Consider the following 144,179-nt stretch of genomic DNA (forward strand, 5'->3'; position numbering starts at 1 on the left):
GATTATGAATTCATTTCAGGATAAAATTACAGGTTCGATACGGACAACACTTGTTTCAGTCATTTGATATATGTCAGACACAGATACACACACGCTCACACACACGCTCAAATCCCTTCTAGACAAGCATCAGCAGCCGTTGCGATTGAGTCCCATTGTCTGAGCGGACCAGTGATTAAGTGAGTATTACAGCAGTGAAAGGGTGGGGACCCTGGTGGCAATAATCACCGCCGGCGTATGATAATAATGAAGGATAATGGACGGTTCAGCTCATCCAGCCGGCCGGACAAAAACTAAAAACCTCGACATGACCGCTAATGTCTGTCACTGTCGTAGACGCCGGGCTAAACAGGCTGCCCTGAGCCAAGAGCGCTCGGTCCGGTGTCTGTCGTGTGCTCTGTCCAAATGTCTGTCATTTCGCTCATGTGACACCACATCCCTGCTTTCCACGGGAGGGCGACATGCTCAGCTGCATGGAGGAGGCAGAGCTGGGATACGGCAGGAGATCAACAGCAGCGGTGGCGGTCCAACGCACCGGGCCTCATGCAGGAGCATCTTCGCACCTCTCTTGCTGTTTTTCTCTGTGAGGCTTGCTGGTACGAGTGCTCCAAGTCGGACTCGCCAAACTCTCTTAACGCCACAAACATGTCAGATGCTGCTTGTTTCGACTTGGTTAACGCCACCTGTGCACGAGCAGATGTGAGGTTTAGCGTAGCCAACACGGAATGGTTTGATGTGGATTCACACGCCGAAAAACGTAAATCATTCTTTTTAAAATAACAGTGTGAGGACGATGTGAGCGGGGTTTGCTCGCAGTGAGGAATAACCACCTGAGTCGGCAGCTCCCCTCGGCTTTATGGAGCATTTTAGTGAGTTTCAGATCATCGTCTGAGCCTTTCCTCCCCGAAAAAATGAGCCCAGGGGTCGTCTGTGCGAGCAGCTTATCACGACCCACAGCCAAGCTTATTGTTAGTCGACCTCTAGGGACCACTGTTTGTTTCCATTTTCAAACTTTCAGTCCGTGTTGTTTCTTTTATCTGTGACCGTTCCACAACCTTAACCATGACGACGAAGGCCACTTAGCTTAACTAAGTGCTTATTTGAACCCAAACAACCGCATTCCCCTCAACATAACCGAATAGTCTTTGTGCCTAAACCCAACCCGACCCTGATGGTCCAACGTACCTAACCTCATGTTTATTGTTATGGGTCGTATCCGAGGGTGGGGACATGTTGCATTGTTTAGTTGTCTGGTCCATAACTTAACTGCTTTTGGCTCCCTGTCACTGATCTCGTAGTCATTATCCGGCCACATCAGCTAGTTTCTCTACAGAAAAAAGCTCTAAAAACCCACTGAACACCACCTGCTCAGCAGCAAACAGCGGACAGACACAGTCAGTGACTATCTGGTGAACAAAGTGGGGCATTTGGGAGCTAAAGAGCCAGACGTTTCCCTCAACAGTCCATGGAGACCCAAAACAGCTTAGAGAGCCAAAAGAGAGTGAGTATTAGACTTGAATTTGCCAGGTGGCCAGAAACATGAGTACAAATTCACGATACTGTTGCTCTGTAACTGCCGGATGTCTGAGTAGGAAACACAAGTTCACCAGATCAACTTAAAAGTTGAGGATAGGGCCATGTCGAGTTCACAACTTGTTTCCACTGCCCCCAAGAGGCCAAAAAACTCAGTGATCGCAGGATTAAGCAAAGCGGTCCGTGACTTACAGTAAACGGGCAGCAGTCAAGGACACGTCACAGTCAGGGATGAATGAGAGAGTGTTTTCCGTTTGGTGGTGTTACACTGTTGAGGTCAACGGCGGACGTTTACCTGCACACAGACCTGCATGGAGAGACGAGGAAGCTGTTGGTGTGAGAATTGTCAACCGAACTGTGTGTTACCTCGCCAAAGCGCTCATGATACGGTGACACTGTTTTTCAATCTCCATATCAAACACACATAAAATCAGAATAAAAGGGTTTCTATACGTGTATGAGAGGTACATGTGTAGTATGTATGTAAGAGAGATGATAGCAATATATTGCTGCTCTCGTGGTGAAAAAAACCCAAGACTGAGGCACAGATAACCACGAATGACTGAGAGGTTTCACCATTAAACGCTGCACTTCAAGACTGGATAATTCGGCACAGCAGAGGATTGCATCTTTGGAAATGTTACTATTTCGTGCCTAAAGCATCCCACTTTGAAAATCACTTCAATACCCCTGCCACAGAGAGTTCCATTTTCATGACAACAATCATTTTGTTGGAGCAGGCGTCCCATTTTCAAATGGTGAATATCTCAATGTGAAACGAGGCTTTTCAGAGGAAGAATTCGCTATTTGCGGTGATTTACGCTTCAATGTCAAACAGTTGCGGCAGCTATATGATTACTGCTTCCCAATTCACAGGCTGGAGACGAGCTTCCCCTCGGATTTTTACACCTGGGTACCAAAATAAAAGCAAAGAAAATAAAAAGACATGCACATGAAAAATGTCTTATTCGTGAACTCGTTTTATTTATATCGAACGACCTCCTGATAGTTCATGTGTCCAATACATGTTTTCACGCAAAAGAGGGTCATAAGTGAAGAGGTAAAGCAGTAAACACAGAATGACACGGTTGGAGATTAAACTGGAAAACTTTTACCAGGAGTCATTTTCACTTCAACAGATTAGGTTATTTTGTCTTTTCTACTTTTTACACTTTTTTTTTTCCTTCTTCTCTTAAAAGGTTTAGTATGTTTGTGCTTTATATGTATGAAAGGGTAAAATCCTTGTATAAATACAGAACAGTTGGACAGAAATTCATGTGTGCAGACATTTCTCTTCTCTTCTGATTTCACTCATATGCTGTATACGTCTACTGTTCTACACACACATAGTTTGCACCACTGCAACACTCATATTTGTTTAATTTCCCGCACTTTTCCAGTCCCCGAATTCACGGGTGGCCCGAAGCCTCACTTCCCTGTAGAGACTTATGTATCTTCAGAGAGTGGGTTAGGAAAGAGTAAAACGATGAGCAACGGTAAAGTCAGTAGATGTTCAGTAGATGTTAACCATCCATGCAACCCCACTGAAGTTGCCTCCTCCACCCCCGAGGAGGCCCTTTAAAATTCTGACGCCACTCGCTTTGCGATAGTTGATAACACAGGACACCGGAGAGAGAGGCTGACAGGGGCGCTAAAAACTTTACGGATTTGTGACGGTACGCTGATAAGGGGGCATTTCTCCCTGTGCTCCCGATGGCCCGTCCAACTAGGACAGACGGGTCCGTAGTCAACGTGAGAGAGAGAGAGAGAGCAGGGCCAGGAGGGCGGGGCGTTGCGAATCGATGCGCACAGCCGTGCAATGAAGCGACGGTGCAGAACACCACACTGGAGAGCTCTTCTGTTGTTACGAGAAGTTGTTCAGTAGGAAACTGTGGCGGGACAAGTTAGACTGGCGGGCCGCCACAGTCTAATAGGTTGGAAACACTGGAGTAAACAACGTCATGTCGGTTTGCCTGGCGTGGCTATCGTTAGCGGTGCAAGCGCCAGCAGCCTTCTTCCCATGCAGGTCAACGTCCACGTGCCTGTGCTGAACGTGGTTACGCTCCACTCGAGTGGTTATACGCCAGTTTATTCACGCAGCCTACGAACAGCCTTATTTTCATTTTCTAGATCAAAATACTACCAAACTGCGCTGGTTTTTCCGAGCCGTCATCGGTCCCACCTTCCACCTTGCTGGTTGACAACATCCTGGCACTGCAGCCCCAGCTAGTGGCGGGCAGCTGCATGACATCTTAGTCGCAACAGTTAAGCGGCTTTGCACATTAATAAACTATTAATAATTAGTTTAACCACCCGCTATTTCTGGTGGCGACTAGCGAGCGCAGCAACGTTTAATCGTTTAGCCGACTAATGGCGGACATCCCTGGCCCGCGTTCACGGAAAGGTGAGCAGACGATAAGTGATTGAATAGGAGAGACCGTAAGGCAGGACTACCGAGTTTGCACCCTCGGAGAGTTCAAGCGGCGGTGGGGATTTCCTACCGAGCGCGTGGCGTGTGCGCCACGAGTGCGTATGTGCGTGCGTCCCTGTGCGCATGTGTGTCAGTTTGTGCGCTAGCCGTAGTGAGCGACAGGACCGACCAGTCGCACAGCGTCCCGTGTACGCTGGTGAAAAATGCATCCAGAGACACCCCCACGCCGGTTTAGCATTCTGCCGTGGTGGCTGCTGCTTGATGCTGCCGCCATGGCTGAGGGTGGGATTTTATACGCCGTTGCATACATCAGCTCTTATCGTGGTTTATTTGGTTGTATAAGCTTGTTATCTGTGTGGACTGCGGCGTCAGTGTGTGTCCCGCGCACGAGGCTGCACCAACTAATCTTAATCCAAATTTACTTGTAATACTTCCCTTTGATGAATAAAAGACTATTTGACTATTTTTGGCTCGTTGAGGAGACAAGCAGGTGCAGCTCAGAGGGTAAGGAGGTGTTCGAGTCTTATCTTCTCCTCACTCTCCATCTGCTCCGAAGCACATTCACCCTTTCTTTGTATCTGACTAAACTCTTTTCTCCATCTTTTGCCCCCTTTTTCTCATCACCTCTTCCCGCCTGTGTCTCCGCACCAGGCCTAATTAATCGCACACAGACTGCTGTTTACACAGTCTGATGATTTGAACGGAAAGAAGTGACTCTGAGGCAAAACATCGAACTCCCTGCCTCAGCAGAAACAGAAAAGACTGTGATAAGAAGAGATGAGAGCGAAGAGTTTCACTCCTGGTGTGTCCTGGAGGGGGAAAGTTTAGTCGCACATTTTGGAATTGTCACAGACTTTTAGTGTGTTTTATTTTCCATGATGTTCATGAGATGAATAAGTCTGTGTTCATGTGGTGGTTTTTTAGAGTTCATCATAAAATATCCATTTAAGTAAAGGCTTTTATAGTTTTTGATAGAACAGATACTCTCTGGCATTCCTTTACTTTTAAAGGGGTATTACTACATTTTTGCCTTTACTAGATCATTGACAGTAGAGAGCAAGAGGACGAGAGAGCTGAGAAAGACAAAGAGGGCGGGGGGATCACTTGTAATTAGGCTTCCATCTGTGGACACTGGGTGGGGATGGGAGAACAAGGCCGACACTGGCTCTGGAAAAGGAGCTGAAATGAGAGGAGGGCAGAGAGCAGTGAAAGGGAGTGGAAAATAAGAAGCTACCGCAGTTCAGAGCTGAAGGAGCCTTTCAGATGAGACGCGAAGCGTCTTCAGGAACTTCAAGCAAAGTCCAGTTGCCTTTGCATAGCACTTACTGAATACCGTGACCTGGATGACTGAGAAACTTCACCGACCTGTTCGGCATTTGAATATGGAAAAAAACATTTTCCGCCTTACAAATAATTCTTGTCCACAGATGTTCTGACATATGAAATCCACATTTTGAAGATTTGTTAAAGATTCAAGACATTTAAACATCAATTTAAACTCTGCCTTTGATCTGTGTTTGTTGTTCCTCTCTGCAATGCAGTAATTATTAATGTATGATTTCTTTAATGCAGTTTCCCTATTACTCGGTCCCAACCATGGCATTAATATGCTAAGTGTTTATATGTTTGCGCTCCCTCGCTGCATGAGAGGGAATTATTAATCAGACACTAGTTTCTCCGACTGCTTTCCACTGTTATACACTAACTGTTGCATCACAATCTGTTTGTGCAGCTTGTGAGATGGGGATGCCATTTCCTCTGTGTATTGCTCCTACAAAACATCTCGCAGGAGGAGGAGAAAGGAACACCCTTCAAACAGAGAAACACTGTCCACACGCCCCAGAAGACGTGAGCTCTTCTCCTGGCTTTAGTACTTTGTAAACGACAAGAAGTTGGATATATATATAAATATTAACAGGGCTGGGAAGTAATCCCCGTACTTCTGGTCAATTTTTAGGTGGGAGTTTATGTCACTGTAGTGTATAACTACCATGTGACGTGACATCGCCTTGAAGTATCTTAAATACAGCTAGTGTGAATTAAAGGGTGAGAGCTTCTTTTCAAGAATTACCATTTTGCATCTGGTTGCAGCAATGATGGCTGAATGTTACCGTCCAAAAGCAGAATTTTTCTGCAAGGGTGCTTTCACGCATTTCCTGTTTGGTGTGGTTTAAATTAAGTCCGTTGCTCCTGCTGATCGGGGGATTTGACAAGGAATTGGAGGAAGCAGCATATATATTTATGCAAGGTCGTCTGGTAACTGTGGTACCACATATGCAAGTTAGCATGCGCACAGGTTTTCCCCTAACACATCAGAAAGTGGAAATGAGTTAAAATGGAGGTGTGCTGTGCCGAGGCCCCCATGCATTTGTTTTGGCAGTAAAAAGTGAGCTACATGTAGCGATCCCCCAGTAATATTACTATACGAGATGCTCCTTTTTTCTCTGGTTTCTAGCCGCTCATTCCTATTACGATATTTTTGAGGGCCCGTGACAGTCTCACCCATTGATTCTGATACACACTTGTTTCTTTGGGAGGCCTATATGGGTCTTAGCTCCTAGACCACCATGGCACCAGCGGTCTTATAACTTTATGTTTTGTGTGTATCAAGTCAACGAGTGAGCTAGACTGGAACTAAAAAGTAAATTTTTTTTTTTCCGCCGGTCCGTACCAAATGAACAGAGGTGTGAAGCGACCTAAGCCTCGAAGATGGTAAAAATGAAATGAAACAGGTCTCTGTGTCGGTGAATTTAGAAAAACGCTTCCTTTTTACATCTCACTTTGTAATTTCCTTTCCGGTGGTTTCTCACATGTCCTTCAGATTCTTGTCATTAACCAGCTCCAAATACAGGATCACATTCAGATCGGTGCGGCCGAGAGGATGAAGTATGACAATGAAATATTGTATATTTAATACGATCCCGATGGCTCTGACTAGACTGAGATTCAGTTTAAACTGTCCAGTTATTACTGGGATGACGATAACGACTATGAGGAGGATGCTGAGGGCTTTAACATTTCGATTATTGCATACGCAGTCTGCTGTCGGGCTTTTTTCCTGCCTCAGCAGCTTCGTGGCATCTGACAAAGCCCTGGGTTTAAAATCTTGAGTCCAGCATTGTTTCCATCGACATAAAACGCATTGATAACCACGTCAGACGGCCTGGCTCCTCTTGATCTGCGCAAACTATTCTCCGTTGGGTTGCAATCCACTTTGTCATTGCGGTAACATCCTCCCGTGTGGGATTCAGCAGTGAAATCACTTCCTCCTCTCAAAGCTTCAAGGTGCAGCAGTGATATGGATGCAGGAGGATGTAGAAATTAAATGGGAGATTAGTGGTACATTACCACAATAGCAAATATAGCTCTCTCTAATGTACAGTATCTCATATTACGTTATTTTAGCAAACTAAATTATAACTCAGTCTCTCCAGGATCTCATAGAGGGTTTTCTTGCCCAATATGATTTGGTTTTCCAAGAAATTATGCTCAGATTTGTTACCTTTTTTTGTGTTTTGATTGATTTGTTTTTTATTGTTTGATGTTACCTTTAGTGGTTGGACACTAGGTATTGTTAAAAGGGAAGGCCTTACAAGCTGTAGATACAGCCTGCACCTTTTTGGACTGCAGCAATCTTTGTGTATCAGTTTTTATATTTATAGATATGAACCAATCTCTTTTTTTTTCCATTGAAGGCCAAGATAAATTGTAAAAATTCTAAAAAAAAAAAAAAAATGCCAAAAAATATGTAATGCTGCGATAAATTTACAACTTCTAAGTCAGCTAAAAATAGTTTAAAGAACTTAATTAATATCTGAGATAATTCACCTGGTTGCCCTTTTTTGTGCATTACTCCCTCACACAGATATTAATTAACACTCAACACTCAATACTCACTACATGCAGGCGTAAACATGTAGTTTAAATTAATGAAATTCATGGAAGTCAACAGCAGTTCCAATGGTGACCCAGTTTAATCCTGGAAAAACCCTCAAAATGATCTTAGACGCTTCGCAAACATTGCTGCAGTGAAGTCCACCATGTTGTCTTTATGCCCACCATGTTTTAAACATGTTTGACCACCCTTCACACCAAACGTACACTGCCCCTCCATATATAGACACACGTTAGTTCTGAACTCTCGCCTCCTCTGCCCTGTCTTTACAAATAACCAGAGAAATGATGAATGTTGTTGTCACTTCTCCACGGCACTGCAGTTCTGGCAGGTGGGGAATCAATGTGAAACCCCCAGAGACCCGTGCTGCTCTTTATATCACTGCCACAGCACACACACAATGACCGCAGCATGGGAATCCCAACGACACCTCATTCATCATTCAGTCTTTCTGTGTAAAGACTTTGAAAGACGCTGAGAGGAAAGGTTTTGTTTTGGGGGTTTTTTTCACTTTGATCTACATGGAGGAATGAGTCAGGGGCATTGTCGAGTTGTGACCTGTGACCTGGAGTAAACCTCTGTGTAATATACAACACAGGAACGCTTACCGTCTTTTTTTGTGTCCAATCTTGAAACCTTAAAACAATCGTATTTACCATACAGACATTAGAGTGGTACCAATCTTCTCATCTATGCAACTCAAGTAAGAAAGCCTATAAGCAAATTTCCCAAAATGTCCAACTGTTCCTTTAAACGGCCCTACACAAAACACTGATTATTAATTATTACAAGTTTACACAGTGTTTTTATGATCCCATCAAACACAGACATGGCAGGGCAAGAGTCGTGTTCTCCTGGGATCCTGTTTGTGATGCCAATTTGCGATGGAAATCTTGTGAGCTGAACTGAAGAAAGTTCGGGAGACTCAGACGTCCCAGGCAGTAGCATTTACCGAAGCTTGATCAACCGAGGAGAAAAGAGAGGAGCGGTACAAGTTACCGAGTGTATTGCCACCCAATTCTGAAGGATACCTTCCTGGTAAAATATATTTACGGATATCCTACGTCATACTTACTACATGTCCAAATAAGGTTCTTCTTCATGGAACCACATCACATCCATAGATGTGCGAAGACTGTATTGGGTTCCTGATCCTGAACAAAGAATCACATGTATCTGTGTCACGCTGTGTGTAACTATGAAACATTTATGTCCTTCTCAGAAAAGATGCGTGTAAATCATGGCCCTGAAGGGTGTTGAATGGTTATGGGGTGTCATGGCTATTCACCGCAAGCTCTGTCTTGTCCTGCTCCTGAGGGTCTTTGCTCGACCGTGGTTGCTATGGTAACTACCAATGGGCATTGGGCGAGCTGGACACTATCAGCTATGCTAGAAAATTGTTTACAGAGAGGGACCTAAAGATCTAGTAATGAAGGAAAAATACCTGAAGAAGGAAAAACATCCCTTCACCCTTACGCTTGCTTAGGTTTAAGATGGATGGAGCTATGCTGCGGGTTACTTGAGGACACTCCATGAAATAAAAAGAGTGATAAAGGTGTAAATCATGTCCTGTCCTTACCGGTGCAACAAGACAAATAGGAGTGTAAGGGAGATGCCGGTCAATCACAGTCTGTACACACACACATAGTCCCGAGCAGAGGTCTAATCAGGGGATGCAAATGAAAACACCTGTGTGGGTGAACTGAGGGTTTGTACGGCCTTCGGACATCTGCAGACCCCATCAAGTAAGTACACTGTATCTGTAAGTGGCAAACTTTGGAAGAATTTGCCAGTATTACCCTGAAGGTGCCCTGGAAGTCTGGACATAGCTTTTAAATATGTGACTAAATGTATGACTTTGCTTCCTTTTTTATTCAAGAGTCTCCTGTCTTTCATATTGAAAGACTCTTCTGTATGACTTCCTGCTGTTTCATAAAAGAACAGAAACACTGACGGGAGCAGACCGCGGACCCCTTCTGCTGAATAAAGGAAAACAACTGTCCCGGGCGCACAGTACCCTGAGTTTACTGTGGCTGACAGAAATCCGCGCGATATCAGGGAACAAAACTGTTGATTTATCTTTTTTTATCAGTAATGTTCTAGGGTATAAAATGTGAAACCCGCAGTTTTGTTCTCACCTCTGGTCTCATTAAGATGGCTCTCCTTTGATGGTGCTGTTATTATTTTTTCCACACTGGCGAGCGAGTGCGGTCTGGAATTTATTGACATCTGGCTCTGTGGCCTGTTTGTTTTATAGCGAGGGTGAGCAGGCGTCGTAGCCTGTCTCTGACTGTACTTCTATTATCGCTCACTGACCAAAGACTAAGGTAACAAGTCCCAGGAGAAAGAGGAGTTACCTGGCTGCCGGCCTGCAGAGAGAGACACACACACACACACATAGAAACTGGGGAACAAAGCAGAAATACAAAACACATTCCAGCTGGAAACTCCTCCTTGAGGTTGTTCCATATACTGGCAGTTCCGAATGGCACTGAGAAGTTGCTGTTAGAAAATCCCGCACAGTGGTTTCACCAAATGGCGTATGAATAACTCGCCAATTTCACGCCAAAGTGCTATCCCCACAAATGTTTTGCTTTTTGCGCCTCACTTCACGCGTAATCCCTAACCCTTCCCCCCAAACCCAAACCCAAACAAAAATGGCGTCAAGTGACACGTGGGATTACGTGGCCTTAAATGAAGCGCGAAAAACTTCAAATGTGCAGAAATGACATGCGAGATGTCCCCGAAAACAGTGTGTTATTTAAACGCAATCCCATTAGCTGACTTTAAATCATGAACCATGACGCCCAGATAATCATCCAGTGTCTCATCGGTTAGCTGAACTCAGCACACTTATGTTTACCAACCTAGAGCGGCTGCTCCGTGCTGCTTTTTACTGGTCAGACTACAAAAGGAAAAGATGTAAAAATGTTTGAGATGTTCCCATAAAAGATGCAGCTTTCTCATAGCAGGGCGCTCACTGGTTGCTGATTGTGAGGGAGTTTAGAGTTTGCTATCAGTGGGCAGAGAAGCGTTCAGAACAAACACAACAATTACTGCTGATTTCCATTGTACAGTAACTCATATGTTTTGCCGTGGGAGGTCGACTGCGTGGCGCTTAAGTTGTTAGACCCTGTGTAGGGATGTCCCGAGCTAGCCTGCAGTACCTGAATCAGAGCCCCAGTTTGGGCTAGTTACTGATTGATCCATGCATCATCTTTTGTTCATTGCAACTAATTATCTGCACAAGGGATTAGTCGGTTGACAGATGATTCATCAACAAAAATTTGGATTGTTCAATCATCATTTAAGAATTTTATCAGGAAAAAAAAGGAAAAACATCCTCTAGTTCCAATTTCTCAGATGTGAGGCTTTGCCCGCTATTCTCTGTATCTTTGTAAATTCATTGTCTTTAGGTTCTGTGCTTGTAATCAGGCAAAACAAGCAATTTGAAAACATCATCTTGAGTTATGGGAAACTGTGACGGGCATTTTTTTCAATACTTTCTGACATTTTATAGACAAATTGATTTTTTGAAAAAAATAAATAATTAAAAGACTAACCAATAATGAAAGCAGTTGGAGCCTAATCGATTGTGCTCCCAGACAAAAAGGTCTCATTGTGCTCCAGGAAAACACTTGAAACTCTTCTAATGCAAAGTGAAAGCCCAGCTAACATCCTGAATGCACTGCAGACTTCATTACACTCGAAAGTACCTGAGTGCATAGTTTGGAACACACAACCGATAGTTTGACCTATCTCAGGTCCAATGTTAGGGCCAACGGTCTGTTGCTCAGAGGTTTGACAATATGGACTTTTCCCAAGATGCGCCCATAAGACGGCTAACACTGTCTAGACAGCTTCATTTCTGCAGTGTGAACACAACGCTGAGAGTGTAGGAAAGGTCAGGGGGGTCAGGGGGTCACCGAAATTGAGACTGTCCCTCTGCAAAAAACAAGCACATAGGTCATCTGTGCAAGCAGGTTATTGCGCATCATGGTTACGTTTCATCGTTAGGCGACCTCTGGTGGCTGTCATACATTTGATGGGGGAGAAGGAGGAAGTCAGGTGACATAGTATAAATAGCAACGAAGTCCGCGCTAGGAAGGATGGGTCCACAAAACACAGGACTTCATCGCGAGTGACTGCTTTTCATTTCGCGCGTGAAACCGATAAATCAGCGTTGTTTCTTTTTTCCACGACCGTTCCATAACCTTAACCACATTTATAACCTTGACGATGACGGTCATGGTTATTTATTTTACCCAAATCATGTCTTTGTGCCCGAACCTAAACCTATTTTTGTGCCTAAAGCCAACCAGACCAAGACGATTCCACATCCTTAACCGCATGTTTATTATTGTTGTCCTTGCCGATGAAGGTCCAGTCCGCCAGCCGATGGTATGCACTGTACCGTGTGTCGTATCTGAGGGTAGGAACAAGTGACCTGCTGTAAATGATCGTTTTTGGAGGACTTGTTGCCAAAATGATATTGAATAAATATCTTCCATCCTGACCAATAGTTGTCCTTAATATCTGAATGTGGACCAAAATTTTAGATGGACAGAGCAACGTTGTCATCATCAGCGGAAAGCGGAAAGTTCTTGCCAGGCCTGTGACAATATATTTCACTCTCAAATTTGATATTTTAGCAGCAGAGGAGATGAATGGGTCCTTAGTTCTCTTACTGTCAAGTTCGAAACTTAAAACAAAAAACAAAAAAATCAAAATTCCTTTTGCACTTTTTGCAGTTTATATCCTCTAAGGCAAATGTCCTGGCTCCAAAATCATCTTGAATATAATGCAGTTCCTTAATATATCCATGGTCCTTCTCCCTGCTTTCAGATCTGGTGTGACAAGTTGAGCATTATATGACATCCCATGAGACTCAAGGAAGTGGGCCACGCTGCAAAAGCACTCCAGCTATGAACGCATTCAGAATGCCAAGGGAACTGATTATGGGATTAACATTTAGAGAAAGTGTGTTTAAGCGACATCAGTGTGGGAGACGATTAAAGTAGTGTAAAATCTACAACAAGGAGTGACAAGGGAAGGAAATTAGAAAGCTGTGGGCAGCAAACATTCCCAGAGAACTTATTTAAAGACGACGATCATGTCTGGAATGATGAAAGGGATGAAAGGGAGCAGGGGGAGGAAACAAAGGCTTGTGATACAGAAGGAACAAATTAAGAGGACAACAGAAGAGTGTGTGGTAAAGGAAAATAAGATCAAACTTCATTCAGCTTTCTGTAGCAAAATTGTTATTTTGGCGGTTTGCGTGTTTGATCTCATGCGAAATTAATTTACTTTTACTAAAATGCTGCAAATGTCTTTTATTTTTCAAGTGTTTAATAATGATAATAATGAAAAAAGTTCACCAGGGCAAATGTTTGACAAGGGGGAACGTCCGGGATCATAAGGACGTCAATGAGCGCTTTTTCAAGTCAGACACGTAATAAATTCTGTTCACAGTTGTAGTTCCTAAGGTCCAAATACATCGGGAACCTTACGCTGCTATAAGGGTAATGCAACGTTCCACCACGCGTCATCTAACATTGTTATTCGGCCGTTGTATATTTTCTGTTTCCTTTATCAGCCATGAATGAGAAAACGGCTTTAACTAAGATGAAATCGTTTAAAATATTTTCCCGGTGCAAAAAATACATTGGAGAGGGGTTTTTTATTCGCTGCATATCACCCCAGTGATGAAATCAATCCATGTCACACCCATTTTAGGTTTTAAGTCAAGTTCTTCAGTAAAAATACTGATTCTCCAGTTAAGGGAACGGGTTTCACGCAGGTTGGACAGTAAGTTCATTCATCTATACTCACTTACCAGTTTATTAGGTACACCTAGATAAAACTAATGCAGCAATACAACAGGCCACCAATAAACCCTCCCTTCATGAGGATTATAATGTTCAGTCTTTATTGAATCTGGATGTTGATTTATAGTAACGGTCACTTTGGAGGCTGTCATTTGTGCTGCTGTTGAACGACACTGGGTTATACTTTCTCCATCCCATTTATGTGAATTAAAGTTGACAAAATATGAGGGAGACCTCTCAGTATAGCCCAGCACAGCTCAACAGAATCAGTGGTGGTCCTGCCAGATCTTACTGTAAATACAATACACTCGCTGCCCTTTAACCATTATCATGTACACACTGCTATGTTATATAATACCTGTCTCTCTCTCTCTCTCTCACGAGCTTAGAAAGGAGTGAGATAAAAATACACTACCTGCGAATTGTGCAGTCTGATCTTTAGCGAATAGATGGAAAGAAAAGAGCACGGCGATAATTGACTCTCAGGGGTCACGACCCTGGCAGGATTCTATCGATCACCATGACAACTTCACTGAAGAGAAGATAAGGACCTGCCACGCCAGCGTGTCGGCCTCACCTGTTCGCTCTCTGCCGGCAAGCCCCCGTCCTTGATGTGCTCGTGTCATTCGTGCTCAGCAGAGAAGTCAAACGCAAACGTGCACGCGCATTGAGCTCTTTCCAACTCTTTCCAGCGGTAAAAATCAAAGACATACAGCGAGGTCCAAAAGACTGAGTCCACTTTCCCTGTGGTCCCAAGGCTGTGTGGTAACCGCAGCACACAATATATCTAATTCCCTAAAAATAATTCCGGTGAAACATGAAAGTTGTTTTATTTTGGAAAAAGAAAAAAGTTGCAAAAACTTGTTAAAAGTAAAAAAGACAGCCAGAAAACAGCTGGAGTAGGACAGTACAGGCTGAACCTGTTGCTCATGATAGAGGGGGTGGACTTGACGTACAGGAAGTGGCAGAGGCGCCGATAGCTGTTAAAATGAAATAAACAGTGGGAGAAATCATTTATCTAGAATTCTCAGCTTTAGAAATATTTTTTATCAAATTAAATATTAAAGGTTAGGTCTGGTGATTATTAATATATAATAAAGATCAAAACCATCACTGAATGTGTGGAGCAACAAGTATCGTGTGTGTATCCAAAGCCATGGGGACACCGAGATGAACGAGCTGACAGCGACACGTTGTTCCAGCTTTCACCAGGATTGGCTCATCTTTGGGCCGACAGAATGATCTGGAGGACGAATCACAGAGGAGACAACTTGGGTCTGGTTTTAGCAGTTTTTGCTGTCATCTCTATCACTTAGGATAACATCGTACTCACCGAAAGCCGTTGCTGAGATCTGGGAAAAGGGCGGCATCACCGCAGTGAATCTGGATCAGTTAAAAAAAACACGAGCTGTCAAACGATAAGCTAGGGGATGCAAACGCCCCAGGTTAGCCAAAATGAAAGCCAGGGATAAGATTAGAACTCCCCGCTGACATCAGTTTCCTGCGGCCCCGATGCGAGTGAGGCAAAGCTGCAAAGTAGTCTGATGTAACTAGGATCTAAGGTTTCGATGACCACATGTACTACTTCAGGTTACTAAAGTGCATTTCGACTTGGAGTTATTCAACGGGAAGCGATCGTGCTCTCACTGCCAGCTCCACAGGGTTTCAGCACTTATCAGAAACAAAAAAAAACCAAAAAAAACCACAGAGAGCTTCAATATTGTGACTAGAAAACTGCCTGGACGCCGCCGAACCTTTGCGGCTCTAAATGCCACTAGGGAGGAAAAGTGCACCCAGTACACAGGGTGTTGCATCACAAACACCTGACAGGAAGCGGCAGATGACTGCGTTTGCATTTCATTCAAGACCAATTTGTATTTCTTTATTTGTTCAAGTGTTTGCTTATCATATTTACGTACAGTTACTGATGATATAATATCTCTGAGTCTGGCTCAAGGGCAATAATATTTTCTGTTTTGAAGCACTGCCCCTCTGGTTCAGTTCAGGAGACCAAAAACCGATACTGTTGGTAATGTGTGTTGCTAATAATGTAAATATATAGCAACACTTATTTCCTTCCTTCTGAAATCCACTTAGGTTCTGCTTTTATTCAGAGCAAGACAGGACAAAGTTAGAGACTAACTGGTGAAGAAAGGGAAACATTTGGCAGATATGAAGCCAGAAGAGAGAGACTCAAATTCAGAGCCAAAGAGAGTTTCCCCGTGTCTGATGTTTGCGAACACGTCAACCGTACTAACTTTTTAACGCAATAATATGATCGGGGCCGCGTGTCTGCAGCTTGTGGTGAAGTTATTCTGCCACCAAGTGGTCAAAAAAAAAATCAATCAAAGCAACTTTAAGGAGACAGATCTAATGAAAAACATCATCCAGGTTCTCATTGTCTGTCACTCCTTCAGAATGAGTCATACACAGGTATTTAAGTGAGACATTTTAAACATACATTTTTCAAATACGCGTTTCTTTGAAATTCTACTCCTAAAACATGTCAGAAGACAAAAGTGTGTGGAGCATTTTACAGATATTATTATTATATGTATTTATAGCCAATTTATTTTATCCTAGACTATTTACAGATTTATTTCTTGGACATATTTATTTATTTTTTTTAAATAAAACTGCGTTATGATGTTGCAATTTCTGTTGTTGAGGTGTTATCTAAATAAAGTCAGCATTGTTATTTTTATCATCATTATTGTTATTCTGCTTCTCCCTTATCATTATTATTATTACTGGTAGTAGTAGTAGTTCATAGGGAGAACACCAGAGAGTTAAAAATGCCAGGAGAAATTTGACATGGCCCTAGGGTTCATGTAATCCATCCACCCGTTCCTCTTCTGCTGCTTATCCAGGTCTGGGCGGTGGTAGCAGTGCGCTTAGCGGAGTCTCCCAGACCTCCTTCTGAACGGCCACGTCAGCCAGCTCCTCCTGGGGGACGCTGAGCCGCGTCTACTGTTAAGTACGCGGTCGCATAATCGACGTAAAGGTTATAGTTAAGATATTGCTGATGGGTAAATGGCAAAATCTATCTCCAAAGTTCTTCAGCCCAATAAGCCCCGACACAGATTACACTGATTTAAGACATCAACTAACAGGTAGCCCAGATGCCAGCGGTAAATATTAATTACCACCTTGAGTGGTGACGGCTGTGTTCCACTGTTATTGCGAAGGCTGAGGACAGTGTACATGCCAAGCTGGACATATGGAGCAGATGTTCCAATCTAATCAGACACTTCTACTGTGGCCTTTTTATTGCATCAATATCTAGCAGATTATATGGTCTTAATGGACAGGTGGCCACGGGGTAGAGCATGTGGGAGGTTTAAAATGACTGACTGAAGGCCACAGGCATTATTTGCAACTATAGAACAAATTGTAGTACTTACTACATTCACAGCTCTTTAGCTTTAGGCTTCTTTGATATTTTCTTCGGATTTCATTGATGTTTCATGTTTTCTAGCACATTAGATAAAGACTGGTGGTTTTGCATGGTTTAACAGATCCACAAATCACATGCCATTTTCAGAGCCTTTTTTTAAGTTTTCAGACTTTTTTTTCCTGACTGTTCGTTGAATTCAGTTCATTTCTGTACACCGTGAAAAACCAAAGTGCAGGAAAAGAAAACCTGCAATTAAGTATACATGATTTGTAGTTAATTATCTAAAGCCAGCGAAACGTCTGAATGGAACTTCAGACTTCAGCAGTTCACTTTCTCAGATATTGGAACTTTCCGCAAGCATATGAACAAAGCCCAAAAACAGCCCAGTATCCTTAAGAATTACATCCATATTAGACAAACCTGCACTACACTGTTTATGTCCAGTGCCAATGTTGAGAGCAAATTTAAAGAGTAGCACGCCACCTGTTTGCAGCGAGCTGGAAAGCAAGGCATTGAAGGTCTGGATGGTGGCACGTCGTGTTCTAGACTTCATGCAGGAGACCTGCGATTAACATTTGCACTTGCACTGCAACATTACCTATCCTTAACCAACTGTTTTAGCTACCTAACCCTAACCTTACCTCCACCATAGTTTATGTGCTATAACCCCGATCTTTCCCTCACCTTAACCATACTGTGGTTGCCATGTGCAGAAACTGAAGAGAGAAGGAATTTTAAAAACACTGGCAGCTAAAGCTGTCAGCCAAATTTAGTTTAGAGGTCTTACCACGTAATGTGAAATCGCACTAAATGTGCCAGCATTAGAGGAACTGCAACTTAAGACATTTCCATACTAGTTTAAACTTTCAGCTGTAGTGGTTGCTGCTTCAAACCCAGGAACATACTTAACATGCTCTTGCTGCAACACACTTTAGATTTTTACTGCAGTGCAGCTGTCGATCACGTAGCTATCATTGATTGATCTCAGAGCAGGAGAAGGCAGAGTCCTTGCTCTGTACCACGGATCAAAATGAAACATGTTAAACATGTTCAGTCACTCGCACTGAGCAGAGCTTCAATCAGAAAGAGTGACGTTTCACGTGCACCGGTGTTTAAAGGATCATATGGGCTTAAAGGGAAGGTGAACACTGGGTACAGCATCTGGGAGTCTGGGTAATGAGGGCTCATGAACACCCTCACGCACACAGTCTTTACACACACCAAGTACAAGCCTTCAGGGATGGCTCTAGGAGTGTAATGGGATTATGACTAGATGATGAGGACTGTAAAAGTCACATGAAAACTGGAAAGCTGAATTAAGGTCAAGAACTTAATTAAATCACATTTCCAGAAAATGACTTTTTTCATTTCAATTCGTTTTAGAAAGAATAAAATTTTACATGGGAAAAAATGCATTCTTACTATTTGCATAAAAATGTGTAGGGCTCATTATTTTCTGCATTTTCTCCCCATTTTTTTTAATCTCCTTCTGTTTACAGAAGAACAATCTGAGCAGTTAACACACGAGGAATTGGAACTGCAGTGAACATTGTCCACAACGTTTTTATGATGCTTGGCGCATGTATTGTATGAATACTCACAGCTCGTACATCTTTGGAGACTGTTTTTTGGGAAGGAATGAGTGTCCAACTGTTTAATAACCCATTATGCCTAAACACACCTAGAGATCTCACAGTAGTGCATTTTCCTGCCTGACCAAATAATATTAAAACTGTTTTTTTCTTGAACCTTCGAATTCACCAACTCATTAAATTCGAATCGACTCCCTCCCTAATCTTTGTATCATAAACCAGCCAGTTGTAACTCTTCGCCTACTATTGTACTTGTTAATAATACTTGCATTTGACGTGCAGACACGTAACGGCTTGTTGTGGGCAAAGATTAGCCAGATTCACAGAGTGGACTTGACGTCAGGATGTGTTGCGATTGCTCTCGGTACTAATCCTACTCTTTCTATCCCGCTCAGGATGCTCAAGGAGAGAGAACAGCTCATTCCTCCCTCGTTCTCCTCATCTGTACCAGCCTGAGTTGTGACAATTCAATCTGTTCAGCGTCTTCCCGCATGAATTATGGATGAAACCTGCAAGCTCTGAATGTGGTGGGGATTTACTTTGATTGAGCAGACCTTTGCTTTATAACTCCTCCTGCTTGTGTCACAGGCTCAGTGTGGATTTGTAAGAGGTCAGAAAAAAAATCAAGGTAATTTGCAGGGCATCAAAGCAAAGCATACTGTTAGCATGCCTTTATTCCACTGGTGGCAGACCGATGATTGACTGTTGTGTGCTGAAACCCATTAGCTGCATTTATTCTGGCACTGAGACCTTTCTGATTAACAATTAGTAAGCATCAGTTCACTTCAGCAGACAAGGCACTGATGGTGCAGCCCGGGCCAGGTAACTAAAAGCCATTGATTTATGGAAAGATGTTTTTATCTATAATCTAGTTGAGTGCAATTGCAAACGATTCCCGGGTGGAGACGAGGGAAAATCGTAGGCTTGTATCCCTTTAGGTTGTTTCCCATCACCTGACCTGGGGAATTATTTACCTCTTTTTCTTTTTCTGTGCCACGCTGGCATCATGGGTCTAGGAATGGCCCCGTCAATCTGTTGGTTGGTCGGTTGGTCCACCACTCTGGACCGGACTGAAATATGTCAACAACTACTCGATAGATTAAGGTGAAATTTTAAATAGACATTCATATACAGACAATGAAGCCTCCTGACTTTTCCTGTACCACCACCAGCAGGTCAAAGTTTTCACTAATCCTGTAAAATTTCTCTAGATCTACTGGATGGTTTGGCACAAAATTTGGTAGAGAAATTCATTGCCCCCAGATGATGTATTCTAATGACTTTGATGATCCCCTGACTATTCCTCTAGCGCCACCATGAGGGTCGATTTTGTGGATTTGAGTAGAATGTCTCGACAACTATTAGATGGATTGCCATGAAATTTGGCAGTGACATTCATGTCCCCCTCTGGTTGAACTGTGGTGATCCTTTGACTTTTCCTCTAACATGCTAAACTAAGATTTGTTGGCTTTTAGCCTTTAGCTAAAAGCACAACGGCGCCTAAGTAAAACCTCAAAGCTGCCCAACTGCAATCTTCATCAACATAACAAAATGATAGTCATTTCCATGTCCCTGTCAAGTTTGTTGAGGAGTGAAACTACCTCACAGATGACACTCTAGGTGCTCCTTCATCTTTACTGCAGTTTGAACATGACATGTACCTTATGACATATCATTTTATCTGCCACAACCTAACGGTGACTTCAGACATTAACCACACAAACACCTGCAGATGCAACAACATCCACTCCCTTTAAACTCACAGAAACAGCAGCATAAAATGTACACCCATGTGCTGTATAAACTGTAGTAGGCAACACTGCGGGGACAAAGATTGCAAATAGCTCATCTGTGATGATTTCACGTCGGCAGGGAAGTTATTTCCCTATAGTCCAATGATTCAGTCAGTTCTGTTTCAGGGAAAGAATGTTACGAGTTCAGTTTGTGCCTCATCACTGATGATCAGACGCCAGGTTTCTTTTGATTGACGGCTGAGACGAGTGATATCACTGGCCAGTTGGTCATGAAGGGCGACCCGGGCGTGTAGGACACAATTCATCTTGATATGTCACTGGGGCTTAACTTTATGTTCAGTACTTGGATGGAAGGTCCACCATTAGTGAAAACTGGGGGCATGACATGATCCCTTCCTGATGCACCTCCTTTGTCAAAAATGGGGGATAAAATTCGTGGCCCTCATCCTATCGCAAAAAAGCGAAAATCTATTTCAGCTAAAACTTATATGCGGCTTCATCAGTCAAGTGCGTATATTTCCAACTTGACTGATGTGTGGAATTACCGCTTTTGGAAGGGAACATCTATGTCTTTGATAGTGACAGCTGAAATTGAACTTTTTCTGTTCCTCATGGCATCGTTGTGCGCTACGTAAAGTGCTCTGTTTTGTCGCTAAACTTGAACTTTAGGTTTACTTAAAGCAGCCAGCTTGATAGGCTCCCGTTCCCCTGCTCTGTGCAGTGAACTGCTGTACACTGACCGACAGAGGAGGATGATGGATAGACGAGCGCCTGACAGTTGCAGCCATTCAGACCCAGGATTAACAAGCATTTAACAAAACCCAAATTTAATAAAGGCTTTATTACTAGTAGTTGCATAATCTAGAGAACAATAAGAAAATATTTATTGACTAGTATTTATCTTTCCAGCTATGCCCCTGTGTGTTTGAAGCCCAGTGTCGGGATTTCAGGCAAGGCTAGCACCACTTCGGTATCAGCTTCCTGTTCGCCCAATGGCCAAAATCTTTGCTGGTCATGAAGAATTCTGTGCATGTCCTTTCATTTAGCTTTGTCCAAATCCTCCATCATTTCCTAACAGTTCCATATGCGAACCGGGAAAATGGCTTGTCCGGTTCATACTGTTCTTACATGTGTCCACAATATGAGTCTGTGTTTTCGTTTTTTTTTTCCTGCCAGCATGGTCTCTGGCTGCGTGATGTTCTACAAATGCTCTCAGGTTATTTTTCATGTTTTCATTTCTGCTCATGCATTTGATGCCTTTGTTGTGTCAGCCACACTCCAGTGTTTCAACCCGCATTGATTTGTGGCGAGCACTTTTTTAAAATCCATAACTCTGCGGGTTGCATGCAGAAGCAGCAATGGTGTGGTGCTAGCGGACAGCATGTATAATACTGATGCTACAGACAAAGAAGAAAAAGTCAGCAGGCGTTGGCGAGGGCATCACAATATAAAATGAATATACCTTATTTTCCCTTCTTCTCATTTTGTGCTGTTTTTCTTCAGTAAACCAACATTAAAATTCTCATTTACTTCTCGGATGTCAATGAAAAAGTGCAAATATCAAGAGATGATATTTATGGGTAACTTTGTAAATATTTCTTTAGCTTATATACAATGCACCATTAAAACAATAAGTAAAGGAACATTGAAAGGTGTTGAATGGTGTGTGTGTGTGTGTGTGTGTGTGTGGGTTTGTGTGTGCACCCACATTTCCTACCAGTCATTAGCCCTTTGGCCAGCAAATTCAGTCTACTAGGTCTTGGTCGAATCGCCCCTGGTGAGAGGGAGTATAGATTAACCTAAATCGAGGATCAAACTCACAGAATAGGGCAGAAATAGCACAGACCCCGGCTTCCATAGAGCTTATGAACCAGACAACAGCTGAGAGTTTCTTTTTTGTTGTCTGGCCAACTCATAGAATCGATGTTAATTACCTGCAGCTGAGTAAATTTGCTGGCAATGGTTGGCACTATAGCCGACAAAATCAACGGTCACCGAATAAATGCACCTTGCTCAGCTGGTTAATACACCGTTAACTGCATAAATTATAATCACACTGTTTCAAATTGTCGGTTTGACAGAAAAAAATATGAATCCAAACCTCTCTTCCACCAACAAGGCATAATTTGGAAATGCACTAGGACATGCTTACAGCCAGTCTACAAAAGACACAGGCTTTGTTCAGGTCTTACAAGGTAGACGTGGTGGCTGCTTGGGTTCCGAGGATTTCCATCACAGACGCAGCTGGGCCTCATTTACTCCACCGCCGGCTCTTGCTCAGCTGTGGTGGAGGATCTGCAGGAGAAACCTGATGAATCAGATGATTGTTGTTTCGGACGCCGCTGGATCAGTAAATATCTTCTTCAGCGTGCCATTCAACAACGGCTTTATTTTCGATGACATTTCCGTCACGTGTTTATTGCAGTGAGAATTTATTTTGGGTGAATGAGATATTTCAGTGGTTGTCTGCCATCACGAAGTTTGGCTCATGTCCACTAAAAAACATGTTCGGTTAATTGTCACCAAACAAAGTTAAGTTTTTTTTTTTTTTTTTTTTTAGCTTACTGTAATATTCAATTAACTAACTTAGAGTCGTTCCTCAGCACCATGTTTTGCAAAGCATAAACCAGACGGCTTTTGTCACCAACCAGATATGGTGACAAAAGCAGGAAGTATCAGCTCAACATCCCCAGTGCTGCACTGGTTAATGGATTTTGTATGGCACAGCCATATGGAGAGTTTTCACGGGACACCACTGAATGCGGAAGTCACCACGGTTAGTCCCCGCTGAGGGGCAAACACAAAACAGCCAGCCTCTGCCATTGTGCATCAAGTGCTGCTAAATTGCTAAAGAGCCATTGTGCAATTGACTGCACAAACAGATTCAGAGGGGATTCAGGCGGAGTAATTTAAAGACAGCGCAAGACTAAAGAGAAGAGAAGAAATATAAAGTGAGATATAACATTTTTTAAAAAGCACACACATTGTTCTTTTCTGAAAAAAAACATGTAATAAAATCAAAATATTTTAGAAATCAGTTCACAGACAACTACAATATTCTTTTAACTTCCTAAGATCTTGATCCGGCTGACAAATCATAAAATCCTGTAATCCTGTAATAAATGGTTGGATTTTACGGAACCTGGCCTTAAGTTCTCAGGAACTAAATGGAAAGAGTGTCACGGTGGCGAACAGATTTAGCGTTAAAGCAAGTTTAGCAGTGACAAGGAAGTACATCCAATGAGATTTGGATGTTCTCCCAGCAGAAGTTGATGGTTTTAACCTTGTTTTTTTTAAATGGTGTCTCTCCTCTGGAGGAGGAGTCCATGTCCATTTATGTTCATGAGACAATGTCCTCAAGTGATTCGAAACAATTAAAATAAAGCGATTTTTATACGCATGCTGGCGCGTTTACCTACATTTTATTTGTCATTATTCCAGGACAGATTTACTACATAAACAGGTGGTTATGCCCCCCCCCGAAAAAAAAAACGAGTGTGTGTTGTTTCCGAGGTGTATTTGAAGGCAGCACAAGTGGTAAATCAGTGGTGGAACTTGTCAGGATGATTTAGTTGCGGCTATTTCCCCTTTTTATAGTTTGTAATCTACTGGCTTTTATTACCCAAGGGAACCTCGGCAGGTTTGAAAGAATCGTTACATCCCATCCAAAACATCCTTTACAAAAAAAACCCAAAAAACAAAAAGTCCTCCGTCGGTTGAACACCCACCTCCGCACCCTCCGCTCCGAGCCGAAGCACAGTGGCTCGCTCCCCCTAGCGGCAGAGACAGCAGCCGTGGAGCGTCACAGCGCCGGTGTCCGTGCCCCCGGTCAGAGTGAAAGTTGCCTCCGCTAAGAAAAGCGGTGGTTCGGGACTCGCCAGTTTTCCACCGCCGCCGCTTCGCACGCTTTCTCCCGGAGAGATGAGGCGGAAGGAGAAGAGGCTGCTGCAGTTCGCCGGGCTGCTCTTGGCGGCTCTTCTCTTCCTCCCGAACGTCGGGCTGTGGTCTCTGTACAGGGACCGAGTGTTCGACAACTCGCCCGACGCAGCGGACGGTCCGGGCGGCATCCCCCCGGTACAGGTAAGGGAATCTCGACCGCGAGTGGCTCAGCGTAGCGGTGAGGTCTTCGTGGCCGGCCGCTGTTTCTCGACCGTCTCGCCGTGTTTCAACGGTGACGGTGACGGTTACCCCCCCCCCCACACACACACACACCAGAAATGACTTCTGTTAGTTTGTTCGCCGTATGCAGTGTGGAGGCAGAAATCATACTCGGCTGAAAGCTGCGTACTTCCCGGTGTCCCCTGTGCTCGCCTCAACGCTTTACCGCCAATACATCAACCTTGGCATTCTCATACTGTGTGTGTGTGTGTGTGTGTGTGTGTGTGTTCATGAGAGAGCGAGAGAGTGTGATGTAATTTACAAGATGGACCCAGTTTGGTTACCGTGTTAGCATGGCAGGTCATTAGTTACAGCGGCCGGGATGAACCGGGAGCCACGTAGCTAAACCCGGAGCTAGGCGTCGCACTGAAGTTACAATAACAGGGACTTCAGGAAGTTGTCGAACGTGAAGCGGTCGGCGCCGCGTTCACATGTTGACACGCAGTTAAAGGTGCACGGCGGGGTCGGGGTCGGTGGTTCTGGGTTCGCCGGGTCGGTGGCTGGGGGCTCTGCCCCTCCACGAAGTCACCCTCTCGACCCAGGAAAGTTTTAAAAACCACCATGGTCCCACTACGGCTAAGAGCCGGTGTGTTGTTACAAGCCTTGCGGGGCCGCAGCTGATGATTTGCTTTCCATTGTCATTTTAATCTGTCGGTTGCTTTTATGGTTATTAACCTTATTATGGAGTTTCCATAGTGTCAGCAAATGTGAGCCGCCCATTCTAGGTTCCCAGTGGCCCTACACTGTGTTCTGTTATTTCCAACCATCGATACAAAACCCAAAGACATCAAAAATTAAAATGATATAAAACATAAAAGAGCAGCAAACTCTGACATTTGAGATGCTGGATCCAGCGAATGTTTGACATTTTTCCCGTGGTAAATTAATTTTGTGATTTGTCGATTGTGAACATTGTTGTTATCTTTCGTTCTTTTGATACACAGATTTAAATCACCTTATCCCTACTTTCAGTCATTGTGGCGATCCAGCTTTTTCTTTTTTGTGTAGGAAAAAAAAGAGAGAATCCTGGTTTAAAAAAAAAAAAAAAAACAATAATAAATTGGCGAAAACTATGTGACACGATCTAAATCCAGAATTTTTCAAACCCTACACAGAGGTCAGCTCCTGTAAGCCGCCGTTTCACTCAAGAATAACTATAAATCCGAATGTGTGATATCCCTCAAAGGCTCGTCCAGCCAGAACAGAAAGCGAAATAGATTTTCAACCTGTGTGACAAGTTGGCTTTCTGCTCCTTCAACCCAACTCAAATGGCAACCATGGCGTTGTAGTTCTTTGCTCCTCGAAGGACCCGCCTGACCCAAAAATGTTTGGACTGTCAGGTTCATTTATCCCTATCATTTCCTCTCATTTTTTATGTACTCATATCTAATCACGCACCCATATTCGTCCCCTTCTCCTTCTGGTTGCAATCTTAGCAGCGAGAATGCAAAAGTTTTAAAAGCTAACCAAAAAAAAAAAAAAAAAGAAGAAGAAGAAAAAATGAGATGCACAAGCCGGTGCTGGGTGTGATGTTATGTTGGTCCACATTAAAAATTCAGAAACGTCCCCAAAACGGACCCTATTTGGCAGACAATAGCAGCCCCGCTTATTCAAATGAGGCAAGATCTGCTGAATGGAGGCTTTCATGGATGGTATGTGTGTTGTTGGGCATTTTGGGTGTTGGTGGTGTGTGTCCGAATGCAGCAAACATGCTTGACTAGAATAAATGTAGGTATTTAGTGAGAGGGAATGGGCACGTACATTAGCCAGAGCCTGGTACACGTGTCTTCATGCAGAATCAAGCTGGTACAAAGTCTCCGATAGCTCTGGAAACAGCTATTTTCATGAGCAGCTCAGTGTTTATTCCGTAAAAGTTGACGAAAACCCCCCATCAAAAGTCCGCAGCGACGTCTCCCATGTGTTGTTGTCATCATCAGCAGCTACAGCTAATTTGCAGGCTGAATTGTGGGGATGATAAAGCCAACTTGTTCTGCAAGGAAATTCTTTTCTCTGCCGAAGTGTGGATTTGATATTTTGAAATGACAAGAAATGTTATGAATGGGATTAAGGGACATCCGCGACTCCGGGGAAAATGCTGTTACAAATTAGCAGACTTTGTGATAACAGCTGTCAACCTCCAGAGCGGTTTGATCAGAGACAGACAGACAGGCTGGTTAGAAAACTAAAGCCAACTTTCTCCAATAATGTAGGAGCCTTTAAAAGGCAGAGTTAAAAAAACTGCAAACAAACATTTGTAACTATTTTAACAATGTGAGTGTCAAACAAAGTTGGCAATCAGCATTTTATCTTCTGGTCAGAACCTACAAACTTCACACGAGAGGCACGGACCGAGTCATTGGGACACGCTGCCCTGATTCATTCCTGCGAATTAACTATCTCCTGTCCTCACCTGAGCTGAGTCTGACCGATACTGACATATCTCATCTCGTCGTGAACATAGTAACCGGATGAAGGCACAGTTGCCTCGTTCGTTAAGCTCGTGGGCTTTGCTGTGTGATGCGGGGCTTTTGCTCTTTTCCCTCGAAGGTTAATGTTAAATTTTAGAGACAGTCTTTAGGGGAGGACGTCTTGTGGGACCCTGCACGTGGTAGCTTACTGATATTACTTACTCACCGGCTTTCTGTGAACTGTCTCCTACTCGTGCACTTTGGTGAATGGCGACTAGTTTTCGCAACTTGGTGTTTGAACAAAACACCCAGGCAGCCTGCCTCCACTGTACAGACGGGTGACAAATTAAAGGAAAAAAACCTCAATCAATGAGTCCAGACACATAACAAATGTGACGCAGATGCCTCCGCGCAGGGAGCGAGGGGTCGCTGAATGGTTTGATGAGGGTGTCACCAGATCTCAACCTAACCGAACACCTATGGGAGATTTGGAACCAGCCTGTTAGACCGGCTCGGCATCCCTTGGGATTGGCGTCAGTATTGGACAATTCTGCACCTCACGGTTCTCTGTGCCAGACCTTAACGGTAGTTTTAAGGTTCAATTACGACAATCTTTCCCTAATTCCAAACACATAATGAGGGAATATCTTTCAGAGGAACGTTGTTCATGCATAGAGTTCCTGAGACTTGAAGAATCAATGCCAAGGAGCACCGAAACAGTTCTGGAGGCTCGCGTGGCTAAGACACTTTATGTTGGTTCTTCCTTAACGTTGTCGCCCATCTGTATGCAGGCACAACCCTGACCTGAGCACTAAATATAGTAAGTGCCTCTCTCTGAGGTGTTGACCTCTGCATTGTGCTAACACGACCATATCAAATGCAGCAGTTCCGAGTAGTGCAAGCTGTAATCGTACGCCCAAGCAAACGGTGCCTGGACGAGTATTTCATACAGCTCTAGCAAACAGGAGCTGCTTCAAAGCTTCCCCACAGAAAGGTAATTTGCACATTTCTCTTCTCTTTGTAAAAGATGCCTGTTGAAACAGACAGGAGGAAGCTGGGATGGCTCAGCCTCCTCCTGTCTGCTCCAGCAGCTCAGGGTTAAATGGAGATTAGCGGAGAGGAAAAAAAAAAGAGGCCGCGGAGTTTGACCTGCTGCCTGCTGTGATGTCCAGCTAAATTCCCATCCAACTTTAGTTGAACAATCAGGGCTGGCGTCACTTAATTTGTAATTGGGCTCTATATTGTCTCAGATATTTAGAGAGATATTCTACATCGAGGCTCCAGGCTAACCTGTTTCCACTAGTAGCACTGGGGCTCACTACTGAAAATATATAATGCTGAAAACGTGGACACCGATGCCGCTGGCAAAGGCGCCAGTATTCCACCAGTGCATCTGTCCCTGCATAGTTTAATGCTTCATGCTGTTGTTGCGCTTTACAGGCGTTTCATGTTTAAAGTTTGCGGTCGAGTTGACAAACTTAGTTTTCCCCGACAAATGTTGGGCCCCACCGAGAGCAGTACATACAATACATGGCGTTCCTTTCTTCCTCTCTCGCATAAATGGCGAGAGCTGTTCCTGTCAGAAAGATAATAATAACTGATCCACAGTTATTTAAACACCCTACAGTTATTTTTGGACAATTATTTCACGACTTTTAACACACGCACCTCGGAGAAAATACAGACGTCTGGACCTCGGTGACCTCAGCGGTGGGTACGGCCATGATGATGAGAAGTCAGCAGACTATGTTGCTGTTAAGATCTGCAGATAAATATCGTACTTAGTTATTAATGCATCGTTTTTTATTTTTCATTTACCTCTCTGAGTCACTTGAGATTCACTTCCGATCCTTAAGGGTGTTCTTATTGATAAGATTTGGGTTAGTCATTGCTGCAACTGCCAGTTTTTCCAACAGATGTGGCGCTGTGGTGTGCGACAGCTAGCCGTAAGCCAAGTAGTTTTCACCATACATCTAATCTTACTTCTTCTGGTGGCGTCAGACTGTGTTAGGGGCTCAGATGTATCAGGATTTCTTTGATTTCCTTTTACAGCAACACGCAGTTTACTGTTGCTCACTCTGTTCACAGCTCATTTATTTCTGACCGCTTTGCATCTGGAAAACATGCTTGCCAGAAAGCCTGTTGAATTACTCCGACAACTGGCCCTCTTTTGTTGTTGTCCTCAGTCTCAGCTGTGCCATAACTGCATATTTAACGAGTATTGTTTGTGATTTAGATGTTTATTTTTCCATTTTGACATGTTTTAAATAATATAATTTGAAAATGTTGTTAATGTAAATGTTGCCTAATTTAATGATGTGTGGATCAGAATTTACAGTAAAAAAAAAAAAAAAAAAAGGAAATAAATCAGCGTGCTGGTGAAAGTGGCACCCGCTACACACTCAAAGCAGTTTCATAACATAAAAAATATAAACCGATTTAGCAACTCAGAGACCAAGAAATCCCGAAATTTGGAACTGAATAACAGGGATTCTTCGATACTCAGTAGTATCTAAGCAATTCGTACAGTGCCATAAAAGTATCGAAGTTCAGTACCCAGCCCTACCCACTGTGGGAACCAGTGCCTTAGACCTCAACAATGCAGGATTCCATGACCAGACAAGTATCATATGCTGCTCCTGTACTGTTGCTGATGTGACTCAGTGGAGTTTTGAGCCTCTTCTACTAAAAATATTATTTTGTGAATGTGGTTTACAAACAAAAGTGAGGTGAAAGATTTTCAAGTGTTGGCTGAACTCATTTTCTAAGTTCTAACCAGGGGGTTTAAATCTACTGAACCCCGGCTAAGATGCCTCCAGTGACTGTAACTCAGTGCTTCCTAGAGCCGCTTCAGTGTCAAAGCCTCGCAGCCAAGGCAACTGATTCTGGCTTTTGGTATGAAGCAGTTTCGGATGGAACCAGCATTAGTCATTGATTGATCAGTCAACTGAGAAAATTAATCAATAATTAATCTTTTAAGTTAAAGCATCTCGGATTCGAGGAGGTGCTGCTTTTCTCTGCCTGGCAATTCAAAAAAAATTCAAAGGTGGTCAGTTTAAAGTCATTTGAAACAGGCATCTCATAACTTGATAGGCACTTGTCCTTATTTTTGAAAATTAGACTAAACAATTACCAACTATTTCAATTCTAATTAAAAGGTTCATTTCTAAGAACCTGATGGAATTAAGATAAACAGCAGAGCCCAACCCAGCCTGAATAGTTCAAGGTGGGGAGCCCGCATGGAAAATATAGATCAGGCTACAGACTGCATATCTCTGCATAAGTTTTTATGTATTCCCTGGTCAGGTTCTGTTTTTGGGGGCTACTCGCGGATGGCTTTTCCTTCCGCTAACTGGATCCAATCATCTCTGGTAAAAGTCCAGAGGATAAGGTGTGCTCTTGAAAGGAAAGTTGGCCGAGATTCATGGCCCTGTCACAGAGAAATGAGAATCATATGGGCTTCTCTACACCGGAGGCTACATTTATGAGCCACACACTGTAGGCTGGATTACCGCTCGTGCATCACTGCAGGACCTTGTGCATTTTGCCTCTGACACTTGTACAGTACACTCCCTGACTTACACACACTGAGACGCACACTTACTCATACTGTTTTAGAGCCAGTAGAAGGTCAGTCAGCAACTGTCCAGTCTTATTAATAAGCGGATGTCAAAGTAAACAAGGACGTCTAAGTAGAACATCTCAGGACAAGGAGAAATCCCAGCTCAAAAAATAGTGCAATAACTTCTTTTAATTACTCTTTTCTGCTTTAGAAGCTGCAGATTGTCAAACCACAGTTTGCCGGGCAAAATTCTTACTCTAAAATAAACTGGTTTTCTGAATAAACACCCCCCCGGTGCTTCAGTCTGATTTTGAATTCCCTGGCTGTCTGCTTGTGATGTATTCGTACCCCACAGTCACAATGCAAATCAGATTTGTTTGACCCCTCTGTCCTCCAGGCCTCCCAGGGGCCTTAAAAAACATTGAAAGTCTGACATTTGTCCTTTGAAGGAAAATAAACAAAGCCGTGATGCTTTATTCATTTACTTCTTACCTACTGAAAACCTTTTTAAAAACACATGTTGCCTGTAATTAGGCTGCAAGTGTGCAGAGGCATGATTGGACCCAATTAAATAATTTAATGGAGTAATTTGGCTTGTAGCCTACATTGTTATAATAAGAAAAGCTAATATTTTCATAGCAGCATATTGTGACGAAAAAACTGAAACTCTTTCTGCACATATTGAACTAATTGTGTTTATTTTGCAGCCACTTAACAAGTAATATAACTTTTCGAATGAATGATTTCTCCTCTAGCAGTTTCGTCTTCAAGGGAATGTGTAGAAGAAAAGGATGGCGTCGCTAAAACCGAATTCCACTAACTGGGAAAAACTAGACGTATAGAGTCATCTAAATGTCCCAATTTCTGACGCCTCGGTACAGTCGTCTGTAAGGCCTGGTCCCTGCCTCTCCTTAGCGCTTCAGCGGAGTCGAACTGTTTGACCTACAGCTCAATGTCTGTTTCCTCTCAGTTGCTATTCTGATAAACATTAAAGTTGAATATGAGTCTAGCCTGTGGTTCTGTGAAAAATCTCTTTCTGCTCTATTGACATCATGTGGGAGAGAGGGAATGATGTTTCATGCCAGTAGCAGGCAGTGATTTCAGAGCGTTTGGGAACCTTGAGGCTGCACCTACGGGAAAGCGTGAATCCAAAGTGCGCAGAAAACAAAATTGAAATTAAATGGATTTAGGCTGCCATCGCAAAACCGCTCGTGTGGATTGCACCACACATGCACCGAGATTTGAAGAAACGCTGAGCCTCCTTAAGGCACATTTCGGTATTGGGAGTAATTTCAGGCTGCGCTGAATTTCCTCATATGACTGCAAACAAGTGTGGGAAATGGAGGCCCTCTTGTAATTAAGGAAATTGCATCAACTCTTATGAATCCTGTGAGGTTAAGAGCAATTAATGAGGCTGTGAGAGTTGGATTAAGACAGTCTAACATGGTTTATGATAACGGTTGTGAGAGTTCGTTGGAGTTTATTACACTGCACACAGCTGTGTGTTATTTTTTTGTAAAAAAAAAAAAAAAAAAACTTTCTTCACTGCAAAGGAAGACCTCTTCATTTTTGTTGTCTGAGTGTTAAGCATTAGAAAAAGTCTATTTGAGGCCGGAGAGGAAATGGTTAAGGTTTTTACTTTGACAATATAATGAGGAAATTTATGATGTTGATGTAACAAGGTTGTTTTCTTGAAACCCAACACTTGTTCTGTGATCGTTACTTAGCGAGCTGCCAAAATGTTTGCTCATAATTGTGAAAGAGAGATTTTTATTTATTTATTCATTTATCTTTATTCATTTATTTTTTTTTTTTTTTACAGCATAATTCTGATCTATTACAACTTGCATTTTATTTTATTGTAAAACACTCACCAAGTGAAGTGCGGAGATCTTGGAACATGGTAACATTGCAAGAAATATGAGCTGTCAGACAATCAGGTTTTAAACCAAGTTTGCCAAACTTATTTGGACGAGAAACAAAGGCAAGCGGTAAAATCATTACATATTGACTTTGAACCTTCTGGTTCAACTTTGACATACATTACTTGCTGTCTGTCGTTCATGGACATGGCTTTCTTTGCAATTGGAGTGTGTGTAATTGTTACTGACATTTCAGGTCTGTTCACTTTCAGTTTTACATCCAAATATGTTGGTTTACATAATATGACTAAACTGTTGCCTTGTTTACAACCTAAATGATGTTTTGACTGCTTGGGTTTTTTATGCACTGTTAGTTAGTTGCTTGCTTTAGGTAAAATGTCGTCATTGTGATGGTGAGAGCTACAAAAGTAAATTCCAAGTCGTCCTACGGTGACGTAAAAAGACCAAAAACATTTGAACAAAAGTAGTTGTGTGCTAAAGTGGTTGCTAGAAGCTAGCTTTAAACTGACTGGGTTACTAGCAACAGGGAACGGTCTTCCCTTGGCAGGGGTGACAACTCAAGCCACAGCAACAGGCAGTTGGTGAGTTACCCAATACGTGAATATGTTCCGCTAATGTTACGATCCGCTTCATCTTCCCTCAGTCTGACGGAAGCTAGTATGCAGCTTAGCTCTGTAGATGACCGGCTAAGTTACCGATACAGTCAGAGGGCTAGTAGTCTAGCTTAGCTCTGTTGATTAGGAGCCGGGTTACATGGTGGTAAGATGACGAGTTAATGATAAGTGAAAGGACGCACTCGGGATGCGTCTGGAAATAAATGACCCAGTCATGCCAGACTACGAGGTAGTTTGTGTGACTTAGTGTTTGGTAGGAATAAAACTCTAACAATAGCTTACCGTGTAGCGTTCACCTTCCTAACATTAGGACACTGAATCTCTGCTACGAACGACGCCAGAAAATGTTATTCCCACACCAAACTGCCACTTCAGCACAATAACCAATGCACTTAGAAGCCAGCGTTGGAGGTTACGTTACCAGTCGAGTAAAGCAGATGCCATCTCAGGATGTGTTCAAAAATCCAGCTGTTGCTTCGCTGATTTCCATCGTGTTATTGTTGGACCAGGGGTTATTCTTGTCTTGCTGTGCTGTTTGCCACTTTCTTTTTTGGTCTGTTGACCCTCTGCTGATCCTACTCTTTTCTTCTTACACACAATGCGCAACGCTCTGGCTGGTGGTGGCTCTTCCATTTCCCCCTGACATGTTTGTTGTGATCAGCTCCCTCTTTGTTCTTTTAATGTTTTATGCTGGCTGAGAAACTATGAAGTACCTCACCACTGTAACCCACTGCTTTGGAGTTGCTGTCTTTGCTTTTACATCAGAACCTTTGTTCAAATCTTGTTGCTTGGGGACACACACATTGCATGACGATATCTCCCGTCTGGAAATTGGTCTTACCTGACCATTTTTAGAAGTAAGATTTAGCAGCCAAAATGAAATTGTTTAAAAATCTAACTTTTGTTTTTCATGAGACAGAATTTACCTTTTTCATATTTAATAGTTACATAATGTTTCTGTAACATAACTATAACACACACGCTGGATTTTTACTTCTGGGTGGTAGCAACTTATAAGATTTAACTTGAAGACGAATTAAATTGTCCCTTCCTTTGTGTTAACATAACTAGAGCTGAAACAACTAAATGATTAATTCATTACCCAGTCGACTCAAAATTAATTGGCAATTATTTGGTAATGCGTCCACCAGTTCTGCCATTTTTCTGGCAAAAATACCAAACATTCACAGGTTTCAGCTGCTCAAACGTGAGGATTGTTCTTCGCTATATGATAGTTAGTGGAATATTTTAGGTTTTTTGACTGTTGATGGGACAAAACAAGACATTTGAAGGCGTCACATTGTTCTGTGGGAAATTATGATGAGCATTTTTGAGTATTTTCAGACATTTTATAGACAGTACAATTAATTGATTAATCAAGAAAACAATTAGGATCGATAATGATTGTTATCATGGAAATATGATCAGAAAGGAATGGGCCATATGAAAGAAATTAACGTTTTGCCAAATATTCAAACTCAAATAGTAATAGCAATGTGTCCATCCCATCCCGATGTATAACATTTTTTGTTGCGTTACTATAGAACCAAATTTTCACTTACACTGACATGAGACTTTGCTACAGTAAGGTTGTTTAGAGAGAAAGTAAATCGCCCCGATAGAAGATTTGGTGATCAGGAGAAAAGCTTTTAACGTCAGCACCTGATGTAGTCTCACTTCGCTCTGGGCTAGCTGTGCTTCTGGACTGGGAAATGAGATTTTATCTTTAATGTGTTAAGCCTCTGGAAACGAGGGAGACTGAGGGGTGAAAGTCATTTGCAAAGACAAGTGGAGTTAGTTGCTGCAGACTTAAGTCGTTGCACTTTATCACCCAGAGCTGAGAGAGTAAGAGAGGAAGGGAGGGGATGAAACACCTCAGGAGAAAAAGGCAGAGTTAGCGGGAAAAAGAGTTGTTTGTTCACAGGCTGACTATGTTGGAGAGCGTTTCCTCCCCAGGTTCCTCACACAAGGCAGACGTTGACTCGCTGCTGGCTGCAGCGCACACTGAGCGCGTGCAGAAGCTGCTCTGTATGCCTGTCAGGGATCTGCTGCCCCAGATCAGTGCAAGGAGCCAAATGAGAGACAGGTGCAGCAGACAGCCCGTGGATACGGAGCGAGGAGTCAGGCTTTTAATTACAGCCACGTGGGTTATGGAGCCGCTTTTTTTTTTTTTTAATGTTCAGGTGATTAAACTAATCCCTGGACGCTAATTTAAAGCCAGCTCTGTGCTTAACGGTGCTGAGCCTCACAAAGAGTAGGATGCACTCTAATGTTGTATGTCAACTATATTTAGTTTTGGTTTTTGTTTTTTTTTGTTTTTTCGGGAAGGCCTGCTTTCAGCATATATCTGCTTCAAATACACACAGTCACACTGACCTGGGGTCAGATTATGAACATTTCCGGGATCTAGACTACATCCGTGTGTGTACACAATCTGAAGCATGCAGTCTTTACACTACGTTAATAAAGCCCTGCATATGCATTATTCAGAATTTTACACTTCAGGCCTCAGCAGTCAGGCTAGAAACACAGGAGTAATGATTATATAGGTTTATGTTATAGCCATCAGTTTTTAACGGGGCACACTACCAATTTATCGCCTGGAGATTAGCATAGTTGTCACAACAAGTGCAGTACCAGTTTAACAATGTCTTCATTGTCTCTGAAATTAACTAGCTCTGAGAAAATAACCCTCGGAAGAGGTGTCATCAGGTGTATCTCACCTTTGGCATTTGGCTGGATTCATCAAATTTATAATAGAAAGCTTGTGTTACAAACAAGATGCTACGGAATTGTATAACAGGAATTGTAGGATGCAGTGTTTTTGGAGGCGAAGCGGCCATCAGACCGCCATTGCCACCCATGGAGCCAAACCACCACCATGGCTAAACATTCATAATAGTCTGAGGTGTCCTGTTCAGGACTGTTGAGGTCTATAGGGCCCTAGGGAGTTTGTTAGTGCAGTAATACATCTGGGCACTGGGGCAAATTAGTGGTAAAGCTTTCTGGCCACAATGTATTCAGCCTTCTAAATACATGGATGATATGGGCAGCTGTTCCTGCAACTGTTATTTAATCTGTTTTTATGGTAGCCCAGTTATATATTAATCAGGTTGATAAAGTCCAAATTGACTTTAGCAGTGTGCTTTCTGTCCAATGCATGGTAAAGAGTAAATCAGTAGAATTTCTGGAGAACTCCTCATGTTGTAGAGCTTTGTCCTGTTTTCTCTGTGAGCCACTATCTGTGTTTGTGAGGTTTTTTCTGTCTGAACTCTAGCTCTCCTTCTCAGAAGCAGGAAGTAAAAGTCACCAGTTGTTAACTGCTGTAATCCTTACTGTTACTCATCTGCTGAATTCCTGAGCTTTAAAATGTTCCCGTGTAACTCCCACTGTTGAGAATCCCTAGAACTGTCGGCTGGTAAATAGCCCCATGATCTTCTTCACCTCTGTTGTCTCTGTTTTGTTCAGTTATGTTATTGTTGGCTGGGATGTGTTTCGTTTTTCCGTCGCCGGAAAAACTCAGTGTACTTGACCACACCACCCAACCTATGGGTTGTTTATCTTTATAAAGGGAAATGCACCAGTGTAGTTTTCTTAGAGAGATTTTTTTTTTTTTCCTTCTTCTAGCAGAACACTTAGATGTGTGTAGTGTGTTTCTTTCTGTTGCTGGTGCTCTCGGAGTCCGTGGCATTTAAAGGCAGTCTGCTGTGAGCTTTGTACATATGAGATAAAAGCTCCGTGTGTGTATGTGTTCAAAAGACAGAAGCAGTATTTTTTTTTTTTCCCCCCACATCGCCTGCCGGGCTGAACAGCAGTAAAGATCAGGTGATAAGGCAAACCGCAGTCATTTCACAGACATGGCAGTCAAATCAGCCAAGCATCATGGGAAAAGGGAGGAACAGTTTGAGTGTCCAGTGTTTGAGCGGATGAACGATTTAACCCGTGGCACGTTGCTGCTGCTGTATGTTCTTCTCACTCAGCTGTGTCTACCAACAACTGAGAACAGTGGTGTGTTCACATGCTCTTCAGTAATGTGGTTCTTCTCCTCTTTGGGCAGTAACCTGAGCTAGAAATGTGACTGTAAATGGGGAAACCGGGTTTATTTTTTCTAGGTTCAAAGATTGAGAAAAACTCCTTGAAAAAATGTGTTTTTTTCTGCAGGAGAATCATTATTACTCACAAATGTAGACCCTTTTAATGGGTTTATTAAAGCATTTTCTTTATTATTTCTTATAAGATCTGCATGAAAAAGTCTCAGCACAGAGAAAGTAATGCTGTGGCAGCAGCAAGTGATAAGGAAAAATCACAATTGTAACTCAATTCAGCAGCTAATCTCCTAATCTAATAACAAGAACTAATGACAATTTTGGTTTTCATAATTAATCGATCCTTTAATCATTTATTTGGTGAAACACAAAAAAAAATTTAAGCTTTTCGCTTCTTTGGTGAGGAGTTGATCCTCCCTTTGTTTCCTATTACAGCACATTTGAATACCTTTTTTAAAAAAAAAATGGTTTTTACTGTTTGTTAGACAGAACAAGCGGGCGAGACACCTCTTTGGATTGTAAGAAGGTGTGATTGGAATTGCATTATTTCTATTGTTTGCATCATTATTTCTGGTGTTTTTATTAAAGAAAAAATTATTGGTAGATTAATAAGCAAGTAACAAATCCTCAGCAACAATTGTAGTATTGACCTCTGTTCACGTGTATACTCAACCACTGGAGGGTGGTTCTCAAAGGTAGAGTGAAAGGCTGGCCATCATGAAGGGAGGGAGATGAGGCAAAAAGCGTATTTGAACGACTTGTTGATTTTAGGATTGACTTTGACCAAGAGTCCTGAAAAATCAATATGAACTTGTCAAAAGTGTACCGTTCCATTTTCATGAATGGAATGGGATTAAGCAGTTTTTAGAAGTCGGTCAAATTGAACAGCCGTGACGCATTCGGCCAAAAGTCACCAGTTAACACGCTCATTAGTTAAACCGAAAGACTAGTGCACCTCAGCAGCCACCTCGGTTGTTACCAGAAATGCTTCAGTGGTGCTCCTGTCAGTCTTCGTATCAAACCCGCCCCATTTTAAACGGTTGGCCCTACACTCTGCCCAACCCGTCTTCGGGACATAGAACTCTGTCTTAGCAGGAGGAGGGCCAGACCCATCTGTGAGAGCGAATAAACATGAGCTCGCTGATTTGGCCTGGTTTCTAGGCTAGGGGGAGATGCAGTATTGTTTAGATGTGGGGGTAACAGTGCGCAGGGTAAGTTTTCTGCACAGCACAGACAGTTCCTCCTGGAAGACATTCAGAGTGTTGCACTGAGTTAACAGAAAAAGTGACAGAAATAGTTGTCAGGAATGAAAAAAACCGAGCAGGAGAGAGAAAACTGTGGCTTCTCTCACGGTGCAAATCAATCGCAGCATAAAGTGGGTAGCACTGTTGGATTGTCGGTTTTGAGAAGTTACAGAAATTGTCGGACACATCCCCTCCTCACTGAGAACAAAATGAAGGAAAAAATGATTGTCGTGGTCAATAATTGATTGTCGTGGTCAATAGTTTGCCAATCTTTCGCTGTATAATTTTTATTTAGCTTCAAGAACTGTTCTTGAAGAAGAACAATGACGCATGGGAACAGACTATGCGGAAAATGAACTAGTATAGAAGGAAGGTGAGAAAATAAATGCCCAGTTGGACTAAACTTGAAATCAGTATGAGTAAACAGAAGTGAGAACTCAAGACTGCCTATTCTCTCCATGCAATTCTCAAAAATGTGAAGTTGTGCTAGAATCCCAACCAGGTTAGTCAATAAAGGAAATTACCTAATGTCCTGAAACACAGGAGCGATAAGTCTGTTAGACCACTAAAGACTCTCCATATGAAAACATTACATCTATTGAATGAATTTTAGGTTAAGCAGAACTAGATTGGTAGCAATAAAATCATTGATGGAGCAGCGTAGTTAACATTGATTTCTCCGTCTGCTATCACCAACAGCTGAGGAAATCCAAGGAAAAAAAACAAAGAAGACTTGCTAATGTAAAGCTGGGACCTGCAGCAGGTGCTGTGCGGTAAATGCTTTCAGTGTTGTGATTACCCAGAATAATATGCTCTTCTTCGTGTGTTTGTGTATGGATGTAAACGTAGTGACGGAGGGGTCCGCTCTTTGCTCAGCGTCACCTCAGCAGCTGTTCGCTGCTTTGCATGTTTCAACTTTCCTCAACCACATCCCACAGTCGTGATTCAAACTGCCGAGTTTCTGTCACGACTTTCTACTCTCACCATTAGGCTACTGCCGCCCTGCTTCCCCGACGAGGGATGACTTTGTTTCATTTTGACAGACCGTGCTGGAATAGATGTTTCCAATAGTTCAGAGAGCTTCAGAGGAAGGGTTTGAACTGAGGCTGTCGGTCCTGTTCTCTAGTCTTAGAGCACTTTTCAGCAATCAAGCTGAAGCACTTCTGGACAGCTGCTTGTAGATTGACGTGCTGTCTTATGAAGAAATCGCTGCATTTTTTTTGTTCTGCTAGCCTGTGGCGTTTCTTACTGAGCGACTTACAGGACCACCAGATGATGTCACTGTTAGCATTTATGATGCTTTGATCATTACAAATGCACACACGCACACACACACACACACACACACACACACACACACACACACACACACACACACACACACACACACACACAGGGCTTTTGTCCCAAAATAACTGATTTTAAGTCTAACATTTGTCCCTAAAAGTAGCCTATGACATGCACACCATCCCCCAACCTGTCCTCATCTTGAATCGAAGTCACGGGAAATTTCCATTTTTTTCCCCCTCATCTTGCAAAATATTTTCATTGGTGCTGATTCGATCCATGAAAATACGAGCTGTGTGGGTGAGGAGAAGGTGAATGAAATAAGCTATGAATGCTGGGATTTTTTCCAAGCTCAGGAAATGGCTGAGCTGGTGGCCAATGCAATGTAATACCGGTCCAGTTTAATGTCATCATTAACACTGCTACCACTTAAACTGCTGGTGTGCTGAGTATAATTTTCAGTTCTGCTTTTTAGTAGCAACACCGTATGGAAAATGGTGCTTTTTTTTCTTTCTCTGTATCAAGGCGTTTGAGTATTTTAAACATGTTTTATTTGTTGTCCCTGTTGTGCCACCAGCTTATGAAAGTAAGTTTGGTTGTAATAGCGATGGATCAAAATCAGAGTAAAAAATAAAGTAAGAAAGAAATAAAGTAAGAAATAAAAAAACATTGCAGGTGTAAACTATTTGCATTTTATCCCTCTATTTGACTATTGACAAGCTGAGTGGCATATGATATTTGTTTGGGAGCTACTAAGCACGCTGGCCAGTAACATGCTAGCTGGCTGGCAAACCAAAATAGCTTGGGTGCTAGCAGGGACGTTACAAAAAGTTACATGGTTGGAAGGAGCTAACATGGTAGCTTTTCTTCATAATGGAATATGAAGAAAGATGGTAGCTTTTTTTCAGTTTGAACTATCACCTCCATTTCTCTGCTTTCTCGAGGTCATCGGCTTTATGACAGTTTGCTGTTGGTTGACGGCACAAATTCATGTGTCAAGGTTCACCACAGCTGAACATCCGTGGATTTCGTAAAGTAATCTGGCAGCAGGGTCAGTGTAGAGAAAACAAAGCTCTTTACACTCTTCATGCAGATTAATGTGTGCTATTTTTGTCTGAACTTTTGTTGTGATGTTTGCAAACGTGGCTTAAGTGGTGCAGGAATCAACTATCTGGTATCTTCATACTGCCATGAAGAACCTAAGAACTAATATGAATAGAAATGGGTAGATGTCACCATCCTAGGCAATGTGCAACTCTGCTAATTGGTGACTCCAGTGCGTAGCTGCTTGTAGAAATGTGATTTGCGGTGGTTACTTTCAACTGCCAATGTGTGACTGACACGTGAATTAGGCTCGCGTCGACGAACATGTCATGCTGTGGGAAAAATAACTCACCTCCTCAGATTTCCTAGAATTCAACCATGTTTCCACAGAGGAGGCTGAAGATGTCACCAGTGTCAACAAGTTTCCAAGGGTCGTGGCAACAGATCAAACTTCAAAAATAGTCGAAAGAAAAAGAAAAAAATCAACAAGAGATTACATTTCAATGGAGTCAAAGGACCCCTTTCATATCAAGTTCTTTTTGCCCTGTGGGAAGAGGGTGAAAGAGGGTCATTCAGTGTTTTCAGACCTCTGCGCTGAATGCCGGTCTGGTAGATGTGTGAGAAGGGCGGAGAAAGCTCTGTGTCGTCTCTTTGAGGTTTTGCACTCACTTGTATCGATTGTGTTTTTAAGCTGTTGAGCTGCTATATCACACTCACATCAAGACAGGAAGTGCACACCCTGTTCTATAAAACTGTGTCCTGCCCTTCTTAAACAGATGAAATGTTTTGGAGTTGATGGCACAAGATCACATAAGACCTTTTGAAAATGTTAATTGTTCTCTAATGTTTTAGAGCACAAAGACTGCCCTGCATTTGAATAGGTTTACTGACTGATTGAAATAAATGTTTTCAAAAAATTATGTCTTTCAAAAAATGACTTTTCAAAAATTACGTCAGTTTTTGTAGAGATTGGAACTCCCATCTCTGGAAAAGGGCAGTTCCAACAGAAACTAAATCTATAAAATCTCTGACAGTAAGTACAAATGCTGATTGCTAGTACCGAAAGCCCAAGGTGACATACATTGCAAATGGCTATTTTGTCTGGACAGATGTAAAAACCCCAAGACATTCAATTAATTTTCTGATTCAAGACTCTGAGATGTGGACAAAAGCACCAAAAAACCAGTAAGCTGACCATTGAGCTTTCAATTTGAAACAGAGACAAGCAGCCAACTCCCGAATCAGGAGATGCTGTAACTGAAAAAAAAAAAAAAAAATTTACTGAAATTACTTGATACAGTCAATTAACTTAAGGGGTTTTTGCAAAGTGATCTTTCCATTTTTTGAACACCACAAACAAAATTCTCATTTCACCCTTTTCATTTGGATAGCAGCAGAAATCTAACAGACAGATATCTCAAAACCTGAGTCAATAAAACCATAACAGTCTGCATGGCTAGAATACCAGGAGAGGTAATTGAGAGAATATGAATGGACCTTTTAATAGATGTGGCTCCTTTTTGTATGTTAATCTTCAATCTTATGAGTCATTTCTGCTTCTATTGTGGTCTTTTACTGCTGAGGTGAAATGGTGCTTGTCATTAGTCTCTGTACCCAGCATTGATATTAGGCAGCAGGCTGAGTTGCAAGATTTACAACATGTTATTCCATTATGAACCAGCCACTGAATAGGGGTCTTTCTCAAAGCAGTTCTCAAAGCATTGTCTCTGCCCACTTTGTTTCACATTATGATCTCATATTGTACTGTTGTCTGTTGAACCCCAAGCTATCATCCTGTGGCCTGATTGTCCCCTCACTGACAAATGCTGATAATTGCCTTCCAGTGGAGCTGTAAAAACTCTCTCTGCTGATCCCATTGATTCGGTCTTCCTAACCAGTGGTGGGAAGGAGGAACGCGCCTTGGGCTTCCTTGCTTGGCATGGCACAGTAAAGCTTGGCACAGTAGGATGAGCCAGCCAAAGGGAGATGTATGGAGGGAAGCTAGCAGGATTAGGGCCGCTGAGATAACTGATTTGTGGATCATTATGTAAGCCACATCTGTGCTCTGTGCCCTTTGTGGCACCGGGTCTCCCACGCTGACGGCAGCCAATCTCAGTGGCAACATGAAGAGAGGAAGCCAGGGGAAGAGGTGAGGTGGTGAAGTCGGGGGAGGTAAACACCCTGCTGGCTGTAAATCGCTAAAATGCTGAGCAAATGATGGGGGTACCTGAGAAAATGGCGTTCATAAAAAAGACAGAAAGGTTGACCAGCCAAGTGATTTCAATTCTACTACAAAATCTTAGAGAGATATCACATAGTCATATATTTTTCTTGGCCCTAGCTGCAATACAGTTCTTTCCTGTCAATTTTTTTGATAAATCGCTCAACCTGTAAACTGTCAGGAATTAGTCATAAACACCACAGTTTCCAGGAGCCCAGAGTTATGTCTTATGATGTTTTGTTTTGCCTGGCAAATAGTAAAAAAACAAAAACACAACATTTACAATAAAATGAAACAGAGAAGCAGCAAATTCTCCAACAATTAAGATATTAATAAGTTGTTGAGACTTGGCAAGAACATGTTCTGTAGATTGATTAATTGAAAAATCACTTCAGCACACATGACACATAACAACAGCTCTTCATGTTATTTTATCGCTGCTTCCCATCTGAATTTTTCTCTTTCAACACGTAGTATGCTGCACAATATTTTTTTTTTTTCATTGCTGTCAATTTTGTTTTTGGCTTGTCTGTAGTGGTATTCCGTTAAATCATCTCACAACTTCATCATTTTAATCAACCATAATTAGATCCTCTCTGTCAATATGTCAACTTTTCCAACTCAGTGAACAAAAAAAACTCCATCCTTTTTTTTTTTTTTGATATACGTGAGCGTTCCAATTGCCTTGATAGATATTTGTAGGCCTCACTGTCCCTGCAAAGATCCCAGTGAATTACATCTTGGTTGTAATTAAAAAGCTTTTTACAAAGTCTTAAATTTAATCTTGTAAACTCTACATATACCTTGTTGGAGATATTTGTCTCTTGTCTCTCTTGACCTCTCTACAAGAGAAGCAACTTGTAGTGTTACAGAACAATGTCCCAGGAAGAATTAATTGCCATACTCAAGGATGCTACAGCAGGGCAGATTGTTTCCATCACTGTACCTTGACCCTGCATAGGCCTGAAGGATAGTCTCCTGTCCTGCATTAATCCAAGGGCCACGGGACCATAGGAGAGGTTTTGCGTCTAGCTTGGACACGACAGGAGGCTGGTCTTTGAGCAGGCAGCATCACTGCTCAGCATTTAATGGCCACTGTACAGTATTTCCCTGCTTCCTCTCACTCAGACATGATAAGGAGCTTATTTGAACAGCACTTTGCTCAGATGGGTTTGGACGGGAGCCAGCGGAGGCTGTGATCATGGCAGCGGCAACACAGCTCTAAATTACAACTGAAGCCCCATACACAGCCATCATACTATGTGTCCTGTTAAATTTCAAGCTGTAACTTAAATGACATGGAGTAATCTCTTGTGTGTAATGTTGGCTGAGTTTCCTCCAGCAGGTTAACATATGCTCTGTCATACAAATCTATGCCAGTTTCAGTTTTGGTACCAAAACTGAAACTCCGACACGTAATCCCTAACTTAAAGGATGTTGAGGATAATTGTTTCTCCTCTTTTGATAGATACACATTTTACCCAAGTTGTGTTTTCAGTACACAGAGTATCTGCGTGGTGAGGAATTAAATTAAGATAAATGTCGTGCTGCTGAACAAAGTCTCATAAATCCTGCAAAAACATTTAATAGAGTGCTTGCCTTTTGTTCAGTGGCAGACTGGTGCAGGTTAGGCAAGGGCTTGTTGTTGGCATTGATGGCAGTTGATATAAACACTGACTCACTGTTTTTCAACAGAATAAACATCCTGCGAGGGGTAAAACTGTTCACACTACATGAAAGCTTGAAATTTGCCAGTTTTTTTTGCGTCTGTATGTCTGTGTGCATCCAAGAATCGAACACACTTCTGCGCCTGCAGAAGGCAGAGAAGCAGCCATCTGTCATGGCCTTTGTCCAGTCCTTTCCCTGGTTTCTCTGGTCGCAGCAGAGCTTTGGATAATGACTCCTGTTGGGAGATGGGAGGCTGTGTGGCAGCCCCGTCGGGCTCTGGTCTCCATGCCTCAATCTGCACCCGGAGATCCTCAACTTCAGGAGCAAAGAGCAGTGAAGCTGGAGCCAAGCAGAGATTTGGAATAGATCCACAATCAAAACTCCCACCTCACTTTTCTATAGCTCAAGTTTTCTCTGAGGAGTAAGAAAAATACAACATCAAACAACAGAATGAGTTCAACAATGCAGTCACTGCCAGTAGCTGTTTTCTTAAAGGTATCAAAAGGACGTTTTGGTTTTTTTTTTTCCTTTTTGTTTCCTTTACCCTTTGCCCAAGATTTTGCTGCTTATATTATTTTTCTGTGTACTCCCACTAGGTCTCTACTGTCTGAGTCATCACACCTTCAGGATGATATTTATCTTAAAACAAATGATTTCGTTTGCCTGCTTTCAGTTGGGCTTATTTGCCATAGAGATTGGGGCATTATCAGAGAAAAGTCAGAACTTTAGCAAATTATGTATTCCAGTGCCTTATAGCATTTTTAAAACCACATTACCAAAGATAACCATTTGCTAGAGATGACATGATTCACCTTAGACTTACAGTTGAATCAACAGCTTATGGGATCTGTAACTGGTGGAGATGTAGGCTGGTGGTGGGTACAGTGGTACAGTGTACTATTTTTAGAAAGCGTGGACTGGTAGCTTATGTATGTGGCTGATGAGCCAGGCCACCCAGGTCAAATTGACTCGTCTGTGAAGTGGCTGAGAAGAGGAAGAGGTGGAAGAGGAGCAGAGGGCGAGGTAGAACAGGAAAGGTAATTGTGTCTCGGAGGTCGAGGTAGATCTGTCTGTGATCTGACAAAACGGGAAGGGGAAGAAAAGGAGAGCAGAAAATCTTCCTCTTCTCACTCCGAACTACTGTTGACTCTCAACAAGAGGAGAGGAAACGGAAAAGGAAAGTATTGACCCAAGGTTTCTGATTCATGCTCCTCAGAGAATGAATGGGAAACTGTTCTTATCATACTGCACTACTTACTGCACTACTGGTAATACCAACCATCCCTGTACTTCAAACAAAGGCAGTCCAAAGTTACTCCAGACATAAGAATATGGGACGAAAAATTCAGTGCTCTTTGAAATTCAGACAGCCACAGCCAAGTGTCAGATGGGATTTTTTCCAAAACCATAAAAATCCTTTACAAGGATTTACAAGGATTTTTACAAATCTTTACAAACTCAGGATATTTTTCTTCCTTTCAACTGTTGGGGCATAGTTCCCGTTTTGGGTACAGAGCTGTAGTACTTGCCCACCAAAATGCCCTTTCTTCTTTAAGCAGTAGGAAAGTATTGAACATCACTGACTGCTCAAACACAAGCCTCAACACTGCATTTGCTTGTGTACAACATCATTAAGACTATATGCAAGCATTGCTTGTTACAATAGTATAACTTGGGATGGGAGAAAACATTAATCTGGTAGACCTCTATTCTTTCTGTCTGTCTGTCTGTCGTTCCTCGTCTGAACATTTCCTTCCAGCATCGTCAAACGTCACAGTTGTGCAATGCTAAAAGCCAAACAACAACACAGTGATTTTGTGTTAGTTTATTGTTACGTGCAAAAATTGCATCTCAATCAGTGCTGTCCTTTTTTTATTCTGTTATCAGTCTTAAATGACAGGATTACAATTTTTAAATGTTTCTAATGTAGGTAATGGGGGAAAAAAATGCTCTTTCTGTGCAAAAGTACATTCCAAAGTTTAACCAAAGCTTATATGAGGCCTCAGTAGTCTGACTTAGACAAATCAAGTATGTATCTACCAAAGTTACTTGTCTTCTCAGTGCAAAATTCCTTCTTTGTGTTACTATCCGTCCACATCGACTCAGCAAGGACTGCTCGTGGAAACACTAAGAGGACATTTTGTACAAAAGACTTTAACTTTGGAAGATACCCATTGATTTGATAATCTCCAGACTGCTGAAGCCTCATATTAACTTCAGATAAACTTTAGCTCATATATTGTCAGAGAACGAGCAATGTGGATTTTGCCTCTGCGTGTCAAGAAGGGTTATCTTATTGACTAGTATGAAGAAAAAAAAATGTTAATCTATTTTGTAAATTCTCCCCATGAAATGTTGAAAGATTTGTTACAGATTTTCACAAGGAAGAAGTCCTCGTGTTTGAGGATTAAAGAAAATTTTAAGATCATACTTGTCCCCTTGTCTTTTCTTTTTCCATCACTATATATGATGAGTTGCAAAGGAAAAATCGATATCGTGAACTGGTCCTTTTAAGTGGTGTTACTCTCCATCTATAACCTATGCAGCAGACAATGGAGCCTGAGCGTATGTTCTGCCTGCCAGGCCCAACTCAGGGCATTGAAGAGTCCCTTGCTAAACTGCAACCCACAGAGGATCTGTTGGCAGGGTAACAACCAGGGGTTTACAAAAGACTGATTAGAATATTAAGAAAAGTAATATGCACACTTTGTGGTTCCACAAAGTGACCAATACAGAATAGATAGAATAGATAGAATTCCACTGTTGCCACAACTGTGTGATACAGGTGTCATTTCACATCTCAGGGCTTCTTTTAAGCCTGACTGCTGAAGGTGTCAGGCAGCAGGCAAGAAAATGAATTAGTAAATGAGAGGAAGAGAAAAATATCACTTGTATTAATCCCAAGGGCCCTTATTTTTGTCCTTCCTTTCACCAGCACCTTTAAGGTGATCATTCAGAGTTGAAAATATTATCTGTACATCTGAAAATGAGACTGCTCTGAAAACATCCTGCCAACCTGCTGGTATCTGCAGCTGGCTTCCACCTTAAGTGGCGCTGTGAGCCCAGCACATCCGGCCTGAATACAGCCAAAGAAAAGCCAAGGACAGTGCTTTGTTTAACTTCCTAGCCAGACAGGCCAAGTAATGACGACAACAATAATTTAAAAAACCTCAACTTTAATGACTAGGCTGCCACGAATAAAGACATAAATATACATGAGGGACAACTTTCTACAGCAGAGGATGGATAGTGAAAGAATAGCAACAACAGAGAAGAAATGGAGAGTGTGGACAATTTAAAGTAAGCCAGACACCTGTCCCTGTTAGGCACCTAAAACAAAACCTGTTTAACTCAGAGAGAATAAAAGAAAGCGTGCCTAGTGGAGAAAGCAACGTCTTCCATGTCTCTCTCGCAAGTTGGTGCCGTATTACTGCATAATGGGCCACAGCAGCTGCTTAGAGCCTAAACCCACAGCAGCAGCGCCAATCCCAACCTATCTGACCGAATAGCAAACATAATCTGCTGTTGGGCAGATTAGAAGAAGACCACAGCAGCATGGAAATGAGGTTAGGCAGCTAGCGTTTCAGAGAGGCCCGTCATAATCCGCAGATCCCTCCATCTAGGTCACCATGAGGAAAACTGATGGACCGTTGAATGTCTGCGATTTCAGTGACTTCCATATTGTCCTAATTCAGGTGTTTCAGGTGTTTCAAGACTGAATACGTCGTAATGACTCAGCAGCACTGTCCCATTCTGTCCTCCATATTGTTATTCATAAATGTTGCTTCCTTTTGCTCAAATGTAGAAGACAGAATCAGTGGATGCTTCAAGCCCTTGAGTATACCATTACATAAATACCATACGATCACATTTTGACTATCACGTGTTTGCATTTAGGTCGTCATCTGTCACTGGTACATTCAATTACATCATACCATGGCCAGGGAGAAGACTTTTTTCTGATTGGCGACCAGATTAAATCATATAACAGGACACCTCACAATACTTAGTTTAGCCCCTGTTCTATATCAGCTCGTAAGGTATATTAAACAAAAATGTGATGATTGTCAGGCAAGTTCTGGAGATGTAATGAATGTCTTTGTGGAACCACACTTGTTTCCACAAAGAATTGGTCACACATATTACTTTTCTTAATATTCTAATCAGTCTTTTGTAAACCCCTGGTTGTTACCCTGCCAACAGATCCTCTGTGGGTTGCAGTTTAGCAAGGGACCCTTCAATGCCCTGAGTTGGGCCTAGCAGGCAGAACATACTCTCAGGCTCCATTCAATTTCTGCGTAGGTTATAGATGGAGAGTAGCACCGCCTAAAAGGACCAGTTCACAATGTATAATATTTTTCCCTTGCAGTCATGCTATATAGGTAGGAAATGAGAAAAGGCAAGGGGACAAGTATGATCTTAAAATTTTGTTGTCTAGGTGAAAATATGGATGTTTATCTGAGATGATGATATCCCAGGGAAGTGTAAATATCACTGAACGTACTCTCTCACAGCCCTGTGGGAAGGTGCGCCTCTCAGTTTGAAAACCTGTAGGTTGAGCTGACAAAAAAAAAAAAAAAATTACAATGATTTGAAGACAGCTTCTGTTTTCTCCTGTGATAAGAGGCCGTAGTATAAGCATGATGATACATTGCATTGTATGATAATACAGAGAGTAATGGACCTACTGCCACCTTGTCCATTATTTTTGATTTTTTTTTTTTTTTTTTTTGCGCAGCTGTTCATCAGTACATGCACTGTAGGCTGGTTCATTCACACATTTTAAGATAAACACCACTCAGGTGTTTGGTTGTCAGTTGAAATTTGGCACCCTGTACTGTTACCTAATGCAATTTTTACTCAAGGTATTAACACCTTTGCTGGCTGTTTTCAGGGCAGCCTCCTGGCAAGTAAATCTGGCAATATTAGATTTTACAAGTTGATGAGGACTGGCTAAATGCACCATCAGGCATGGTCTCTGTAAGGCCAAGATTGGGAACCTGCAGCCAATCTATGGTGAATGTTCTGAGGAATGTATGTTTTTTTTGGAGGAGGTGTGGGTTGAGTGTACTAGCCCACATTACTGCGAAGGCTACAACTTTGTGGGCTGTGTCCTTTCAAAGAGGCAGCTCCTGAATTTGGACACAGCTACTATCTCATTTTAGGTAGATTAGGATATGTGCATGGGTCTTTCTCCGTGTCTTATGCAAATACACGTTTGTTAAGGGACGCTCTCGATCTGTCTTTTGTGGATCCATGTGCAAACACCGATATGACACGTGGCCTTTTGTCATCAGTTAAATAGACCAGTAAAAGGCTACATTAAATTTAATGAGGGATCATGCTACCGGGTGACACGAGTTACGTCCCTGTCTTCTTGGCTGTCCTCACAACTTTCTCTCTGCTTGCGCTTTTTTAGCAGAATGTGCGTTATGCTTCAAAAATGTATTTCTGATTTGGGCTGTAACTAATAAGTCATTTATGGCCGTGTCAGATAATAAGAAACATGTTGGATGGAGACAAAACAGCCTGTGTGGATTGTGGTGTCATTCTTCCAGTGTCCTATCACTGTGTTTGTGCTGTGTCTCGAATATTAATAGAGCGGAAAAGTGCCCAGAGTGGAATGAGTTTGTGGCAGCATGGAGCCTCAGCTTTCTGATGATGATGATGATGATTAGCAGAGTAGTGGAAGGCAATACTCTGCTGTGTAGCACAGCAGAAAAACAGATGACTGTGTTTGGTTCTGCCTTATTTTCAGCTCAGTTGCAATGCCTCATCCGCGCTGGCGTGTGAGTTGGCTATGTGCCGTCTTAAAAGCTGGCTGAGATGGAACGGGAGTCATCTTGTGAATACTTCTTGCGTTACATTTGCTACACTATAACTAAAAAAAATTAAAGATTCCCGATGGGGTTTTATTGCAGAAAAATGTTTTTTTGTTTGTTTGTTTTTTCCTGATCAGAAGTACTTCTTTTTTTCACCAGGGATGTTTTAAAAAAAATGATTTAGCAGGCGTTTAGACCAAAACCAGCCCTGCTTTAAAACAACGCAGCTTCCTTAGTGGCAGTGGATGGTCCATCGCTTTCGTCCAGACTGAAATATCTCTACAACTATTGTAAGGATTGTCATGAAATTTGGTACGCGGATCCAATGTTCCCAGAGGATGAGTCCTTAATATCTTTGCCGATCTCCTTACTTTTCATCTAGTGGCATCAACAGGCCAGATTTTAATCTATTGAGTGAAATAACTCAGCATCTATTGGATGGATTGGTACAGAAATTCATTGTCTCTTGACAGTGTGTCGTAATGACTTTGGCGTTCTCCTGTCTTTTTTTTTTTTTTTTGGTTTAGAGTTCAATGTCTCCATAACTATCACCATGAATGGATGGATGTCCTGACATTTTGTAGTCATGCATCTTTCCATCACAATGAATTGTAACACATTTGGTGATCCTCTGACATTTCATCTAGTGTCAGAATTTTTCGAGTTCTATGTTTTTTTTGTTTTTTGTTTTTTGTTTTTTTTTCACTGAGTATTTCCTAAACCAAAGAAATTTCTATCAGGTAGAGCTAAATACATAACTAAACTGAAGCGCTCACTGCCATGTTGAGTTGATTTTTTTCTTTTTTTTTTTTTTTTTTTTGAGCTTTTAGTACTGTTTGTCAGCAAGTCAAGTCAAGTGGTTATTAGGGGAGAATGTGTTATGAATTAAAGGCTTTCCATTGCAGCGTCCTTTTACTTGCCTTACCCCACTTTGATCAAACACACGTGATCGCATCCCCCATCTGTTCCTCAGGATGATTCCGTCTTTCTCATAGTCATCCTCCGTTACTGTCTGTCTCAATTACCTTCTTTCTATTCAGCATCCACCCACGTTCTGCTTCCACAAAACTAAACATGTGCACACATTAGCTGAAAAGTTTTCCTCTCTCCTTGTCTTTTTTTTCAAGGTCTTGTTGAGCAGCAAGAAAAGCCCCAGAGGAATATCATGGTAACGTGCACTGAAATTTTAATCAAGAGGAAATGGGGCGGCACAATCTTGCTTCTTTTTAGTATAAATTTGCACAGATGGACTCCTGCTTTTGGTCAGGTCCTTGTGTGACACACAGAGGGCGTCTGACTGTGACAGAGAGAGGAAAAGACGAGCGGGGAGGTGAGCAGAAGGGAGGGAAGAAGAAGAAGAGAAGAAGGGGGAGCTGAATAGATTTTTATACTAGGCTCCTACACTGAATCTCTGTGTGTAAGCAGAGGCCAGTCAGTGGATGGAATAATAGGTTACACATTAATCACACAAACAGCCCGAAACACTCTCAAAGCATATAAGGTTTTCTGTGTTTCCTAAAAGGTCGAATGCTGCATGGAGGAATTATAAAGAGTCGCTATGGTACCGCTTGTACCCCAGGGAAGCCATTCATGGACTCCCTAAGATACACAAGGAAGGAGCCCCGCTCAGACCCATCATCAGAAGCATAAACTCGGTTACCTACAGCATTGCCAAACACCTAGCCACCACCCTACCTTCTCTGGTTGGTTACACTCCAAACCGCATCAAAAACTCCCAGGATTTTGCCAACAGAGATAGAAAAAATAAAGCTGGACTCAGATGAAACCATGGTATCCTTTAATGTCACTTCAATTTTCACATGCATTCCCACCCGGAAGCAGTAAAGTCTGTAATGTCTGCTATAGGACAGTGTCCAACAGAACCAACCTCAACTCAGACCACATATGAGCCCTGCCTGACCTCTGCCTGACTTCCACTTTTGTCCAGTACAATGAGGGTTTCTACAGACACAAGCATGGCTGTGCCATGGGTTCACCGGTGTCTCCAGTAGTGGCCAATCTCTAAATGGAAGAAGTAGAGAGCAGAGCCCTGATCTCCTTCACAGGAACTGCTCCAAGCCACTGGTCTAGGTACAGACACGACACCTGGGTTGAAATCAAAACACAGGTAGTGGACGCTTTCACAAAACACATCGATGTGGTGGACAGCAGGAGGATGTCAGAGGAAATAGTCTGGCCTTCTTGGAGCATGAGGTGCACATTGAAGATGACAGAACCCTCAACATTGAAGTATAAAGAAAACCCACAAACACAGATCAATATTTACTCTTTGATTCTCATCACCCACTGGAGCATGAGCAGGGGGTTATCAGAATCCTACACCATCAAGGCTCAGAACGTGCCCACAAGGACCGGGGGGAAGGAGAAGGACCAAAAACACATCAGGGAAGCACTTAAAACAGGCTTTCATCAAAACCAGAAAAAGATACAGAACAGAAAGAGAAGACAACAACAATAAACGGAACAACACTGTCATCCCTTACGTTGCAGGCGTATCTGAAAAACTCAGGAAGATTTTCAACAAACATTGGCTCACCGTGAACTTCAGGACCAGAAACACTTTGAGGCAGATCCTTGTCCACCCGAAGGACAGAACACCCAGACGTAAGCAGAGCGATGTAGTGTATGCAGTTCAATACAGTGAAGAAGGAACAGACCTGTACTCTGGGGAAACATAAGAACCACCTCACAAGCGCATGGCACAACATAGGAGAACCAACTCCTCAGGTCAGGACTCAATAGTCCACCTACATCTACAGGACAAGGGACACTCATTTGAGGTCTTGAGATCCCTCCCCATGCAGCTGAACACCCATTCACTCAATGTCTCGTGACCCTAACGACTTAAATGATGGCCAGGTGGATCAACGACTCCCATGTGATCTCAGCGAGTGTCGAGGTGTTAGCCGCCCTACAAGAGGTTAAATGCCTGGGTCCCCCACCAGTCAGTTAGACCTTAAGAAGTCTTTTGGATGAGAGGTGAATGTCTTCAAGAACCTCAAGCAAGTTCAGTTGCCTTCATATAGCAACTGCAAATACCATGACCTGGATGACTAGGAATCGTCACAGACAATTATAAAGAGGTTTATATAAAAGCTTTCTTTGGAAGAGACTGGGAATCTCAAGTAAACATTCAATTCTGAATAATGTTGTTAAACTGGAGATGATGTGAAAGTGCAAATCAAGGCGTTTTTTGATTGTTTTTAAAATATTTAAGCCATTTTATTCTACATACTTAACCTTATGGGGACATTCTGTTCCCAGATGTCATCCAATGTGCGAACAGATCCATTTCCACACAGTGTGATGCTAAGTAACCCGCAGCTTAACCTGACTTTAACCTAAACCTAACGCTACACTTAACCCTAAAAACAAGTCCTAAACCTTAATCAGCCATTTGAAAAAGTGAGAACCAGATAAAATGTCCCTACTTTCCAAAACACCATCATCAAAAAGTACAAGAGCACAAAGACTCACACTCATACCAAGACTCTTCAAACCACATCACCGTGTGTACATACTGTACACTAATTTTTTTTTTTATTCGGTGTCATACTCCTCTAAGCCAGCGGCCTGATTAGTAATTCACAGTATTTCATGCAGTCAGTGGTGCCATTTGTATTTAAAGTGTTTCACTAATTGCCTTCTCCCATCAAGCTAATTATTTCTCCATTGTGCTGTGATCCTGTAATTCATGATGCAGAGTCACTGGAAGTCGCTCAATGTGTAGAATGATTAAGTGGAAGAAGAAACTGCTTCTGCCTTTGTATGCTGAGCCGCAGTGTATCTGTCTGAATGTGTGTGGTTGTGTATATAAGGCCTCCGAGGGGCTGTGCGTCATAGCATTGATATTCTCCTCACAGGGTCGTCAAGCATGAAATAGAAGAGTACACTTTCTATGGATAGACTCTCACCAGAGCGCTGCTGGATAGTGAGAGGCCTGTGCTCTGGAGAAATCTCTTAGCTGACACTGATACTGACAGAGTAGTGGGAAAAAGAATCTTGTTTTGTGTGTGTGTGTGTGTGTTGCACTGTTGTATAATGGTTTGACAGGGTGCAAAAGTGCACAATGGTGATTCTGCGTGTTTTAGCTCCATAACAACAAATGTTGCATCTTTTACAGTACTGCTGACCATTTCACAGTGTTTTGTGGAAACTGCGGATTAATTTGTCGTGGGTGAACCTTTGCAGGTTTGGAGTGGAGTGTTGTGGGCTGGCAGGGAACGTATCCAGCACGAGAGATTCAGTTGCAAAGAAAGTGTTGCAGCTAATTTCTCATAGGCGAAGTCAGTTTTCCAATCTGGAGTGCATTGAACTGTGCCACGATTGAACCGTGGCACAGTTCAATTTGCAATTTTAACTTCCAGACAAATTTCTGAGGTTGATAAATAATAATTACCAAAGTACTATTTGGGTGGGCATTCAAAGGAATCCTGGTAATGGGGAAAATGTATTTAGAGACTTGAACATTTGACATAAATAATCAGTCACAATTACCGGTCCATCACATTTGATCGGTTATTGTCACTTGATACTAAAATGACAAGCGGGGACTTGTGGTGCATTTATAGACAATATGACGTTTGAGATTTTATAATCAGCTACTAAACATGAATCTTTCTAAATTCAAGAGATGACCACATTTAAATAATCCTTGCAACCGTGTCCATGTCTGCTTATTGCTTCTCCCACGCCTTAGTTTCATTCCACAACATAGGTCATGAATTTGGTAATTTTTGGTAACCAGCTCTCAAGTCTCAGATCCCTTGTGTCCTTTAAAGTGACAGTAAAGATGGTCCTTACTCGTTCTGCTTTACATTCAATGTATGTTCGTAGGTTTGAGTTGGTCACTGTCATGTGAGTTTCAAGTTTCTGGAAGTTCACTTTCATATGGCACTTAAAATACGTAAACCCAATGGCTCCATGGAAATCAATCTGAAAGCCCCCGGTGTATTTGGGCAATGATGGGCAGAAATGTAATGAAGTGTGATATGCAATTAGGCTGTAACAAACTAATTGTATGGCCCTTTAAACCAGCCTTCAACGCAGAACAAATGCAGGACTGTCTGTATGGGTATGACAGCATTCCCGACTTTCCTTTTATGTGCTTATGTGTGTCCACAGGGGGTTAACCGGATGGGGAAAGACGCTCAGGTGGGACGCGATGGCGTACGGAGGAAAAACTGGCACGACTACGAAGCAATCAAAAGAGACTCCTCTCGATCTGGTAGGTCCAAAACTCCTCCCAGCCCCTCCTCATAAATATTGTTTCAAATGTAGATGAGAACTACTCGACATATTCATCAGGCACACAATGTTCACAGTTGCGCAAAAAAAATCCCGTACATAATGAGGAAAGATTCTTACATTTATACTCAAATATCCAGAGTAACTTCTTCTCACGCACAAATGCTCCTATTCCCTCTCTGGGTCTGATTGCTCTCCAGCTCTGCAGCAGTGGTGTAAATCTTTGCTTTGAATGCAGTTCTGCTATCATAAATATAGTTTATATCTGCTACAATAATCACAAACTCTGTTTTATTTTCTGTTCAGGGAAATCATCTTCTATACAAACAAATAATAAATTAGCTGTAAATGGTTTATCCCTGAAATTAGCCAATAAAGTCTAAACGTTATTTTCCCGCACTTGTTACTTTTAGGATGGAAAGTGGATAATTTCTGCTTAATGAAACATGTCTGTAAATGATGAGGGTTGTTTTTGTTCTCCGGGTATCCAGAGGTCCCCGTTTCTCCTTTTAATAAATCAGCATAATATGAAGCTGAAAAAATATTAAACTGTCTTTTGCAGTTTAGCCATTAATGTTCATATTTGTTTCATCATGTTTCATCAGCAGGTTTCTTCCTTTGAATGTCCAAGCTTTTATATATACAGACTGTGGTTGTAGACAAATTTGTTTTATTCAGTTATTTTCTTCTGGATGTGGTGTTTTGTTCTTTACCCTTTTTTTTTTCCTCTTTTGTCTTCTTCTGTCCTATTTTTACTTTTTGGACTTTTGCTGTGTTTGAATCCAGGCATTTTAAACATGAATCCAAACGTGCAGAAAGTATGACTATGACTGTATTCCGTGGGCAAAATAATTGTCTAATAATAGTCATTCTGATAGGTTTTCTGTATTTAAGGACTTAAAGGATCTTTTTTTCAGTGACGAAATTGGCCCTATTTACCATTTATATTGGTTTTCAAAGGACTTTGAAAAGTCTTGAAACTTGCCCTCCCCCTGAAAAATATTAGTCATGATAAAGCTTTGGTGGATGATGAGTTTGGCACATGATGGGATTTTTATTTAGTCTGGGATCTGTGTTCAGTCTCACAGCAAAAACCCGCTCATCTGGTTTTGGTCTGAGGACACTCCCAACGTTAAGTTGCATCACTTTTAAAAATTGCCAGATTATTTAAACCTTGATTTTTCTCATTATCTTATTCAAATGAAAGTGAGGAAACTTGATTTTTTTTTTTTTTTTTTTTTTTTTTCCATTTGGCCTTTAAACATTTAAGTTAGCAAATGTTTTAAAGGGTGTGTAGACTTTTGCTAACTGCTGTACAGCCTGCGTGTCGGCAGAAGGGATGTAGTGTAGTGGAACTACTGCAGTGAGGTCTTATACATAACTTCATAGTGAAATCTGTGTGTTTGATGCAGGTAACGGTGAACAGGGGAAGCCGTTCCCCCTGACCGACACCGACCGGGTCGACCAGGCCTACAGAGAGAACGGATTCAACATTTACGTCAGCGACCGGATCTCCCTCAACCGCTCCCTCCCTGACATCCGCCACCCAAAGTGAGTCCTGTGTGTTCATTTTTTTGTCTAAGGGAGAGTGGAGGGAGAGCAAGAGATGACGTGTCCAGATAAGCTATTTAGGCCAGTTTTTGCTCAAAACCTTTCAGGAACCATTGCACAGAAGTTTTGATGCCTCAAACAAGTTTATGTTTACAGAGTTTTAAATTGGACAGTACTTTAAGGGTTCCTCCAAAGGCATGGATCTTCAGAGTCATAGCTGTACTTTATTTATTTGGGCACAATTATTACATTTATTAATTACTAAACTGGACTGCTTGTTAATGCAAAGCTAAAGTAGAAAGGTTGTTTTCAGCTGCATTTGCAAGAACTTTGGAAAAATCTTGACTTACTAATTGCTTTATAATGATAATAATATAAGTGTATGATAACTGACAATATTATACAAATTTCATGATGCAACTACAATGATTGATGATAAACTAAAAATATTGATAAACTACCTACAATTCATCTGCACAATCATTTATTGACAAGTTGTTTTGCCTCATTTTACATCATGACTAATATATTTTTAATAGTATTTAGTAGTAGTACTTAGATTTTATGAGTCAATAAATGGAAACAGATGTATTATATTTTTGTCATTGCAGTCCCATCTCCATCACGTTGGGGATTTTCATCCCATTTCAATCTGCTACATTAGTCATTTTTATGGACTGTGCAACAGTGACCAAACGAAAAACACTTTGTTTTAAAAAATTTCCAGTAAAGTCCCCATACCCTCGGGCAACGCTGCCCTTTTTCCAAAAAAATAAATCTTCGTGGTCTGTATGAGCAGTTTCATCTGAATAGGGGCAGGAATAGGCCACAGAGGGCCAAGAGTCTGAGGCTTTTCATTCCAGCCAAAGATTGCAGCAGGTTATTTCACAGATTGGCACTCCATCAACCAGAGAGGAAAAATGAATCACCTGGTGAAGTTTTGGATTGAAGACTCGTTGCCCTTCGTGGCAGATGGTTGTTTTTCCAAAAAAATAAGGTTGACTAGTGGACGACAGAGTGGCCAGCAGGTCGGACAGGTGAAATCTGATTGTAGGAGAGACATAGAGTCAAAGGGTTTATACATTTCTGCTGAGTTTGGTGATGAATTTAAGAGAAAGTTGTTGATTTCTTTAAATTTGGATTTGGAGGCATTATAAAACACACAAATGGTGGGTATGCATGCCTGTGTGCATTTAATGTAAATTTTAAGCTAGAGAATGACAAAGCCGAAAGACTTCTATTGGCTTCAAATTCCCGAAATACTGCAAGTGCCTTTAGAGCTGTAGACTTGGACATGGAGTGGACTTCACTTCTGTGAGACTTGACTTACTGAGAGCTGAAACATTCAAGTTTCAAACTTTGACCTGGTGAAATGCCAGAAAAATGAAAAATCAATAAGTCAGTGGCAGACAGGCTTTACATTATCAGTGGCACACTATATATCTATATCTATATATATATATATATATATATACACACACACACACACATACTATGAGAGAGAGAGATATATATAGAATATAGATATATAGATAGATATATCTATATATACAACTATTAGTAGTTGGATTGGACCCTGGGATAACAGTGGCCAATAGGACAAATCTAACCTAACACCAAACCGTGTTTTGAGCATTGTTTACACCTTTATTTTCCCATGCTGGATCTGTCCCAACTCATTACAACAAGCATTGTTTGGAACAATTGTTCCAGTTATCAACCTGTCCAGTCTATTCACAGGAGAGACGTAGCTTTACACAGACAGAAGCTGATTACACACCACGTAGCACCTATGTACTTATAAACCATGTTCTTGACAGCAATTATCAGTGTCATTGATGCCTCCCCCCCTCTGTGCACAAGGTGTGAAGAACTGATGATGGATGTGCTCTGCGTTGCACTGGAGCAGCTTTTATTCCAACTGCTGTGGAAATAGGGTTATTTTTATAGGGGAATTTCCTCAGTAAGAAGAAGAGTAAAGAGAATAGAGAAAGTGAAAATTCTAATTTTACCACATTGGTCATAGTAGGACAAAAGTGAAATCTCCCAAAAAAGAAAATTCCCTGTAATGACCCCCAGATATTTCTGTGTGTATTGTACTCCAATGTATAAAACAGTTGGATGGAACAGATGACATATTGTGGGTTTTGCTAATCTGTAGTGTTAATGGATAAGTCATTGGCTCATTAAAACTCAGTGGGTTCATCGCCTTGGGAGCATGAATGTCAACAAAATGTACTGGAAATTCGCCTCATACACTTTGAGAGATCGTGCGTGCAGTGTTGACATTCTGGGCCTGAAGAAGATGCCAGCAGAAAGCTCATAGAGTGTCCAAAATGGAAAGGGGTTATCCTGTTAAGTTGTTAAGGGCATGAATGTGCTCAGTAAATTTCATAGCAAACTGCCCATTCCTTATATAGGAATGGGAATTTTTATTTAATGGAAGCATCAAGCAGACGGTGATGGGTATGACCATGATCCAGGAGCAGTTTTTTTTTTTTTTTTTAGATATAGCCACTAATTTTTGATACAATGTCGCAATCTAATGATGGTCTTTCAGTCCAACGATTTGGTCCAGAATGAAATACAGTACAAGCTGCCATTTAATTTCTTTCAGACATTCATGATCCTGAGAGGATAAATCCTGATATTTTGTTTTTCCTCTCACTCTTCATCTAGCACCACCAACAGGTCACTTGCCCAACACTTAAGCTGGTTATGGATATGGCAGTATACCTCTAAAACAAATGACTGAGTTCCTTTCAGTCTTAGTTGTTATTGTCAGTGGTAATTCAGGTGTTGTACTGGACTGAATTTGTCATAGTGACGAGGCTGAGCCAGAAGGCAAAGCACTTTATTTACCAGATGATTTAAGCTTCAACCCCTCAACTATTGTCATGAGCTTTCGGTTGAAACCAAGAGAATTACATAGCAGATACAGGTGACCAACATTAGTTTTTTTTTTCGCAGGGTGGCTTTTCTCAGCCTTAGGGACTGCTCCTACTTGTTTGAAGGAAATAGCTGAGGTGGTTCAGACATACTAGCTGATGGTCCTCCAACCAAAATCTCCATGAAACTTTCTGCATTCCTGAAGATTGGTGAATAATTGTCAGATGTTTAGCAATTCTTCTCTAGTGAAAGTACTCATGTTGGAGTTGCAAAAGGTAGAACAAATAAACAAAAACAGTGAAAGCACGAGAGAGCTAAGAACCGAGGCAGCCATCTGAAGGTATGGAGGTATACAGAATAAATGATGAGCAACATGGACCTGTGGCTACAGTACAGATTGCTGGGTCTGTTCCAGCTCTCCTCTGACTCATTAAAGAACAAAATACTGAAAATAAACACACCATAAACACTATAAATATCGTCTGGTATGCTTGGGACCTGCTGACCCGATTTTGCCACAGATCAGCCTTCAGCGCCTTCCCTCTACCTGACAAGAGCCTTTTGCTGACCCTGCCGTCGCTTTCATGTTGAAAGCAGTTTTAAATGTGTTCCCTCTCAAGGTATCTTTGGGACACAGTTCATGTTTTCTCTCGTTCTTCCCTTCATATTTATAGAGCTCCTGCATCTTGTGAGCTTATAAAGCATTAGCCATCAGAAACACCGCAGCATATTCTATCAAATTAGCACTTGACAGAAAATTTTTTGTATGTTCTCATCACTGTCAAGGGAACAAAGGTAGATGCTGTGAAATCTGAGGTGGAGTAGCAGTGAAGCTTTGGAGCCAGTGGGGCATTAGATGCAAGACTTTATGAGCTCCATGACCACTGCTCAGAGGCATTTTCCCTGGAAGAGTGAGGTTGAATGAATGTTTTATTTGTACATTTTATTGTCCTTTTTTTCTCTCAGCACAACAGTAAAGTTAACAGGGAGTCCTGAAGTAAGACACATCCAGCTTATAATTAGCCGAGGCTGCTAATGACGTGATATGGTGAAGTTAGAGGCCGAGCCACTGTGCAGTTTGAATTAAATGAACACTGATTATTACTGACTATTGTAATAAAGAAAACTATTCTCATTTTAAAATGGTAAATCTGTTGCCACTATAAGTACTTGTTATGTACAAAGCTTTTGTGTTTTTTGTGGATTAGCACTATTGAAAGTGTCTAAGCCATTGCTTTTCTGTTCAGTGATTGTTCTGGATGAGCAGACTTTCTGGTTTATGGAAAGCAAACATTTGCAACTCATTTTTGAGTAGCAATGCGATGGGTTTGAATTGAAAACCATGACTGCGCATGGCTCAGTCATGCACAGACCAACAATGAGAGGTGGTCAAAGGCTGACTCGACAGAAGGGGCAATTGTGTCTAAGATTGAAATCCTCTCAGCAGAACCAAAGAAATTACTTGTCAGGGCCGCTCTGGACCTCCTAGCCACCATCACAAGGGCCCAGATGATTTAAAACAGGGGCAGACCGGGCTGCACTGTATGGCGAAGAGGGGAGCTGGAGCTGGTGTATCTCTTTGATTGGTCAAAGTGACAGCAGAGTGGCAGGTGTCGTGACAGCCAGGCGCCACATCAGTCCTCAGTGGGCCCAGACCTCCCAACAGCATTCACTCATTCATTTCACTCGCACTCACAGACTGAATGACATGATCGAGAGACAGAGGGAGTTTTAGGCAGCCAGAGAGGCCTGAAAAGACTCAGAGATAATTACTGTCTCTACAGATTTCTTAGAGAGAGTAAGACAGAGGGGGCGGAAGGGCAAGCCAGCAGGTGTTATGCTTCATTACATTATTATTAAAAGAGCAACATATTGTTGGGGTTGGGCTGGTTGAGAGCACTGCAGTACAACGAAGAAAAGGGCAGCATCACTGGTTCCAGAAGATTTCCTCTCCCACTGTCAATTAAGATCTGAAAATGTAAACGGTAGCCTCATCACAGAAACATACTGAATAATTTTATACAACTATGCTGTGGCCAACATCTATACTGTAAATGTTTAAAATGGCTTTCTGCAAAGACTTTCGAAGGGAACTATGTACTAGAGTATTATATTATCATATTAGGTTTATATTTTGATCTAACCGCTAGCAGTGTTGCATTTACAGCCTTTCTTGCAACGTTCAGGTTCTTTATCAAATCTTAAAGGAGCCGATCCATCAGTGAGGTGTTTCAGTCTGGTCCAAAATGTTGGATCAACCAACCAACATGCCCCTCCCTGGAGCCACAGTGCAAGCGTGGCTAAAAACGTGGTTGTCATTTAGCAGGGATGACACACTCTTGTCTGCTTCTCTCTCTCATTTCTTGGTTTGGTTTTGTGTGTTTGTGTAGCTGTAAACAGAAGCTGTATGCGGAGAAGCTGCCCAACACCAGCATCATCATCCCGTTCCACAACGAGGGCTGGTCGTCACTGCTGAGGACCGTTCACAGCGTGCTCAACCGCTCTCCTCCACAGCTCATCGCGGAGGTCATCCTGGTCGACGACTTCAGCGACAAAGGTACAGAGGGCACACACTCATCACTGACTTGAAAACACACCCGTGCCAGTGCGCACGCATTCACACAGGAACGCGAGCCCAGCTGCAGTCAGTGGGGCTTGCCCGTTATAAACTACTTTTATTGGTCTGTGGCATTTTCTTCTTTTGTCTCTCTTCCTCTTTCATGCATGCACACGAACTGCTTTCAAACACACAAACCACTGAGTCATTTGTTTGCCAGTGTTGGTGACTGTTGCATGAATAATGAGCCGTTCAGAAACAAACTATTACCTTCTGCTGAGGCCCAAATGTGATCTCAAAACACTCTTGCTTTCCTATATCATGTGCAGGCTGAAGGAGGAATAGACACAAACAAACACACACACTCAGTGTGTCTCGACAGCCCAGCTGGTCATATATTAACAAGACCAGGGAGCAGCTAGCATTGCTATGCTCGCGGCTCTACTCTAGAGTGTGTTTGTGTGTACATGTGCCTGTAAACTGTAATTTCACTGGTGTGTCAGGGCACCAGTGAAATCCGGGCTTCGACGTTTTTAATCGCTGGATATTGGTCTAACTTGTGATTTCATGGAGGTTTGTGATTGAGCACTGGCACATAAATATGGCCTATAAAAGTATGCAACAAGATATGCAAGATCTACAAAAAAATCTAATTAATGCTAAACTTTCCATTCAAATGTTAGCCTCTCATCGCACTGATCTTTGAACGACAGCTATTACCCTGGTATTTTAATAAACCTTAGCGAGTGGGTATGCCAACTGTGCTCGTGTACTACGCTAGACTGTTCTCTCGCTGTCGCTAGCTGACCCCAAGTTCAGCCGAGGCTGCCAAAGCATGACAGTTTCTGAGTCTGACATGTCTGAAAATTTAGAGATATAAAGGAAAAACCCACATTATCTAAGTTATACTGTATGGGCCCTTTTTTTTTTTTTTGCACCATCCTCAGACTGAACTTTACATTTGTTCCCACACTAGTAATAAAGAATATCAGAATAGCAAAGTTGTCTCTCCTGTTACCTTTTTATAAGGTGAAATCCAGTAGTTTTGTTTTCAGGTGTGTAATGAGCTTCACGTTCTCCCCCGGCTGCTAGAAATTGTTCATTTTTAAAAAAAACAAATAATAATAATAATATTTTTTGTTAATCTTTTTAATCCTCAGTGATTTTTATCCTGTTTATATTGCAATTAATGTTTAATTTGTTTTTTTTTTGGGGGGGGGTTGTTACAAAACTGGGACTGTGGATTAGTTTTTAAATGCAAAGCCTCAAGCTTCCTCACAGAGATCATATTATTATAGTGTTTGGAGTGACTGCAGTATCTGACAGATGGTGATGAGGGCATTCTGTGACCCTACTAGTAATAGGGAGGTTAGCGGCGGAATTATCCAGCTTCTGCTGTGGATCAGTATTCTCACACAGTCGGCCTAATCAGTCTGAACTCAGGAGTTAATGTACAGCTTTGAACCCTTACATAATAAATCGGGGGACAAGTGCAATATTATCACCGGGGTCTGAGTGGTGGCGAGAACAAGATATTCATTATGAGGCCTGGTTAAGAGCCACCGTGTGACGCATAATTTCCTGTTCACTATTCCATTTCCTTAGTTATTAAATAACGCATTAAAACTATATGGAGAGAGAAGAAGAAAGGATACGAGGGAATCATTTTATTGGCTGTTCGGAGTTGAATATTACAGTGTCATAGGGACAGGTAGTATTAAAGAGTGAGGCATACGCCCACATTTCATCAAACCCTCTCAGCCACTTTCCTTGATGCTGATCTCTGCTCCATGGCAGCATGGTGGCCCCACAGTTGATGCCCTTTACATTAGTTGATGCTATTTTGTTGTGGTACCTCAGAGCCGACACGAGGAAGATAAACAGTTGATGAGATGTTTTTCAGACTGCCGTTATATTTTCTGGGCCGCTAATTAGTACCTGCTTTCTGTGCCATGTAATTATAGTCTCGCTGCTGAGCCGAGTTTCAGGAACAGCCTCATCTCTCCTTTTAAAAATCATAGTGAATACAGCTATTCATATTAGACTCAAAGGGTACCTGACGATTTATATTTGTTTGTCTGCGCTCTTGCTATGCTCTGCTGTAGTTTGTGTTTTATTAAAGGTGAAAACGTTTCTCTTTCAGTACAGAGTGTGTTTGGTGGATATTGGAGTTCTTTGTCGCTTCAAACTCGAGTGTGCTCAAAGTGTGAACTCAGAGTGAGGTTGTGCAGTGCTTTTAGTCATCCAGAATGCTTGGGAAAAACACTGAGCGGAAGAATGTGAGCTGTGAGGGAGTTTGATGGTGTCACCTTGGGACTGTTGTGTGCTGAGGATCATCAGATTCAAGGTGGGGGTCAGATGGCTTTCATTGGGAGTCTATTTATTCCCCGCTGTGCCCTGCGTTTCCATTTTTTTTTTCACTCTAAAGACCAAGGTACGTGCCGTTTTGAAAGTTATGCTTCTGACTAAAAGTTGTGCTTCTTTCTCACTGCACTTGTTCCGGCCTTAACAGGAATAAGGTCTCTTTAAGCTGTTAGAAGCTCTGTAGCAAATGCTCTCACGTACCAGCTGAATGTAGACTTCAGCAGCTGCTCCTGCAAGCTCTCCTGTAAAACAGCAGCACATGCATCTGCATTCTGTGTATTACACCATCTGCGTTTTGTTGCTTCATGCCTGGTAGGGTTTCACAGTTTGGGCTGAAAATGAAAAAACCGTTACTGTGCTAAACTGTGAAGACACAATTATTTATCACACCCTAGGCATCTATTCTTGGGAACATGGCAGTTTATTGCATTTTAAGTTAAACTTGCCTCAGATATACAGCTCTTTGAATCAAAATAATGCTTTCCTTAAATGAAACCGGTGTCCTGCCTTATAGCCTATATAATAGAAATATGACCCAAGTGTAATATTATTAATAATGTCTCTGCAGACTTAACCATAATAATAGGGTATATTTCCACATTGATTCTACTTGAGGAAAAATCTAGCTTCTTCCAAGCCTATTTAGTTGCAACCCAGGAGTTTTTGATCATTTGGTCAGCTAACGGAGTTTGCCCAGTCGTCGTGGGCAAACTTTTGCAGATGCAGATGCAGTCTCCACCTTTTTAAGCACTTTGAGGACTTCTCGTCCAGGTTGGCTGAAAAGGCTGACTGAGGTTCAAGGATCCCTCTTGATCTAGGAAACAGCAGTTGAGCAAACAATCTCACCACGAGGTCCTTTGAGTAGCTCTGCCTTACGCTATCTTATTTCGGGGATACACTAAATACTCAAAAAAGTCATTATTACAGTTGATCCAGTACTGAATTCTTTTTTTCTGAGGTAGTTGGCTGCTCTGTGCCTCCCTGTTCATATGTGATAGCTTTAAAATACACTTTGTTTATTTGATTCCGAAGGACTGACAATAAAACACTGAGGTTTACCAATAACGTTTTAAATGGTTCACTCTCATACTAAACTTGACTATAGCTGCAAATGCCTGGAGTGTTGTTCAGAAGTTTTGGCTCCTCTCCTCTGAGTTAAATTGGCCTCCTCTCCCTCACACGGGCTGAGACTCGGCTCTCCGACTCCAGCAGCGTGAAATGAATAAACATAAGAACGATGTGTTTTTGTCTGCTCAAAATATAAGTCAAGGTACGGTACAGGCTTATTCTATACTTTTTCTGCACTTTTCATGTCATGACATGTCTGAAATTCATACAGATGTTTGGCTAAGATCCTTTAGGTAATCCATCACACTGGGTAATTTTCTCCTATTTTCTTTGTTGCTGTGATGTAGTTATGAGCAGGGAGGGGGCCTCAAAAATGAGAATTGGCCGCTGAAAAGAACTAAATTAATTGGGTCTGTTGTTCCAAACAAGATGATGTGAATTTGGTGTGAATAAGTGAGCTCGGCATCACAAAGGTTGTTGTCTTGGCAGCTGACTCAAGTGTCCTTGAACACAGCGGCACATTTTCCAAACAGCTATTGTTTGGAACTGCAATACCATATGACATTGCAGGTAACAGCAGTTAAGAAAGGGCAACTTCATTTTCACTGATATCTCAAGCAGGTTTTTGGTCCAAGTTGACTATCATAGCATATTTAAAAGAAGTGAAAAGAAAATGGATAGCCTAGAAGTTAGGTGCATCACACACTATGTGCAGTTAATGGCTCTGGTAGTTGGTCAGTATTTTCCCTCTTTACAGCAACTGCAAGAAATAAGCAGCGATGGTTGGGGAGGCACAGACTTTGCATACATGCACACAAGAAAGCAAATACTCAGACTCAGTTTATATGCACAGAAGTAACCTGCTAATGTAAAATCTGCATATACAGTGCGTTCATCGGGTCAGCAAAGCTGGGAGCACATTTTAAGATTATTGAAACGTACAAAGACTGGACACCACACACTTAACGACGATCTCCACTGAAATTCGGAGCGCACTCTGAAGGACTCTGGGTCTGGAGACTGAAGAGGGCCGTCTCTAGTAGGTCAGGTTTTGACTGCCCGCATGCCTTTGAGTTAGCGAACGCTAGCCATCACAATTTGGACGTAATGTCAGGTGTTGACATTATTTCCATGGAGTCTAACATTAGCTAGTGTACTTGTTATTCCAAATTCCACTTACAACCTAAGTTGAGCTCCTCGGTCAAAGTGCCAGCTTAACGTTAATGTTAGTACCCGATGGTTCCATAGATATTATTAGCAAAGCTGATACGTAACAACAGAACGTGTGTTAAAGTGGCCTGATTATGTTGCTTGAGAAAGGAAAACGACAAGCTCACTGAAAACGACAGAAGCTGAATTGAAATCACCTTGTGACAGTTTTTTTCAGTGGGGGTTGTGAAACCAATTTATAATATCATCAATAAGCTCTGCACCAAAGCCCCAGGAAGCGGATAATAAAGTAAGAACTACTCTTTCACTCAGCGTAGTACAGTTTGCAGTCTCCTCGCTGCTTTCGGACCCTTTGCTTCTGTTCTTATTTCTTCCGGTCACACGTCTAATGTCAGCAGACCAGATAGTCGTAATGAACGGCGGGCAGTGACAGGATCAGAAGACAATCAGTTAAAATGCCTAAATATTTAATACTATGCACCGTATGATTTTATCTCCCAGCTGTCAGCACCAGCCGATCCAGAATGAAAGAGATTCAATCATCGCACCCAAATCATATTTACAACTGGTTCTACAATCATAATCTGTGTCCTTGCCATGATCTGACATCTTTATTATCCAGATCTTACTTTTATTTGTTTATATTTAGTTTTACATATCCAATTTTTTTGGAGGACAGCACAGTGAGAGCACGGGCTCTAGTGAAAGAGTACATACTGTAGTTGTTCCTTAAAGTGCGACTGCATAAACACAATTTACAAAGAATCAACTCAGTTCTGGAAACTGACTTAACTAAACCGATAGCAGCTCCCTCGTATCAGTTTCAGTTTTAGTCGGACCTTGAATTAAATGGTTTTGATGAGGAGGCTGTATCGCTTAGTGTAGGGATCTTGCTTTTCATCCCAATGCATTGCTGTAACAGCGACGTTTTCCTGTCTGAAGCCTTTGCTAAGCACATGTTGACATGTATAAAGTGACACCTTCCTCCCATTTAAAAAAAAGACCCCACAAGCCCTCTAGTGGCCGCAGTAATTATGACGGGAGCAAACAACGAAGTTAGTGATGTGATGACGTTGACAAAACATTTGACCTTGACATGGGAGACAATTGTTTGTTTCCTGCGGGAAACCGGTGGTCAACGTTATTTCTTTTATCCTCGACCGTTCTATAACCTTGACCCCATGGGCATTATTGTAACCATGACAACCAAGGTCCTTTAACCCCTAAGTACTTATTTTGACCCCAACCATGATCTTTTCCTAAACCTAACCAGACCTTTGCCATACTCTTGTCACATCATAAAAAGGTTAGTTATTTGTTTTTCAACAGTGTTTTTCAACACTTTCAGGATACAGTCCTATGGGTTTTAGCAGGAAGTAGGGACAAATGACCTTTACTGTTGTAAACGCACTTACACAAGGAAAGAGAAGTTCTGTTGGGTTTTTACTGGCAAAATTTTGATTTTGCATAGCACAGTATTTGTTATTGCCAAATTATGCAACCTCTTAGCAGGAAACAGCTTCACACACTTAGTGAAAATCTCCCGTCTTTTCAAAGTGGGGATGATAATTTCCTGTTCCACCCACGAATATGCAAACAAAAAAGAAAAGAAACTGAAATTACATCTAGCAAATATTTACATCCACTCTTACTTATCACCTTGTCACTGTAAACTGATCTCAGTCCCTCCCCGCTCCCTTATGTTCATACCCTTCCTCGCTCTGCCTTTCTCAGTCTCTCTCTGCTCACCTCCGTGTTGTCGGAGCAGTTTATTCAGGCAAAACACTGACTCACAGATATTATGCAAACACTGAAACCTGCTGTTTTTATCTCCCCTCTTCCCCTCATCTCTCTTAATGTCTCCTTTTCTTTCCATCTCTCCTCTTACTTTTCTTCTCTTTTTCCCCTCCATGTGTCCAATACCTTCTTTGTCTCTTCTTGTTTCCTTTTTGTCTTTTCTTCACTAGTCTTATCTTAAGCACCTCTGCCTATCTCTTGACGTCGACCCTGATTCATCTCTTAATGTCTTTGCTTGTTTGGGCTTCTCTTGTCTTACCTTTAAATCTGTGTGTGTGTGTGTGTGTTTGTGTGTGTGTGTTTTTCTAAAGTTTTTTTTGTCTTTCTTTGGTGTTTCTTTATCTTTTACTTGTCTGAATTTTTTTACTCTTTTCCTCCACTTTACATGGCCTTGGCTCCCATGTCTCATCTTGACATCTTTCCTGTGACAAACTTCACAAACATCTTCTTTCAGTTGTTGTCTTCTCTTAATGCCTTTTTTCTTTCCCTTTTCTTGAAATTAGTTCACTTTTGTCCATTTAACAAGAAAAATGGCAAAAATTCTCATGTTCCATCTTGTCAAATTTGAGGATTTACTGCTTTTGTCCCTTTCACATCACTGTATATTACATACATTCTTGTACTGTTGGTTGGGCAAAACAAGTGAGTTGAAGATTTCACCTTAGGCTCAGGAAAATTGTGATAGTTTTTTTTGTTTTTTTGTTACTATATTCTGATATTTATTAGGCTGTTCATAACATTTGATTGATCATTACTGCCACCATTACTACAGTGGTAGAATCAAGCTGAAAGCAGAGGTGTTTGGGTTGATTACAGTTGGCAATCTCCATCTTGACAGATACAATGACTTGAATAAGTTTCAAATGTAGAAGTTTTTGAGTCTGAACTCAGTAGTAAACGCTGCCGTCAACTTTTTTGTCCAACTTCCACAGGAAAGTGGAAGTTCTGTGTAATAATTAAAACTTTGCCGACATTGCCTGCCAGCTTTAAAATCGACAAACCTCTAATCCATGACCTTTTGCATAGTAATCAGATGAAATACATAATTTAACAAAAATCTCAAACACAAAAATAGCTAAAGTGGAGAGAGCTGGGGAGAGACGGGTGCTGGCCTTTAGCGGTCCCCGTTTGTTTCATTGTTGGCGTACCTCTCTGAATTTAAACACGAGGATTTAATAGTGATCAGGAAGTGGTCAGTGATGAATTAAAGTGAAATTAATGTCATATAGCAGTGTGAAGGCTGCTTGTTTACTTTTGTCCTTCATACCTGATCTGTTTAATAAAGACACGGTTTCTTAATTACCAGTAACAAATGTTTTGAATTCCTCTACTTCAGTCTCTTATGTATCATATGTTGATACAGATAATCTTGTGATAAGCTGAATCTGATCATTTGCCGCAGCTCAAATTGCAGCTTCTATTTAGCATCCCTTCCTTTTCCTGGTTTTTCTCATTTATTTTCTCTCCCGTTTTTTTGTTTTTTTTTCTCTCTGATCTGCTTTGACCAACTCGGACTGCCATATGTTACACAGTATGTGGGTGTGATTTCCATTATTCATCTCTTTCAGAGATCATATGAACAAAGCTCCTAAATCGGACTCTGGTAGATCTGTCAGGTTCAGTGGCTGCTAGGACTGCTGGCTGTCATGTTACCGACCTCACTCCTCCACTCCCTGCTAATGTCTGCTGCTTTTGACTCGGAAAACTCTACTCAGTAGAAGATTGTTGGCAACAGTGAATGTCAGGTTTCAGTGTCGGTCCCTCAATCAAAGAGTGTTGAAGTGAAGTGTTGTTCCTCTTTTCTCGGTTCCCACTGACATTCAACAATCATAAAGGGAGAAATCCATCATAGAGAAGGCAGAGGGACCAATTTTTCTTCCCAATTTGCACCTGTTGGGTTTTGAGTAGGGGCTAAGACTGAAACAAAACAAAACAAAACTAAAACATCCCATGCTGAAACCTTTCTTTTCTGGATAAAAGGAAATATCATCAGATAAGATGTTATGGCATGCCCAAGGCTGAGTACCATGCAGACCTGGTTGATAACATGTTAAAAAAAAAAAACAAAAAACATACACAATCACAGGGAGAAAGTAGACATAAAAAGAATTTACTGCTTATTGATTTCACACTCAGAGAGTCAGCTGGTCGAAGTCTGATGGTCCTTGGGCTGAACGATATGACCGGAGATCTGTTGATATCATAAAATTGTATGTACATTTTAAAAATTGATTCAAAAATACTTTCTGATACTACTGATGTAATTCCTTTTGAAACAGGGTTTGGTTTGAAACATAAAGCAGTAACATCTCACTTAAAAATTTGCTGTGTCTTCATGAGTAAGATTTTATGTTTGAAGCGACTGGTACTAGTCAGGTTCCAGACTTCTGAATTGCCATCCATACCTTAGTGATTCAGATAGGTGGTTTTTTTCAATGATGGCTGTTTCCATCAGCTAGAGAAACAAGTGACCAATCCAGCCCCGTAAGTCTCCATGTAATACCCATTTCATGCTTTCTTTAAAGCATTAGCATTGGTGGTCATGGTGGCCTTGCTTTGATCTGACAATGGGGAATGAAGTCAAGAAAACTGTGACTGACTGACTGACAAAAAAATTGTAGATTTGTAGCCCTCAAAATTTTGGTTGGTCGGTTGGCGACTGTTAGTATCACTATTTTTACTTTTTTGTTTTATAGTTCAGCTGTGCTTCTTGCTGCCACTCTGTGGCATTCATAGCCTCACTAGCTGTGTGTTCTTCATTCTCCGCTGCAGAATTGTGTTTGGTCGTTTTTTCGTCCATGTTGGACACTGTCTCGTGAGGATGACCTTACTGCATTTACATGACACTCACATTTCTGCTTGGACTAAATGGTCAGCCAGCTGCTGCGTCAGCTCTGAGTTATCAGTTATCACTCTAATGGTCTTGTACAACGCAAAATGGCCACATTAGAAAATTTATATCAATAATGCTTTTGCTGTGTTATTAAAGATTCCTAAAATACCAAGGAGACACTTGGTTAAAAAAAGATTTTGTCAGCCAAAGGATGCCTTCATATTTCCCTTTTAATATCTCATCTCTGGCAAGTTATTGGGCCCAGACGTCTACATAAAAGAGTTTCATTTAACCAGGGACAGTGCAAGTCCAGATGTATCCATCATGGTTAACTGTGGGCTTTGACAGAGACAATCCCTCTCAGGAAGGACCAATGAGCTACACTGCAGTATCACCTCATGCGATGGAAACCTGTCACCGACTCCGGATTAATTGTCCAATTATTCAGTTACTGTCCAGTGCTTCGTGGGATCAATTAGACAACCGTCTGAAAAACAGTAGAAATTGATATATTTCATTTGGGAACACTGAAAGACAGTGAGAGAGAGTTGAGGTAGATGCTTCAAAGGGGAATTAAGTAATTTGACTTTCATAAAACCATATAATTGAAATGTCAACATCAACAGATCTCTGGCACATCTTATGGTGACCTGAAATAGACAAAAATGTAAAAGGCACCTTCACAATGAAATGAATAAATAGCCGAATGAATAAAATAGCTAATTAGAGCAGGGATCCAACAGAAGAGTGTAATGAAGATGTCATTTCTCTGGCTTTCCCGGCTTTCGTCTTTCTTTTAGCTTGAGATGAGTGCTGAGACCTCATTTGCAGGAACACCCTCTTTGTTTGAGAGGTTGAAAAAAGGTCAATTCAGAGATGGTAATAATGTTTCAGAGTCTTGAGCCTGAAATCGAGCATGTGAACATCAGTTACTGGCAAACCATTACCTGATTGTCTTACTCCCTTTGCAGTGTGAGAAAGCATTAGCGCTGGGTTGACAGTCTGGTGGCAGCAGGACAGGTGAAAAATCACGATTTGGCAAAATGGCTGTCATGATGACAGAAACGAGTACCTTTGTTTCACAGTCCTCTTTTATATTCCTCGTTTCTTGCATCCTTTACGCTACCACACATTCTGTGGGCGTAAGCGAAAAAAGCTCATCAGGGAAATCAGCCGATTGCCGATCATGTAAATGCATAAATAAATCCTCTGCCCAAGTCAGTGTACTTACTGAGTTATTGGTAGTGATATAACACAATGAATTCTTTTTTTTTTTTTTTTTTTTCCTCTCTTTTACAAGGCAGTTAAAGGAAAAAAACAATGGTTTAAATATCACACACTGACCACTTGTAGGTTTGAAGGTTGGCTCTGGAGACTTTGTGGCTCAAACTGGATTCAAATCAGTTGCATTCTAACAGTTACAGAATTTTAACCGTAAAAAAGTACTATCCAATATTAAAAGGAGTCTATCAAATAGTCTAAAGAAACTTCTCTAACCACTCTTGCAGCATAGTCCACTTCCGTGCTGTACTTTCATATTTTCCCTATCTTCTAAACACTAAGACATACAAAAATATGGCTAAATACACTGCTTTAGTTTGCTAGTGCAGTTAGCTGTTTTTCGTTCGTTGTTTGCAGCAGATGTAGCAAAGTTCTTGCTCTGTTGCTGCAAAGGAGCCACATGTCAGGCCAACAGGCAGTGTGTGATTGATACTGTAGCAGAAGTCCGGTGGTTTGTGTGCAGGTACATTATAAAGGAGCTCAGTATCCTGTTAGATAGGAGATTCTTCCTTACAGCTATTGCATTCCGTGGTGTCTAAGATAGCCCGAGGCATTGCACTTGATGTAGTTGTGTTATCTGCTCAGTATATTGTTAAATTGGTGAAGATGAGCTATTCATTTGCTTATATTATGCCAACTTGTAATTGCATGTGTTTCCTTAAGTTGCAGTGTGTTGAGCTCTTTTGGTGTGTGGAACATAATTTCATGAGTCTGATGATATTATTAGTGGAACTGTATTGTGACAATATGATCGTGGTGACATTTAACAAGTGGTTAAAATTTTATGAAACCAAGCAAAGAAGCCAACGTGGTAGATTTTGTGTAAAAGCTTGGTCACAGCAGCATCTAAAACATGGTTGAAATTGGTGGGGAAATAAATGGTCCACAAGCAACCAAACAAATGAGCTGGCTGACATTTACCAAGCTACCTCGGAGAGCTACTATAACGTTGTAACGTACATGATTGTGACTGACAAGTGTTAGTATGTTTCCACCATATTAGCCATTAGCTTGCCAGGCACAGTAGTTCACCAACTAGCCCTGCGAATAGTCGTCACGTCACCAAGCTTCTAGCACCACCTTTTTCGCGAAGAAGCTCAGGTGACTTTTGCCTCGCCCTTTTCTGGTGTGAACGAGTCTGAACACATGTATTAGACATTTTTCAGATGTAATTTGTAAAACTTGAGGTTTTCAGGGGAGTTGGGGATGGAAAGAGACCACTAGGAGAGGAATGCAGTTTAATAATGACAGGAGGAAGTAAGACAGAAAGACACACATTCTGTGGAGAGAGACATCACAAGTCTATGTGAAATCAAACATAGACCTGCTAACCTGCCCAGCTACAGTCAATGATGAGCTTTAGCTGGATGGATGGAGGGAGGGAGGAGAGGGAGGATGGCGATGATGGTGATGGGAGGTCAGCTCACTCTTCATTAGGCCTTAATTGAATTTCGCAGCCCATGCAGGGAGGATGTTCAGCCCTCGCTCTCCCTGCAGGGGAGAGTTGTCTCGCTCCAGCTTCCCAACCTCCCCAATACTTTCAAGGTTAGCTCAGCTAATGGGCTAATTTCTCCATGGATTTCTCTGCTCACCATCTGTCATCTACATGTCTGACCATGTAGACGTGCAGGTACACGCTCCACCACGTGATGCTGCTTCAATAGAGCTGAGTCCTACAGACCCTGTTCAGAACCACAGTAGACCTCTGGCCCCGATAACAGCTGACGTGTGGCAGCGTCCCCCTTCATTTTTCTCCCATCTGCCTCGCTCTTCACCCACGCTCTGGTTTAATTTTTGTTCGATACTTTTGTTTCCTCCCCTGTTTTCAGGGCCAGTGGGTAAAAGGTGATGTATTTACACGAGAGGCAGCACAAAGCAGTGGAGCACGTTATCTTGTTGTAGCAAGTGTTTATTTTTTTCCCTCCTTTTTAATTGGAGTGTACTTTGGAGATGAGAGCTGTTCTTCGGGGAGGCTGACTTCATTAGCACCTGTAAGTGTCCAGGCATGTTAGCGGAAAGGGAGAGACTGACAGAGAAAGGCATATTGGAGGAGTTGTCCTTAATAAATGCTTGTCAGGAAATAATTGGATGTGATATCTCAAACTGAGTCAAAAATTATCTAATGTTGCTCTTCTTCCCAGACAAAACGTGCTCCTCATTTAATATATAATGCTCAAAACTCTTTTTCATCCTATTTTGAAGTTTTAGTTGTTATTTTCTCTTTGTTTTAAAGCGCAGGACGAATACGACTTCACAGAACGAGACATGTTCTTTGTTTTGTCTTGTTTCAATAAAGAGGTTGTTGTTAGTATTATTTCTGTTTAATTGAAGTTTAAATTGAGAACTGGAGCTGCTCCCCAAGGAGTGTCATTAGCATCTGTAATAGTGGAAATAACTGGCATCCTCCCAGCCTAATGGGGGCAATCTTAGTACCAAAACAATCATAAACGCAATTTAACCATTAACCGCAACGCAAAAGAGAAGGGGAGGAAAAAGGGAAAGAAATGGGCAATGAGTAATGGACAATATGAGACAGGATGGTGTTTGAGCTAGAGACTTTTTATGTTTTAATAACTTTCCCTGGAGAGCAGAGAAGCCATTTTGACTGTTAAGCAAATTGAAGAAAGCAGCTCTAGAGGATGGACAGATAGTGGATAAGGAAACATTAGAAAATGCCTGTATGTTGGCTGAATGTATTGATTTGAAGCACAGGGAGACTGGTGATTTATTAATCAGGATGCATGTTGGTGTCATGCTTGTTGTTTGTATCGTTTGCCTGCTCTGCAAACAAAAAAAACAAAAAACTGCTTCTAATTATGTATGATGGCTGTGAAAATTAGCTTTAATGCACTCCTCTCTTTATACTTTCTTTTCTTCTCATCTATGCTTGTCATTTACCTTCCTTGTTCATTCTTCTTATCATTATTCATCTCTTATGTTGTTGATTGTATTCTTTTTTTCTTTCGATTTATTTAGTTTAGCTCCAGTTTATAATAACATGTAAAGAAAAAATATTGGGGATTTAAGTTATCTGAGTAGGTTTTGGATGCAGATATGATTAAAACTCTGAAACAAGCTTTTAACATCTTATCTGTGGTTTCTCGTCATTAAAAAATTCCCTACTGTTAAAGAGATGCTAGAGGGAGGCATAAAGCACACAGGGATGATCCTTCCAAAATCCTTGGGCTGGAGAATGTCTAAACTTAACCACCTTACACTACCTACTCAACTCAAAACACTGAAAGGAGCAGCAGTTAAATGTAATTGCTAAAGTTAATCATTTCAAAGATGCCTGTTTAAAAGCCTAAAAGTCCTTAAAGACAACAGTGATTTAAGCAAAATCTATTTCAAGAAAGACAATGACTCTCTCAAGGACTAACAATCCCCATTGGGATATTTTTACAGCAGTCGACAGCAGCAGTACAAGAACCGCTCGACAGGATGAGGTTTGGAGATTTAGTGTGAACATAACATCGGTGCTGCCTTGTTAACAGTGTCTTAACAGTGACTCTGGCTCTGTAGCTTTTACTGTTCTGTCTTCATGAAGTCAGTTTGGCTCTGGCGTATCACTGCTTCCCCGTCATTTCATCCTCATCATTTGTAATGTTACCATCAATAATTTGCAGGGCACAGTACCATGTTTTTGGGTGTTTTCTTGCGGCGCCTTTCTGTTACGCTTTACTGTAGAAAATCAGGATCAGACTACATGGTATGTTTGCCTTTCAAGATGGTCATTACATCAGATTGGTTGAGTCATAAATTTTTGAGGCATACTCAAGAACAGTTTTCACTTGGAGTGGGCACACTACAGGTTTCACTGCAGCCAAACATAGCATGTGTGATAGGTGACCGGCAAGGTGCCAGGGACTGACTTTACTCTTCCACATGACTGCATCAACAACAAATCTTTACATAGGTAATGGTTCTATGAATAAGTGACAATGAGACACTGACTAAATACTCTGAGGCAGTTGTAGAACGGTGACTATTGGTACAAAGATTTAAAACTGAAATTTGACACAGAGCCCAGAAACATTATCTCTCTCTGGTTTAAATGCAAGAACCAGATCCCTGAAAATAACATACAATAACATGAACTGACGTTTCTTGAGAATCTACAACTTGGTAACCTTAAAGCAGCATTCTAAAGCAAACTGGCTTCTTGTATATAGTGATTAATTACCTTGATGGACAAAACAGAGAAAACTGGAGAACAGCGACAACCTTTATCATATTTGAATGTTAGTCTGTTCACACAACAAACAAGTTCATCAGATGTCCCGGTCCTTGTCTTTGCCCAAGATAAAACTAATACAGATATTCCTTGTTGGATGAAGGAATAAATTAACTTCTCTCCATATTGTATATTCCTAACTTGAAGTCTTAAAAGTTGTTTCTGACTGTCCTTTAGGGTTCGGTAGTAGTATATCCAACTTGAACCCAAGCTCTAATCCGCTTATTGAATCTAAACCTTTTCAAATCATGCAAACAAAACTGAATTTATAAAAGATTGGATAAGAGATTATTTTACTTGGAAAAAAATCCAGGTGTTCTTTTTTACAAACTTGGAACAGGATCCAAAATGGAACCAGCTTTGAGGACTAGAGGTCTTGACTGATCCAAAATATCGGATCTGAAACAGACACATAGGAAACCTCCCCAAACCTGACATGCAAAGACTTATTTTTAAAAAGAGATACCTGAGGTGACTCAGAACAGCTATGTAATAGACCCAAAATAATTATACCCAGTCCAAAATGTGGTCGACCAAAACCACCCCTAATAGAGCGAGAACACCAGCACTGCAGAGGCATGATGATCCACCAATCAACCAGCAGCCGCAGTCAAAACCAGTAGCAATACATGTCATTTCTCCTGCACTTCAGTTTTTCATCAAAAGACACATCTTTCTCTTGTGATGATGATAATGACGGACCACTTTACCAGAGCTGATAGCAAGTCCTCTAGGGTCCACTCAGGTATTAGACAACTTGATGAGACTCAATATGATTTGGACCTGGGGAGACTTGGGTCTCTCATCTGATCTTGGTTACTTGAAAACAAGTGGACTCTTGAAGATCCCTAGTCAGAACCCAGCCCTATTGTCCTCTGAAATTGAATAGTTGAGATTAGGCAGAGGAAGTATAACAGAAGTGATTCACAGATTCATATTCATAGTTGTGGTGCATACATGTAAGAAATATTGATTCAGAATTCATATTCTGAAAATTGGGAGAGCTTGAAATAGGGGCAAAAAATAAAAATATGCATTAGAAATACAGCAGCCATGATAGAGATGTTAGTGTTGTGGCTTTGCTGAGAAGCAGTTGCGTGTCTGTGTGTGTGTGTGTGTGTGTGTGTGTGTGTGTGTGTGTGTGTGTGTGTGTGTGTGTGTGTGTGTGTGTGTGTGACAGTGCTTGAAGGCAGAGATATGAAATTGTCCGTCCTCTCCTTTTGCTTATCAAAATGCTGCTTTCATCATTTTACGACGTGACAGCAAAGTACACATCTGTAAAACATCTCTTATCATTGCCTCAGTAGCTATTTAAGCCGTGTGCATTGTGTGAGTGTGTGTGTGTGTGTGTGGTTGGGGGGGGGTTGCTTTTAAAATCCCCCCAAGACTGGCTTATATCATCACAGACGCTCCCTCAGCATCCTTTTCTGTTTTTTAATGACGGTTGCAGAAAAGAAGCTTCAAATGTTTCCACCATGGTGCTCGGCAAAAGGGGAGGGTGTGTGGTGGAGTTCACACAAGCAGCCGAATATTTTGGAGGAATAAATTAGCAGCTTGGCACTTTGGTCATGCGCCAAGACTTCTGGGGAGTAATCCAGCACCTTGGAAATCCAAGATTTGGAAGTCATATTGGATCCACCATAATTTGAGGTTAATTGAATTGAAACCCCCCCCCCCCTAAAAAAAGAAAAGAAAAAAATCAGCATAAAAATATGGCATGTCCTGGCTGTTATGTGCAGCTGGTTTCTTAACCAAAGGAGCATTGCTGCCCCCATTTCACTGTGTCTTCTTCTTTGCTTAGTTTTCATGTTTGTGATTGAGTTGTAATTAATGCCTCAGAGGAAGATGCTGTGCATTCCTGCAGCAGAAACAGATGGAGGGCAGCGAATGTGCGGCTGTTTGGTAAATGGGGTCTGTGGAAGTGACCCAGGCATCGATGATGTCTGAGCCCTCATCATGTCCTGGACTTCACATTCTAATAATGACTAATGTGTTTGCCGACGTCAGTCTGCTCTCATTAGTGTGATTTATAGTCTCGCCAATTTTCAGTAAACCAGAGGAGCCGTATTCCAATTTATTCGGGTCAAATTAACCATTCATAATTATACACAGTAACCTTTCCTGCTCCCTTCTCCTTCGCTGAATGTGCTATACATGCAATGCAGATGTTTATTGTTTAATCTCACTGGCAGTCATTAGGAAGGTTATGTAAGAATCGCCCCATGCAGGGCAAAAGTTTAGCCTGAATCAATCTCCGAATGGTTACTAGCTAATGGGCTGATTTATTGTCGTGTTATGAAGGTGAAGGCTCACCCTTTCCTCTAAAGGTGGCACCGACTCCATGGAGCCCCTCTGCCTTTGTTGCAGGGTCAAAACCCTGCAGCATTTATTAATGCCGTATGGAATCATTATAATATCAAATAATTCAAATAAATCCGACTGACTTAATAGCAGTAATTATTATTAAATGTTACACTCTGCGTGTTAAAATGTACATCGCAGTCAAAACGTATGAAGGAAATAAGTCCCAATACTTCGTCATACCTTGTGATGTGTCTGTGCACCAGCACGTTGGATTTGACACGCAACAGTGTCTTGTGGTGTTCAGGTGCCGTAATTCAGCTTTAAGGAGGTTTCAGGGTGTTTACGTCCATATTGTGTGACCTGTCCCACAGTTTTAGGACAATACAATACAATACAATAATAACCATGAAACTTAAATTGTCTTGACTGCCCAAGTCGGCCCTGACCTCTATCAGCCGATCACAAGTTTGACCGCAGAAGATGAGGCTGAAGCAGGTGAAGCTGCATGGCTGCAGCTTCAGGCCTGGCAGAGCATCACCGTCGAATATACCACGTGTATGCTGAAATCCGCGGATCATGGATATGGTTTTGACACAAAATTCTTGTGACATGATTCTATGTATCATGAAAGAACATAAATTTGTCCAACATCAGAGATTATGCTGTACTGTTTATAACATGGTTTCATTTGATGATTGTAGGCAATGTTTTAAATAATTGAGCAGAAATTTTTTATAGCATTATTGAATTTTTGCATCAAAGTGATAAAGTGCGTGTCTCGACGTGTCAAGTTTTTAATTTGATGGATCGGCCAAAAAGCAGACAATCCCATCTGGTTATTTAATTGCATCCATATTGCTGTATCCATATTAATCCTGTATGAGAAAAAGGGCTACAGTTATTAAAATGTTCATCTGATGTGGATGTAAACACCCTTAAATTATGGGCTGAAAATCAGCACTTTATCCTCACTGTAATGGTTCCATCTCAAATGTTTTACTGTAGTTTTTTTTACCGTAGTACTCGTAAATAATCCATCACTTGGCTTTAAAGAAAAATTTTGGCAGTAACTTTAACACATGTAACAGGGGCTAATTTGAGCCAGATCACTTCAGGCAGGCTGCTTCCCAAACAGGGCCTTCAGTATTAACCAGCAGAGGCCTGTGTGACAGTGTGATGGACAGCATTCCTCACTCTGGTCTCGATTACTGCTCGGTTCTAATTTGGTTTGCTCTGCTTTAATAATGTCTGGTCAGATATGGTCCTGTCCAAATGTGCTGGCTTGGAGTGGCGTGACGGGGGATGTGACGGTGGGATTTGATGCTGTTTGACTTGAGGAGATGGGCTGTCATTTACTCAGGCTCATTAAAAAATAAATCACAGGAGAGAGAAAGGAAAGGAGGATTGGGATTCAGGGGAGTTCAGAGGAAGAGAGACGGGACCTGCTGTGTCCAGGTTTACTGGTTTTGTTTGGTCCTAATGTCTTCGGCATCTCAGCTGTCTTTTTGGATCAGCAGTGCCTCCACAAGAGGCAACTGCTACCAAACAGAATAAAAACAGAAAGACAAGCCGAATGAGAGAGGAAAGATTAAGAGAAGGAGCAAAGATGTGACAAAAAAGAAAGTGAGAATGAAGCAGGAAGGGAACAACTGAGTGCGGAGATAAAAACAGTCATTTTAGCAGCTGCGGTTTATCCTGTGAAGGTTTGAAAGGACTGCTGCCTTTCCTCCATCCTTTCGTGTCATATTCAGAATCCAATTAGTGGATGTGTTGGAGGGGGGGGTTCTTCAGTGACAGTGGCCCATTTGTAAGAACTATTATCAATGAGGAACGCCGACAGAGGTAATATTTTATTAATGTCTAGCCTGACTGCCTGTATCCATCAAATAATGGCCCCCTTTTTCAGTCCTTTAAAAACTATACTTGTGTTGAAATTTACAGACAGGTATAGAGAGGAGGAGGAAACGGAACACAGTTTCTAGGAAGACTGTTGAAGTTTTAGTGATGTAAGGCTTATCATAAAGTTGTAATATAAATCTGATTTACAGGGTTATGACTTCCATTGCATTCCTCAATAGAGCCGCTGTTTGCGAAAAATGTATGTGTGCAACCCTGCCCTTCTACATAGAACTTGGAAATAGAGAGGTTTATGCATGACATCATCTCCAGACTGTCACATCAACATTTAAAAGCACAAACAAGGATTGAGCACATGGGATTGGAAAATACTACCACTTCCAAATTGTCTGATATGACTTTAACTGATTAGTACCGAGAGGACGCTCCCAGTCAGTCTGTTTTGGTATTCTTCGGCATACAAGCTGCAGCTCAGCATGTACAGGACAAGTTGAGGGCAGCGAGTCTGTACGAGAGCTGGTGTCAGCCACAGGTGAGTCAAGTATATGGGTTTGCACGGGTTTTGTAGTCCCGAAGAGTTTCAGCAACGAGCGCGTACAGCTACGGTAAAGCCCAGAGAGGAAAACTCGATTCAGTCAGTCTCCACCTGCGCTGCTAGTTTGAGCTTGTAACACTGGCAGTTGGTTTGATAACATGTAATAGCTAAACAGGTGGGAGAAATGAAAGCGTTGTCAGACTTTGGAGTGCAGCATATGGCTGTCCCCTGGAGTCAGTACGTACCAGTGTAAATTAATTCGTATCAAACTCACAAACATACCTGTAGAAAATATTTGGTTTTTACTTTTTGGCCAGCAAAAGTGTTGATAACAATGAAGGAAGATGTCACCCAATACAACTACATAGCTCTATGTCCTTTAAATAGATTGGGGGCAGCACTGGCTGTTGTCTCTCTAGTGGAATTTTTGAGGATACAGATATGAAATAAGAGCAGCCTAACCCTTTAATTTGTGGGGTAATGATGTAGAAGATGGATATTCCAAAGACAAATATCAGTACTTCCAACAGTGACGTTTGGATTCATTTTTCGAGGCAGTTTGCATGAGCTGGAGCGTGAGCCTCCAAAGACTTGCTTTAGATAGGGCTGTCAACAAATATTCTAAATTTGATTATATGATTGAATTGTAAAAACCATACTTCAGATTTTGGTCAGTAGACGGCAAAATTGACAGATAAACTTGTATGCAAGCTATGTAAGCTACAGTTAGCCTACCGTTCCAGCACTAGCAACCTGAGGCTACATCCTAAAAATACGCACCCAAGTAGTTATGTTTTGCCTTCTTATGGCTAACTGCACAAAAATAGATATATGAATGATTTGAACCTATGTGTTTGTTTGTTTGTTTGTTTTAAGAAGGAATAATCAACCGTCATTTTTGGGCAGTTTTGACAGCGCTAACCGTAGACGACAACTTTGGCTGAAATCAAACAGTTTGTGTTCCAGGAGACCAACCGTTAAATAAACACTGCTGAGTCATGTCTGTCTGGTGGAGACAAGCATAACATCAAATTTTGGGTGTCTTATTATCACATGCATCTGTTGTTCTATAGTTAAGGTGGAGAACACTATATCTTGGCCAGGTGGTTCGTGCCATATGGTATGTTATCAAGAATTCCTCCAATCCAGATGGAATTTCATGCAAATGAAATTCAGCAAGATGCTGAGGATTGAAACAGAGACTGAAAATCCGGGAGATGATCGATGGTATTAGAAAGATGCCTTTATGCATATCTGAGATGGATAGATAAATAGAGTTTCATAAGGAGAAAAAGAGGCAGAGATAGAGAGAAAATGCACTGGGGTTTTGCTGACCTTTTTCCGAACCATAATGTTTTATACTGGCCCTATAAATCATGACCACATCACATTATTTAAACCTAAAAAGTTTACAGTGCTTATTCAGCATGGTTATAAAACCGGCTGGACCAGGAGTGATGATCTGTTTCATGGTGTTTCTCTGTGATGCTTGACAGTGTCTCAGCCTTGGAAACACAGTGACAGTAGACAGACAGCCAATGAAGTATGGCCTTGAGTCCAGCTCCAATTTTTTTTTATTGAGCTGTCAGAACTTGCTTGACGTTTGAGCAGAAAGATTTACAGGCAGCATTTAGGGCAAGATTGATTTCTGTCTAAGGCAGCTTTGCTGAAAAATATGTATGTATAGCCCTTTCTTTGATTGATGCTTTGTTTCAGTTTTTGGTTTGCACTTTCCCTCTTTATCTCTGTATTGTTTCACCTTCCAGTATATTGCAGCATATTTGCTCTTCTAGCACATGAAACTGACCGTTTTCCTCTCTCAGATTTATTTTGTCACTGGAGCTTGAGAAAGATTTGAAATCAGCTTCTGAACTGCCAACAACTCTTAACAACTAATCAGAATTTTAGAAAAAAATGCTGTTTTTTTTGCCAGAAGGCTTTATGACTGCACATGTTTGGAGAGGCTGATTTGATTCCCCTTTCATTCCTCACAGTTGCAGTCTTTCCTTTTAGGGTAGCATTCTGTCTAATGACTGCAGTAAGGTATTAAAAAATCAAGTGAAAGCAGAAAAGTGAGTAAAAATATGAAGTTTTCCCAATATGGGTGAGAGCGTGTTATAATGTAGAGTCCTTAAGGGAAACATTTCAGTGTGGAGCATGTGGCACTGGCAGATGTTATGTGTGATGATGATGGCTAATGGTTTAGTTTTCTTTTGATCTTTTTTTTTGTAAGCAAGCATGTTAGTGAGGTTTTGCCATTTGTGGACAACTTTCTACAGCAGAACCCTTTCATGCCGGTAGAATCTAATTTACCTGATGTGTGCACACAGTGATCAAGGGGGTTTTAACCTGTTGTGTTCTCTTGATGAGAGTGATACCATTTTATATTATTTTCATGCATTCATCCTTCTAAATTCGGTTGTCTCTCTCTTTCTCTCCGCAGAGCACCTAAAGGTGGCACTAGAGGAGTACATGGTGCGGATGCCGAAGGTTCGCATCTTGAGGACGAAGAAGAGGGAAGGGCTGATCAGGACTCGCCTGCTGGGAGCCGCAGCCGCCAAAGGAGAAGTCATCACCTTCCTGGACTCTCACTGTGAGGCCAACGTCAACTGGCTGCCTCCACTGCTAGGTGAGGAACATACACACACACAACTCAGCATTACATGCTTAAATTAAACCTTTCCCCTCCTAATGTGAACCCAATCATTAGTCTATCAAATCAAATTCAATCCTTTTTCACCTTTTTGCAAAGAACACCTCTTATTCATCAACAGTCTTGAATCCTTGTTGGATGAACTGTTACAGTTTTATGAAGCTTTTTTTCTCTTTATTTTACAGACATTTAACAACAAAACATAACAAAAACAACTTTGCATTGACCTCATACAACATACAGTTACACATTTTATTTAAGAAAATGGATGGCAGTAACGTATTGGAGTTAGCAGTAACCCTTCATGCCATACAGTACCCTTTGCCACACCTATAAAATGGGTATCTCCATTATCATTCTTCATAAATCAGTTCATCTCTGCCACTACTGTTACTGGAAGCCGTTAATCCAAAGTTGGGTAACAAGGCAAGAGCTCAGTTGAGACCAAAAAAGGGCTACTGCTTCAGCTGGCCCACATTCTGAGAAATCAATGAATGGAGCATATAAAACCCAAATATTCAGCCTTAACATGTGACTAAAATCCCCTGGATCCCCCTGGATCCCCCTGGATCTACTGTTTTTAATTTGGGGTATCTGCAGATAAATATCACTAAACTGATTTGGTGATTGCTTTCAACAACTCTTCACCAGTGGTTTTAAAACCTCGACGTCAGGATGATAGATCTGATGGGTCGTGAGATAAATAACAGGATAGTAAAAGAGGAAGAAAGAATCTTTTGGCTACAGATATATGTATTTTTTCTTACTTTTTTCTTCTGGTTAAATACTGGAGATTTTTTACTTTTTCAGGAATCTTAAAAACTATTAACTACTAAGGGAACAACACGCTTTCTTTGAACATTTCAAAGCTCTTAGACACCTGCAATCTGTTATGAGGAGTATGAAGGCATTGCTTGGCTATAGAAGTCCAAAGCTAAAAGGATTGGGAACTACTTCGCTACACCATCTGCTGCAATTAACGGTTTACTGACCCACCTGCCTCTCCCTGTGTCTCAGACCGAATCGCCCAGAACAGGAAGACCATTGTGTGTCCGATGATTGACGTCATCGACCACGACAACTTTGGCTACGAAACACAGGCAGGGGACGCCATGCGAGGAGCATTCGACTGGGAAATGTACTACAAACGGATCCCCATCCCAACAGAGCTGCAGAAGGACGACCCCAGTGAACCCTTTGAGTGAGTGCAGTTATTTTTAGACACATTTGACATTTGTTGTGTAATTGTATTGTCATAATTTTATTTTGCCGTGAGTGCATCCATCCGTGGCACGAGTGGCCCCAGCGGCATCGAAACCCTTCAACTGGGTGTGTTAGCGCCACGCTCTTTTGAATCAGCTACACAGAACCTTGTACCCCTGATTATTTACTATAGGGTTGTCTGAGTGTACACGTCTTTGTAAGCCCTGCCCTGCTTCCACATTCATACTGGTGCTGGGAAGTTCGAGCATTTCCTTGCTTTGTATGCCCTTGTTATATACCAGGTCCGGCCCACTAAATGTATCGACCACAAGAGTGCAGGGCAGACTAACATGATACATTGGTATTGATTAGAGGTAAAACAATATGCATAATTATCTGCCCAAGAGAATAAGCTGTAGGCTACATAAATCTGATGACTTGTGAAATTGAGAATTATTTTCCTTAACTGTGGTAATTGTGTTTTTTATATATGGGTATTTTTTACGTTATATAAACAAAACTGTACGAACTTGTATGTATGTTGTATCATGGCAGTAGCATAAATACGAAATGACCTGGAGACTATAAAAGTATTTATATCAGAAGGCAAAACAGTTATTAACTCTAACAGGCACTAAAATTTGTGTAACTTAACTAAACTGCAGCAGCGAGTCTCCAAAGTCGCAGAAATCAGGAGTAATATCCTCAGGATAAAAGGCTACCCAACACTACTGTCTGACTGTGGTCCATGAACGGATCTGGCAAGCCCCGAAGCTCCCAAGTCTGGTCTCTACGGCATTCTTCAGCATGCGGGCTGTAGTTCAGCAAGTATGGGAAGTGCCAAGGGCAGTGAGCGTGTACAAGAGCTTGTATCAGCAGTAGGCAAGTCGAGTGTAGGGGTTTGTATGGGTTTGTAATACTGAACAGTCTCAGCAGCGAGCATATAGTACAACTACGGCAAGCCCCAAGGGGAAAAAAATCACAGTCAATTCTGTGACATATAGAAGACGAATAGACAGGAGAAGGCTGTTTCCTGGTGGCAGTACATACGAGTTTAAACTCAAATCGTATCAAACTCACAAAAGTTCAGATTGTTCATTTTTAGCCAGCACTAATTAATACGCACACTTATACTTCGGTGCTGCCCTGGACATCCAATGGAGGCTCATATTCACTATAGCATTGTCCACATCCACATTAAGCTGCTGAATCTGAAACTGAATCCTTTCCATTACATTTTTGCCCTCTTTCCAAATTAGGCAGAAGGTTTTTACATCCAACTAGCTGTAGACTGTGAGATACAGTTGAAAGCTCCAGGAAAAGATATTCTTTTTAATATCATGATGGTGAATTTCCCACATTATACTGCTCAACTAGCTGTGGAAATCGTTAAAAGCATTTCACTTTGTTTCTTGTGCTGAAACGGTATGTAGATTTACAGAAAATGATGAATGAGTTATTTATTGAGCAAATTGGCTACCATTTGCTGGTTCCAGCATTTGTGCCTCCAAATGTGAGGATTTAATACCATTCTCCGTTTTGTATCATTGTGTGGAGATTTGGACTGTTCAACCTGGTTCACCAAATGGCGTAGGTATAAGACGCCAATTTCTTAAGTCATTTTGCGTGTTGTGAATCAATGTTCTGCTTTTCACGTGTCATTTCACACCATTTAGCCTCTAAAGACTTATATTGTGCAGAGACCCTAACCCTAACCCTGTCACCATCGTGTCAACAGCCAATGTTGTCATTAAAGTTTTGGTCATGCACCGTCTCTTCACAGTGTCAGTGTGGGCTAAAAAGCCTTAAATGACACACGAAAAGCTTAAAAAATGCGTAGACATGACACACAAAATGTCCTTAAAAATGGCATGCTATTTATACACCTGCGTGCCATCCCACGATATCACCTGGGACTGTTGGATGACAGAATAAGCTCTTTGACTTTGTCACCTTGAGCTTTTGGAAATTCTGAAAGCTATTTCTTTTCTTTTTTTTTGCAACTATTTGCAATTTTTTGACATTGTTTAGACTAAATGATGACTTGGTTCACTGAAAAATATTTTCAGGAAATTTAATTTAAACAAAAACAAGTCACAGATATAGGGTTAAGTTACTGTATGATGTTAGAGCCCCCGGGTAATACTGCTCCAGTGCAAACAGGAGTGATAGCTCTTGGCCACAGTGACCTTCCTGGACATGCAGCAGCACAGATAGGTAACATTTAAGTAATGGAAGCCAGAATAAATAAACTATTCCCAGAGACAGACTGTGCTATTAAGGCCAAATAACTCTGCATGTGATGCCAGACACTCCATTTGTGAGCCTCGAGGGACTAGTTCGACAACATCTCTCCATGTTTGGATGCCAAACGCTATTTGGGCGTCCTGGGAGATGCAGTAGGTATCATCAGGCAGGGCGGCTGTGGTGCAGGAAGATAAGAGACTGAAGAAGAAGAAATGAGCTGCAGAACAATCAGAATCAATCCTCATTTCATGAATTAGTCTGCTCTTCTTGCCCAATGAAATGACCTTCATCAGTGAGAATCTAATTTGAGTCGCAAAGATTTTCATTTTCATTCTGATTGACATTGCTGCAGCGCAGATTCAGGCACAGTGGGATGGCAACATCCATCTTGGAGGTGTGTGTGTGTGTGTGTGTGTGTGTGTGTGTGTGTGTGTGTGTGTGTGTGTGTGTGTGTGTGTGTGTGTGATTTTATCCCTGTTCTCATGCCTCTGTCGCTGTCTCCTCTGTCAATGCCATCACCTCTCGCTCTCTCGCTCTCTCTCCCTTCTTTCTTTTCCGTCTCTCTCATCCCTCCTTTGCAGTGAGCGGTGAACTCAGACCTTAGCACTGTCTCCTTCTCTAGGTCAATAGTCTGAAAATTAATAGACTAAATTGTGAGTTGCAGTATTCATGGACCACTGAGTTAAATCTTTTTTTACTCCAGCAAACCGACAGTTGCCAACGAAGGGGTGAAGAAAATGATACTGACAAATATTTTCAAAACAAAGGCAGAATGTTCAACAACTAGTAAAATAGGATAAACTTGTCAAAATTATGATGTAAATCAGGAACTGTTAATCAAAGAATAAATTAGGAAGAGTCCAAATCTATCCGGACATTAAATCCCAGTTTCTGGTACTTGACAGTTTTTGATATTGATGCTACAGACAGATTTCGATCGTTATAGAAAGGGGGAATGTCAAACTGTACAGATGGCTGCAAACAAACTTACTTAAGTTTAATGACGACCTTGGTTCATTCATGCTAAAGACAGAATCAGTAGCAGAGAACGACACTTCGACAAAGAACAGAGCTGCCTTAAATACAGTAAAAGATTATCAGCTGGTCATCAGCAGTTCCTCCATTAGTCTTCTTAGTGTCACCATACATGAGTACTGCGAACTCTTCTAGACTTGACATTGTTCACCGAGACAAGGTCTAGAGTCCCTGTCATCAGAGCTGAGGTAGACATGTTTAAATATGGGATCCTGCTGAACTTGTGAACCTTTGTCCCTTATGCTTGTGTAACACTCAAGCAGGAAAAAATACATACTATTATTGACTACTGAGGTTTGATAACACAGCCCTAGGGGACTGATAAATTGTTTGTATTTCACTTTTTATGATGATCTATTTTTCTAGTTGCTTTCAGAACTGTTCAGTCAGTGCTAGTCAGTATTGATTCAGTGCAGCTGCATAATGGCTGCAAGTAGAAGTCTGCATTTGTATTGTGCAAATCCAATTTGCCATTGTGTTTCTAATGTGATTTTCTTTTTTGATAAAATAAAATGTAACATCAAAATGGTTGATAAGGTAATTACAGCCGTTCAGAGCTGCACAGTTCTCTCTCCAGCTTCCTTAAAAAGATCACAGGAATAAATGTTTCAGAAATCTTGCGTGGCGTTCGTGTGGCCTTCATAGTTCAGGTCTATTCTGAGCTTTTACCTCACTGCGTTTGAACCGGTAATCAAAAGGAGTCTGTACGGTGCCTTGATACTAGCAGACAGGCCGCCACTGCAGAGCTTCTGTGTGTCTGCGGTCGTGTGTTTACTGTTCAATAGAACAGTAATGGCATTTTCCAACTGACTGAAAACAAAAACAAGACTTAGAGTCTTCAGCTAGTGGCTCCGTGAGGCTGTACTTAGGCACAACGGCGCTTCGGGTTAAATGCCAACGTGCACACAGTGACAATACTTCTTTCAATCTGGAGTCTAATATGTTCACCAGATTGAAAGAAGTACTTCACTAAGGTTAGAAGACCTTCGTCGTCATGGTTACAGTAATAAACACACAGTTAAGCTCGAGAAACGCTCGTGAGTATCGGTTTCACAAGGGAAGCGGGTCCTGTGTTTTGTCAGCCCCCCCACCCTCCCAAACCTCCTCCCAGCGCAGTCTCTGTCGCTCTGTCTACATCACCTGACTTCCTCCTTTTGCTGCCGTCATAACGACTGAGGCCACTACAGGTCACCTAGCAATAAATGTGGTTCATACTAAGCTGCTTGCACAGACGATCTATGGGGTCGTTTTTACAGGACGGTTCCCCAGAGCCACACGGTCAACGTGGCTAAATATGTTTTAAAATGCCATCGTATAAGCAATGAAATATCATATAGGCCTTCCATTGTTTTAAATGCCTTCCAGCAAAACAATCTTTCAACAAAAAAAATATTTCCTGAGCAGCAGGTAAAACCACTGGTTCTCATATTCATATTCAATCACATTCATTCAACTTGTCAGGTCTTAAAAAACACATACTGGTTTCCTTTTACAAATATATAAAATATATTTTTAAATATGTATAAAATATATGGCTACGTTAGCCACAAGTGCTTGCTGGCCGGCTCATGCAGAAGAGACGGCAGCTTTCGAATTGAAAATCACCTTGATGGTTTGTGTTTTTATAGAACCTGCTTCTTCATTCCACCCTGTTCTCCGTCCTCCACCTGAATCTCAGTGTGAGCTGCTGGCGTGACAGTGATCGATGTCCATGATACCATTCAAGCCTTGAGACAGAGACATTGAATCAAAAATGTTTATTACTTGAATTATTTAGGTACCTCAAGTAATCATAATAGGCCCCAAATCTAGAAAATCTGTGAAAAATGCCGAAAGTAAGCAGCTTTCTTTTTTTTTGTTGGTTTTTTTTGGCAAACACTGCAGCTGAACATGCTCCCTGGCTGTTATCCTGCTAAATTAAACTTGAACTTGTGGTTAAATCACCCTCATGTTCACTAGCTTCATCTGAGTTTTGAGATACCAGTGTTGTCTGTCCCGAAGCCAGTGTGTTTCATTCCAAACAACTCCAGGGAGGTGAGTTGTGTCTGTGTCTTCTCCCTCTTGCGAACAAGAACTAACAGTCTCCACTCCTCAAATCAGTGCCCACAGAGCTCCTATGCTCTCTTTGCTAAGCTCACACACTCCAGTGACCATACAACAGTTGGCAATCACTAGATTGTGCAGTCACACACACACACACACACACAAACACAACACACCATTCCTCTGTCCCCCTGCAGCCAGTGTTGTTTATACTTTGTCTCCTGATGACAGTTTGTTCACTACATTTCACTCAGCACTACTCCAGGACGACTGTGTGTGTGTGTGTGTCAGCTCTGTTTTTTTTTTGTTTTTTTTTTCGGGCATACAAGAGTTACCAGTCACGGACAGTCAAGTCAGTCAACGTTGAAACCATGTTTAAAGAGGTGCTTCCTGTGTCTCCACTCAAACCTGAATCACAGTTTTCTACCAGAAGCACAAACACATAAATTGCAGTCAGAAAGTATTAGACCAGAGGAAGAAAGTCTTAAAGATGCTGTCCATCATGCTGTCCAAACGGAGACGGGCGGCAGGGAAAGAAGGGTGCAGTGCTACTGATTACATCTTTTGTTATTGTGGATTTAACAAAGTTTAATGTGTGATGATTTGAGGGCTCAACCGTTTTTTCCTCAATCCTTGGCTTAATGAACTTTTAACCTCAACCCTATCACTTTATGTTTATCTGATTGAAAAAACAGGGTACCTGCAGTTTTCGAAAAGTCTTAAAAAGCACCGAATGTAGTTTCTTCAACATAGGGCCTAAGAAGGTGTTTAAAAAGTCTTAAACTAAATTCACAGAAGTCAGGAACTACTTTCTCTTGCCTGCCATAGGCAGTCAAATGTTTCCGCGGGCTTTACACACCTATCGAGCACAAGTAGGATTGTTGTGACGATGAATTGTGCGCTCAGGAGGCTGTTCAACCCCTTTTTTGTGGAGTTTCAGTCAACACCATCAGACCTGTAGCAAACGCTGACACCACTGCTCGCTACCACACAGTAGCGAGGCAGCTCATCGTCTCATAATGGGCAAGTATTGATTTTAGCAAAAACCTAAATTAATTTTAATGACTGAGTCATTTTTAATTGCTTAAAACAACCATCCATTTTCCATGGCTTGTCCGAGTCCAGGTTGCGTTTTTTATTTAATTAGTTATATCATTAGGAATAATTGTTATATACTGCTGGAAAGTGCTAAATCAAAAGCAATACAACGATAAGTCATTCCGGGCCATATCGTCTCTCCTAGTTTTCCATCATACTTTCATACTTTGTCCAGTATGATAATGAAACAGGTATTCAGTTGCATTCCACGTGGTATTAAAAATGCCTTAAAAAGTCTTCAATTTAAGCATCAAGGTGCATTTTCATTGAATGTGAAGGAATTCTTTACTTTATTTTGTTGCTTTTCTCCATGTATCTGCTCAAATTGACAGCTGGACTGTTGCTGTGTGTGTGTGTGTGTGTGTGTGTGTGTGTGTGTGTGTGTGTGTGTGTGTGTGTGTGTGTGTGTGTGTGTGTGTGTGTGTGTGTGAGAGTGAAGTGAGGTTGCAAATGGTCACACACACGTTTGGGTTATTAGGAGACAACTGTGTGGCTTTTTCTGAGATGTGTGTATGAATTTGGAGTATGTTGTTTCAGTCGAGTTACTAGGGGAGTGATTTCAGCCGCAGCCCAGTGTCTGTCTCCCTCCGTGGACCTTCAACACACTACTAGGGGGAGTATAAGCATTTCTTCTGTGACTACTCACACACACACACACACAGCACACCCTTGGCAATCCTGCAGTAGTCCCTAGCAGTCACTGTATCTCCTAAAGACAGTGGTAAAGCCCTAACAGTCAAATAGAAAACCATGGCAACGGCCGAGTGATTTCCTTGCAACTGCGCAAAATACCCAGTTTTCAAAAATCCACAACTAGCAAGAAAAAAAAAACCTAGTCTTAGAGCTGTGCAGTTCACTGATGCAATCACACTTTTACTACACAATTTTCTGAACTTTGCTTTTGTAGCCAAGTACAACAAACCATAGTTACTGAGTGTTAATATCTTCTAGGTAATCATCCCCCAAAGTATTGGGATAAATTGGGATATTAGAGCGTTGCCTGGGTATTGACAATCATGAACCGCACCTTCCCGGTTTGAGACCATGTCCATGCCATTCCCCTTCTCCATCGTTACCTGATGTCTCTACTGTCGACTGTCTAATAAAGGCAGAAAACTCTGTGCTTAAAACATCCCAGTGTTCCTCCACAGCTGAGAGCTAAGAAGAAGATGCATTTCACGCAGCTGAGAAAACTGTGTGACGAGCGCGACGGCACTACTAAAGAGCCGAGCCTCATTTCGTTGTCCCTTTTTTCTTGTCCCTAATTGTGTGTGTGTGTGTGAGACTGTGCACCTTTTGTGTCCCGCAGGTCACCGGTGATGGCGGGTGGACTGTTTGCCGTGGACAGGAAGTGGTTCTGGGAGCTGGGAGGATATGACACGGGTCTGGAGATCTGGGGAGGAGAGCAGTACGAGATCTCCTTCAAGGTAAAGACACAACTCCACCACACCCGGAGCCGCAGTGTAGTGTAGGAAACCATCAGTGGCGCCACTTGACCTCTGGGTTGACCTAAATCCCAGGAGGTGAGCGTCATGGGTCCTTGCATGTCCCCTCTGTTCATACCTCCTGTGTAGTACGTATGTACTGGACTGCATACTGTTGTGGGAAAGTCTTATGTATGTATGAGTATATTTTCATATCTAAGCAGAAGTAAGCTTTTATAACACAGATTTAGGGAAGATTTGAACTTGCCGACGTAGTCTGCCGCCTCCCCTTCTTCTTTGTCTGTTCCAGCCATTTTCTGTGCCTTTTTCTCTGACCAGTCAGTATTGACTGACACGTCCATCCTGTTGGCGTCATTTTGAGTTGACAAACAATAGTTTAGCGGTAGCGGCTTCTGCCATCAGCCACATTATAATTTGTCATGTTGGAGAAATACGGCAATACAAGAGGTGTTATTTCTATAACTCATTTGTGTTCGTGTCATCCGTGCCTGTTGCTGTTTTTCTGATGCTGCTTTTGGGACTCAGGCAGAGGAACATTGTGTCCCTGTTCCCAAACCTTTCTGTAAAACTCTGATTGATTGTCTCGGTTTTCCTTCCAACCGGGGAAACTGCTGACAATGAGCAACAATATCAGACCTATCTGAATAGCTGAAAAACAAAAAAGGAGATTTGAACAGTGTACCTGGCTAAAGTTGTTTATGTTATACAGTATATTCTGAGTTTTTCATGAATTATTTTATTTGATGTATATTTCATTATTTAATGCTTTAAATTTTTGACAAAGGAGATGGTACAAAGACAGTTTTGATCATCTATTTAATATTTTTTATCCTTCACATGCTAACGTTACGTATTGCATTAACTTAAAGAGCATTTTAATAGCACATCTAAGCTTGAACACGCCCCATCCACAAATTCAAAAAATGCTTTTGTTTTTTTTTTTGTTTTTTTAATTTAACAAGGACAGAATTACTAGAATTTCTCTGGAAAACGAAAGATGCATTTTGTTGTCATGAACATTTTTGACGGTTATTTAATCACAGCTTTTCTTAGTGAATGCAGCCCTGCTCAGAAGGTTTTGAGAACCTTTGTGAACGTGATGAATGTTCAGGTTTCCTCCAGAGCTCTTTTTAGTTGATGGGCAATTACTGATTCTGAGCTCAGATGTGTATAAAATAAAAAAAACAAAAAACATGTACAATATTTTGACGTTAACTTGCTTTCGATGTTTTGTCCCATATGTTTCTCCTAAGGTTTTGATTATTCGCAGATCTTTAACTAAATAGATCAGAGATGTGTTGAAACATTCCTCATTGTTGTGTTAACCCTCGTTTCAGTGTTTTGAGCCAAACATAGTCTGTTGCATGGACAAAGACTCTCCGCATTAATCATACTCAGAACCCCGTATTAGATTATGCTTTTGTCTGGTCGTTCAGCATGAATTATTCTTTAGTGCAGCCATAACTGCATGTGACTTGGCCGACATGTTAAGAACCAGTCTCCCCCTCCTCTTTGCTGCCTCTGCCAGTGAGCTCCAGACAGACAGAGCAACCCGTCACAATAATTGAATTCTGCTTTGAATGAGTAAGGACTTCTGTCGTCTCACTCAATTAAGCACAAAGGCCACTGCTGGGTAGTTTGATTTGACTGGACATAGCGGTTGCTTCAGCGTGACACTACTGCGATTGTTCCGCAGAGTGAAATTTCCAGTGCAGCAGCTTTGTTGTTTAATAAAGACCCTGATCACCCAAATCCAATTTACTGTCGAAAGTGCTTTACCTTCTGCTGCTCCTTCGTATTGACGCATACCCTTTCCGTTACTGCATTTTGCTAACTGATACTGAATAAAAGCATTCCATCATTTATGACATGCGTACATTCGCTCTTTTGCACAGGACGAAATCATTCGCCGCGAAGCGTTTTGCCTCCACAGAGGCAGCAGCAGAAGTGCAAAATAGCCCACCGAGGACAGAGAAAACAGAAGGAGCTGTAGTCGTCTCTTTTTAAGGATAGGGATTTAATGTAGGGATGCCCAGATCCAACTTTTTCAGTCCCGATACTGATACTGATACCTGGGCATTTGGGTATCGGCCGATCCCGGTGTTGAATTAATAAGCTGGAGATCTGGGATCATTATTTTACCTGTGAGGCAACATCAGGCGTGACTTAAACATTGCTTTCCTAACTTTGTAAAACGAAATGTAATAAATAAATATGTGTTTGTGTGTGTGTGTGTGTGTGTGTGTGTGTGTGTATATATATATATATACACATATATTTGAATTACAATTCAATTGTAAACCTTTCAATTCAGCAACAACGTGGTCAGGAATTAGACATAGAGTAACATAGAGTTGAACTGAATAGATCAGCCCCGTAGATCGGCCGAAATATCAGTATCAGATCGCCGCATCCCTAATTTTATTAAAACAAGAATCTCCTTTCAATAATGTTTTTAACAACATGCAGTGCTAAATGATTGATACGACTGACAATAATGAAAAAGGTCGAGGAGAGCTGAACTCACAACGTTCAACTATGAGAGCCACCTTTGTGAGGTGCCATTTCCTGAACCTCAGATCTCAAACCTCAAATAATTCACTCAAGCTGTGGTGTTAATGCTTGTTAAGCCACTAAATTCAAATCAGGCCTATCGGGCTTTAGGAACAGATGTCTTTTAGCTATAAACTAAATGCATCATTCCATTTTGTTTCACGGGGCAACAACATGTAGAAAGTTGCAGGTCTTTGAATGTTACAGATAGACAGACAATCTAAGTTTGCTCCTTACCTGCCTTTGTTGCCGCATACCTACATTTTTCAGCATGTTATCACCAGCTGTTCAGAACTAGAATATAGCCTGAAACCATTTGCAGCAGAAGTGTGTGTTGCCTTGCCATTATGAATACATATTTGCCCACCTATGGATTCATGAGATGCACACAGAACCGATAGATGCCTCATGAGAACATTGCTCCATAGCACCACTAGTGATCAAAAACACTATGAAAAAAACAGGGAACCTTTAAGTATGCATGGCGAAAAATATCTTTCTCCCCCCTCCCCAGGCAACACGTACCTACCTACATACAATATGCAGCAATAGCAGGATTCTCTCTGTCTTCTAACCTCTTAGAGGAAACCATGTTTCTCACTTACATGACTTTTCAAAAGTCAGGTTACTTCCGACGGTCGGGAATTATCGGATTATTTATGTGCACGTCGTGAAGCCGTTGTTAGGCTTGATGGGGTCATCGGCAGCGTAAAACAATATCTGGCATTCCATTGCATCCCGTAACTTGTTTTTGAAAAATACTATATTAACCAAGAGTTATTAGTTTTAAATAGATAGCAATGCCACCCTTTGTCATGGTGTTGTGATTGTAGTGTTTGTGTTTTGGAGGTGAGCAGACTGTAGAAGTCATGTTAGAGGTGAGTGATAAGACTTTCAATTTAATCTGACTGGCGCTTAACTCAAGCTCTTGATCCCCTCCTGCAGCCAGGCACCCCTGTTATTAAGATCAAGTGTTTCAGTGCAGGGTTGAAGAGGAGGGAAGGCATTGGTGCAGCAGGTCACACCTTCCCAACAGCGAGACGTGGAGAGGGTGGATTCAATCAGCTATATCCCCCGATTCTGTGTGTCCAAGCTGAAGTGCTGCAACAAACCTGACAGGGAGTAATTGAATTGAAATAGCAGCCAGCTGATGTCCACTCTTGAGAATTAGGAATCAGGAAGGGGGGGTTGATGCAGAATATCAAGAAACTGACTGGAAATTACCAAGTCCAAAAAAAAAAATACAACAGTCAGGGAAAGAGCACCATTTTCTTCATCATTGATTACTGAGCTTCCCATCAGCATTATCATCACGTGTGCTTGAGAAAGTGACTAAACTCCAAAAAGCATTAAAGCATCAGGAAACTGAAAAACAGTTGAAAAACAGTTGTATCAAAGAAGTTATTCGGACTAGGACTGAGAAATTCTTGTCACGACAGGAGTAGGAGTAGATTGCTAGATCTGGGAGGATGTGGAGGATGGTGTGCTGCGGTGGGAGGAGAGGTCAGAGAAACCCAACATAGCCGGGATCATATCGTACAGTCAGAAGAAGTCAAGCTTTAACATGTTTGTATCGGATACTATCGATTTGAATGATAGAGAATATACAATTGCACACGCTGCATCAATCAAGAAAACGGGTCACAATGGTGATTTGTACCGAAGGACGGTACCGGGTTGGTTTCCATTTATTTCTGTAAGAACAGTTAGCTAGTGCTAAAAGGATCGGCCAGTCAACAGAAAATTCAAGGACAGCAATTCTGATAACCAATTAATCATTTATGTCCTTCATCAAGTGAAAATATCAGAAAAATCCGAGGTCCCAACCTCTCAAATGTGACAACTTGATATTTTTCTGTGTTATGATTTTGTAAATTGAATGGTGATCGGACAAAAAAGCCCTGGAAAATTTCACTGAGCATTTTATTTCCGACATTTTTTAACAATTGTGATGAAATTGATTAATTGGGAAAAAAAATAGCAAGGAATTCATTAGTAATGAAACGTATCACTAATTGCAGCCATGAAATTAGCATACTGTTAAAATTAGCTTGATAGCTGCGTTAATTTTGTTACATTATTGTTGTTTGATAATGCATCTTAAATGCAGATTGACGATAGCAACCCATTATGTAACTTCAACATTAATCAAGGCAGAGTTGATGCACTTTGATGGTTTACACAATTTATGCAAGTCTCAAGAGTCTGCAATTTGATTTTCTTACCGTTCGGAAAATTAATGGAAAACAATGGCCGCCTGGAACTGTTAAAAAAAAAAAAACAGAGCAGCATGGTTTAAAAATGGTTAGCTGTGATGTAAAGTGTAAGTAGTAAAAACAAAACAGCAGTACAGTATGGGCCTTTCAGTGCAGCTATTTACTGTACCCGCCTAAGCAAAAGAACTAAGCAGCACTAAGGTTTCTCTAATACAAGGGTAAATGCATGAGTTTAGCTGTGTACTGGCAAATGGAAATTATAAATATGTAGTGTAAAAAGAGCTTAATCTTAAAGAGCTGACCCTCTGGCCTCAGACTGTTCTGAACAAGATTAAAGTAATACGTCCCTCAAAATATATCTTTAAAATTTCAGATACTCACACTCTGTAGGCTTGAAAGGTGGCTCTACTTTCCGTGAGTTGCGTAACAAATCCGATTTCACTCTCTATCACTTAGCTCAGCGTGATTGACCTGCTTGTTTTCTTTGATGTCATTTAATCTCTGGTCTCTGTCCGGTCTAGAAAACCCATGAACTTTTGCGTAATTATGTGGAGTTGTTTAAAATGGTGTTCTCGCTTCTTCACTCTTCCTAGAGGAGGATATTTATCTGCATTTTCTTAAGCTTTTTGCTCCTGATGTAATCTAACATAATATTAATCTGGTTGAAAACATGAGTCTGACTGTTTAGCTTTGCTCTAAGATCTTTTTCCTTTTCTCTTTTTCTCTGTCATGTCTCCCCACCCCCCCCGGGATTCGCGACCCTGTCACACACCCTACGACCCCATACATACAGTAGAGTGTACAATGCCTTCCCACTCCTTCCATATTTCCTTTTCTTCATATCCTACCCTTGTCTGCCCTCCATTGCTTTGTCTTCATCGTGTTTTCCCACGCGTTGTCTTTCTCACACAGTGTTTGTTTCATCTCTGATTTGTTGACCTTGTGAGCTCATCTGAAACTCGCACTGTTCAGTTACAGTAACGCCAGAGCGGCAGCTTTTAACGAAAACCCCCCTCTGATGCCTTCTTCATCAGTGCTGGATCTCTCTCTCTCTCTGTCTCTGAAGGTGTGGATGTGCGGCGGTCGGATGGAGGACATCCCTTGCTCCAGGGTAGGACACATCTACAGGAAGTACGTCCCCTACAAAGTGCCTGGTGGTGTCAGCCTGGCCAGGGTGAGTCTCAGATCATTTTATATCATCATTTATATCTTTTAACAGAAAATTGGTTTAAAATGTTGTGGAAAAGTATCTTTATTTCCGTTTGTGGTTTTTTGCCTTCATTTATGTTTCTGTGCAAAGATCTCATGGACAAACAAAGAATGTCTGGAGGTTTGGTGATTTTGTACATTGCACTGTAGAAAACCCAACAAACGATATATATGGAGGAGACTTCTGTCTAAAGTACGTTAAAGGGTCAGTTCATCCAAATAAAATAAGCTTAGTGGTATCCAGCCACGCTGGCTTTGAACATCTGGTCAGATTTGCATTCTTGCTGACTTATTTCATTTATGAGAATTTAGGTTTCTTTTGTGAAATGGGAAAAAAAAAACTGATGTCGAAAAACATGTTTATATTTCTCAAAGTATAAGTTACCAGTTAATATAGTATTTTTATTTTAAAAAAGTATGTCATTAAGAAATAATATCTAAACTAAGTTATTGTATATCAGCACTAGTATCAAAAATTATTCAAAATGATGATTTCAAATAAAATTTTAAATTTTTTCATAAAAAACCTATGAAAAAAGATCTTTTTTTTTTTTTTTTTTAAAGTGGGTGAACTGACTCTTGAATTGTCATTTAAATTAATTTTTGCAATGGACAACACATAGTGACAATGACACACAATTTTAGCCCCTTTAGTATCTTTTAATTGCAGTGCTCTAACATGTATTAGACCCCAATATCTACAAACCACAACTTAGAGTTTTCCAATAATGAGCTCAAGCGTCCTTATTCCATGCAACCTTTAACAGTTAGATACATAAAGGAGAAATGTTTTAAAAATGTTTCATCTGACCTGTAGCTGAACACTATTCATTATGCATGACTCAGCTTCAGCCTGACACCTGGCTCTGTTTGGCTCAGCTGAATATGTAATTAAACCTCTTGGCCTCCGTTTTTGTCTTGTCAGTCTGACCATTAGCCCCTCAGTGAGGCTGTATCGTATACTAATATCAAACGGGCAGCAGGTTTAAGAATACTGAAATCCTTACTGTACCTCCAGCTGTGATGAATTCGGTTTTGTCTCCCTCGCCCTTCTCTGCACAGTAGTTTAAAAAAAGAATAAAAATTCATCAAGAGGCCTTTCTCTTACAACTGACGGCTTCATTTTGATATAATTTGTTTATGAAAACTGCTCTTTCGTAACCACACACTGCAGGTTGAACAGTCAGTTTTGATTTTTAAATACACATTGCAGCAACATAGAAGGAGACAACAGAGCTGTGCTCTGCCCACAGGGAGGAAGGTCTGAGGTGTGGAAATACTCCATTTAAATCTGTTTTCACAAAGGTCCAGACACAAAACTGTTTTAAAAAATGCACTGAGTTTTGAAAATGTTTTAAAAGAACTGCAGCCACAAGCAGCAGCACTATAGGCGTGTCACTCAAATAGAATAGAAAGTGCCATAAATGCATCAGAAAAGAGTTCTACTGAAAATAGTTTGGGAGCCGCCTCAGAGTCACAGAGCTCTTCAGAAAGGTTTTGTTGTTTGGCGACTCAAAGGGACAAAAGGAGGAGGGACAAAAAGATATTTAGCTATTTTCATCTTATTTTTGGCCTATTCAAGTCATGAAAACAACATTAAAATGCTAATATGGACACGTCGTTTTCACACATAAACAGCACTTTGAGATTTATCACAGCAACAATTATCACACTCATTCGACATTCGCCGGCCAAACAATCGCCTGTTTGACTGGCGAATCCAATCCTTAGGGGATGACGTCGCAATCCATTCCATTAAAAGTTGAGCCAGGTGCAACATTTTTGCTGGATGAACCTGCTTTATTCTGCTCGAGTCGTCTGTGTTGGCAAAAATGTGAGAGGGACAGATTTTTTAATGTGTCTTTCACCAGTCCCGCAGTATATGGACGTGATAAACGTGCCAGAGTTCTCAAAGTGTCAACAAAGAGTTTGGTTGCTAGCAACTAAAACTAGTTGTGTTCAGCAACCTAATGTAACCAGATCAAATGCAGCCATCAACCTAATGATTGACCATGCGCGTGGACGAAATCTGAGCAATTGTTGGATATGTCAAAATATGCCGCATTCCCCAATATTCAATCCAATCCAATTTGCTAAAGCTGATTATAGGCCATTCAGCTGGAATGATCTCGCTTCTAGATTTGTAGAAGGCGCTGACGATTGTTAGACTCCAACCTACCTGATGTATTCAGTTGAGCCCTCGCAATGTGTAAGGATTGCGAAATACATTGTGAAGATTCCCTCACAAGTGTGAGGTTTTATTCATTGTTCACCAAGGGAAACTTCAGCCGTGGTCTAAAGATCCTTTGCCGTAGGTGAGAATTAAACCCAGTCTTCCTTTTCCTCTGCGCTGTTTCAGTATCTAACTGCTCTTGATTTTCTAGCCATTTCTCGTTCACGGAATCATTTCATGGTGAGAAAAACGTGCACAGAGGACATTTAGATACTTCAAGATGCCATAATTATTTTAAAAAACGCCACAAGAGCAGCTGAGTCCATTCAGCCCCCCACCCCGAGTCCAGTCAATATGGAGGGAAATAGAAGCACTGAACTCCACTTCACCTGGAGAGCACAGAGCCTGAGTTTAGCTGCAGGCAATGAGCTATGTTTCAAGGACTCTTTGTGTACAAGTGTGTGGCTGGAGGGTTTTTTTTCCACCACATCTGTACCTCCAAAGGCCAGAGGATTTGTATTTATTCTTTCCTGGAAGGCTCACTGTATTATCATTCATTTCACCATCCATACCCACAAGGCTGCTACCATCTGTATTCCCAAACATGCATCCGTACCTCGGAGGCTTTACTGCTTCATACCAAAAAGACTTGAGGCGGATGGGCTTCCCGTTGCTCAGGTGTAAATCTTTCATGTAAGTAATTGTCTGACCATAAATAACCCGTTGAAGAAGCTGTCTGCACTGCAGTTGTTGTTGCTCACAGTTTGTATCAGTCATCTATCTTTTTTTATTCCACATAGACAGTTTCTTCCTGAAATTAGATGATTTCATAATGATTGATACAGCACGATGAAATCATCCGGATGGTACAAGTCGTATGCATTTAAACCACTGAATTCATAATTTAGTGGCCGAAATGTAGACTAAATGATGCATTTTGGCCAATGTCCTAATTTTTTTTGTTTTTTTTGTTTTAGTTTTTCTAGTCAATATCAAGCTGCCCTCATTAAGTCTTCTGCAAAAGCATCTTTAATTAATTTTAATAACCAAATTATGGATGCACACCAAAACTTTTTTAACCAAAACAAAAAATTACATTTAAAGATTAAAGAAGAGCCAAAAAATTACATTTGGGATTCAAAACCTGAAGAGACTTCTCACCTAAAAACAGCAAAAACACAAGCTCCCATCGCACTGTGATCTAACACAAGTGCTCTCAGTTTCCTTGTATAATATAATGTATATAGGCCACACTAACAGGCAAATTATACAGAATAAAGAACGGTGGGTTCAGGATGTTCCTGTCCCTAGAGAGAAATGAGGAGACTCTTTTCGTCTCACCTGTATCTGAAAGATAAAACAGTCAAATCAAGACCATGTTTTCATGTCTGCACCACCACATCGAATGAAAGTATTCTAACTGTTTTGGACATTATGTTGTATACATTTCCCAGTTGCGCGGTGCGGCAATACGTGTTGTCCTTGCAAATTATGGGATCTCAACTTGTATTTAAAATAAAGCTCTGTGGATTTAAACAATCCAATGCACAACATGAGCTTGAAGACATTAAGTGTCCTTCACCCTTTTGGCCCTGGGGACCAGCAAACCCGTCTCACTGTGTTCATTCAGTTGATTCAAGTTCAAAATTTCTCGGTCAGTTCAGTCTGATCACAGCTTCATAAGACCAAATACATATAAAAAGAAATAGAAGGAAACAGAAAAACATTTCCCGCCTTCTATGAAGCCAATTAGCAGATAATTTAGTTCAGACAAGTTGCTTCTACTTTTTCTATCACCCGCCTCCTGAGGCATGATGACCGGTTCTGTATGATGATTGGCCGCCATTCTGCTGAGCAGCTTCGATCATCAAGTCATGTCACATCAATCAATACATCGGGGATGGCAGGAAGTACAGATGATGGCTTAGTGTGTTTATTTGAGGACTAAATGTCCAGAAACAGAAAGATCTGCTAACAAGCCAGTTGACTTTCAGACTCAGCTCAGCTAGATTTTATTGTGTGACAGTATAAACACAATAGAGAGACATTTCCAAATCGTATGTTAATGTCCAAATGCTTTACTTTTGCTATTAGAGTGAAGATCGGTTCGCTGAGTCAATCACTTTTTCTGCATCCTACCATTGCTCAAATTGTCAACAAACTGAAAACTCTTCTTCCACCAGACCTTCCATTTCTGGAAACCTCAATACTTTCACTTCAGTGGCAAACATCACTGACAATAAGTTCACTCTAACATCTCTGGGATGTGGTTTAAGGAGTTGATTCGATATGTTGAACTAAAACTGAGCTCTGACTTCTCACCTCTCAACTCTTCATCCTCGGGAAAAACTACTTCACGTTGCACCAGTGAATATTTTTATATTACCAATGGATCAAATGACTGCGTTTAATGTGAAATGCTTCCTCGTATTGATGAATCCGCAGATAATTATCGCTCAATCCGCATATCTTTGAATCTTTACATTTTATTATCCCAGCATAAACCCAATGACAGCCTGGCAAATTGGGTTGTCCAGTCAGGTGCAGGAAATGTTCATGTTGATGTTTTGTCACAGGGGAAACTTCTAAGGGAGAAATTACAATCATCTGCTTCTCATCTAAAGACTGAATCCGCCTGACTGCTTCCAAGTTATTTTGGTCTAAGCCCAGTGATGATGCCCCAACCACAAATAATCCTGTTCAGCCTTTCCAGACCACAATGAGCAGATGAATATATTCATTTAGTCCCTCTTCTTACTTTTTTTTTTTTTAGAGGGTTGAGGGATAGAGGTTGTCATCTGTTGTACAGATTATAAAGCCTATTGAGGCAAAGTCATGATTTTGATAAAGACTGACTTGTCTTGACTTTTAACACTGGATAATAAATGAGAGTCACAAGAATATTATCACTGTGGCTCTGCTCTTTGCACCTCTAATCACATGTAGTTTTGCTGATGTGCAAACTTCAGCTATCTTTATTGTTCTCTGAAAGTTGTTGGTTGGCAGAAAAACATGGGGTGAAAGCAGAAGGTTTCACTCTGATTTCAGAACCTAAAACGCGTGGCAGAGGTGTGGATGGACGAATACGCCGAATACATCTACCAGCGTCGGCCCGAGTACCGCCACCTGTCAGCGGGAGACATGACGGTGCAGAAGGAACTGAGGAACCGGCTAAACTGCAAGAGCTTCAAGTGGTTCATGAGTGAGGTGGCCTGGGATCTGCCCAAACACTACCCACCGGTGGAGCCTCCCGCTGCTGCCTGGGGAGAGGTACAGTCAGCCCTTGTACCTTAAACACATCAACCATCTCATGGAAAGCTTGATCAAGACTGAAGTAACAGGATCAAAATAGAGAAATTTGTCTCTCTCCAACGATGGGTTTGTCAGATTTGAACCCATGACAGCATGACCACAAGATAATGCACCAGACACCTGAGCAGCTAAAACCTAGCTGGCCTGGCCTTTCTGTGCTTGAGAGACTAAGGCAGCTACATGCAAGGCTGCTCTCTCTCACCTTCCTTTGAAATTTCGTTTTTTTTCCCGAAGATGATTTCTTATTTCTTATTAATGAGTCTATGTGTGAAGCTGATGTTTGGTGTGACCCTCAGTTCATGGTAGTCTGGACAGAACTAGACAGTATGAAATCAGGGTTCTAAAATCACATTTATATATGTACGATATTTGATTTGTCTTTTTTTAATATCACATTTTATAAAACAGCAGCATAAAACATCAAGCTTTCACATAAAAAAAAAAGTCATTAATTGAACCGAGCTTTGAATTCTAAGATGCCGAACATTCACGTTTACTTTAATTGTGAGCTGCTAAAGCTCAGAAAAAACACACATTATTCAGTGTTTGGATATCGAAATTGATTATTTTCAAGGCATGGTTTTGAATTATTAAATTATTTCACTATAACCATCGAACCAAAAGATCAAGATCATTAGTAACGGCTTCTAGAAGACACTGTCAGGAACATTTTGGCTCCAATAATCCTGCCTGTCTGTCGTACCAGGCTGCTGTCTGGAAATTTGATCTGATGCCACCCAGAGAGGAAATAGCTCAGTTATTTAATGCTAATCAGAGATTAATTGACACATTATTGCTTTCAGAAATGAACTAAACCATGGAGACAATTCTAAAACTTGAGGGTGCCTCAACAGATTTTACGTGTGATCGAGGTTTCGTAGGAAAACCTCCCGTCGCTGTTACGGACTTCGACCTGCTACTCTGTGAATGTTGATCATCTCTGCCGACTGAACGGCTGAACATCCCTTGCGTCCTGGTTTGTGTGACTTTGCTGTCGTTGGCGTTTGCGTTGTAGATCCGTAACGTGGGCAGCGGCATGTGCATGGAGAGCAAACACTTTGTGTCGGGCAGCCCCATCCGCCTGGAGAGCTGCGTGAAGGGACGGGGCGAGGTGAGCTGGAGCCATGGACAGGTGAGCAGCAGCATATTAATCCACAAATAAATATCTTCGCTCTTGATTTTAAATCATAGTGAATAAATTTAGAGTCAGACCTATTTAGAAGGATTACCTTGACCCTGTTGCTATGACAACGGAATTTGTTAGAAAATTGTCTGCACTGCTGGGAGAGCCTGCAGTGCAGCCGAGACGAGCGGGACAATATTAAACTAATCATGCAGGAATAAAGCTGAAATACACTGAAAACAGCTGGTAACTTCATCCATACATGCAGACATCTCACTTCAATAAGCAGAGTAAATGCAGTTTTAGTATCTGGAATAGTTGATATCTTCAGTGAATGATGCACAATGTCCTGGTCACATGCAATAGTTAGACAGTCTGCTGGTTTTCTTGCATTGATTTCTAGGGCAATATTAGGGATAGCAGATGTATTAGCATTTTCTGCACTGCGTGGCTGATTTGGGTCTTCGCAGGTTCACTTGGTTCCCAGTAGTGGAGAGACCCGACCCGGGTTGGCTGGGTCCAAGTAACATTCGGTCTAATCGAGTTGCAAAGGGTCCTGTTCTTCTGCCGCTCGTCTCAAGTCTGTGCAGTAATGCGTCTCCTAGCTGAGCGGATACAAGCAAACTGTTAGAAGACCTCTGGTCTGAGGCGCCTCTAGTGTTTAACATCAGGTGATTTATTTATTTTTTTTTGGTCGTGGGATTTCACCACTGTAGATTGCCTCCTTGGTAACTGTAACTTCTCCCGTTAAAGACACATAAACGTCAAATGAATTTACAAACAACACACGCGCTTCATTATCTTTTGCATTGTTCCTCGGGAGTCTGTCTGTTCTCACACGTCACACTGAGGATCTGTAAACCGAGCTCATAATACGACCTTAATGGATTGAATGTCCCCCTTTTGTTTTTGCTTCCACAGCTGAAATACTGCGTCCCAGAGCTCTGACAGTTTAATTGCTTTAATCTGAAGATGCATTGTAGTTTAATCTGTGTCACAGTTGCGTTCTGTATTCAGCGCCAGCGAGAAATGGATTTGCTGCAAATCACAGGAGGCCCTTTGGCAGCTGTCCTTGTCGGGGCTTTTCGATTTGGTTCAAGAGGAGCAGAGCGACTCATTCAGAAAGTCCTCGTGAGCCCGACAAGCGACGGCTACTTGGACGTCACCGATGGTCAAGATTCAAATGGTTTTTGTTTTTTTTATTGTCAGATAACAGAGCGAACAAGAACCAAAATCACTTTTAACAACTACAAAAATTATACGAGTTTTTTTATTGTCAGACAACAAAAATGTGAAAGTTCAATCTTTTTTCTTGACAAATGTCGTAAATTACAATTACAAAACACTTATTATAACAAGAATGTGGCTTTGAGTGAAATTGATGCAGACACAGTAAGTTTAGTACAAGCATGTCATCAGACGTAGTCAGCAAGTAGCTAGGCTCTATGAAACGAAGTCCAGAAACCCGATTTTACTTAAACGATGCGTCCTGCTAGCTTACAACTTTTTAAAAAAAATTCTCATTCTTTTTCGAACAGCAAGGAGATACACGTATCCGTCCCGACTACTCTGTTCATCACGGTAATTTAGATGCAGTTTTGAGACAAAAACGCATAAGGACACCGACAAACAATTAGATAAAAGGGACGACCGTCAAGGACATCGTCAAAGTGTCACGAGTGTGTCGAGTCGTCATGATCTCGTTGCAGTACGTAGATGAAGAGATACTGATGATCAGTGATCATTAGGCCGCATTTTCTGAAGATGTCACTGAGCAGTGACGGCACACACGGTGCAGGCAGAACATATATTATAACATACCTCGTATTATAGTATATCATGCTATACTGCATGCATTGCAGTCGGGCCTGAAACATGCATACAAACTCAGTACCTAAGCATGGATGTTCACTCAGTGTTGATAATATCTTGGTCTGTAATGAAAACAGATATGTGACCACATTCGTTCATATCAAGTAAAAGTGTGTGCTCCTCTTTAATTATTGCAATGTGAAAAAAATCTGTTCCGTGTAAGTTTGACAAGGCAACTGTAACTAAGGTAAAAGGGCTCTGAAAACCCACTGTCCGCTACCTGCTCGGCATCTAACAGCAGACGGACACAGTCAGAGACCAGCTGGTGAACGTGGTGGAGCATTTAGCAGCTAAAGAGCCAGATTTTTTTTTTTTCTGGAGTTGCTAAAGACGCAAAACAGCTAAAGACTTAGATTCACCAGATGGACAGAAATGAATGATAATGTTGCCTTGTAACTGCTGGATGTGGAAATAAGCAACTGTTTGTCATATCAACTTAAGCTGATAAAATATTGACGATGATGTGTTCACAACTTGTTTTCTGCTATCCCCAAGTGGCAGTAAATAGCAGCTATTGCAGGTTTAACCTTGTTTCATCTTTGTATAGTGAGTAAGAATAAAAATACTGTGCCTGCCAGGATGTTTTCATCTACAACACAGCTCATATGTCCTATACCTTGGAAGACTGCTGCCCTTGATTTGCCTATAAAATAGAAAATCGCTGTTCGATAGAATTAGATGTGATATTCACATCCACAGAGACTAGAGCGGCTTGGGATCCTTTGTGGACGTTTCTCTCTAGGAGACTCAGTTACGTTTAATGGATTGATTTTAATAGGCGGTATGACTAACACAATACCGAGCCCATAGCAAGTGTAAAGGTCACGGCAACACCCTTAAACCCGCTTAGTTTTGTTGGAGGCACCTCGACATTTTTTTTTTTCCTCAGCAACTTTGGAAACGGAAAACAGTATAAAAGAGTTTTGATTATGTCCCACTAGAAAAACTGAGTGTTAAGGGTCAAAACACTACAGATTCAGAGTCTAAAGGGAAGAAGCAGGATGGAATTTAAATCGGAAAGTGCAAGTTTTATACTGCTGGGCTTAGACAAAAGTTTTTCTCCTATCTTCAGATTTTTACTGTGTGTTAGTAAAAGAAAACACCAATAGGCCTCATATAACTGGAATAAAACAAAAACATATGTTGGTTCTTCTTAGCTTGATGGAGGCACTGTGATTAGTGGTCAGGTTGTCAGACTTTTAAACACCATAGCTGCTGCGTCTCCCACTGGTCTCTCTTGATGAAATTGGACTTGTTGAAGCACCTCGTCGCTGATCAGCCACCTCAGTCTCAAGCCGTTTCCCTTTGCTCTGGGAACCGAATTGTCTATCATGAAATGAGGGGGAAAATGTGACGTTACACCAGAGATGTCTTCCCTGCAGGTGTTCACGTTCGGCTGGAGAGAGGACGTCCGGGTGGGGGACCCCATGCACACTAAAAAAGTGTGCTTTGACGCCATCTCCCACAACAGCCCCGTCACCCTGTACGACTGCCACGGCATGAAGGGCAACCAGCTGTGGCGCTACAGAAAGGTACGGGAGGGGAGAGTGGAGGCCGGCGTCGGGGCCCGAACTGCAGACGTGTTGCAAACTCTCAGAAGCAAAAAGGACCAGATAGAGGCGATAAGGCAAAATTTAAAAAAAAGAAACAACAAAAAAAAAAAAGTTCACGTCACTTCAGTTCCCTTCAGTCTTCAACCGCTAACACTTCGCTAGGACCCTTATGTAGCTTTAATAAGCAGTATAGACGCTGGATAAGTTGTTTATAACAGATTCTAAGCGTAGTTTTTAAGCAGGACCTTTAAGTGTTTATTAATGAATTTGATAACTTCTCCTGTGAAGCATCTCTTTTCATGAGAGTAAATAATACAATATAAATAAATTCTGAAAATAACTACAATTCATGTAGCAAAAATAATATTTAAAAAAAAAAACACATTTCACGTTCATATACAACAAAGACATTTTGCCATTACAACTGTATTATATTGTCAATCATTCATGATCTGTTATGGATAAAAAAAAAACGTTTTTAAATGGGGGAAGTTAGAGGAAAGTGCTATCCTGAAATCTTGAGTGTCAGCGAATGCACCACCAAGATTGTTCAGATGGTCCGTGCAGGCAGCTGTATCACCACATGACGATACCGTGATGGAATGAAAAAAATGGCCTCAAATCTGTAAACGAAAAGTCTCGATGTCCTCATTTTGACCATTCTTCCTCCTGTTCCCTCTCTTCGTCCTCCAGGATAAGAGTCTGTATCACCCCGTCAGCAACAGCTGCATCGACAGCAGCCCCAGCGAGCGGCGCGTCTTCATGAACACGTGCGACCCCTCCTCCCCCAGCCAGCAGTGGCTGTTTGAGAGAACCAACGCCACCGTGCTGGAGCACTTCAACCGGGGCACCAACTGAGGCCCCGCGGCGTCCGGGAGAAAGGACTCGTGACGCACACAGACGTGGATCATCTGCTGCTGCTGCTGCTGCTGCTGCTGCTGCGAAATGGGGTTTTACATTAACTCTGGTTCCCCATTTACATGGCGCTAAGGTGACAGCCGTTTCTCTTCGGGGTGCTCAGAGTGAGGCAGGATGGGATACCGTGGGGGGAAGTTGGTTAAACCCATCAGTAAGAGGAAAGACTGAGCTGAACTGATGAGATTGATTGATTGGGGTTGTGTATAAAGTGACTTTGTGTGTGAGAAGTATTTACAGCGGTGCTGTGGCAGTGGGTCTCTACTTCCTGATTTTGCTGTTGATTGGTTATCTGACATTTCTCTCCTCTCGATTTGAGATTTTCTCTGCCTTTATCCATTGCCTCTAACTGTCCATCTGCCTTTATCTTCTGTCTCCATCTCTTTTCCCCACTTGTCTCTCCTGGTCTGCCTCTGCCTGCATGACTGCACCTTTGGCCACCTTCTCCGTTCTCCCTCTCAAATCCCCTTATGTCTCTCTAGCTCTGACAAAGTCATCCTGACACCTGGGTGAAGCCAGGCAGAACCACTCTGAAAATCAGCTGGCGAATTGATTCGCCTTTACAACCCTTATCCAGCGTGTTCCCTCCCTCATCCTTCCCTCGTGCCCGTGCCCCCCCACCCCCCCGGGCATGTAGTTACACTTGGCTTGCTCTCCTCCTGTCTGTGATCGATGTGGGCAGAGCTGCTTTGAATGTAGCAGGTGGAAATTGAAGAAGAAAGTGTAGAGGAAAGAAACGGCAACCTGTTGCCCCCCCCTTCCTCTCCATTCCTCGCCGTATTTATTGCTGAGTCGTTCGCTTGTTTGTCACTGTGCCACGTTCTTCTATCCGTCAGAGGCGAGCGCTACCCGACGCCAGGGTTTGCGCAAGCCAACTGTTACTGGCTAAGGGGCGTGTTTGCTGCCACGGTAGTGACGGTGGGATAGCTGCTGTCACACCTCGTAGAGTCTCCGCCTGAATGCTGCACGCCCTTTGCTCCTCCCCAACCAGTTGCCAGGACGACCTCGTCGCAGGCCGCCGAGCGCGGGGCCGCGTCACGGTGCGGACCAGCGGGCAGGGCCACGAACGCCTGCCCGTCTGGGTGACTAGCTATGTGACTGGCAGGGCGGCTGATTCACAGCGGGGCCGCCCGATTGGCCAGTTGCCGAGCTGACACATCAGTTTAGCGCACGGCGGGACCAGGAGGAGGGACGAATGGGGGAACTGCTGTGGATAGGCTCGCCGAGGTAGCTCTAGGATTGAGACGGATGTGGAGGTTTCAAATGCATAAAGCACTCGTGTCATGATAAACTTGAATGAAATCTTAGTGCCTTGTTGGAAGAGGACTAGATGTTGATGTGTGTATTCGCAGCAAGTGTGTGTGTGTGCGTGGTCCAAAATGTCCGTAGAAGCATAGGGAACAATTCACTCAATTCAGGAAGTGACTTTTTCCAACAAACGGATTCTCCCCCAGTCTCATTTGGAATCGAGCTTGAATCGAGGAGAACTCTGGTGCAGGACATCGAAGGAACCACCGGCTTTCTGACTCTTACATGGCTTTCCAAATGAACACACATGTAACTGCTGGCTGTGAATAGAGCTAAAGAGACTTCTGTTTTCCACCATAATTTCTCCTGCCTTGAAAACCGAACTACAGCCCTAAGAAGACTTTTGTTATATTTTAATCAGGACATGATGCTGTGTGTTGTTTTTTTTTTTTTTTCCTCACCTGTTCAATCCAAAGTCTTTTTATGGGAAAGTGAATTGTTGTTGTTTTAACCACCTTTTTGAATCCGTTTGGTTCTTCTGTCCTTATTTTAGTTAAATGTTGTTTGATCTTTTGTTTTGATCCTGTGGTTCAGCTGATGAAGATTTAGTTTGAATTCCTGTTCGACGTGATGTGCCTGTCTGTCGCCTGCACCCACTTTCTAATCCAATTTTCTGAAACAGAACTATGTACAGTGTTTGCCATTGTAATCATCACTTCCAGGTATTGTGCTGTGGTAGATTTTAACAGTCAGTTGTAGACAAGAAAATCAAATCCTTATACCTTGGTCAAGGTATTTTTTTTTTTTTTTTTTAATCACATTGTGGCTGCGTTTGCAGTAGTCACATCGAGGTACCTTTGTGTGCAGATTGAAACCAGATGTGAAACAGATACGTTGTCAAAAAAGCTGGATTTCAGATTTTAACATCCATCACTAGCGGATAGGGATGATTTTGCGTCATAAAAATGAATTGTTCACACAAATGCTAATCATTAGGAGTGCAACGGGTCGGTAAACGGCAGTAGCTGTGCTGATGTTTATTCTTTTTACCGAGGAGTAGGTGGACATCTCTAGTTGATTAATATTTTAACCTTAAGACTGAAAATTCAGTATTGCTGCCATGAGATTACTCAGCACCGAAAAAGGTTAAGTGATATTAGTTTATCAGGCCTGTCCAAAAATGTATCTATTTAAAAAAAAAAAGAAAGAGGTATGTGTTTTAAAATAGAAATGTCTAATCACAAAGATCATTTCTGCTGCTCATTCAGCCCAAGAAGGAATTCTTTGGGAAGTCCTCCACCAGTAATTCAAGATTGAGTTTATAGTTGGTACTTAAACCCACCACAACACTGAAGAGGTTGGACGGTTGACGTTTTAACCCTCCGGCCGCAGTACACAAACTGATATGGACTTGTGGCAGTTAGATGGGCCCATCAGATTAAAGCTGAAAACCGTTGGCCAGAGTCTTTTTCATGGGCTTGGAAACTGGCTCAACCATTATTCCATTTGCTAATTGTAACGTCACGGTATCCTTCAGATATGTCAATCACTGTCTGCTTCACTTTGCCATTAGATTTTTCATCTGCTTCGTCGGAGACAGAGGTTTTTGATTGAATTCCAAAGTCACATGTTGTAAAACAAAAAGGCAAATACCAGTATGTGCATAACTTTTCCTGTGTTTCATAGACTTTATTATAGATTTTGCATCTAGCATCGTGTCTGTCGATAGTCTATGATTTGGCCAATAAATGACTGTTTAACACCTCATTTATTTTCTTGGTGTTTGAAAATCATCCCAGTCAAGTCACCATTTTGTTTAGTACGTTCACCTGTCTTAGTCTGTATCGCGATCCTGACTTTGCACTCCGGTTAGTTTTTGGTCAGGGTTTCTCTGTGTCTTTTTCTCCCTGACCTTCAAGCTACATGCCTGAACAGCTTGTACATTGTCACATTGTTAAGAGGTGACTGGGAATTGCTGCTTCAGACCAATGAGTCACTGCTGTAGCCACGTTTCCACTGCAGGACCGAACAGGACCAAACCGAGCACACATCTGACCTTTATACAGGCTTCCTACATTTCCTCTTTCCTTCCACGCCGTCACGGCAACGGTGTTTGAAAGTGAAGTCCTGTTTGGATCAGTAGTGCATTTTTAGCCGTTCAATCATGTGACTTTATGTGAAGGACTGTTTAATACAAACACTGTACTTGTGGACAAAGTTATGTCATGGGTTGGATACACAAGGCAACATTTTGGGCTAAAATAAGACACTAGATCAAATATAAAGAGCTTTTTTTTTTTCCTGTAGTAAAAAAGAGAAAGCTGTAGCCATCATAAAAGTCTGTCTTCTCGTTGTTGTTTTCCAACATCTGTAGACCAGTTTCCAACATATTTCCCAACATCTGCAGAACAGTTTGCTAACATCTGGTTTGCCCTGAGTCATCTGAGGCCTTGACACACTGCAGCGTAGCCACAGTGTGTCAGAAAATAACCACCTGTTGACTATACCATGATGCCAGTTAATTAAACCTTTGGCATCTGAATCAAACACATCAAGAGCCACAGAAGAGTAAATTCAGGGGCTAGCGCAAGCTCGAAGGAGCATTTTAGCCTCTTTTAGCCCCCAGTTTTGGTTTCATGGCACATTAAATACTTCTTTGTTTCCACCAAAAAAGATCTGATAAACCCACTGTGCGATACCTGCTCAGCACCAAAGAGCAGACGGGCTAAATCAGTGACTAGCTGCTGAAAACACTGGGACATTTAACAGCTAAAAAGTAAGATTTGTTTGCCAGGAGTTGGTGGAGACCAAAACAGAGCTGAAAGAAGAATCGATATTGGACACAGACACAACTCCAAATGAAATACAACATTGCTCCGCATCTGCTGGATGTTTAAAAAAACTGGTTCACTATCAGCACCCATGTCTTTCTGAAGATGCCACCACCTCATTTGCCGGCTCCGGCTGGCGTTTGGTCAGTGCGGCTCTTTTTATTGGAGCGAATCCATTCAGTTTGAACTGACAAGAGCAGATGATGGTGATAATAAACTGTTCTTTGGGACTTGTCCAGGGGATTTGGAGAAAATTACATGATGTCAAAAAGTTACAGACTCTGTATCTTCTAAGCAACTATTTAAATCCATTCCTTTTTCGCCTTAGAAAAGAGAAAATCAATCGGGTTTAGTAGCAGAAACAGAACTTAAATTGTCTCTCTGGGGAAATTGCTCCTAAGTATTAACCCAAAATGTTGCTAACTGAATCCCTTTTAAGTAAAGTTTGAATTGAATCGAAAAACTTTGTGGAAGTATTTTATGTTTTTCATTTCCCTCATCAGAGCGCATTGTACTATTCCATTGCACATATGAAGTATGTTCTTATCACATCAAACCGTAACTTGGGTCGAGCTAAGACGGTTTACATTTGCTCCATCCCAACCTTTTTCCTCTGTGGTTAAGTATTTAAAACACATTACTACTGTGTCCCCTCTCCATGAATATCTTCCGTATACGCATATAACAGTGTAATAAAATCCAATTTAAGTGTACGTACACTTGACACCTTGTTTTGTTTCGGTAATCGCAATACTTTTCCACTGTGAATGGGAGAAGGCAGTTGCAGTTTTAAACGTGCTGCGTTTCATTGTGTTTTTTTTTTTTCTGCCCCCACGAGGTTATGGTCAGGCTGCAATTTGCTGAGCAATGTAAAGAAATCTCATTTTATAAGAGCAAAGGTTTTTATGTCAACGGCCAAGTCGTCGGCCAGTCACACAATGTTGTGTACATGTGTGTGAATTTTGATGTGTAGGGAAGTGTACATTTTGTATCTCATAAAAACATATCCAATATTTTTTTCTACTGACATTGCAGCTGTAAAAGTGTATTTAGATATTTAACAAACTGTACAATTAAACTGGAATTGTATGATATTTTTGCTGAAAATTGTAAAATAAAAAAGGGTTTCTATATTTGGATGAAAATGTGTCTGTGGTGATGAATTAAAAGCCAACGTGATGAATACGTGCTGGAAGAGTGTCCTCTCTCTCTTCCTCTTGTACAGAACCATTTCAAACCTCAACGAGCAGGTACGGCCCCTGTTTTTCATCTAAAATTAGCCATAAAATTACAGTCCCCCTTCGTTTGTCAGTCGTGTCCTTCCCAAGCACTTGTTACAGCTGCCTAAATGCTGCCTGACAGCCCCCCATTGATTTTCCCTTTCTTCAGGCCTGGCTGAACTGTCCAGACAGGGGTAAACCTGTCTGGAAAGAAAATCTGTAGCTCCATGTGTTTACACATGAAATGTCAGGAAGAGCACGATCAGCGGTTTCCATGTCCAAAAAAAGAAATAAAATAAATTTAAAAATTAAAAAATAAAAAATAAAAACACGAAAACTGTTTAAAAATGCATCGTTTTCCCTTTATATCTGTGTCATTTTCCATGGAAACACGGATTTGGTGAAAACTGGCAGTGGTTGATGTTAATGTGTCTTCATTTCATTCAGGTGTGTTTCAAGGCTTTTGAAAATCTCCCTTTTGAATGTTAATTTGTATTTATTTCACCGAGAGGAAAACGCTGGAGTAAGACGTCACCGAGCGTCATAAATCTCCCCGAAGGAACGCGGGCTCTCTCGTCTTGACCTCTCCGACAGGAACGTTTGCAGGAGCTTTTTATAATCTGCGCGAGGCAGCGGCCCGACGCACGACGGAGCACCAGCTGGACGGAGAGGCTGCTCATTCCAGACGCCATCGCCTCCTCTAAATCACTTCAGCGTGCACGTCTGCTGCCCAGAGCTTTCTAATTTCCCCCACTTGTCACTCCTTGTTGTAGGTTTTGTATTACTTTAATCGCCTCTGTGACTGATGGCGCAAAAACACACTTCCCCCAAACGTTAATCCCATAATCATTTCCCCTTGGCAAACTGCTAACTCTGATAGCTTTCAGGTTTCGATGATTTATCCGTGGCTGGGATGATATTGCCTTTGCAAGTCGGCCCATTTCTCTGGGCCTCCTGGGATGTCGAATAATGCTCGACGTGTCACAGCGGCTCTGAAAAGGGGGAGAACATTTTAGTTGGGTAGACTCTTCCTACACTGGAACACTGTAGAGCCTGTGTGTCACTGGAGCCTTCACATAACTTCACAGTAAACCGACAACGGTGTTGTTTAGTTTTTTTGGTTATTGTCCAATATCGAAACCCTGGTTTTACATTGCTCATTCTCAGCGCAAACTACACTGACATTAGCAGCAGAGATCATTTCTCTGCGCAACAGTTTTCCCATTCATATTTATTTCCAGTTAATTAGCAAATAATCATCATTCCATCAGACTCATGAGCTGTAACTAGGACAGATATCAGGCTATTACATTAGCACACAGTCTTCCACTTAAGATATCTATTAAGTTTCTTTATTGGGCCTGGAACCATTATTAAAAAAAAGGCGATCCAATTGTCTCCCATAATTCACTGATACCCTCTTTTTTTCTTCTTCTTTTTTCCTCACTCCCTCGCTCCCGGCCCACGACTTCCCGCAGTTATGCAGCCCAACGGAAAAAGATGTCTCAATGACGGTGTGTCGCGATTTCGGTTGCACACGTCTCCCGGGGGCAGGGTGGGTTTTGACAGATTCGGCGGCAGGGGGCTGTGTGGGGACACCTTTTACTACACTCAGTCATGAGAGCAAATCGTCAACTTCACCCAGTTGTCTGGCCACGAGGACCGACTGCTCAACGTGCGCGCGGGCTGCGTAGCGAAAGCGGCAGCGGCGGGTCCGGTCCTCTGGCAGTGTGGGTTGAACGCAGGCCCGGGTGAGGCCTGGAACAGGCGGCACTGATTAAAACGGACGCATATCTGTTGCGTCAGACGTGCAGGAGCTGGAAGAAGGCAAATACAAAGCCTGTGTTTATCCCGTAAAACGTGATCTTCTGACATCTGATGATAATCACTGATCTGCGTCTCAAACACAGAAAGGTGGCATATTGATAGCGACACAGATATAGCGTGCCGAATTTTTTTTTTTTTTCCCCCCCAAAAAGGCAACAACAACAGTACTTCGATTCATCCATAAAAAGAAACAGGTCACAGTGCATTATGTGTGGATAACCGATCAATTACATTTCAAGTCTCCTGGTGCGGCACAAAAGCCCGCGTTTGCTTTTCAGCAACAGCTGCTTACGAACACAAGCCCTATCTAATGGGGGAAAACGACCTGACCCCATGATCAGACCCTGAAACAACCAGCTTTATGAACCCGTTTTGTTCTCGACAGAGCTGAAATAACACCGAGGACGCGCCTGCAGAACATGGAGAAAAAGGCAGGCGGCCTCAATGAGAGATTAATCAATGCAAGAGACAAGAAAACACCACCAGCAAGATAATGAAAAGAAAGAAAACTATGGATTAAATTACACCGATCAGCCACAACATTAATCCAGTAATTGATTTTAGTGTGTGTGGCTGATCGGTGTATATTGTGCTTGTTTCTCACGGTGGCTCCCTTCGTCTTCTCCTCTCTCTCAATTATCAATCCTTTGCTCCACAGTCTTGTTATCTTGGTCTTGGGTCAGCGAAGGATAACACAGCCCCAGTCTGAGGGATGATACGTCACGGACCAAACTTCCCTTCAAAAACCAAACTAACGAGCTCCAGTGACGGACAGACAGGTCGCTCCATAAGATTCAAAACGACGCCGGGCTCAGGCCGAAGCGCAGGCTCGTCCTCCTCGGTTGGTCGTTAGTGAGGGCAGCTGTGGTGATAAAACAGCCGCACACATCACCGCTCGGCGAGATAAGACAAGGAAAACGTTCTCCTTTCAACTTCAGCCAAGGACGGCGTTCTCGCTCTTTTTACCCTCCGGCAGCTCATACACCAGTTAAAAAGGAAAAGAAAAGTTACGATACATGATACAAACAGCGGTCCACACTGCACTTTACCTGCTTTCTGCTTTCATCTAAGCTGCTGACATTCTGTGTCTACGTCCGCAGAACATTGTGTCTTGGTGCCATGTCATAGAGTTTGTTCAGTGGATCTCCAGGTTTTATCTCCCCACATCCCCTCTAGATTTTAATACCTCAAAACACTCGCCCGCGGCTTTGGTTTTCCTGTTGTTTTTCTCTTAATATTACCAATGGCTCAATTGACCGTGTGTACCGTGAGAGGGATCACGTGTAGTGGCACACCCACAAGGAACTCTCACCGTTTTCAGTGTCTTTCAGGTTGCTGTTTTGGTTTTACGCCCCACAACTTCAGGTTTCTGTTTCACTCCAACTGCTCTCATCAGCCCCATGTCCAAGAGCAGCCCAGCGGGCGCAAAGCTGGTATTCGGTTGACCAAACATCGGGAAGTCTAATGCCGACGTCCCGTTGACGTGGAGCACTGACGACGGCTGACGTTGATATTTTTGTCGGTTTGTGCTGTTAAGCAACCAAAATCCGACGTCTTCCAGATGTCTCGCTCCAGTGCCATCATAGCATAGAATACCGACATTGTGGTTGTGAGGTATGGTGCCCAAAACCCAACGTCTGCTAAATGTCTGCCAAACGTCACAGCGTCCCGATGGGCCGACGTTGGGCTGCGACGTCAGCCAAAGTTTCACCTCCACCTGAAGTTCAACGTCCGTCCGACCTCAGAGGCGTTAGAGTCCCACGACTTTCCGATGTTGCACTCACGTCCGGCGCCAGCTGGGAGCAAGCGGACGTTTTTCCGACCACTGTTCGCTACTGGACCAGCACCAAGCAGCAAATGCACAAAGTTGAAGAAAAGTGGAGCAGGTGTCACTATGTGACGCATTTTTCTACGCGGCCGAAGAGCAGATGCTTCACAGTCCATCGAAAACTCTTCCGGCTCCTAACCGAACGACTTACCCGGCTGTCATCAGTCTTTGCTTCTGATTTTAAAACCAATATTCAGTAGCTGTTTGTTCTTCTTGGACTCTTCACAAAACTCTGAACCAATAAACAGGATGTGTGCATTTACAGAATGATGCTTCATTTTTGTTTCTTTGTTTTTTTTTGACTAAAGCTCCTAGTGGAGGATATTTCAGGCGTTCTCAAATGCAGTGAGTCATGTCATCATCTAAAAAAACTTGCCGACTGCTTCGACACAGACCTGCCCGAGCTAAATCAATACTCAGTAGGTGTTTTCCAGGGTCAAACTTTTTACATGTAATCTGGCTTGACAGTGTTTAGAGAACATTTTCTAAAAGTTCACATCAAAATACCAAAGCAACAAAAATAAAACTATCTTTCTTTTTTTTTTGGGGGGGGGCATGTGCAGGACACCTGGGTGAGCAGCTGTGTGACCATTTTATCATTGTGTTATCAAATGAAGACTTTCATTTCATCTAACACTTAACAAATTATACACACATACGGATACATGCATGTTTGGATGTGAGGCTCAGGGGGTGAAAATGAGCTGCTGAGCTCCTTTGAACCAGCTCAGCCCTGTCTCTGCGGTCATTTTCAAAACACAGACATTCAGGAATATGCATTACGTAAACACAGTATGAGCAATGAAGACGGCAGGACCCCAAAACTACAACCCCATTAAAAAAAAAACACATAAAAACGGAGAGGATCACATTTAAGGGCCTTAGAGGGTTTTCATTTCGCCTAAACAGAGTGCGAAGGGGCATCTTTTCAACCTGACCTGTCGAAACAAAGTGAACATACACTCCGGATTATAATCTAAGTGCACAGCTCCAATCTTGATGTCGACATGCATCTCTGGATGTCTGACGTTTCCCCGGCGTTTTCTCAAATGATCTTGAGGGCTGTGCCGCTCCGAGGTGGGACTGACAAGAGAAGCATTGATTAGATAAAACGTCAGAGCATTTATTTATGGAATCGTTACACACTGAAATTCTGATGCTGAATAGGTTTTGGGTTTTTTTTTTCCAACTGGCTCTGATTGATGAATGAGGCCCATTGTGATTCTCGGGCTGCGGTCGCTGCGCCTGCGGCCGCTGCGTCTCCGTTTGTGGCAGGATGAGTCTCGAGTGACTTTGCAATCGATTCCTCCGCTGCCAGAGCAGCGGCTATGCAGAGAAATGACAACAGAATTCATCATCGTCCTGGTTCCTTAAAAGCGCAGCCTTCAGATGTTTTTGGCGGCAGGGTGAGAGCGTTATCGCTCCTTGACGTTGGATGTGTACACTGAGCAGAGTCTGGCGAAACAGGCATGACGTCTACATATGCTCATGACTTGAGCAGTCGCTAATCCCTTTTCCCGCCACGAAGGGATTACGAGGAGACGCAGGTAGAAACAGGAAGTAGTTTGACATTGAAATGGGGCCTGAAAAGTAAGAGGATGGTGATTTTCTCTCAGAGCAGCTTCAGCTCCAACCACCCCGGTTCAGTCACCTAATCACTGAGCTTTTCCACAGCGATTTTAACTGAATCCTCGAGCGTAAATGAAAATTTTACCTTAGCTTGGACTTCCTCACCCTTCTCCGGCTCGCTTGTCTGTTACTAGCCCCCCCGCATTCTCGGGATTTAAGCAAGTACGGATTTGTCAAGCTGTCGTATGAATTTAAGTCCGATTTACTTACAAATTCTACGAATACGAGTGGAGCTCCAAACCCGTGATATCGCCGCTGGGTGCGGGTGCAGGTGCAACGAAGCGCACTTCTGAGCACACCCAAGCAAAGTAATGCCGGCTGTGCTCAGAGGTGAAGAGGCAGCTTTTCAACCGGCGTTAAGTCACTCTTTAAATAAAATTTAATGGCTGAAACTCCAGTAGGTTGCTCCGCTGCCACGATGTGGGTTTCCCCGCGTGCTACTGTCTCCACCCTGCAGTGTGTGGTGCATGAAGGGCTCCCCCGGTGTTTGCTAGTGTTGGTGCGACAATGTCAGTAATAACTGACACTACACTGTAACATTTCTATTTTGTTGACAGATGCAAATATTCAAAATAAGATTCAGAGCATGTGTCAACATATCATTAGTCTGAGAGTTGAAGAATGTTGTAATGTTAGTTACCGACGTTAACCTTTCTTTAGTCTTAGTAAAAGTTGGCTTTGGCTGCGTTTGAATGGAGCCAGAATGGTGACAGAGCGGAGGTGTCAACTCTGGGGCCTCTGGCAAAAAAAAAGAAATAAAGACACAGCGTCCTCAAGTACAAAAAAAAAGAGGAAAATAGAAGCAGAAGCTAAAAAAAAAAAAAAAACCACACCCCCCCCCAGCAACACAGCCCCCTGCGTTGTTTTACGGCAGGGCTGTGATCGGTCTCAATGCCCGCTTAGCTGACTTGGGTAAATTTCGCTCGTCTTTTCAACCCCCGTGACCTTCAGTGGCACTTTGATATGTTGGCGAGCTTGAACTGTGTGTACTGTGTGTGTGTGTATGTGCGGTTGCCATGTATGAATCACACTGTGGGGACAGTCCCAGCCGGGTTCATCCCGTTTTGGTCCCCTTGGAAACACTCCTGTGCTACTTGCAGCGCGTCTCTATATGTTTGGTTGTGTTGTGTTTATTTTCAGCGCACGTGTCGCTTTGCATGCGTTTTCTTAAGTTGCAGTGAGTTGAGCCCTCTGGGCCGCCGTAGGTAAGTATTTTTATATGTATTGATTCATAGGACGAATTTGTACAATTAAATTCAGAGGAATTACACGGTAAAATCACCGGCTGTACTATGTGGTTTAAAAAAAAAAAAAAAAAATAGCAGGGATGAAAAAAGAAGAGGCTGCAGAGGAGAAATGGAGGAAAACAGACTGATAAAAAGGAAAAAGTCACAAGTAGAGAGACTCGGAAAAGAAATAAAGAAAGATGATGGCAACAGGTGGAGATCAGATGCAGGAGCGGATTCAGGCGGATGAAGTATGAAATAATTAACAGGCAACCAGACAGTAAAAATGTTGTCAGGATAAAGAGACGTTGGGTTTCAGTCCCACTGCAGGCTGTCGTACTGGGTTCAGAGTACCACTCATATCTAATTTCTGTGCATGACTCTCCACAACCACATGAGGACGGAGCCCGTTTCCGGCCCCAATGTGAGCTGACAGCAACACGTGCGGACAGAGCAACGGGAACAGAAGATGTCACAATCGTTTTTGTAACCCCCCCCCTGCCTGTGCTCACGCTAGTGGAGTCAGGCAACCACTTTGGTCCGGACACGAATATCTCAACGACTGCTGGATGGTTGCCACGAAATTCAAACGATGAGGCCTACAGAGGTTGGTGGTTCCCGGGCTTTTCTTCTGTTTTCTTCTTTTTGGTTTTTTCAGTGAAATTTCGACAACTGTCGGGAGATTAGCAATTAAATTGTGCCCCCCCTCCCTCAGGACGGATGTCTCTCCAATACTTAAGTTCCATCGGTCTCAGCTGCACTTAAGTGTTCAGTCGCGAATGTTAGCATGCTAACACACTAAATCCGGACGGGGAACAAGGAAAACATTATACCTGTTAAACATCAGCATGTTAGCAGTGTCACTGTGAGGATGTCAGCATGAGCACGTAGCCACAGCGGTGCTCTGAGCTAAGTACAGTCGCACGCAGTCGGCTGTAGAATCTGATTTTGAAGTGATTTTAAAAACCAGGATCAGTTACTGCGGCCATTTTGGTAATGAATCCTCGCTCTACCTTACTGGACAGCACTAAGCCCTTGAGACACGGCGATTGTGCCGTCATTTGCTGCTGGTAGCGGACACTTGCGGAACTGAAGAAGTGGCCGCCGTGAGGACGCAGTGTGATAGGGATGTGATATGATGTGAAATAGGAGACTGGTGTATGACGTTGCAGTGTGGTTTTGCATCGAACACGGTGAACCCCGTGCCACCGGTGTGTGTTGCCTTCAATTATGTCACCCTGGGCAATCGCATGCTTCTGCTGTGTGACCAAACTGGAATAAATGTATTAACATAGATAATAGATAAAGCTGTTTTCTTTATCGGAGAAAAGTGCAGCTGAAGACGCTTTCGTATTGACTTCGACATCCAGTTTCAAACCTCCATCTTTGCCTGATCACACACGGAGGGGAAGGGATGTGGGGAGTCGGTGGGAGAGCAGTGAGTCACGTGACGGAAATCGCCGTGTCTGATTGCCACCGCGGAGGGATCGTGTCAGATGATTACAGGCACAGCGTGGGGCTGCCCGCTCTCTGATGGCAGTGATGAACAAACTTTTAGATGGCTGTCAGCCTCACAGCCCTTTGTTTATTGGACTGTCAGGCTGGAAGCCGCGCTGGCTGGAGGTTTTATGTAAAAATAAACTGATCCTATCCGCCTAAATCACAAGCTGGAGCATCAGCGAGCAGCATCAAATCACCACTAATTGGGGCACAGAATAAAAATGAAATCCTCGCGCGGGCTGAGCACTGGCAGGATAATGCTCTGCCAAGAGGAAGCCACGGATCAAAATTCAGGAGCAAAATGCACAGTGGCAAACAGCAACAAGCAGCTGCTTTGTTCTGAGGGAGACGGATTTTTCAGTCCAGGTTTATTTTTCTCCTCCTCACAAACAATGTCATAAAAAAAAAAAAAAACTGGGACCCATACTGCTTCACTGACGGTACATTACAGTGCAGGAACATCATACAGTACTTTTGTCGATGGTATAAACCCTGTCTGTCAGAGGAACTGAACAAGGTGCTAGTGACAGGAAGGGATCGGTTCGAGGATTTAAAAAAGTGACAGGCACAGGAATAATTAACGCAGGGCTGCAAGTAACCGACTGCTGGTGAATCTTCAGCTGGTGACGGACATGGTGAAGATTGTACCTGCTAAACATCAGCACGTTAGTCTCCTTTGAGCAGTAACAAACACCGCATGATACGGCTGTAGAAAAGGGAACAGAAGAAGAGCAAACCTCTGCCAATAAGATTAAATTACGAGCAGTGGCCCTGGGCTACCTGTATGCATCAGTTACTGTAACTCCCTTGTGTACAGGTGTACAGCCCTGTTGCTCACACACACAAGTTACACGCACTCACACCTGGAAACCCCGCTGCAGTGCAAACCGCAGTCTGATCAGGTCTGTCCTTCCCTGACCCCGTGGGTCGGTTGTGCAAGTAGCTTCATAAGACCCATAGTTACATTTTATGGTTGCGCGGCCTTTAGGGGGCCGTGGGAGACAGCATCAGTTGTTTCGGCAAATGCCCCAAAAAGGACACATGTTCGTGTTCAAGTGACAAAGCCCTTTAGTGGTCGTAGTAATCATGATGAAAGTCAGGTGGTGTTATAGAGAAATAAAACATTGGACTATAACACTGGAGGCTGCTGTTTGTTTCCCGTTTCATGACCATGATTGTTCTAAAACCTTAACGACGAAGGGCTTCTAACCTTAACAAAGTACTCGTTTTAACCCAAATCATGACCTTTACCTAAACCTAACCAAGTTGTTTTCGTGCCTAAATCCTAACCAAACCTTTACCAAAGCATTGTCACATCATAGAAGGATTAGTTATTTATTTTTCAACAGTGATTTTTAACAGTTTATCTGCGGCGTATCTCCCGCCGCCAGTTGGGGCACAATGGGGTCGTATCAGAGGGTAGGGACCCACGACCTATTTGGTCATTTAGGTTGGAGGACGTTGTCTTTTTTCTCTTTTTTACCTCTTTAGTTCTCTTGGTTAGCCTATCTTCTATCAGTAGAGCAGTGGCCTTTAACACATTTGATCTAACGCAGTTTTTAGTTTTCATCGGAGATCACAGCGCAGCTTTCAGATTTGACAGAACTTTTTGGTGGAGCGAGAGGAAGCAGAAGCGGGGGAAGCGAGCCGGGCCACACGCTAGGCCAAAGATTTACCCATACCATACCAGCGCTTCCGAGCCTGTTCCTCGCCAACTCCAGGTCTCTCATCAACAAGTTCCACTCAACAACTCACCTGTCGGAGAGTTGACACTGGTTCTAGAGCTACACCAGGTGAGGACCCCCCTTTAGAAAGTTAATGCAAACAAGGCAGCAGGCCCAGATGAAGCCGGGTACTGAAGTCATGTGCCGACCAGCCTGCAGAGGGGTTTACCAAAATATTCAGCCCCTCATGACAACGAGCTGCTGCTCCAACATGCCTTCAGTCCTCCACGTTCATTCCAGAGCCCCAGAAATCATCTGTGAGGTGTTTGAATGAGTGGCCCTAACATCCGTATCCATGAAGCACCTCGTGCTTCCACAGATCAGAACCATCACACCACCTGATCTCCAGCTCTCCACACTACTCTGACACACTTAGGACGAACCAAACAGTTATGTGAGGATGCTATTCGTGGACTTTAGCTCCACATTTAACATCGTCATGCGGGTAAGAAAACTGGAGAACCTGGGCCTTGCTCCTTCGCCGTGCTCATGGGTCATGGACTTCCTCACAGAACGAGCACAGCAGGTCTGTGGCCCAGATGCCACAGACTCTGCCACTGAGAGCATCCTGACCAACTGCGTCACCGCGTGGTTTGTCAGCTGCACGGCCGCCAAGCGAAAGGACCTGCTTCGTGTGGTGAGGGCGGCTGCAGGCGGATGGAGCTCCCCGAACTTGGACAGTAAGCTAGTCGACTGAGGAAGAAGCCTAGCATCATCATCATCAAGGACACCACACACCCCGGCCGATCCTTGTTGTGACTGCTGCAATCCGGCAAACGGATCAGGACAATGAGATCCCGCACCAGCTGTCGGAGGAACAGCTTCCTTCACAGAGCTGTGGCCTCCATCGCACGGCTCCCTCCCCAACCAGAGAACAGATCACAAGAACTGTGAGTGCGCACGCACACAAACACACACACAAACACACACACACCTCCATCCTCAGAGACTGTTACCACAGAAACAACAGCTCAGCATCCAGCAGTATTGGTTAATATTTATAACACTCCACCTCTGTAAATATGTAAATTTCATTTAACTAGTGGCTTTTATTTTAAGGTTGTACTTGCACAAGCGTCAGCTCTTAAAACATTATGCTGCTGTTACTGCTGCTTTTTGTTTACTCTGTCTCACCTACATAGCAGAGATGCCATGCAACGTTTCATTGTACCTGAGTGTAATGACAGTAAAGATCATTCTTCTTCTTCTCGGTCTGATCTGTTGGCCAACAAGTAGCTTCAGTGGAGGAGTTTGGGTTCAAGTGCCTTTGCTCAAGGGCTCCTCAGTGGATGTAATGAGGGAGGAGCAAGCACTGCTCCCTCACTTCCCCCACCCTGATACATCCTCCCGGTCTGGGGATTGAACCGGCAACCCTCTGGTCCCAGACTCACTTCTCCAACCCTTAGGCAACAAATGTGATGATGTTCCATTTCCTGACATTTTATTTCGGTTTGTTTCATCAAAAGTGATTTGTTCTGACGCAAGATACAATCCACAAACATCAACAACTGTTTGTCTGTTTAGTTCTATAGTCACATGAAAGATGGCGAGATGGATAATTTAGCAGAAAGTGAGCAAGGGGGGCATCAGTGACATAACCACTGTTGGTGCGTAATGACAGGAGTTGAATGGAGGATAATGGGCAGTCCGGCTTGTCCGGCCTGCTGGGTCTAAGCCTGACCAGCAGCTGTGAGGGACAAAGACCGAAAAGCACAATGGGAAGCACAGAAATCGTTAATACCCATAATGACTGTCCCTGTTCTGGACAGCGGCTTATGCATCAATTTGGGAAGCGGCTGGCAGACCGACCCGAGCCACACAAACAGCTTCGACGATGGTGACGCCACGGCTCTCAGGATTAGCTGCTTCATCACCCCTGAGGCCAAACAGGCGAAAAATAGGTTTTTGACTGCGTCAGACTGCAGGAACACCAGCACTTACTCTCCTGGGATTCCTTGGTTAAAATGTACGAGGCTTTTGTTGGAAGTGATGTCTATATACAACTACACTGCAACAGCACATACGTTTTGCAGGAAACATAATTGTGACCTGATTACATTTTCAATTAAAATCATGACTATATGTTGATAATTTATGTATTTGGCAAATTCCAGAAATGTTGATATTGAACGTATCAGTAAAATGTTCACAGACAACTCATTTGTTTCCCATAAAAATATCTAATCTTTCCACTTGTATTGACTAAATTAATAATTAGTAATTAAACTTTTCTCTGGTTCTGTTTAGACTCTCACAGCACTTTTATGGAAAGATCCCAGTCGGGTTTTATGCAGAAAAACTTCAGGCACAACATGTTTATTTACATTAAGGAAAAAAAAATAAACACCATCTTTCCATAACCTAAACCAAAGCGCTTTTGTTTCATAAACCTAAACACACACTGGACATAGAATAGAAAAAAAAAACAACTCGGGTGTGAAAGCCCTGCCCTTTGACCGCCACCGCATGACTTGCATGTGGTACAAACTTCCTACACACAGCCGGTGATTATAATCCAGGCTGTAATCATGCTTCCTGCAAAGTGTATCTGGCAAAATAAATGAATAGTGTATAAATGTAAATTCTCGGAGACGGGGTTGAGAAATGGGGCAAGCAAAGAGCTTTTAGATTTGCACCTTTCTGTATCGGTATTCCAAAACCACACATACAAGGAATGGGTTGTGTCGAGTCCGTAGGGAATGGATTAAATGTTGGGTCAGCACTACATACCGTACCAGGAAGAGTCACAGGTTCTAAACACGACTGTGGTGGTTAAGGCGTCTGAATTTGGGAAGAGTTTTGGGGTTCCAGGCAGAACCTTTGGGACTTTGTGGCTTACATTTTGCGTTTTTGTGGTGATGATCATTCAACTCTTCCGACATTTTCGCATTTTACCGTCTCGTAATATGAAATAACGTTACACAACGCTGGTGCTTCCCAGTTTACCCCAGGAACAAACATTCAAATTGGAAGATCTGGCAACGCAAGTGCCAGTGAAGGAAGCGTGTGTCCTTTACGTAGCGAGGTGAGAAGTAGGGGTGAGTCCAAATTTCTCGATTCTCCCAAACTTGCAGACTTCCGTCTTACACATTGTTCCCCAGACACTGTGCAAAAGACAGATAAAAAGAAAGACAGATAAAGAATAATAATGTGGTTCTGCCTCGCAGCACGTTTTAGACCCACATGGCCCAGTGGACCCGTGAGGCCGTGAGGGCTTAGTCCAGAGGGTGTGGAGGTTTAGGTGGTGTAGCGTGTCCAGTGGTCATAATAAAGACCAATAATTTGCACACAGATCATCAGTTAGTGTTAATTTTTGAAAACAACCAGGATCTTTGTCTAACCTTATTTATGTTGGAATATAATTTAAAAAAATAAAAAGTTTATGGTGAATGTAATATGGGAATTTCCATGATCGTCGAATAACAGCATTCTCTCTGCAGACGGGGTTTGTGTTCGTGGTGGTTTATCGCCTGGTTGGTTTCTGCCGGATGATCTGAGTCATTCATTCATTCCCAGACTGTCCCCGGGGACAAGAGGAGAAAGTCCCCCCGTGTAACATTAATTCAGACACAAACCTTTTCTTATTTTATCCAGTTAATTGAGCTCCGCCACCCTAAATTCTACGTTCATTACATTGGTGGTGTGGTGTTTTAAGAAATCCGTCGGTTTGTCCTTTTTTAATCTCAGTGCTCCGTTTATGAGGTGGTGACATTTGGAGGAAAAACCCATCACGGTATCATTTTGAGACATCTGTTGGTGTTTGTCTTTGATTTCTCTCTCTCGCACGCCCGCGCACGCACACACACACACACACACACACACACACACACACACACACACACACAGGCTGCCATTGTAAATCCGGAGCACAGCATGGCAATACGTTAATTACACAGCTCCCAAAGTTCAATTTTTCTGAGGCCATAACTACAAAGCAAAGACTGAAATGTATAAATAATGAATTTGGCATTCTGTGTGATTAAAGTTGAATATCAAACCAATCAGACAAGTCATTGCAGCAGCTATCTGATTATCATTCTCGGACTTTTTTCCGGGTGGAGCAATTCACACTTTCCTCAGCTTTCATGCTTGACACACCAGGGAAAACAGCAGTGGAGAAAAAAAAAAGAATGAGCATGAAATATTTGTAATTCATGAGTTCATTTTATTCAGATTTCCGTCTGTGTGATAGTTCATATCTCGGCCTAACATGGTTTCATGCAGACGAGCGTCTCCAGTCTGTGAGACAGACAAAGAGATGACTTTGAATTGTTTGCACAGAAAGCACAAAATCACAAAACTCCTCTTTCACACTTGCTCTAGCTCAAGGTCACACACACACACACACACACACACACACACAGGAGTGTCAGATGTGGGCCCTGCATCACTTGACTTACAGATGAATAATAGATAGCAACTCAATTTAAAACACTTTCTGTTTGCACTTCAGCACCTCCTCACCATTGTTCCCTCACAGCACATGCCTGTCTCTTTTTGGAACAAGAAAAAATATATTTTTCAAGTCGATCAATAGACTGCAGGCAATAGTTTTTTACCTTTTCTTTCCTCGCGCTCACCTCCTGTCTCTTTTCCTTCCTCTCTGTTTCTCTCCCACCTTGTCCACAGCAAATCCGTCCCTCCGTCCTTGCCTCCACTCTCTTCCCGCTCTGTTCCTTCCTCCCTCCCTCCATGACTCAGAAAGTGTCAGGTAGAATTACTCGGACTGATGTTTGCATATTCGGATTGACTTCATCACATCACGATTCACTGAATCTGATAAAAAATAATGACTTTTCTCATAATTGATTAATCAACCAATTGATTCTCGATTAATCACTCTTTAGGTTAAAACGAAAATTGTGAAAAATTTCCTATCCTCTTCAAGTGTCTTTTCTTGTCCAACCAACCGTCCAAAATGACAAAAGATGTTCTGTTTACCATCACGTAAGAGAAAGAAAAGCATCAAATACTGACATTTAAGAAGCTGGAACCAGTGGATACTTGGGATTTATGCTTAAAAAAACAAAAACAAAATAAAAAACACCATTGATCTAACAAACTACTTGATTGATTTTCTGTCATTCAAGCAACTGAGTACTTGACTAATCGTTGCAGCTCTAAAAATAACCACTTATTTAAAGTTGGGGAACGATGGTAGTAAAGCTGCTCACAGCCTGGCCTATGGATGTTTTTACAGTTTATCACATTGCAATCTCCGGTTCCGTGAGCGCCACAGACAAAATGCTGTTCAGCTCCATTATACTGGAATGGAGGCAGAAACCCGGAGGCAGGTATCTCAAAACCCCAGCTAATAAAACCGAAGCCATCTGCGAGGCTACACGAGCGGCACCGGTGCAGGCGGTGTGGTATCACAGCGTGACCAGCGCGTTGCTGTCGCACGCTGTCAGAAACACTGCAGCCTCCGCTCGGCTCAGGAGCGGGTCAGTAGAGTCTTCTGTCTGAACTTCACGTCCGTAGACAGGACGAGACGAGACGAGACAAGACAAGACATCAGCCGCAGCATCTGCCAAACCCATTCTATTCTCGCTGTTATTTGTTTAGAGGCCGATGAAGGTATTAAGGCAGCAGTGGGGAGGAAATAAGTTTGTAAATGAGAGGAAGGCCGGCTGTGATCTGCTCAGTATGAAGCAAACAATGCTGAAAGAGGATGTGAGAGATTGAATTTGCTGCAAGTGTCTGTACTGGAAACATCGCAGATCAAGACATTTTCTTGTTGACCTCATCCCCGCAGTCAGATCATGAAGTTAAATGAAGAAGCACAGACATCCTGACTGCGTTTCCTCCTCGCCCCAACGACAACATCACGACCCCCACGCGTCTGGAGCCGTCGGCTGAACTGGTGGCGCTGATTTTCTTTCCCACCACACATGCCACATTCAATCCCCTGCCTCGTAGCTTCAGCGCGTCACCTCCATTACATCGAGACGAGGACTGAAATAATCAGCTATAACGTTCTCATAACCACAAACAGCTGCTTTGTGAAATACGGCGGTAACGTACGCAGGGGGTGGAAGCGGCAGGCGTTTTTTTTTTGTGTTGTTTTCTTTTCATCTCCGAGATTTGAAAAGACAAACCAGATATTTAAGGAGGTACTAATTCCATCTATGCTACGTCTCCGTGACAGAACAAGGTCTCTACATGGGGAGCGGAGTCTTTTCCACATTACCTGCAGATCGCACTGTGGCCATAGCGACAACACGTACGGCTTAGGTGACAGACAACACAGGGGCTATTAAACTTCAGCACGACACACGCACACGTTACTAAAGTTATAATTAGATGTCTTATTTGCTGTTACTTTGATGCTAAAATGAAATCCGCTTTGTTAATTTAAATAGAGTGACAAGGCCAAGACTCTGCAGCCGCTCTTGTTGGCTTAGAGTGAACGTTTCCCGCTGCTGCTTCACATTAAAAATGTGGTCCAGCCAACAAGTAGTAGAACAGTAGAGAAATGTCTCAAAAATTGGGGGGTTTTTTTGTTTTGTTTTTCTTTCCAGCACAGATCACATGTCGTTGCCGACTGCAGTTGTTCCGTTCGGCCTCTGTGCACCAGGAAGCATCTGTTACAGGTACCAACTTTTGTGGCCCCACGTATTTGCCTGGCGCCGGCCTGCATTTGGATGCTAACACCCCCGTGATACGACAAGCAACTTGGCACAGGATGTTTTTACGGACTTTAAAACAGAAAAAAGAGTTTACTGTCGGCAACAGAGGTGAAAGTGTTCGGAGGGAAATTAGTCTTCAACGTCTCCCTGCACATTTCAGACAAATGAAATAGAGAGAAAAAGAAAGTCTTCTGCAACCTTCGTGGAATGAATTGTGTCGGCTGTATGCGGACAAGCAACAGCGATTCAAGTGATTGCTCTCTTCGGTGCACATCCAATTTATTCCTTAATTTTGTTCTTTGAGTGATAGTATTATTTCTTTCTGTTTATTAATTTCCGTGCTTTTCCCGGAGGGGGAATAATGAGAGGCACCTTGAAAACAGAAGTGTAATAAAGGAAAGGGTGCGAGCTGTGCTCCTCTTACTCGTGTAATCCGCCACGGAGCGAAGTAAGAGGTGAACTCTTGATCAACAGCACTTGTGTGCATGTGTGAGTAAGATCTACAAAGGCACTACCTTTCATACGAAAAGTTCTAAAATGCTACCAGAAGAAACTTTAGACAAAATGCTAATTTTGGTTTAAAAGGTGAAAACAAGGAAGTTTTTTTTTTTTTTTTTTTTAAACCATGTTGTTTCGAGCCTTTATGCTAAGCTAACCATCGTTTGGCTCAAGTGTCATATTCAATAGACAGATGTGAGAGTTGTATCCCTCAAAAATGTCAAAGCTATTCCGTCCTGTGCCTACAAAGTAAACACATGGTTACGGGGAAAGATTGTGGTACGGTTGCTAAAGATTCCTTTCAAGTCGGTGATGAGAAACGAACTCCGGTATCCTGCCCTGACAGTCAGATGTGCTGTGATGCACACCCTCACCCTTACTTTCTGCATTGCTACATAAAAGGGGGGGACACACCACCTCCTGCATCAGCACCACTGATCGGCACTGGATATAAATTGTGAGGAGCAGGATCGTCCACTATGGACGAACAGTGGGGTCCAAAACTCGGAGACGGCTTTGTCATACGTCGAACTTGGGAAGTCCGAAATACGACACTGTAGCTGGTGCGTCTTAGGGTTTCACCTTCCACCGCCGAGCTTTGGGGAGGTGGCCGTTGTCCATGGTCCTGAATTCGACATGGCCGGCTGCTGGTGGCCGCTGTCGCTGACTGTGGTCTCTCTCGGGCCACCGAGAGGCTGAAAAACCGCCAGCTATCCAGGCTGTTTTAAACTAATCCCCGCTTGAAAAAACATGTTTAAATAAAATCACAGTTTATCGCTCCGTTGTTTTGCTTTTACCGGGGTCCTCGCATAGAAGCCTGACTGGCGGTTTCGACGCCACATACTGTACGATTGTAAAAACAGCAGCAGATTGGTGGATTGAGTGCTATGACCTCCGGGAGCGGAGACAATAGTATTGGCAATATTTGCGATAAAACGATGATCTGCGGAGGAAGCCTAATGATTTTTAGCTCCTAAAACTTTATCATAACTTAAGAAGAAACTGGTCGCCACACTTTGATATTTCCGGTGAAATATTTTAGACTTAACCTTCTTTATAGTTTAGGTTTTTTGCTTTTTGTTGACTTTTGAGGTAGAGTGAGGCTTGGTGCTCACCCGGGCTTTTTTTTTTTTTTAATTTTTTTTTTTATCAGCCTTAATCATCCACAATGGCAAATAGACCCAATGACGATGACGACGACTGCAGGTTATGATCCAATGAATCACTCACAACAGTAACAAAACAACATCTTGTTCAGAAAACGTAGCCTCAACACTTTCGCTTTATTTCACACTACACGTATATATTTATGTTCCACTTGACCTTTTGCCTTCACTTATTCTGCCGCGCTGACCAAACTCACCATCGGCAGTGATGAGACGATAAGTTGATTTATCAGTATCGATTTAGTGAAAAAGAAAATTCCAAAACCTTCATCTTCCAGCTTCTTAAATGTGAGGATCGGAAGCTTCTGTCTTCGTCGCAGTAGCAGAGTCTGAATTCATACTGTTGCAGACAGTCTTGGCCAAGCGCTCGACCAGACAGCCAGTCGCTCCGATGAACCGGGAGCCAGTTCGCGAGCCAATCAGTGAGTCACTCAGTAGGTCAGGCAGTAGTTACACTGACCTGCGTCACCTCAGTCACCTGGAGGAGAGACCGCGCTTCCCTGGCTCCTGTTGAACCGCATCGCCCGGTGTTTTCATGTTTTTCTGTGTCACTTTTTAATGTGAGGCTTAACTTTTGTTGTAATTACAAACAGGTGCAGCATTTTTTTTTTCTTGTCAGACCACCAAGTGCTCAGTCCTTGGAAATGTTGCATTTTATTTACAAGTAAAAGTACAATTTTGTGCCTACACGGCAAAAACTTATTTCATTGAAGGATGAGGACCCCGCTGAACTTTCTGCACTTTGGAATTTAATCAAAAACTTGTGCTATTAGGTATTCTGATGAACAGCTTTTGCAGTGAACTACTGCAACTACTCCGTCCAAATGAAAGGCTGCTGGCAGAAAAGAGCTGTTGTGCCTTTTTGAACTGAAATTCACCCTTTAGACTTTCGTATTTGTGACCCTGGTGAAGAGCAGGTGAGCTGTGCCCTTAACCGTCTTAATAACCGTGTGCGCATGTCTGGGTTTGGCAGTTTGAGACGTGCGTTTTTGTCTGGGTGGAGACTGGCAGGGGTCTGTGCTTTGTTTTAAAAAAAAAAAAAGGGCCAGCCGCCACCTCAGCTCTCTGCCATATGGAGCCGGACCAAGGCCGCTCCTGGATGGAGAGATTAGAGAATAAATGAATGATAACTGGGAGCCAGAGGGGCTCTAAGAACAGAGAGGCACACAACAACCTACTGTAACTGCAGAGACGAACAGAGAGCAGAGAGAGATCGACGGGCGGGGAGTTGATGAGGCAGGAGAGAGGGAGAGGATAAAAAGAAAAAAGAAAAAGGAGAAGAATGGATACAGAATAAATGGTGAAGGAGGAGAGGTAGAGTCTGGAGGAGACAGAGCAGGACAGAGGGATAACACAAGGCTCCGGGGTTTAACAGTGTCTGACTCCACGCAGACGTTTATCAGCCTTTCCTTTATTACTTCCTGTCTGCTTCTTTGAAAGCTTCACCATCACCTGCTCGGGGAGAATTCGAGAGCTCTAAACAACAACAACAACGAGAAGCTTCTCCACAGGGTACGTGAATCCTGACTGACAGCAGCACACTGGGAAGAAAAAGGTGGTTTTTAGGTTTTTGTTTGTTGTCGTTCACGGCCGTCTCCAGTCCTCAGTTGATATAAAACCGTGTAATCACAGTTCTTCGTGACTCACCAGAAATATTTTTTTATTTTTTCCCACCCATCCCACTGCTTGTCGAGAGCGTTTTGCGGAAAGAATTGTCCTATTTTCAACACAAAGCTATAGTCTTCCTGTGCCACAGTAAAAACTATTTTTGATAAACAAAATACTTAGCCCCGGCAGCAGTCTCTGAATCAATAAGGGAAAATGAGATTGGACGGAGAAGAGATGAAATCCCAACAATCCGCAGGCCTTTTCAATGAGCAGACGGCTTTTCTTTGTGTGTCTGTTCTAATCCCTTTCACTGGAGAATCAAGGTGCTTTCACACCTGCTGTTTTTGGAGCCGCTGAATGGAAATCTCGGGCCATCTGGACTAAATTTGGGCAAGCGTGGTTCAGCTGTGCTGGGGTAAAATCATCAGAACAATTCTTGACTGCTCGGTTGTCGCAACTTTACAAAATCCTTCCCAACCACATTGTCCTAATGATAAATAACATGGAGAAATATGATGTCGTACGTAAAAAGGATCAGATACTCTCAGTTTAAACTTCACGTTCACACGTGAAGCGTTCATTTTTCACGGAGACGCAACAAAATTACCGGGAGATTTACCTACCAAGGATAAAATGCACAGTACCCGGAGATATGAATACCGTGATTCAGTTCTTGTGTAAGTAAAGTTTGACCTAACATGTAAAAATATATAGTGATGTCCTTTCACTACTACAGCAAAAAAAAAACAAAAAAACAACTATTATCCGCAACGCTTTTACTGCGAAGGTGATGACACTTCACCATTGTTTCAAATGGACTTGCACAGTTCTACCGGCAGGGAGGAATGAGTATTTATTCTGTGGAGCTGCTGTTGGATAAGGTCAGTGGGTGGTTTGGAAACGCGTCATTTTGCTCCAGCAGACCAAAATCATCGGCTTACGAACAATGGCGATGGTTTTATATTTCTACAATTTCTATGGTGGGAAGTATGATATGACAGCGGCTAAGGTATGTTTTGGTTGAGGTTAGGGAGAGGTCATGGCTAAGGTGGATAAAAAAAATGGCGCAAGCTGCTTTGGCACCGGATGTAAATCTTGAGGTGAGCAGACTGGTGACAAATTTTTAAAAAAGGAAAAAAACAACAACATGAGGTGTCTTAGTAAAGGGCTTGGCCACCACGAGTCCCTCATTTGGTGTTTTGATGATGGCGGTGGAGGGCGCCGTCTGACACGTCGGTCCAACTGGGTTGAGATCTGGTGACTGCAAAGGCCACAGCATGCGATTCACATCATTTTCCTTCTCAAGCCATTCGGGGAACCCTCGTGCCCTATGGACGGGGGTAACTGCCATCCTGTTTCTCCGCTCGGTTTTCAGGTTTTTCCTTTTAAGTTGCCACTCGTCCGCACTGGTAATTCTTAGCTGCTACGCTGGCAGAGCAGGAGCGCATCTGTTGTGTCGGACATGCATAAGATGGACAACTGAAAAATGGGACTGAAATGTGTTCACTGTAGCGACATTAGGCTCAATTCCACACCAGCACAAATTGAAGGTTTGGTTGCATTTTCAGACATCCAAGCGTGTCAGTACCCGTCTCTGGCAGAGCTTTTGATTTGATTTTCATGCAAATGTTGACAGAAAGTCAGTCAGTCAAAAAGACGTGTCTTTGTTGTGATGGAGACACGCACGTCTTCTGTCGCGTCTCATAATCGCTGCTGCAAGCTTAATTGCCGTTGGGATGGACAATAAAGTGAAGAGAACACTAGCTATTGCCCCGGGAACTCCTTCCAAACGCAGTTCTGCAATTATTCTGCAATCATGCAACATGAAGTGGCTCTTGTGCAGCAGAGAGCCCTGTGTTTCACTGATTTATGCTGCAGTAGCAGTCACAGCACAACACACTCTGAAGCGGTGAGACGTGCAGGACACAGGCACATAGGAGCGAAAGATGCACCTCCTTTGGGTCAGCAGAGCGGAGAATTGGCGGCGGGGCAATGGCCGACCGTCGATTCCCGGGCAGCCACAACTCACCGCTGTTTACTTCCTGTCTCTAACTCCCTGAGGAGCGGTGGCCACCCCACTGCGCTGTGGTGCGTCAGTGAGAAAGCGTTAGGTTTTAGAAAAGAAGTCTCATATTCTCCCACTTTACATTTTTTTTTTTTTTTTTAAACACTGTCCTCACTCAGTAGAGCTTTCTGCTTAAGAGCAGCTTCAGCAATATCAAACAGCTTTTCCAAAAGGTGGGCTGTCTCTTCCCCTTTGTTGTGTCATCCATTTATTAAGTCACTTTGTGTCTCCAAGTCTCAGAGGCAGTGAAGGTGTGAGCCCGCTGTCTGTGTTGCTTGACTCACCGGGAGTGTGTTCAGTGTGTGTTGGTGCATCAAATCAATTGGTGTGAGGTTTTAAAAGCAAAGTTTCTCTCTCCCCACTTCTTCGCAGTTCTGCCTTCACCTTGGATGGCTTTGTGCCAGTGTGATTTATTTTCCACCTGATAACAACAGTGTCTGAGCATTAAACAAGATAGTGCTGCATGTTATACCATTCATTAAAGTTTCAGTGCTCCCTCACCTTGAATAGCCTCAGAGTCTCAATTTTGTGCCTCAAATATTTGTTTCTCTGTGAAATGAAAAAAGCACACAAAGTGCAAGGGAAGGCATTCAACCCATCCAGGTATCAAGATGGCTGACTTCTTAACCACTACAATGCTATTTAATCCTCTCTTTTTTCTAAGTTCTTCTGTATTTGGTAGTTTTCTATCGAGGTGCAAGAGATTGCAATGGTTGCGTATTGTTTTACGTCATTCAAAAATGTCATAAGAAACGTGTAACCAACAAGCAATCGCTAAAATGTTTGAGTCTTTTTTTGTGAAGGTGCTTATCACTAGAATTCCTTTTGTTTTGCTTGTGCTTCTGCATCCGTTGGTTATTCCAGAAAGCAGGTTTAACAAACTCCAAACTTAATGCTGAACTCTGAGTTGACAAACCCCCGAGGTTGGAGACTCAGCTTTCGGTTCCAGATGAGGGTTAGTTCGGTCAACTGAGCCTCCTACGATTCATCATGGCAATGGGCAAATAATTTTAGCCCAGCGGAGACAGATTAAGAACGCGTCACAGCGTACATTTAGGCTCTTAAACACCACCACTAACAACAGAAGAGCTTGAGTTGGAGAAAAGACTCGACAAGTTGACACTATTACATTTTTTTCAGCGTAGTCCAGCCATTTCTTATGTCGTAGACTTGAATTTCCTTAATGGACGATAAAGTGCCGGAATTCTACTGTTGCTCGATTACATTTTTAAATATGTTCATTCGGCTTTAACCTGGGGCCTGTACCATGAAGCAAGTTGTAACATGCCCAGGATATCTTCTGATTATCTGGCTTCACTAAGCCTAACAACCGCAGTGACGCGGTCAACCTCGGTAAGTCAACCCAAGCTTTCCTGAGCACGTTCGCGTGAAAAAGGGGGAAGTGTTCTCAGGAATATGACCACTCGCGTTAGACAAATAAGAGGTTGAACACATAATCCAGGTTAAAAGCGATACAGTTGCAGCTGCCAAATGCAGGAGGGACAGCTAGCTGTGTGAATGCGCAAGTTATTAGGCTTATAAAATCACTGCCCCGTCATTAGGGCACGATTAGATCTGATTTGTGTATTCCATTAAAATAATGTGGTGGTTAGATGGATTCTTGATGTATGACAACTTATAGCCTTGCTCTTTCAGCTGCAACCCCACAACAGCTGTTGTAGGATGATATCGGTATACTAAAAAACACAATGAAGTGGCTTTGACATTGCTTGCAGCCAACAGGGGGGGAAAAAATTAAATGAAGAAGACAGGAGGGGGCCCTGCTGAGCTGGCCCTCTGCGATAACATGGAGTGGCCCCTTACAAAAAGGTGCTCCATGTAAGTTTTCTCTGCGGCCGAACGTGGTGTCTTGCTCAAAGCTTCAGCCATCGTTGCGTTTCCCATACAAGAGGTTATAATACGCCCTCTGTGCAGCGCTTCTTCCTTTGTTACCAATTTTATGCAGTTTTCAGTTTGCCCCTCTTAAACACAAATGGTGAGGGTGCGGACACTTGGCCGTAACCGATTTATCTTTAATTACTTGCTAATGGTGGTGGTCTGCACCACCCGGGACTAATAACTGCTTCAAGTGTTTTCTATCCTAAACTGAATCAATTGCTCCCATTGCTATGATGTTAATTTTGCAGGAGGAGGGAAATCTTCCTCCCCCTGAGCCTGCGGCCTCCACTTCTGGGCCAAGAGGATCACAAGTGGTAATGAATTAACCTCAGTTTAAACAGGGTAGTCAAATGTGACATTTGCATCTCTCTCTAAGTGAGTCTTGCAAAAGGGACAATGCTTATGTTAAAGCAGCTGTGTGTGTGTGTGTGTGTGTGTGTGTGTGTGTGTGTGTGTGTGCATTTTTGTCAAGATCTGTATTCATTTCCTGTTTTATTTTGAAGTTGGTTCTGTCGTGTTACTGTTTGTTTTACTTCCTGGTTTTTCCCGCCTGTGTTGATTACTGTCTCCACCTTAATGTCTTTCACCTGTGTATGGTTTTCTGTGTATTTAAACCCCGCCTCATTTCTCATGCGTTGCCAGATTGTCTTGGTTACCATTGTGTTCAAGCGCTCTCGCATTTAGCTCCGATTTTGATTCACTGTGTGTGATCTGTTTTTCCGGTATTTTTGTGACCCTTGATTCTGCCTGTTCCTGATCTGCCTTGTTGTCTGGTTTAATTGACTCCTGGTATTTTGACCTCTGCTACGTCTCTCAGATTAAAGATTTGGATTTTGGACATTGTACTTCGGCCTGACTCTCTCTCTCTCGCACTTGGGTCCACACACACCTGCCCTTACAATTTTCTTATCTCTCTCTCTCTCTCTCTCAATCTATCAATATCTCTATCTATATTTATATCTATATTCATATATATATTATTTGTTTCAGGTTGGAGCAGACGAGGTGAGGTCTCTCTACAAGAGGAACTTAGAACTTGGTTGAGTAAAAAAAAACATTTAATCAAAAAGAGTGAAACTTGAGGAGGAGAAGCTGGAGTACAGAAAGAAGGTAATTCAGCAGCATAATTTACTTCCAGAAATTATAAACAAATTACACTTAAATGTATTTTCCTTTGTTCCCAGGAATGGGAGAACAAAAAGATAACTGAGGAATAAAGCTTTGTAAATAATAAAAATCATCGTGTGTGTTTTTTAGGCAGAAAATTGCTGTGTGACGGCCTCTCTCACAACCCTGCCAGTAGGGTGGTCTAGAGCAGGGGAGTCCACAACATCAGGGGGTTGTTAGCTGACAGGAGGGGCCCTCTCCTTCTGTATGGTGGCTATAATCGTGGAGCACAACACACGCCGAGATGATTCTGCAAGCCTGGTCTGAGCCCATGTAGGCATGTGAAACAGTTTTTCAGCGTCCCAGATGTCAATTCTATCCTGACCCAGGCTTCGGTAAAGGCAACACTGAATCTATTTTGTGTCCCTGTTTCAGGGTCGGGGTAGGGAGCCATTAAATGGGGCTGGCAGGCATAACCCCCGTCACCAGGCGGCATTCCACTGGACAGCCCTGAAGCTAAAAAAGGAAACTTTGCCATTATTGGTATCACAAAACGCAGTTTAAAGAAAAAAAGACAAAAAAAAAAACCCGCTCAAATCTGTGGCCCAGTGGAGACCCACTTGGCCTCAACAATGGCGACCACGAAGTGATGGTCACAAGTCATCTGCGAAAGCATTCGTGGCTAACGATACTTCCACGGGATAACAGCATTAAAGCCAATGTAGCATCAACGACTACGAGGAGGTAGTCCATCTGTGACACCTGTGAATATTTACATATGTGCTAAAAAGGGGAATGACCTTAAATTATCCAGGCTGCTGCGTTTTCTGCAGTGCAGTTTTCTCCATGCAGCCAATGCGCCAGTATCACCAAACAACGAGTATCCTTATTTATCCTGTGGATATATAGATACGGTAATAGAAAATGTACTTTATTCCCAAAGGGAAAGTTTTGTTTATTTTATTTATATTGTTTATTTTATTACAAAATGAACCGTATGAATACTGCTGAGTGTACGCTGTGTTTGATCCAGAGGCAGAAATACCTGCAGACTGTGAAAGGAGGAGAGAAAGAACAAAACTACAGGAGAGAGAGAAGATACTGAGTTAGTAAGATGCACCAATGGGAAATGAATGCACACAGACTGAGAGAGGAGCTCGGTGCATCATGGGAAGTCCCCCCCGGCAGTCCCCCTATAGCAGCATAACTCGGGGCTGGATCAGGCCAAACCTGAGCCAGCCCTGACTGTAAGCTTTATCCAAAAAGGAAGGTTTTAATCCTCCTCTTAAACGTGGAGAGGGAGTCTGCCTCCCGGACCCCAACTGGAAGACGGTTCCACAATAGAGGAGCCTGATAACTGAAGGCTCTGCCTCCCATTCTACCTCTGGAGACTCTAGGAACCACAAGTAAGCCTGCGTTCTGGGTTCTCTGTGTTCTAGTGGGATAACTAGGGGATTATGGGCTCCCTACGATATGATGACGATTAAGGGCTTTGTAGGTGAGGAGGAGGAGGATTTTAAAAAGTCTATTCTGGATTTTTCAGGCCAACGTGGGAGAAATGTGATCTCAATTCCTAGTCCCTGTCAGTACTTACGCTGCAGAACTCTGAGCGTCTTTAGAGATTTTTTTTTTTTTTTGGTGGCGGGGAGCTGCCTGATGGTAAGGAATTGCAATAATCCAGCCTGCAGGGAACAAAAGCATGGACTGGTTTTTCTGCATCTTTTGGAGACAGGATGTGCCTTATCTTTTGCGGCGTTTCATACTGTAGGTGAAGGAAGGCAGTCCTTGAAAGGACATCGAAGATAACGCAGGGGTTCCTAACGGCGGTGCTGGAGGCCAGGGCAATGCCATCTAGAGTAACTATATCATTAGATGGTGTGTTTCTCAGGAGTTGTGGGCCAAGCACAATAACCCCAGTTTTGTCAGAATTTAATAGAAAATTGCTGGTCACCCAGGTCTTTATGGTCTTTAAGACATCACCCATTATGATTACCTTATCTATGGACTAAACTTGATAAAAAATTCAGAGCATGGGCCACTGTGAACAAACAAATTTGGTTGTAAAAGGTTTTCCAAGCTGGGTGTAAGGCTGATAAATAAACCTGAGCCAAAAATGGCTGCAACTCCACCTGCTTGGCCGGTGCCCCGACGAATGTGAGTATTAAAAATGACTGGGGGGAGTGGATTCATTTAGGCTAAGATTCTTCATGAGCCAGAGCCAGGTTTCAGTAGGCAAAAAATAAAATCAATATGATAATCTGATCAGATTGTTTACTAATACAGCTTTAGATGAGAGCGATCTAATATAAGCATTAAATGTGGGCTATTAAATGTTATATCTTACATTATTTAAAGATCAAGTGGACATATAGGTTACTGTCTACCTGCCATGTCATAAAAGCCCCCTTTTATGGACCACGTGGGCAAGTGGCCAGGGAACACGACAAAGGCATCCAGCGGCTCTGTTAGAGTATTTCTCTGCATCATCCACAGCATACATAAAAAGCAAGGCAATTCAAAGCGGTCCCGGGGTCTGTAAGCGCACGACTCCGACGTGCCGCGCCGGCAACATGTGGGTCAAGAAGCTGACACAGATAAGTCGTTCCCTGAAGAAAGTCTAAGTCTCTCAGATAAAAAAATAAAATAAAACAAAAATCGTCAGGGAAAGTCAAAGGGGGCTTGCCGGTCTCTGAACACTCTTGCCCTCCTACGAGACCCTCTCATGATCCACGCACCGAGCTCCACGGGATCTGCTACGAACTGTGATTGCTATCTGTCAGTAGACGGAGCCTTTATATGCACCGATCTGTTATCGCGAACGTAACCGGCTCTGCGGCTGGTCAGGTGTGCGGCATGAGTCACCGTGGCGATGAGAAATGGTAACCCTGAAAACCCAGGGTTAAACGCGAAGTTACCTCGCTAACCCCAAATCCTGCTTTGCAGTGCAGGCCCTCGGCGTTTAAACAAACTCTGAGCTTAACCCTGAACTCTAAGTTGACGAATCCTGAGATTGAGAAAAAAACATGTTTTCGGTTCCATAACAGCTGATCAGAGTTAATTCAGTCAACTGAATTAGTGAAAAGAAAAAAAAAAACCCATCAATTGATCTGATGCACAATGCACTTTCAGGCTCTTAAACACAACCACCACCACACAGCAGCAGTGAAAAGAGCCTGAGAAAAAAGAAAACAAAACAAGTCAATAAGTGGAAACTTTGATTTTATTCAGTGTAATCCACTTTCTCACTATGTAGTAGACTTAAATTTCCTCGATGGTTGATAAAGTGCTGGAGCAATCCCGTTGTTGCTGGATTATTAATCTGATGGGGACAAAGCGCTGGCAGCAGCGGAAGCTGGAAATATAGATCGGATAGAACGCAGGATTTATAGATCTTTGATTATAACCTCATCGTCTGACTCAGCCTATTGA

At 42.3% G+C, this 144,179-nt stretch overlaps 1 protein-coding gene and 1 long non-coding RNA gene across 3 annotated transcripts; one reads left to right on the forward strand and one right to left on the reverse strand.

Moving 5' to 3' along the window:
- Positions 1-14,599: 14,599 nt before the first annotated feature.
- On the reverse strand, positions 14,600-24,271 carry LOC120802472. Its single transcript, XR_005709232.1, has 5 exons — positions 24,159-24,271; positions 22,623-22,725; positions 15,021-15,070; positions 14,796-14,930; positions 14,600-14,667 (listed from the first exon to the last, which is right to left on the reverse strand). It is a non-coding gene; the product is annotated as an uncharacterized LOC120802472 (long non-coding RNA).
- Positions 24,251-115,941, forward strand: LOC120802471 (polypeptide N-acetylgalactosaminyltransferase 10-like). Of its 2 annotated transcripts, none has more exons than XM_040150330.1 (12): positions 24,251-24,510; positions 55,533-55,635; positions 57,068-57,206; positions 62,486-62,652; positions 84,539-84,724; positions 85,766-85,949; positions 93,684-93,801; positions 99,655-99,762; positions 105,019-105,240; positions 106,298-106,414; positions 109,660-109,809; positions 110,524-115,941. In XM_040150330.1, the coding sequence occupies exons 1-12, from the start codon at positions 24,352-24,354 to the stop codon at positions 110,686-110,688; spliced, it is 1,818 nt and encodes a 605-aa protein (XP_040006264.1). In that variant the 5' UTR covers positions 24,251-24,351; the 3' UTR covers positions 110,689-115,941. The 2 variants fall into 2 exon arrangements, with proteins under 2 accessions (XP_040006264.1, XP_040006265.1); XM_040150331.1 differs by lacking the exon at positions 24,251-24,510 and adding an exon at positions 32,625-32,676.
- Positions 115,942-144,179: the final 28,238 nt, after the last annotated feature.

This window comes from Xiphias gladius, chromosome 17 (genome assembly GCF_016859285.1).
Source record: "Xiphias gladius isolate SHS-SW01 ecotype Sanya breed wild chromosome 17, ASM1685928v1, whole genome shotgun sequence".
NCBI lineage: Eukaryota > Metazoa > Chordata > Actinopteri > Istiophoriformes > Xiphiidae > Xiphias > Xiphias gladius.

Bases quoted from the DNA above. Each gene is read 5' to 3' on its own strand.
- LOC120802471 (XM_040150330.1), top strand. From the start codon at position 24,352: ATGAGGCGGAAGGAGAAGAGGCTGCTGCAGTTCGCCGGGCTGCTCTTG. The intron at 99,763-105,018 runs GTGAGTCTCAGA...CTCTGATTTCAG, and splicing joins GTGGTGTCAGCCTGGCCAGG to AACCTAAAACGCGTGGCAGA. The intron at 109,810-110,523 runs GTACGGGAGGGG...TTCGTCCTCCAG, and splicing joins AGCTGTGGCGCTACAGAAAG to GATAAGAGTCTGTATCACCC.